Here is a 144,179-nt window from a genome sequence, read left to right as displayed (position 1 = left end):
TTTTTCTCTTCATGCACAGTGACTTTGCTGGTTATAGCAAAATTTTGGGTTATACCACCTCCCTTTCCAATCTCTGTAGAATTAAAAAAAAATTTTCCACTGGTTTCTAATATTGCTGAGGCAATGTCTGAACCATAAAAATTTAGTTTCCTTTTTTTAGTAAGCCTAGAAATTGAATTCTGAATTCTGGTATTTTGCTAACTTCATCAGATATTCCTTGATCTGTTTTCTTTTTTCCTGCAATACTGTTTATGTTAGTTTTTACTATGATGATACCGTAAAATCTAGCAATATCTTACACAAATAAAAACATTCATTTTTCACTCTCTGATCAGCAACTAGGTTTGAAGCTTCTCTACATACTCCATACATACAGCTGTGCTCTGATGGCTTAGGTTCATCTCCTGGCCCTCTGCTGGGAAATGTGTTACAGGTGTCTTCATTCTGGAGCCCAGGCTAAAGGAGTCTAGATACCAGAAGCATCTTCTTATGAAGGAGATCCGAATCATCAAACTAGTGATGTGTCCTTAGACCTTGCCCTAGGACAGCATTCGTATTCCACTGGCCAAAGCAAGTCCTGTGGTCAACCTCAAAGTTAATGGGATGGAGAAGTATTCTCAGCTTGGGTGGGGGAAGTAGATGTGGTGGGATTCAGATCTCTTATTTCAGGAAACATTATTTACCTTTAGAATATGTGTTTTCATTTTGTTCCATCATTTCTTTCCGATTTTGGGTAACAGGATGTTGAATCTCTAGTGACTTATCTTCACACCGGCCTTTTACCCTTGATTATGTTTTATTTATTTATATTTTCTTTACTTGTCATTTTCAAGACTGAAGCAAGGTAAAAATAAGTGATTAAATAAACAAAATTAAGAATTATAAATACTGGCAAACAGGAGACAAAGTAATCATTATTTTCAGATAGAAGACTGTCAATTTAGAAATCTAAGAAATTCAACTGAAACTATTTTACGAAGTTTTCATAATTATAATTTTCTGGTATCAAAATATTTACAGATTAATAGCTTTCAGGTATAGTAATAATAATTACACAGTAAATATGATGAAAATTACCCATTCAAAACATTAAAAATATGATATAGATAGATACTGGCTTAACTCCAAATATTTATAGCTTATATGAACAAAATTATAAAACTCTTCAGGCAGATGTAAGTAAGATTTGAATACACTGTACTTGAATAGAAAATCATGACATCATAAAGGCACTAGTTGTCTCTAAAGAAATCTATGTATTCTACTTAATAGAAACAAGAATTTTAATGAAATAAAGAAATATCTTTTCAATTCCTTAGGAAGAATAAGCTTATTAAAACATTAGCACAGTTTTGGGAAAGTAAGAATGGAAGACCAGCCTTATCAAATATTCAACTTTATATAATACTTTTGTAATGAACAATCCTTCATATTGGGACAGCAGTTCATGAACAACTCAATGAAATAAAAAATGAAATCAGGAAATGTTCACATGTAGATGATGGAGTAGAGTATGCCATAAAGGCAATACTACAAACAGCTAACCTGTAAATATCCCAGAGTCAACTAACTGGCCATGGAAAGGGGGTGGAGGAGAGATAGACATTTGTCCCTGACTCACTTTTAATCAACATAATACATTTAGCCTTTAGTTAAGTTCATTACAAAAAGCATACTATAAATGTGCTACTGCTACTACTACTAAGTCGCTTCAGTCGTGTCCGACTCTGTGCGACCCCACAGACGGCAGCCCACGAGGCTCCCCTGTCCCTGGGATTCTCCAGGCAAGAACACTGGAGTGGGTTGCCATTTCCTTCTCCAATGCATGAAAGCGAAAAGTGAAAGTGAAGTCGCTCAGTTGTGTCCAACTCTTCTCGACCCCATGGACTGCAGCCTACCTGGCTCCTTCGTCCATGGGATTTTCCAGGTAAGAGTACTGGAGTGGGTGGCCATTGCCTTCTCCGATAAATGTGCTAGAAGAAAATATTGGTGAGCATTTTATATTTAGGGTTTGGAAGACGTTTCTAACTCTATTTCAATCCCAAAAAGTATAAGAAGAAATATGGTATATTGAAACATATTAAAATTTCAAACCGCTGAATAGCAAAAACACTATAATTGAGGTTAAAGTAAAAGAAGTTTGAAAAATAAGTTGCAACATATATGACATTGTGTGCAAAAGCTTTTATAACGTGATGAGAAAAAAAGGAAATTAGCATTACAATGAAAATGAATGAAAGATTTGAATAGACAATCTATAGAAGAAGAAAATACAAATGGCTACTAAAGATACTAATGACAAAAAATCTTATTAATATTTCAGAAAATCAGTCCAAAGTTATAACTTTTAAAAAATGCATATCATTTGCCAATATCTCAATTGTCAATAATACAATATAAACTCTCTTTACTCTCATTTAACTGATTTGCAGGATTGATGCTTGCCCTAGGCTACCCAGTTCAGTATTCTTGGGCTTCCCTTGTGGCTCAGCTGGTAAAGAATCCGCCTGCAATGTGGGAAACCTGGGTTTGATCCCTGGGTTGGGAAGATACCCTGAAGAAGGGAAATATCCTCCAGTATTCTGGCCTGGAGAATTCCATGGACTGTATAGTCCACAGGGTCATAAAGAGTCAGACACAACTGAGTGACTTTCACTGTCACTTGGCACATTCTACCAAAACAACACCCTCTTAACAAGTTAAATCAATGCTTACCAATTTAGCTGTGTTTGTTCCCATACTTTTTTATACCAATTTATTTGCCATATCAATTATTTAGTTTAATAAACCCTCTTTTAAATTAGAGAATGCAAAATAGAGATCCTGTTGCTGTGAGTTTGAATTTTTTAGAAGGTCTCTGAAAGTATGAATGAATTAGGTAAGACATGCAACAGACAACAATAAAAGTTTAGATCAGAATATAAAAACTTATAAATCCTGAAGTATTCTGAATAAAGGTTACTTCACAAGTGTTTTCAATTTTCTATACTCTGTAATGAAATTGAACTTGATAGAGAAAGAATCTCGAACCTTTAGGCAGAAAGAAAAATAGGGATTGCCAACTATAGTAACTGGACAAAAATAAACAAAGGTATTTGAGCTACATCCAATGATTAGGCCTGTGCAAATTTAACAGCAAATCTGTGAAGCTATCAATGTCGGAAAAAGCATCACAGTGTCTATGTACTTCATACTAAGAATATATTTTAGTCCAATTAACCAATTTAAACATTTATAATGCAAGTCATTTTTCAATAATGAAATCTTGGAGGAAAAAAAACAACTATGATTAGATGAAGCAGGTCTAAATTACAAATGATCATCTACCAAAAAAGAAATGGCATACAAAGTAGACCAAAGACATCAAGGAACAAAAATTTCAAATAAAAAATTTGCATATATTTTCTGCAGCAATGCAATGAACCTCACAAATTGCCATTTCTTGTTTTTAGCAAATTGAAGGATCCTACAACTTTTTAAAAAATAGGTAATTTATCTTCACCAGTTTGCTACTGCTCACAAAAATCAGCATGCTAGGATGCTAAACTACTTAGTGAAGGCTTTCACTTTTTCTCCCCCCATGGATTTATACATTAAACTAACTTGAAAAATATTCTATCTCAATTCACAAAGAGGAATTGATGGCCTTGTTTTTCTCAGTCTCTGTGGTTCTAGAATGCTTAGTGAAATAATCCTAGGAAAAGATTTTGGTTATATTTTGGGGAAAAAGTAGCACTAGCACACTTGAGTCTTTGTTAAAGAATCATTTAAAGTTAGCAAATTCATGGTTAATGTTTATAATGTAGCATTAGCATGGAATAAATTTCCTAGCACATTTATACTACTATAGTTTCAAAAAACTGATCTGAAAATCTGTGCAGAAAACCCTGAACTATGAAACAAAATGAAAAAACATAAGTTTTTAATTGACCTCAAACCAAGTGAATTATTCACAGTCTGTCTCTATTTTAAGAATATAAGTTCCAAAAGACAGGAATTTTTATGTCTTGCTCACTCCATTGCTCAAATTAGTATTTTGTCCATTGTAGGTAGACAATAAATATGTGTGGACTAAATGAATAAGCATATTTGAGATTCCTGATTTCTGAGCTCCTTGCTGCACTATTGTTTATGGGATGATTATTGTTTACTAGTAAGAGTGTGGACTTTAGAATTGGAATAGAAACTCCTGTTCTGCAACTTTCTTGCTGTGTTCTGGATTAGATTATTTTACCTACGGTTCTCGGCCGTCTCATATGTAAAATACAAATTAGACCATTTAGACTTGATCAAATTAGCTGAGATAATTTATGTAGTTGATTTGGCCTACAGAAAGTCCTCAAGATGGTATCCATGTGAGTGATGTTGAGAATGTCAATGATGAAGAGTATGATGGTGGGAGTGGAGTAAAGAGGTAAGGCTCTAAATGGTCACTGAATGCGTTTGGTGAACAGGGTGTTTTCCAGTTTCCAGACAGCCTCCCTTGCTCAAAAAAGGCCACACTCTCGGAGAGGAAATTGTTCAGGCCAGAAACCGTTCTTCAGTGGGTCACATTGCAGAAGCACTGCCTTGGCGCGCCTAACAAAGGGGCCATTATTCTCATCCAGAGACAACGCCAAGAAGGTGCTGGGTGGTCTAGAATACAGGAGACAGATAATGTAATGACTCCATTCATCAAAAAGTCCAGCGTGCACACCAGCTGCCCGCCAGCTGGAAAATGAAGCTCTTCTTCATTCTGAGGATAATTTACTTCTGCTGGAGAGACTCTGTGATACCCTTCACCTTAAGGGACCAACAGGATTCCAACAGTATCACGTAACGTGGTTGTGACCCAGCCATGAGACTCAAAAGGAGAACAGAATAAAACAAACAAAGGGAGACAAAAAGTCAGTTACCTTTCATGTTAGGAAGAAAAGTGGGCTAACGAACAACTCTTTTTGTTCTGTATATGTCCTCTGTTTTTGCCTTATGGACATTTCGGATTCTGTACTTGATTATGCATTTTTTGTGTGTTTGGCCATTGGGAAACCTGATGTCAAATTTTGATCATCATCTAATCGTAGTACAGGAAAGTACCGTGTGCATTTCTGTATAGAGTACTTCCACAACTTTACTATTTTCTGCTCCAAATACAGCACAAGGACCACAATTATTAACCTCATGGTTTTATTTTGGGTATATTTTTGAGATTATCTTCTATTCTCTGCTTTGCGACTCATGAGTAGATGCAACAAAACATAATGAAATCATGATTTAAACACCTAATATGCGGTGCTTCTCTCAAGCTTAAAAAACATGACAGAGTTCTTATTATAGACAGCCTTCCATATATATGGGTTCTGTATCTGCAGATTCAACAAACCAAGGGTCTAAAATATTTTTTAAAAAATTTCAGGACTTCCCTGGTGGTGCAGTGGATAAGAATCTGTCTGCCAGTGTGGGGGCATGGGTTTGATCCCTGGTCCGGGAAGATTCACGTGCCTCAGAGCAACTAAACCGGTGGGCCACAACTACTGAGCCCTAGCACCCTAGAATTCACGCTCCACCAACGAGAGAAGCCGCTGCAACAAGAAACTCATGCACCACAACCAAGAGTAGGCCCTGCTGCCACAGCTATAAAAAGCCTGTGAAAAGGAACAGACACCTAGGGCAGCCAAAAATAAATATGTATTTTTTAAATTCCAGAAAGCGTCAAAAAAGCAAAATTTGAATGTGCTGCACACTGTTTTCAGAACATCTGCATAGTATTAGGTATCATACAGAGAAGGCAATGGCACCCCACTCCAGTACTCTTGCCTAGAAAATCCCATGGACAGAGGAGCCTGGTAGGCTGCAGTCCATGGGGTCGCGAAGAGTCAGACAGGACTGAGCGACTTCACTTTCACTTTTCACTTTCATGCATTGGAGAAGGAAATGGCAACCCACTCCAGTGTTCTTGCCTGGGGAATCCCAGGGACGGGGGAGCCTGGTGGGCTGCCGTCTATGGGGTCACACAGAGTCGGACACGACTGAAGCAACTTAGCAGCAGCTGCAGGTATCATAAGTAGTCTAGAGATGATTTAAAGTATACAAGGATGTGTGAAGGTCATATGACCACTCCATTTTATGTAAAGAACTTGAACATTCATGGATTTTGTTATCCACGGAGGTTCTGGAGTCTATCCTCTGTAGATACCGAGGGATTACCGTGTATCTTTATTGTAAGTTAACTGGGGTTCTAATCTACTTACAAAAGGCCACAAAGATGAGAATAAAATCTACTTGGTTTAAAAACTGGTGCCTAGGATCTTAGTCTACACCATCTGTCACCGAGCAATCTTCCTCTGATGTCAGCACTCACATTTATTGAAAAATTTCTAAGTTTCAATCAATGATAATCATTTTGTAGGAAAAATCATCTCATTTAATCTTTGCCACAAGCTTTTAAGTAGATTCTCTTCTTATTTACATTTTCAGATGATGGTCCTGAGATTTAAAGCTGTTAAGTAGTTTACTAAATCCCTACAGTTAGAAACTGAATCCAGGATTTGAACCAGGTTCTGTCAAGAATCAGAGTTCAAATTCTGAACCATGACATCAAAATTTCCCCCTTACTTGCTAACAATTTTCATCGTTTACCAATGAGAAAAGTCCGGGATCTCTGTGCGTACTCAGATCCCAGGTAAAATGCCTCTGGTGTTTGTGATGCTTTATGAGCTGGGCAATGTGAATTTGTTGATTTAAGAGGAAAGCTTTAAGTTCTTCTAAAAGAGCATTGCTAACTCACGCACTGAAAAACACAGAGCAGTTCAGGAATTGGGCGGTGCAGTCCCCAGGGAGAAATGAAAACTACAATAGAACATGAAGAAGCAATGTCATGGAAATAATGAAGGCTTTTTGGCATGGTTTTCTCGCGAGGAGGAAATTATTCATGAGAGAGAAAGGAGGCGATGGAAGAGGCAAGACTCCACTCTTGGAAAGCAGGACAGGGTGGAAATGACTGCAGGGGTGGGCAAGTTCAGTGTAAAAGATCCTGGGGTGAAATTTTGGAAGGAAATTCTGGATATAACTTTCAGGTTAAATTAACTGTGTTCACGTCCAGCTATGTTTTCCCAGGGTGGGCTTCTTCCTCTGCATATTTTACTTTACTCATTAATCTTGAAAGAAAGACTCCCCACACCCCAACATGGAAATAAGCATCTTAATTGGGAGAAATTCAATCTCCAGGAAAAGAATCATCTGTTTTAGTTACATTTTCCATAAAAAATTGATTTATCTGAATGCTATTTTTACCGCAGCACAGTCAGGTTTATATATAAACTCATAAGTCATTAAAGTATTATTATTCCCAATCGCTTCCTGTGGGATGTATTTTCTAACCACCAGCCCACAGGAATGACACTGTCCTGGATGCCATCTGGACTCCCTTTGTCTGCCTGCCGAAGCAATCTTGGAGGTCTTGTCACCGCCTCGCGAGCGTGTCCAGGCTTTATATCACTTCTATTCTTCTATTTGATCCATGATACCTCCAAAAAGCCCTGGTGGTGACCACAGGAAAAGAGTTACCTAATTTCATTGTGTCTCCTTTCAACAGCGAGCATTCCATGAAACAAAATCACTGGTGCTTGCCTCCTCCCTAAATCAAAGAGTCCCACTGAGACTAACCAAAGTCTCACCAAAGTTTCTCACCAAACTGGAAAGAACCTTGAAGAAAACAGACTGTTATTTACTTGAAACACATTTCAAATTGGAGACTCTGAGATTGAGGTCATGGAGAAAGAAAGAGGGCTTGCTTGCACAGTGGTAGACTTGGCTGAACTACCCAGAAAGGGAAGTGGGGCCATTTTGTGAGGCTGAAGTATGAGGGTCAGGTCCACCCATGTGCCATATGCTTTAATGATCAGTTTACAGGTGGGGAGGGAAGCAGGCAAGCAGAGGGAGGGAGGGAGAGAGAGAGAACAGAACAGTCCAGAAGAACTCAAAGGAGCTCAGTTTCCTGAGCAGTTTAGAAAAGGAAGCCTATTATTTGTTTTTAGTGCCAGCTAGAATGTTATCTGCCAACCATTCTGTTATAATAACAGCTGTGTATCCATCCAACAGACTAAATGTACCAGCACCCTTGAAGAATGGGCTGCCACCATTGTCTTTACCTTACTACCCTTTTACAAGCTAATTGGTGTGAAAATAAGTTGCTTATGCATGCATGCTAAGTCAGTTCAGTCATGTCCGACTCTTTACAGCCCTATGGACTGTAGCCTGCCAGGCTCCTCCGTCCATGGGATATTCCAGGTAAGAATACTGGAGTGGGTTGCCATGCCCTCCTCCAGGGGATCTTCGACCCAGGGATCAAACCCATGTCTCAAGTCTCCTGCATTAGCAGGTGGGTTCTTGACCACTAGAGCCACCTGGGAAGTCTTAAGTTGCTAATATGGCTCACCTATCTACCTGTTACAGATCAGTCATGAGTCAGTGGAGGGACCAAGGAAGCCATAGAAATGTTCAGCATCAGTAGTCAGAATAAACTGTGAGTTAGGTATGTAAAAAGCAAGAGAAGCGTTTATCACTAGTATTGACAAGGCACGAAGCAGATCCAAAGAGAACAGCCCTGACCCACCATAGACTGCTTTGGCTCCCTAGACAGCCGTTCGTGAATTTGATGACTAAATACATCCTTTTCCCTTCATTCTGGGTAAGAATCTTCTGAGGGTCCTGTTTAAATGTAGATTCTGATTCATTAGGTCTGGGGTGAGGCCCGGGAATCTGCATTTCTACCAAGTGATGTCAGTAGTGCTGGCCCAGGGACCACACTTTGAAGCAATAAGGTACCACAATACGGCAGCGTCTCACTCACCTCTGTGTCATCTGCACTGAGTAAACACTGGTCTACTTAACTGAACTGTAATGGGGTGGTAACTTCTGTTCTTGATTGTTTGTCACTTCAGGCAGGTAGCTGCAAATGTGGAAATAGGTCTTGGAGAAAAGGTTGGGCACAGGTTGGACAGATAAATGAGGATCAATGGACAGTTCCACTGGGACAGCCAGTGCCAGCAACAATTGTCTAACTCTGATTAGGCAGCAGAGAAGTTCTGAGGTCATGCCTCCATTTTTAGGGATCCTGTGATCAGCTAGGTATGCTTGCTACTGGCTCTTATGTTTCTGTGGTATAGCTTTTACTATCCACTTGATACAACTGAGGAAGAAAGCATAAAACTCTGATCTTTCAGAGAAAGTACTTCCTGGTAGCAAGACAGTGATGTATTCTAGTCCTGCCCAGTACATTTAAACTGAAAAGACCAGTTCTTACATCATGCTTCCCAGGTGGCCCTGATGGTAAAGGATTTGCCTGCAATGCTGGAGACTCAGGTTTGATCCCTGGGCCAGGAAGATCCCTTGGAGAAGGGAATGGGTACTCACTCCAGTATTCGTGCCTGGAGAATTTAATGGACAGAGGAACCTGGCAGGCAACAGTACATGGAATCACAAAGAGTTGAACACCACTGAGCAACTAACTCTACACCATGTTAGGTGCTCAGTCAGTAAAAACTGGACTCCTTTGGACTTTTTTCATCCCTGTTTATTTCTTGCTATAGAAGTGAAGAGGAGGGTCAGGGAACTCTGTTTAAGGGTCAGGAAGAGCTTTTAACAAGAAATACCTATGCCAAGTTCTGAAGGATAGTCAGTCAGTCAACCAGTTCAGTCACTCAGTCGTGTCCAACTCTTTGGACACATGCAGCCCTATAAACTCAGCATGCCAGGCCTCCTTGTCCATCACCAACTCCCGGAGCTTGCTCAAACTCATGCCCACTGAGTCGGTGATACCATCCAACCATCTCATCCTCTGTCATCCCCTTCTCTTCCTGCCTTCAATCTTGCTCAGCACCAGGGACTTTTCCAATGAGTCAGTTCTTCACATCAGGTGGACAAAGTATTGGAAATTCAGCTTCAGCATCAGTCCTTCGAATGAATATTCAGGACTGATTTCCTTTAGGATGGACTGGTTTGATCTCCTTGCAGTCCAAAGTCAAAGCCTTTGACTGTGTGAATCACAACAAACTTTGGATAATTCTTCAAGAGATGGGAATACCAGACCACCTTACCTGCCTCCTGAGAAATTTGTATGCACATCAAGAAGCAACAATTAGAACTGGACATGAAACAATGGACTGGTTCCAAATTGGGAAAGGAGTACATCAAGGCTGTATATTGTCACCCTGCTTATTTAACTTATATGCGAGTACATCATGTGAAATGCTGGGCTGGTTGAAGCACAAGCTGGAATCAAGATTGCTGGGAGAAATATCAATAACCTCAGATATGCAGATGGCACCATCCTTACTGCAGAAAGCAAAGAGGAACTGAAGAGCCTCTTGATGAAAGTGAAAGAGGAGAGTGAAAAAGTTGTCTTACAACTCAACATTCAGAAAACAAAGAATTGAAAAACAAAACAAAAAAAGCATTCAGAAAACATGGCATCCGGTCCCATCACTTCATGGTAAATAGATGGGGAAACAAAGGAAACTGTGACAGACTTTATTTTTCTGGGCTCCAAAATCACTGCAGATGGTGACTGCAGCCATGAAATTAAAAGATACTTGCTCCTTGAAAAGAAAAGCTACAATCAACCTAGACAGCATATTAAATAGCAGAGCGGTTACTTTGCCGACAAAGGTCTGTCTAGTCAAAGCTTTGGTTTTTCCAGCAGTCACATATGGATGTGAGAGCTGGACCATAAAGAAAGCTGAGGATAAGTAGAAATGAACTCAGAGGTGGAAGGTGGGAGGGAGCAACCGCAACTGACAGAACAATATACATGAGGGAATTTGGCATCCCCAAGTAACTCAGTGTGTCTAGAGTGTGGATGAGGGGAGAAGGTGGACAGGAGATAAGACTGAGAAGCAGACAGAAGACAGGCTGTGAAGAAATGTAAGTTTTCCTGAGAAAGTGTAAAACATCCTTGGGGATGCCCTCTCCTCCCAGTAAGTTGAGTACTTGTGGTGTTTCTCCCCTGGGAGATCACCTGTGGCCCTGTTCCCACCCTTTGCTCTCCTGGGAGACCTTGATGAGAACCCAGGCTCTCGCTTCCTATTTTCCTCACCTGGTGGTTTTCATAGCTTCCTTTCACAAGGAGCAAAGGAAAAGGAGACAATTGCAAACTGATATTTCTGTCCCAGGAAAATAGAATTTGGAGATTGGAGGTTTTAAGGCTATAGAATAGCTCACACTTTCTGAACTCTGACATTAAGTGCTGAGCAGATGTCGAAGCTGGGTTTTTCATACATATGAGAAACACACGCACATATATGTGTGTATATACATGTGCTCAGTCGTTCAGTCATGTCCAACTCTGCAATCCCACAGACTGTAGCCCACCAGGCTCCTCTGTCCATGGGAGTCTCCAGCAAGAATACTGGAGTGGGTTGCTATTTCCTTCTTTAGGGGATCTTCTTGACCCAGGGATCAACCTATGTCTCCTGTGACTCCTGCACTGGCAGACAGATTCTTTACAATTGAGCCTTGGGATATATATATATATATATAATCCAGGGATTTTTATTTAGTCGTACTGATTTTATGTCATTGTTGCTCTTTCCTCTTCATGTACTCTGAGCATAATTTGAAATAGTCACAACATGCATGGTAACATGAAAACAAAGAATGTGACCTGAATAATCTCAGTGCAGAAAATGATGTGGTTTGCTTTATTTGTATTTGTCTAACCAAAACAAGAGCATCTCTAGTTATTCCCATCAACCCTTCAGCACTGGCAGTGGAAGAAGGTCAGGGAGGCCAGTATAGTAGATGTTGCATGTGCTTTTGGACAAACACTGTATATAACATGTGTTTTCATTCATGGGCTCGCTGCATTATTTCATCATGATGTATTCTTTGTGGTATTATTTTTGAAATTGATTACCCACAGATCACCAGAAGATCTCTTGTCCTGTCACTTTGGGGATAATGAACACTTTTCATAAGTGTAAATCTGTCAGGCCATGTCTTCCTTAAATGACAGTTACTAATTTATAGATCAAAGACATCATTCTTGCCTTTTTAAATCAGTGACTGTTTTACTGCAGAAATATTGAAGGGTCATTAGCTTTAACTATAAAACATCTCATCAAAGTGCCTATAAGCAGAGGAGAATTTAATCTTTCTTACTTTTCTTAAAATCAAGAAATTCCAAGGAATATTCAATTTGGGGGAAACAGTGGATAATACAGCCTTGCGTAAAATTCACATTGAAATTCCCATTGTACATAAAAGTGTCAAAATTAATCTAGCAAGAAGCTGTTTTACATTGTGATTCTTGGAACTTCCATAACTGAGGTCCCATCTAACATTTACCCAGAGCTCTTGCTGCTCTATAGAAGAACATTCTTCAGTAAGATATGGAAAGAGACTTAGTTTTATTCCCTGGATGGGTTTGCAAGAAACAGAAGTGATAGATATGAGAGGTACCCTTGACAAGAGCATGGGTGATACCTGACCGATGCTCAGTTCTCTGGGACAATGTCACAGCCTTTCACCCTCTATTGCATGAATCTGTTAAATGACCATGATTATATATTCTGTGACGGGCACTGTGGGAAGCTTTGAAGGACATTAGTCTTAGCCATACTCCCCAAGAACTCTAGGTAATGAAAAAATACCCGGGAAGAGGTTATCAGTCATGAAGAATATCTGTGATTTCAGCACCTTCTTTTGAGATGCTTTTGGCAAGAATGCTCACTCCTAAAGTCGGCAGATTAGGAATAAGCAGAGGGCAACTGAGTACCTAATTCAAGAGGGCAACTGGAACTGTGGTGCTTGAGAAGACTCTTGAGAGTCCCTTGGACTGCAAGGAGATCAAACCAGTCAATCCTAAAGGATATCAACTCTGAATAATCATTAGAAGAACTGATGCTGAAGCTGAAGCTCCAATACTTTGGCTTCCTGATGCGAAAAACCAACTCACTGGAAAAGACCCTGATAATGGGAAAGATTGAAGGCAAAAAGAGAAGTGGGAAACTGAGGGTGAGATGGTTGGATGGCATCACTGACTCAATGGACAGGAATCTGAGCAAACTCTGGGAGACAGTGGAGGACAGAAGAGCTTGCATGCTGCAATCCATGGAGTTGCTGAGAGTTGGACATGACTTAGCAACTAAACAACAAACCTCAGTACCTCAGAGAATTTAGAAAGGACTGAGGTAAAGCACAAAGCAAAGCAAGAAAATGGAAATATGCACTTTGCGTTAAATCTAAAAAAAATACAATTGTCATTGTTCCAGGAATATGATTTTTGAATGGTTAGTTAATTCAGTATTACTCAGAGGAAATTAAAGATGCATAAGAATAGAACAAACAAATAAAAGTTGTTTTTCTCTAATAAGATAATGTACTTTCAATTTTAAGATAGTTTTATTCAGGCATCTTTTGTTTTATTAAAATTTTTATTAGCTGCAAATTGAATATTTTATAGTATTAAGAAATACTATATTTACTTAAAATATTTACTTATATAATGTTATATTTACTTAAATTTTTATTAGCTGCAAATTGAATATTTTGTAGTATTAAGAAATACTATATTTACTTAAAATATTTACTTATATAATGTTATATTTACTTAAAATTGGGGAAAATCATGGTTTCGGAAATATAGAAACTTTGTAGATTTAAGAAAATCTGGTTCTTTGTCTTTATCATTTTTTTCTGGTTTAGGAACATCTTTTGATGGGGAGGTATAGATAAGAGTGGAATCATGTGCTATTAGATCCAATTTTGCTCAGGAGGAAATCTGCTTTCATGTCTTCATTAAGTTGCATCTAAAAGAAAATGCTTAATCATTGCTTGTCTCCCTCTCTGAAATACGCAGCGTTAAAGAGATCCTTGTGATGCTGGTTGCAAAAATTTTTTATTAGGGTGGTGATACCCGGACTGTGGAGTGAAGTGGTGGGTGGTTGGAATCCTGCTTATAACTGTTTACAGCTTTAATCCTCTTTTTCTTTTATCTCACATACTATTGTGCAATTTTCCTTGGAATTGTTTACTTTATAATATTTGGTAACTTCAAAGTTGATAGACTGGAATGAAGGATGAGATACTTTTTTGTGAACAGTTGAATGATACATAATCATTTCACATAAGACTATTTACTCTTTTAAGTGATGGAAAAAAAAGAACTAAGGGCACTTAATAGACTATTTGCATATTGATGACACCAGCCACACACAGCACTCTGTTTACAAGTAGTACCAGGGGAAGACAGTCTTCTGGAAAAAGGATTAGATGTCCTATACGATTCAGGAGAGAGGATTAGGATCAATGAATGAAAGTTCAGTGAAGACAAGTTTAGTCTAGATTACAGCAGCCACTTTGCATGATAACATCCGAGCAGCAATGGCACCAGGCATAGTGATCTTACTATCTCTGAAACATCTACCTGCTAATGACTTATTAGCAGGGCCATTTCTAAAGAGAATGAAACCCTGAAGGGGTTACTAGTTTAGAAGGCCTTTCAGATTTCTTTGAATCTGCTCAAAATCATGACTTGGTGTTTGTCTTCTCAGGATCATTCCTTTCCCAAATTTCTGCTTCAGTTTCCAGAGTAGCAGACAAATTAAAGCTTCCAGGTCTCCCAAGATTCTCGCTGGAGAATCTTTGTGATGCACAGAAGGGCATTTCTTGTTCTTAAAATTCCCTCAACTCCTAGAACCTGAGGATCTAAGTATCTCACCGAGGCTTACACATGAAGGATACTGATAGTGAATGACCCTGGAAGGACTTCCTGACATGGGGTCACCATGACTGTTGAGAGTGTGTGGAGCTGAGACAGATGATGTGCTGTGCAGTCTCCAGGAGCCTCATGTGAGCACCGTCCCTGTCCTGTGTCTATGCCTTACTGATCCAGGTATGGACTGACTCCAGTTAATCCTTTCCTGTTCCTTCTCCTGGGGATGCTGATTGGAGGGTGATAGTCACAGTCCTTTCTCTGCATTCTCTGAAGTCAAACTCTTTCATGAGATATAATTTTTGAAAACTATTGATTTCTTTGGCTACCTCGGGTCTTAGTTGGGACATGCAGGATTCTAGCTGTGACATTCTGGATCTTCTGCTGAGGTGCACAGAGTCTACTTGTAGTGCTTGGGCTCCAGAGTGTGCAGGCTCAGCAGTTGTGCCACAGAGATACAATTTTTAACCCCTTTCTTCTGATCACTGTTCACCTCCATAATCATCCCAGAATTCCCTTTATTTTTTCTTTATCTCTAGAGTCCTCTTCTGGTGCTTCTATCCAAAAGAGCCTTCACTTACATGTTGGGTGAGCGCTGTGTATAAAAAAGAAAATATTAGGCATACCAGGCTTTTAATTTCAAGAAGGTGCTAAAATAGATTTCAAATCATTATGGCTCAGGTTGCCATTAGGAAAAGATTGAATCAATTTTCCTCTGTTGACCCAGAATTAATGGAAAAAGAAGAAGAAAGTGTTAGTTGCTCAGCCGTGTCTGACCCTTTTGTGAACTTATCAACTGTAGCCCACCAGGCTATCTGTTCATGGAATTCTCCAGGCATGAATACTGAAGTGGGTAGCCTTTTTCTTCTCCGGGGGATCTTCCTGGCCCAGGAATCGAACCCAGGTCTCCTGCATTGCAGGCAGTTTCTTTACCATCTGAGCCACTAGGAACATCACTAGCTTGGTGCCAGCAGTAGTGGGTAGTAGGAAAGGGGGGAGGTGAGAGGCAGAAGTCCAGCCTCTGGAACAACTCTTACACGGGCCAGGCAGCTGGGGGAACTTTGAGAAACTCTCTTCTCTCTGAGCTTCAGTTTCCTCTCATCAAAATTAAGAAACTTGGATCAGATGAGTCTGAAAGCCCACTCTAATTGCATTTGTTTAATCCAGGCAACAAAGGAAGAGAGAGATCACCCACCCAGCCCAAGCACACAGTGCAAAAGAATAGCCTAAAGACTGGGACCCACGTCCAAGGTGATCATAATGCTGAAGCCCTTTTAGATGATTTTCAACAGCAAAGAGCATTTATGTCCTCACAATTGCTCCCAGTGCTGGGAGAGGCTGATGGGCCCCAAACGTACAGAGTATCGGATCAGTCAGTCCCTTTAAGAGTGTGGTTAACATCTTCTGCATTTGGGAGGATGGGGTGACTATTTCTCCCAAGTCACTGGTACAGCAAATTTGTTGTTCACAGATTCTTTCTGGTTCCTATACCAGCCCATATGATTTTTAGTTACTCAGTGTCCACGACAGCAGTATAATAGTGAATGCCAGTGTGATGTGAAATAAACAGAAAGGGAGCAAAAGCAAATGAGGAAACAGCAACAAATCCTGACAACATACTTTTTAACAGATCAATTTCCTTTTATTTCTTTATTTTGAGGCAGAAAATGACTTCCTGGGAACATTCACCACTATAGTCTGCATCTATTGTCTCCCTTAGTGCCTTGTTTTAGAGAAAGAAACACAGCACTCCCGCGGGGATCCCTGACTGGTGTTTCCAGTCAGCTAGCTCAGCTCTCATTCCATGAAGGCATCAGAAACAAAGTCAGAATACAGAGGAGGAACTAGCTGTATTCCAGGGCTGGAACAATATCTGGGTGCACTGGGAAAAGGAAAGGCAAAACCCACTTCACAGTCTCAGCTCCTCCCCCACTTTGTGACACCACATGGGGAAAATGCCTTACTCTCTAAGGCAGTAAACTGGCTATGAAAAGGGAAGGTGAACATTCACCCAAGAATGTTCTAGGAATCAGCAACCATGTATAACTGGCCCAGGAGATGAAATAACACATGCTTACAAGACAGAAGAGTTGGGACTTTGAAGTGTTTTGTAAACTAGTTTGATATTTAATATCTATCTAATGAGTTTGAGAAGGAAATGGCAACTTACTCCAGTATTCTTGCCTGGAGAATCCCATGGACGGAGGAGACTGGTGGGTTACAGTCCATGGGGTCGCAAAGAGTTGAACATGAGTGCGTGACTTCACTTCACTTTCATTTCACTTAATGAGTTTGGAAACATGAGCAAGCTATTGAGTTGAAGAAACCAAAGAGAATAATCTTCCCAGGTGGTTCAGTGGTAAAGAATCCACCTGCAAAGCAGCAGACTTGGGTTTGATCCCTGGGTCGGGAATATCCCCTGGAGGAGGGAATGGCAAGCCACTCCAGTATCCTTGCCTGGGAAATCCCATGGACAGACGAGCCTGGGGGGCAACAGTCCATGGGGTCGCAAAGTGGTGAACATGACTGTGACGAGACAGCAGCAGCAGCCATGGAGAATGTCCGACTCTAGTCTTCTGTTGCCGGGGGGCGGGGTGGGGGGGAGAAAGAAAGTAAAATACAACTGCAGTTTGTTTATTAGGAAAGTCTGGCCCTTCAGATCCTGCCAAGTACCTGTCCATCCCACAACCACTGAGAAAGAATGGTGTGGTCACTTACCCGCTCAGTAGACTTGGGGAAGTGTCACCTCTGAGCTCTCTCATTTGTCGAAAACAAAATACAAATGCTACATGAGACCTTCTCTTAGCATGCTTCTGGCTTCTCCGTGGCTTCATTTGTTACTCTGTGCTCAATTTCTCTCCTGGACTGAATGTATGACCCTGAAGATTCAATGCACAGAACTCATTTAGTGGTCTTTAGTGGCTCTTTTTACTTTAAAGCCAAGGAAAGCTCATCAAGTGGAAAGTAGGACTGTGTGGATGACGTGTTATGAAACCAAGTCCCCCCACTGTCTTTCCATTGATCTTCCCGAGGGGCATTTGCCTTTAATTTGGGGACACTGGGACTGGATCTGGGCTGAAGGGGAGATGAGCACAGTGTTGTGACATCCTTGGGAAAATGTCACCGAAATGGGTCAGCCTTTCTATTTCGGAGCTGCGCTCATCTGAAAACATTAAAGAAAGCTAAAAATAAGTGTACGGTGTGCTCTCAGCTACTCAAGCCAAGCCAGTCCATTTTTGAGAAGGCCTTTGGATATTAATGATTGATGGGTGGACACAGTAGCCTGCTATGACTTTCCCAGGGAGTCCTGAGGGCATTTGGAGAAGATTCTGCATCCCTCACTGCCCCACATCCCTCTTTCAACAAAGCAGAAATGATTTGGACAATATTAGCCTCTTGGCAGGGAGGGGCTTCCCAGATGGCCCTAGTGGTTAAAGAACCTGCCTGCCAATGCAGGAGACATGAGACTTGGGTTTGATCCCTGGGTTGGAAAGATCCTCTGGAGGACAACATGACAACCCACTCCAGTATTCTTGCCTGGAGAATCCCATGGACAGAAGAACCTGGAGGGCTACAGTGCATGGGGTTGCAAAGCGTCAGACATGATGGAAATGACTGAGCACGCGTGGAAAACCTCTTGGGGGTGGGGTGGGATGAGCAGGAGTGGTGGGGGTGAGGACTTCATGAATTCAGCTCTTTTACAAGGCAGACAGAGTCAGCCTGGCTGGGGATATCTGCTAGTCTTGTGCTCTAGGTTTAAACACTGAATTTCCACATTTAACCTGGAAAAATAAACACATTTCAACATCAGATTCATTTCCGTGCCTCACTTTTTCCTTTGTTTCTATATTAAGATATCTTACACCATTCCCTGGTCTCTATAGATTTAGGAAGACAAATACTTCAGAGCTGCCTGGGAGAGAGAACAGTGGCTCTGAAGCCAGGCAAGCTTGGTGATGATTTTCAGCTTCACCACCAAGGAGTTTGGTAAACTCTGCTACATTTCACTTTTCCTCTTTCAGACTTCATTTCTCCATTCATGCAGAGTAGAAAACACGGATAAGTGATAAGTTTCCTCTGAGGATTAGGGGTGCTAAGCCTAATTCACTGAGAAGAGTGCTTGCTGCAAGACAGACCCTATTTGTTTTTTGGGGTTTTTTGTTTTTTATTTTATTTTAAAAAAAAAACACTTTTATATTGAATTATGGCCAATTAACAATGTTGTGATAGTTTCAGATGGACAGCAAAGGGACTCAGCCATACATATACATGCATCCATTCTTCCCCAAACTCCCCTGTCATCCAGGCTGCCACGTAACACTGAGCAGAGTCCCCTCTGCTATACAGTAGGTCCAATGAATGCTAGCCATGAGAATTATTACTGTGCTACTACCATTATGATTTCTCTTACCTGGTTAAATATTCTTTCATTAAATGTGCCAGATCTGGGACCGTGTCTGGATTCTTGAGTGCCATTTGGTCTTAACTCACAGTCCCCACACCTGAAGGCTGATTTGTTGTCCCAGATTTTTATGGTTTATCTGCCCAGCCCAAACGCCCTGCTCTGGGCTAATGCTCTTCACCTTGTATGTTAGAATCATTCATGCGTCTGTCTTCTCTAAATAGTGGGCTCTCTGAGGACAGGGAGCAGGTCTGATTCCTGTCTTGTTGGTTCTACAGGTGAGGCATGTTGGATGTTCTCAGCTCTGTTTGCTGCATTCTCTGGGACACCGTGTTTATCCTGGATGCTGTCTCTTCCTCCGTGGCTTTGTAGCTGGATTTGCCTCTGGTCCTCCCAGCACCTCATCTCAGCCAAGGGTGCAGTTTTGGGAGGCAGCCCCCTACCTCCCCTGCCTCAGCTCTCTCTGTTTCCTTGCTGGCCAGGGTCCCACTAGGAGATTTTCTTCCCAGTGGTCAGTTAGCAATTCAGGCATGTGTCATTTATGGGAACACAATGGAACTTGAGCTGAAAAGCTTGTAGTTATTACTAAAATCATAATAATTTATATAGTAAAGAACTTGGGATAGAAGGAAAGGGGCTGAACAAGAAGGCTAGGAGGCAGAGGAAGAAAGTAAGAGGAAGTCCTTTTAGAATCTACTTTGTGATTCTCTCAAAGCAGGGGGGGCTGGGTTCAATCTCTGGTCAAGGAACTAGATCCTGCATGCCACAATTAAAACCTGGCACAGCCGAATTTTTTTTTAAAAGAGAATCTGCTTTGTGATGAGCCCTGGGCCAGGTACTTAGAGAAAACCCCTGAGGGACATTTTCTCATTTCTGTTTTAAATTGAAAAGACTACAACTCAAATAGAATAAATAACTCCCTCTCCCAAAAAATCATACATGTAATAAAGAGTAGCTTAGCCATTGGAAAATATTAAACCAGATCTCAGAGTTCTATATATAAGAGAAAACTAATAACATCACAATGGCTCAGTGATAAAGAACCCACCTGCCAATGCAAGAGATGCCAGAGAGTTCGATCCCTGGATCTGGAACATCCCCTGGAGAAGGAAATGACAACCCACTCCAGTATTCTTGCCTGGAGAATCCCAAGGACAGAGGAGCCTGGTAGGCTATAGTCCATGAGGTTGCAAAGAGTCGGACATGACTGAGCACGCACATACACACCAACCAAATCAAAAGAGCTCCAAACCCAAAGAGCTCCAAACCCTGTGTTGCTAAGCCCACTCCCATTTTGGCACATAGACTTCAACTTAAAAAGCTTATGTTATATTTTATAACGGCAGATGCTAAAGGTTACTTATAGAACTGATTGCAAGTCCAGAGATCAGCAGAGGTATTTTCCTAAGTAGGCTCTGATTGTAGACAAACCCTAGGCTGTAGTTTCTCCCTTTCTTTGGATGTTTTAATGATTCTCTGCCTCCAACAGGGGGATGGCCTGTTTGCTTCCTGAAGCTACTGAGAGCTCTCCTCTTCACTCTTCATATATGGGCATGGGGCTTACATTTTTCAGTGGCAGTTGAAATCCGTATAAACACATGTCTTTTCACATTTGGAAATAGTAAAAAAAAAAAAAAAAGAAAGACCATGCTGCCTCAGTAGCAATTACAATGTCATGACATGAACATAAATCAAGAATCACTGCATAAATCAAGAATCACCGCTATCCTTTAATTATACAATGTTTCACCACCGTTAGTCACTGTTTCTGAAGCAACAACTATTCTTTTATTGTAAACAAAATGCAAAGATCCAGAACTTTCCTCCACTTATGCTCAGGGCACAGTGATAATTGCAGGGTCAATAATTACCTTGTGCATGAATGAACTCTGTGATTCAGAGTTACTTGGAATTATCCTGGCCTGGTCAGTGTCACTAATTATTCTCAGATAATAGCTCAGTGTAACTGCATTAGTTCTGCATTAATATTATTAATATTATTCTACATTAATATTAGACAGAAAACCACAGTAACTTCAACTCTTTTTTTTTTTTAACTGCAACTCACTTTGTCTTACAATCTTCTGTTCTCTGAAAGATCAGAGGTTCTCCAAATCACCAGAGAATATGGAAAAGACAGGTTTATCTGCATTGATTGGCCCATAAAAGTTAGAAATTTGGACAATGTGATGTTTAATAACTGTTTTTTAAAAAAATATATCTAATTTTGTTAATATAGAGTACACAATTTATGAATACTCATGAAATATATTCTTATTTCCTATAGATTCTGTATAAGCAGTTGCTTCTTACAAAATACTTTTGCTGACTTTTGCCAAACTCTTATATCCATAGGCAATAGGGTTTGTCTAACCAATTAAAATATGATTTTAACTGACAGCCACGTATAGTTTCAGTATGGATGTTAGTTCATATTTTAATTTTCCTTAACAAGAAAATCAAAGTGAAACAACAAAGAAGTATGTCTGAATTTTATTCATTTGTCAATGATGTGAGAAACTTCTTTGCTGCGTTGGATAATTGTTTTCAAATGCTGGAAGAATATTTACTCATGATACAATATTTATTCACAGTGTTTTCACTATAAGAATCATACTCATTTAAATTTAATCTGTACTGTTTTCTCTAAAATTTTTCTGTCTCAATAAACAGCAGAACAATAAATCAAAACTTGTATTATAGTAGTTGTCAGATTCCATGATGTACCTATACATTCCAAAACTGATTTCAATCTACCAATGTCACATCACTGAATGTTAAATTATAAGAAGATTTTCAGTAGCAGACATCATATGATATTCTCAACATACAGTTACAATAGACATAAGTAACTACAGAAGCAATTGTTAAAATGTAATAAAAAAATTAGAAAGTGATCAGCTCTGTGTATTCATTACCTCTGTTTTTAATATAATTTTATTGTTCAGTTCAGTTCAGTTCAGTGGCTCAGTCGTGTCCGACTCTTTGTGACCCCATGGACCAAAGCACATCAGGCCTCCCTGTCCATCACCAACTCCTGGAGTCCACCCAAACCCATGTCCATTGAGTCAGTGATGCCATCCAACCATCCCATCCTCTGTCATCCCCTTCTCCTCCTGCCTTCAATCTTTCTCAGCATCAGGGTCTTTTCAAATGAGTCAGCTCTTTGCATCAGGTGGCCAAAGTACTGGAGTTTCAGCTTCAACATCAGTCCTTTCAATAAAGACCCAGGACTGATCTTCTTTAGGATGGACTGGTTGGATCTCCATGCAGTGCAAGGGACTCTCAAGAGTTTTTTCCAACTCCACGGTTCAAAAGCATCTATTCTTCGGCACTCAGCTTTCTTTATAGTCCAACTCTCACATCCATACGTGACCACTGGAAAAACCATAGCCTTGATGAGAGGGACCTTTGTTGGTAATGTCTCTGCTTTTTAATATGCTATCTAGGTTGGTCATAACTTCCCTTCCAAGGAGTAAGTGTCTTTTAATTTCGTGGCTACAGTCACCATCTGCAGTGATTTTGAAGGCCCCCCAAAATAATGTCAGCCACTGTTTCCCCATCTATTTGCCATGAGGTGATGGGACCGGATGCTATGATGTTAGTTTTCTGAATGTTGAGCTTTAAGTGAACTTTTTCACTCTCCTCTTTCACTTTCATCAAGAGGCTTTTTAGTTTTTCTTAATTTTCTGTCAGAAGGGTGGTGTCATCTGTGTATCTGAGATTATTAATATTTCTCCCGGCAATCTTGATTCCAGTTTGTGCTTCATCCAGTCCAGCATTTCTCATGATGTACTCTGCATAGAAGTTAAATAAGCAGGGTGACAATATACAGCTTTGATGTACTCCTTTGCCTATTTCGAACCAGTCTGTTGTTCCATGTCCAGTTCTAACTGTTGCTTCCTGACCTGCATACAGTTTTCTCAAGAGGCAGGACAGGTGGTCTGGTATTCCCATCTCTTTCAGAATTTTCCACAGTTTATTGGATCCACACAGTCAAAGGCTTTGGCATAGTCAATAATACAGAAATAAATGTTTTTCTGGAACTCTCTTGCTTTTTCAATTATCCAGCGGATGTTGGCAGTTTGATCTCTGATTCTTCTGCCTTTTCTAAAACCAGCTTGAACATCAGGAAGTTCATGGCTCACGTATTGTTGAAGCCTGGCTTGGAGAATTTTGAGCATTACTTTGCTATCGTGTGAGACGAGTACAATTGTGTGGTAGTTTGAGCATTCTTTGGCATCGCCTTTCTTTGGGATTGGAATGAAAACTGACCTTTTCCAGTCCTGTGGCCACTGCTGAGTTTTCCAGATTTACTGGCATATTGAGTGCGGCACTTTCACAGCATCATCTTTTAGGATTTGAAATAGCTCCACTGGAATTCTATCACCTCCACTAGCTTTGTTCGTATTGATGCTTTCTAAGGCCCACTTGACTTCACATTCCAGGATGTCTGGCTCTAGGTTAGTGATCACACCATGGTGATTATCTGGGTCATGAAGATCTTTTTTGTACAGTTCTTCTATGTATTCTTGCCACCTCTTCTTAATATCTTCTGCTTCTGTTAGGTCCAAACCATTTCTGCCCTTTATTGAGCCCATTTTTGCATGAAATGTTCCCTTGGTATCTCTAATTTTCTTGAAGAGATATCTAATCTTTCCCATTCTATTGTTTTCCTCTGTTTCTTTGCACTGATCGCTGAGGAAGGCTTTCTTATCTCTTCTTGCTATTCTTTGGAACTCTGCATTCAAATGAGTATATATTTCCTTTTCTCCTTTGCTTTTCGCTTCTCTTCTTTTCACAGCTATTTGTAAGGCCTCCCCAGACAGTCATTTTGCTTTTTTGCATTTCTTTTTCTTGGAGATGGTTTTGATCCCTGTCTCCTGTAGATTCATATAATTTAACATTTAAAAATTACTATGGTTAACAACCATCTTTCAAAATTTCTGAACATTTAACAATTGTGCAGTATTATGAACAGCTCAGCAATGAATTTGTGGTTGAGGAGAAAATATAATCGATAATCTAATGTATTTCAAAGCCCTGATTTCAAGCTTGATCCTGTAACCCCAGTTTTTTGTTTAAACGAAAACCAGCGTTTCTAAACAAGGATTATGTCACAGAGATTAAGGGTACCCTACTTCTCACCCAAATTTGATAGAAATACTGGGTTACTTAAAATTGCCAAACATGTAAATGCAAATCCAAAAACTCTCATCGGCTTTGCAGGTGAGATAAAGGAAGTAAACATGAATATTGAACAATTCATTCAAGCCAACAGTGAATGCCTATTTTCCTTATTCAAATTAATGATTTTGTGACTACTGTACCAGACTGTGTCAGTTAATTGCATTCTGGGAAGACATTCTATTGGAATCAGTGAGTTTCAGGTATGGATAAGGTTTTTTGTTTGCCTGTTTTTTTAATTCTTCCTATTGCTACATTTTAAAATTGTGTTTAAAGATAGGTTTTTACACTTTTATACACTTTACTATAAATACTCAATTTTTAAATCTAATACAGTTTTAGCCTTAGTAATTAAACAAATAAAAAGATGCTAAAATTTTAAAAGCCTATGAAAACTATTAGAAATTTCATTGAATTTAATTCAACATGTGAAAGTGAGATGCTCAGTCATGTCTGACACTTTGTGCAACATGGATCCTATAAATTTGATTATTTTCTTAAAACCCCCTTCTTAAGGGAATGCTGAAAATATTGAGACACCTCCTTATAAAAAATTCCCAGTCTCCAATATATTGTTCAGGGTCCCCAGGTGGCCCAGTGGTAAAGAACCTGTTTGTAATGCAGGAGATATGGGTTCCATCCCGGGTTTGGAAAGATCCCTTGGAGAAGGAAATGGCAACTCATTCTAGTATTCTTGCCTGGAAAATCCCATGGACAGAGGATTCTGGTGGGCTAGAGTCCAGGGGGATCTCAGGAGTCAGACATGTCTGGGTGACTAAACAACAGCAACCAAAAATATTGTTCTGAGAATTTGCCCTAGCCAAGAAGCCCACCTTTATTCTTTTTTTTTCCCAAAAACCTATCATCCCACATATATGAAGGTTAAAAAACAAATACTATGGAAAACTTTATCTCAGTAAATTCAACTAACTATATGAAATGGACCAATTCCTAAAAAACAAATTACCAGAAGTATTCAAGAAGAGATGGATAACTTGAATAGCCCTATATTCATTAAGAATTAATTTACAGTGAAAAACATTCCCACAAAATTTGCTCCAGCTCCATATAGTTTCCTTGGTGAATTCTACCAAACTTTTAAGAAAAAAAAATTAATAGTAACTCTACCAAAAACATTCCAGAAAATTGAAGAAAAGAGTAATTCCCAACTGATTCTAAGAGGCTAGTGTTACTCAGATGCCAAAACTAGGTAAAGACACTACAGGGGCAGACCATGACAGATCAGCATCTCTCATAAACTCTGATGCAGAATTCTTAACGAGAATTTTAGCTAACTAAACACAGCACATTTGGCATATATCAGAAATGCCAGCTTGCTTTAACACTTGAAAATCAATGTAACTCACTGTCTTGGGCAGTTTGGGCTAAAAACACCACTGACTGGATGCCTTAACAATAGAAATTTATTTCTCATGGTTCTGGACTCTGAAGTATCTAAGGTCAAAGTGCCAGTAGATCTAGTGTCTGTTGACAGCCCTCTTCCTGGTTGGAAGATCTTTCCGTTGTATCCTCAATGATGTGTGCTCAATGTGTATCGTCCTCTTTCCTGGCTGGATCTTCAGGGTGGACAGCAGAGGGAGGAAGCAACCCCTCTGAGGTCTCTTTTATAAGGCCGCTAATCCCACTTATGAGGGCACCACCCTTGTGGCTTCCAGAAGGCCTCACCTCTTAACATCATCACCCTGAGAATTAGGATTCCACCAGTCGAATTAGGGGGGCACATTTAGTCCACAGTCTTCACCTTATTAACAGACTAACAAAATTCTTATCTTAGTAGGTACAGAAGAAGCATTTAACAAAATCCAACCTCCATTCCTGATAAAAAACGAAAGCTATTAAAATAAAAAAGCACAAAATGTTAGGATTGACACACTTACACTATTGATATGTGTGTGTGTGCTCAGTTGTGTCCAGCTCTTTGCAACCTCATGAATTGTAACCCACCAGAATCCTCTGTCCATGGGATTTTCCAGCAAGAATACTGGAGCAGGTTGCCATTTCTTCCTCCAGGGGATTTTCCTGGCCAGGGATTAAACCCACGTCTCCTGTGTTTCATGCATTGGCGGCAGATTCTTTACCTCTGAGCCACCAGGAAAGCCCACAATATTGATACTATGCATAAAATAGGTAATTAGGTAACTATAATAACTGTATATCACAGGGAACTCTAAAAGCACTGTGGCGACCTGAATGGGAAGGAAGTCCCAAAGGGAGGGAATATGTGCATATGTATGGCTGATTCACTGGGCTGTAAAGTAGAAATTAACAGAACATTACATAGCAACTATACTCCAATAAAAAATAATTTTTTAAAAAAGGGTAAATAAGTCCCAATACAAATTTGATTTCCAAGGAGGTCTTCCTCACGGAGAGAAAGCAGATTTCTCTCTTGCCTTTGAATATTTCCCTTTCGACTTTTCATTCCTCACTTGAATGTCAGGTTCTGGATTATGTAACAGAGCTTCAGTTATTCCCATGCGCAAAAATTATTGCTTGCGCATTTAGGAAATCAGCTCTGCTCTATACCATAAAGGCAACTCAGTCACTTAATCCCCTGAAGCAACTGTTTCTCCATTTGTGAGTTGGAAGTCTGAACATGACTCATTTGAACAAATTCACGTAAAGCTGCATTTTTCACGGTAAAGCACGGTGTTTGCTACTCTCAGTGTGCTGCTTGCTTCTGTAAAACCACCGCTTCCTATTCTTTGTGGCCCCGCACGCAGGCCCAGCGTGGAAGAAGAACTGGACTCTGTGCTCAGGGGAACTGATGGCTCTGTGGTGACACGCTCCACTGCCGGCACTGAGGGAAAGGGAACTCAGAGCCTTCTGTAATCACCACCATCAACAGAGACCATCCAGGATCTGAGCAGTTGGAGCCCTCTGGGCCTTGGCACAATTTGTAGCCCAGATTAATTAGTTAATGTTCACAGAGCACTTTGAAGATGCAAACGCTGTGGGAGTGCAAAGCCCATTAATGAAGATCATTATATAAATTTGAGCTCCAAATTCAGCAATCGTAATTGGACAGGGCAACCCAGTTGCTGATTCCCAGCAGGGCCATGTCCGGGAATCTGAAAAGCCTAGGTAAGGTGTGAAGGGCAGCTCTGGCCAGGGGCGCTGAGGCATAAGGGGCAAGGGAGTAGGTGGGCAGGGTCCTCCTTGGCCACCCTGCCGGAAATGACCCAGGGATGCTGCCTCTTTGCAAGTTGGGTCCTTCATTTTCCAGGGAGCATCTATCCACACCCTGCAGTGTAGGAAGCCTTCCTTTTTTTTTTTTTAAATTTTATTATTTTTAAACTTTACAATATTGTATTGGTTTTGCCAAATATCGAAATGAATCTGCCACAGGTATACATGTGTTCCCCGTCCTGAACCCTCCTCCCTCCCCATACCATCCCTCTGGGTCGTCCCAGTGCACCAACCTCAAGCATCCAGTATCGTGCATTGAACCTGGACTGGTGACTCGTTTCATATATGATATTATATGTATTTCAATGCCATTCTCCCAAATCATTCCACCCTCTCACTCTCCCACAGAGTCCAAAAGACTGTTCTATACATCAGTGTCTCTTTTGCTATCTCGTATACAGGGCCTTCTTCCAATCCATTTCTAGTTGATCTCAAAGCCCTCCTCCTTTCATGACGCCACGAGGCTCAGGGGTAATATGGTGGTGGGTCCAAACCCCAGTTCCAGTACTCACTAAGTGTGGCTTGGGGAAATTCACATCACTGGTGTAAGCCCCAGGATCTTCATGTTTAAAACAAGTGAAAACTGAAGGTGATGTTATCAGCCTTTAAGAGTTATGTTTGTAAAACATCTAGTAAGAAACCAACACAGCATGGGTGCTCAATAAATAGTACCTTGTTATTTTTTTTACCAAATTATGCCCATGATACCAGAAAATCCCCTTTCCTCTTTCTTCTTTTTGTCTTTATTAGAGGGAGGAAAACAGCATTTGGGGTAATGTTTTCTCTTACTGATGTTCTTAGGGCCTCAGTGGCTCACTGTCAACAACCTAGTTAGTTACTGGAATGTCCATGGAAGTAACTTGATGTCCCTGAGTGATTTGAACACATCAGTGCTATCAAAGTGCTGCTAGACTCTGGCACAGCCCCTTGGCTTCAGGCGAGGCAGTTACTGGCAAACTCTAAAGACTTCCCACTGGGTCTCTTTTTGATGCTCAGTGATCATGGCCCGGGCACCCTCCATCAGTGCTAATAAATGTCGCAAGCAGCGAGCTGAAGCTGTGGACTGTGTGCCCCTTCCAACCGTGTTCCTCAAGACCCCCCTCCTTTGGTGGTGGTCTCACTGGAGCCCTGCAACCCTTCCACCACAGAGCTCCACTTGAGAAAGCTCGGGATTGAGTCTTCTATTGGCACAGAGGGGAAAGCCCTTTGAAGATGCAAAGGGCGTGAGTCATTCATAATCACCCTGATTCATAAGCCAACTTCAGAGACCAGGTTCTCTTTCATACCCATTATGCCTTTATAATAGAGTCAGTTGGGCCAATACAGCAGTTCAGATACAAATTTCAGGACTCAGTAAGGTGAGACTCTATAGGGTAGGGTACTGTATATTTTTGAAAGAGAAGTTGAGTCTATTTAATTTTCCAAATTAATGGTATATAGAAGGCAATCTTTTAAAATCTCTACACCCTCATATAGCTCTGTTGGTAAAGAATCCACTTGCAATGCAGGAGACCCCAGTTCAATTCTTGGGTCAGGGAGATCTGTTGGAAAAAGGATAGGCTACCCACTCCAGTATTCTTGGGCTTCCCTTGTGGCTCAGCTGGTGAAGAATCTGCCTGCAATGCGGGAGACCTGGGTTTGAGCCCTGAGCTGGGAAGATCCCCTGGAGAAGGGAACGGCTATCCACTCCAATATTCTGGTCTGGAGAATTCCATGGTCTGTTTAGTCCATGGAGTCACAAAGAGTCAGACATGACTGAGCAACTTTCACTTCACCACCCTCAGGGCTCAAAAGAGTTCACTGACAGCTCTCTTTCTACTGTGTTCCCCTCACCCTCTCTGGGGGCCTTGAAAGTGTTGGTCATATCCATCTTTTATTGCCATCATCAGAGGGTTGCTCAAAAAGGGCCCTCAACAGACGCGTGGCTATTAAAAGGCACTTCACCCTGGGTACCTTCCTCACTCTGCACTTCTGAACCAGGACTCTCCACTCAGCTGGAAAACAATTGACGATGAGACCTAAAAATCATTCTCAGTGATTTCTTGGTCCCACTGACTTCGCCTGCCCCCTCTCCCTCTCTCCTTGCTCCTTGTTTATTTCCCCACCTTCGGGCCTTCTTGATTTTGTTGTACAATAAATGCAGTGTCTAACTTGTTGAATTGTGTCCCCCAAATAGATATGTTGAGGTCTCAACTCCTAATATCTCAGAATGTGACTTCATTTGGGAATCGGGTTGTGATGTACGTAATTTGTTAACATCAAGTCACACTGGGGTAGGGTGGGCTCCTTGTCTAATACTATCTAAGGATGGGCTGGTGCCCTTATCAGAAAATACTCATGTAGAGATAATAGAGACACAGGCAGACACCTCTCAAAGACAGAAGATTGGAGTGATGCATCCACGAGCCAAGGAATGCCAGAGATTTCCAGAAAACCACTGTAATATAAGAAGAGGAAGGGTTTCCCTGCAGAGTTTTCCACTAGGTTCTCCCCATAGAGAGAACATGGCCCCATCAACACCCTGATTTCAGACTCTAGCCTCCAGAACTGAATTTATGTTGTTTTACCCCAACCTGGTTTTGCAGTGCTTTGTTGCAGCAGCCCTGGCTGGAGACATACAGGGCTGTGGTAGAAATGCTGTTTCCTAGGAAAAGGAGTTCGTCAAGCCTGTATACTGTCACCCTGTTTATTTAACTTATATGCAGAGTACATCATGAGAAATGCTGGACTGGAAGAAACACAAGCTGGAATCAAGACTGCCAGGAGAAATATCAATAACCTCAGATATGCAGATGACACCACCCTTATGGCAGAAAGTGAAGAGGAACTAAAAAGCCTCTTGATGAAAGTGAAAGTGGAGAGTGAAAAAGTTGGCTTAAAGCTCAACATTCAGAAAATGAAGATCATGGCATCCAGTCCCACCACTTCATGGGAAATAGATGGGGAAACAGTGGAAACAGTGTCAGACTTTATTTTTCTGGGCTCCAAAATCACTGCAGATGGTGACTGCAGCCATGAAATTAAAAGACGCTTACTCCTTGGAAGGAAAGTTATGACCAACCTAGATAGCATATTCAAAAGCAGAGACATTACTTTGCCAACAAAGGTCCGGCTAGTCAAGGCTATGGTTTTTCCTGTGGTCATGTATGGATGTTAGAGTTGGACTGTGAAGAATGCTGAGTGCCAAAGAATTGATGCTTTTGAACTGTGGTGTTGGAGCAGACTCTTGAGAGTCCCTTGGACTGCAAGGAGATCCAACCAGTCCATTCTGAAGGAGATCAGCCCTGGAATTTCTTTGGAAGGAATGATACTAAAGCTGAAACTCCAGTCCTTTGGCCACCTCATGCGAAGAGTTGACTCATTGGAAAAGACTCTGATGCTGGGAGGGATTGGGGGCAGGAGGAGAAGGGGACGACAGAGGATGAGATGGCTGGATGGCATCACTGACTCGATGGACGTGAATCTGAGTGAACTCCGGGAGTTGGTGATGGATGGGGAGACCTGGCATGCTGCGATTCATGGGGTCGCAAAGAGTCAGACACGACTGAGCGACTGATCTAATCTGATCTGATCTGATGGCTGGTGCTGAGGTGGGACTGTGCTGGCAACCAAGTCTGAGGTCAAGGAGCATTTGAAATTGTCCATCTTTATGGAAGCACTTCCTGCGACACTGTCTTGGTGCAGGTGTTCATGGTTCATTATATTGGTGAAGTGAAGTTTGTGAAGTGAAGTCTCTCAGTCGTGTCCGACTCTTTGCGACCCTATGGACTGTAGCCTACCAGGCTCCTCCATCCATGGGATTTTCCAGACAAGAGTACTGGAGTGGGTTGCCATTTCCTTCTCCAGGGGATCTTCCCAACCCAGGGATTGAACCCAGGTCTCCTGCATTGTAGGCAGACGCTTTACCATCTGAGCTACCAGGGAAGCCCCCATTATATTGGTAGGAAAGTCTATTTCTCAGCAAAGTCTGTTTCTCACTGGTAAACATCTGTGGTGTTGTAGAAGACTTCTGCAAGGGATCCAACCAGTCCATCCTAAAGGAAATCAGTCCTGAATATTCATTGGAAGAACTGATGCTGAAGCTGAAACTCCAATCCTTTGGCCACCTGATGTGAAGAAATGACTCCTTGGAAAAGACCCTGATGTAGGGGAAGATTGAAGGTGGGAGGAGAAGGGGATGACAGAGTATGAGATGATTGGATGGCATCACTGACTCAATGGACATGAGTTTGAGCAAACTCAGGGAGATTGTGAAGGACAGGGAATACTGGCACGCTGCAGACCATGGAGTCACAAAGAGTCAGATACAACTGAGCAACTGAACTGAACTGAAACATCTGCAGCACTTGATGCTATCGGAGGCCCCCAGTTCTATGAATTCCTGGTAAACCATAACCACTTCAGTTCACAAGACCGAAGAGTACAGGTCATGCCAGAGAGTTCTTCTAGGAATTCTAGCCGTGGGACTCACAGAATAGCATCCTGGCAGAGGTGACTCGGCCATGAAACAGATAGAGTAGTGGAATCCTTACATTAGCTGCTGGGTGGTCTAGAGTAATCAAGAAATGTTTCCCCAAAGAAGGAAGAAGCAAAAATGGTAAAAGATGAGGAGATTTTGAAGAGCTAACGATGAGGATGCAGAATAGTCCAGGCATGAGGACCACATGAATAGGCAGAGGCAGAAACAGAGTGGCAGATTTAGCTCTGTTTAGAGTAATGGGTCATCAGGACCAGGGGAAAATTGACCGCTGAAGATTAAGACATGTACTCTACCCCTAGCTTGGGTGTTAAATCATGAACTCCTTTCCCTCCCTCCCTCCCCTCCCCGCTCCCCGCTCCCCACTCTCTCCCTCCTGTCTTCTGTTCTTTCTTCTGGTTTCATCCTTCCTTCCTCCCTTTTTCTTTCCTTCCTTCAACATTCAGCACAAATGCACTGACCGCCTGGGTGCGAAGCCCTCTGATGGGCTCAGAGAGGTTGTTGTCTCTGAGGAGCTGATGCAATTATGCACAATGACAGCACACTGTGCTAAGCCCTGTGGTCATTGCTCTGGGCACACGGGGGTCCCCATCCATACAGTGAAGCAACACTTGACAAAGACTTAGGATACTGACATTTATTGCCAGGCAAATATAGTCCAAGCGTTCTTATACCCAGAATCTCATTTAATTCTTACCAATGAGGTTGTTAGCATGCTTCATTTTAAAATCTGGAGACCAAGATTTAGAAAAATGAATGAACATGTCTAATCACACAGTTGATTGGTGGCAGGCACAAAGCTAGATCTCCATTTTCCTAAACATCCACTTGTGTTCTTTGTATGACATAATACTTCATGGATATCTCTGAGGTGGGAGAATGACTTGTTCACCTGAATTTTTCTCTTTGTTCTTGGTTGCTATGTGGTCATGCAGTTCTACCACTCAACATTTTTTGGTTGAATAAGGGCTTGGGATAAAACAGAGTTTCTCTGAAGTTCTCTCTCTCCTTTCCACAGAGAGATTTTGTTGCCCTAGGGACGGACTTCTCTGACAGGGCAGTGACAAACAGGAGTGCCTCAGCTGACAGGAGACTCAACAGCTAGGAGTGATGGCGGCTAGCTGAAAATATACACTAATCTAATCTTCTGGCTGTTCTAGATGAATCTCAGGAATGCGGGAGGCTAGCATGTCAGAGAGGCAATTATTGGCCGGACGCAGGATTGCATAATACGATGATGACTCGGGCTTCCTGCTTCGGCTCGCATGTGGTGAGCTTGCCAAGGAAGGTTTATCTTCCCAAGAGAAACATGCCAATTTGGGGAGGATGTGAAGTAACTGTGATTATGGGAAAAAAGACGTGCTTAATATGAAAATAGTCAAGGTCTCTTTCAGTTTGTACTTTGGATCTCTTCGTATTTTCTTTCTCTCCTTTTCTTTTTTCTTTCTTGACTCTTTCTGTCTCTCCTTCCTTCCCTTCCTCTCTCTCGCTCTCTTTTCTTTTTTCATCTTTCTCTTTTCTGTCTTTCTGTCTCTAGTTTTCTGCCACTTTGTCTTTCTCTCTGAATTTCCTTGTTTCTCTTATCCCTTTTTGTTTTGCTTTTATTCCAACTGTCCTCCTTGCTTTCTGTTCAAATCTTCATACCGAGATTTAGTGTTTAAGGCAAGTGCCTCAGTTCATTTCCCATAAAAGAAGATACTGATAAAAAGCCTCTCTGGTGATTTTGCATGGAAGGGATCTTGCAGAATACAGATTAAATGGAAAGGACTCTGTTATTTAATATGCAACCAGCTGGTAGACCTCTTTGATAACCAAACAAGCAAGCTACTATGTGCCTCGTTTTTCTCTAGAAAGACCCACAGCACATTTCTACAAATGCATTTCCTATAACTGCTCAGTTACTGGCTCTGAACTCCTCAGAGTGGCCAGTAAAATGCTTTCAGAGAGAAAAATGGCTCACTTAAACAAAGCAGAATAGAAGAAAAAGGACTCTTATAGATGTTTCTTTAAAAAAAAAAATTAAGTTAAAACATTTTTTTTCTTAGATGAGAATAGTGAAATCCAGGGTGGTAAAGTGACCAGCCGCCAGTGACACAGCTGTCCATTAGAACTGTTGGCAGTAGAAGTCCCACTCCTGGTTCAATTTTCCACTAAATCATTACGCCTCCTCTCTGTCTATTAGATAAGACACTTTTGTGTGAATACAGAAATGGAATTTGGCAGCTGAAGAAATTATGGGGTTACCAAACACTAAAAGTGTACAAAACCTGACATTTCATAGAGAGTCCCTCAGTGAGTATTTATTATTTTCTAAAATGATTTTGTTCCATAAGAGAAGTTACATTAAAAAGATAGAAAAACACATAATAGCACTTAGAGACTTGTTTACATTGAATTAAAATTCTCATGAACACCTTTTTGGGGAGCTTAAAGGGGTCAGCTTTAATTATCTGGAAAATACACCTAGTTCACTCAAAAAATTCACAATGAGTGATTAGCCACTTGCTGAATATGTGTAATTTACCAGGCTCAAATGTAGGTGCTGTAGACATGTAAAGGAAATTAACTCACATCTTACAATTTTCTTATCAAGTTTTGCTGTCTTATTTTTAAAATGAAAAACAAGATTCAGAGAGGTTAATCACTTGGCTTACACTGATGAGGCTAGTAAGCTGGTAGGTCAGTGCTGAAACACTAGGCTGTCTGCCTCCAACTCCTTTTCCTTCTTTCTCTTCTCTCTCCGTGTGCCAGGAACCCTCCCAGGTACAGATGAAAGCGAGACCTTACTTCATTTTGGTAATGTAACTCTTTCCCCTCTATGCCCTCGATGAAAACCATGACAGCATTTAGAAATACAGGATGGATTTTACATCATCACAGCATAATTAACCTAGATGCTACGTTTCCTAAGGAATTAAAACTACTCTGTTCAAAGTTTGGATTTTCCTTCCAAAGAACATGTATTCTTCCACTACCTCCCTTGACAACCGTCAAACAAAGGTTTATACCATAGACACAGTATTTTAGAAGAGGAAATCAGTATAACATATTAGAGATCATCCTCCCTAAATGGTTAGCACTGCACACTTGCAGTAGGGCTTGCATATTGTCTGTATATATGCTTTTACAACACTACATAGGTGCACAGAGGTCCTGAATGTTTATGATGGCTGATCACACTTGATTGTGCTCTTTTATTAGTAAAATATCTACATGATAAACATGGTCAACCCCTACCTTGTCCCGGATTCTTCCAGCTGGACTCATTCTTTACTGTATTGGGTTCCTGAGCCAATACAGAGCTACGATGGAGAGGACTTTAGCAGTCCTACTCTGGGGGGTGGGGATAGGGTGGGACCTGCTAGAATGAGACTGGATGATTTTCCGTGTGCCATTTCCATGCCAAGGATGCACCTTAGTGTCATGTAGCTTCAAACACACACATCACCATCACCATCCTCCTTCCTCCTCTTCTCCCTCCTCCTTCTATTTATCCCTAATATCTCCATCCCTAACATCCCCAAGACCAACCTTCAAACCAATGCTCTGAGACAGAAACGATGATTTTTTTCCGGATGAGAGCATCATGACTTAGTTTAAATAACTGGCTGGAGATCACCAGCATTATAAACGGATATGGGCAGAATTCAAAGCCAGGCTTGTCTACCTGCAGCGTCCAAAGCCTGAATCACTACCTAAATACTAGGTTGTCTTTATCCTCCAGGCCCCACTAACGTTTCCATGGTCTATGTTCTAGATTTGGCACCTCTCACCATCACCCCCTCCACCCACCTGGTACTGACATCTCTCCAAGCCACATCTTTGGTTGAGCAGACTTCCCCTGAAGTTCCTCTGGGTCTGGTGGGTGTCACCAGCTCAGCTTCCTCAACCCCTCTTCCTATCCCACTGAGGTTTCCTAGTTCTTCATTCTCTTTCCTTAGAATCAAGTTGTAGCTGAAGTCACAGAATGACTGGTGCCCAAACATCTTGGAGTTAAGAAATTTCCAGGAATCATCCTCTATATTAAAATAATGCTAACCACGCCTTATTTGCAATACATCTCTTGCCTCATAACACACTGCTTCACTGAAAAGCTACCTTCTTGAGCTAATCCCCTTCTGCCACTGACAAATTAGACAGCTCCAGTATAAGACTGACTTGAAAGAAGTCAGTCTTGAAAGAAGACTGTGGGCACCCAGTGGTGCCCAGGACAGACTGACAGGCAGTCCCTTCTTTGGCTTCAGGTGTGCTTTGATTCCAGTGTCTATTCCACCTGACTCTGTGATCTGATCTGCAACTGTCATTGGACTCCATTCCTGTACTTGGGAATGGCCACGTGTCTCTGCTTCTTGCCCTGTGCCTCTCACAGTGTCAAGAACTCTGTGCCTGCAAACTGCTCATTTTGCTACTGAGATGGCCTGCCTTGCCCCAGCCCAGTCCCCTCCTAGAGAACGATACTCAGTTTGTTTCCTGATGACAGGGGAAATAGGCCATTTCTCATTTCTGCCACCAACCAGCAAATACCTCTTAGACACTCTCACTCACCCTTGAATCTGGCAAACCACAGGGATCTGACTTCCCAAACCATCATAAAATAAAGCGATTGGACCAAAAGCACGGAAGTTGAAAGACATAGATGTTTCCAGAAGAAGTTATGTGTATTTCCCAATACCCTTTTTTTTTTCTCATTGGTTTTCAAATAATTCTTTCCACTTGCTTACTGCATATGGAGATGTTAAGAAAGATGTTAAAAAAAAAAAAAAAATCCTCTGTAGCGTTGCAGAGAAAGTCTGGCTCCAAAAGTCTCAGATCTCAAACCTGATGATTGGTAAGTGAAAGCCAGGGTTGTCTGGAACAGGAGGTGGGTGCGGGGTCTTTGCTTTGACACTCCCTTGCTGAGTCATCCTGGCCATGTCTTTCTACTTCTCTGGGTTCGCTCAGCAGTTCTTATTTACAAAGCCAGTAAATTCTATAGGTCCTTTCCAGGATGGTGATGTGAAGGAAAAAAAGTGGAAGGTTGGCTGCCTTCACAGCTCTCTGTTAGTGCATCCTGATGGTCAGTGTTCTAGGTGGAGGCTGTACCGGAAACCAGGTGGACAGACACCTGCCACCCTAAATTCCAGGAACTCTAGCGGGATTGTGGAGAAGAGGGCTGAGGGGAAGGGGGTGTGGATTAACCCTTCTCTGATTCCTCAGAAGCCACTCCCCTGCAGGACCCCGTGTGAGTCATACGCCCTTCCCTGCCACGCTAAGCTACTTCCAAGATGTTTACAGAGACTTCAAGGGGTGAACCGAGTTATTAAAAGAGTAGCAATTAGGGTGGCCCATCCCAGCAATTTAAAGTTTCCTGTCTAAGGAAGCATGTGGGGAGGGGGTGGGGAGGTCAGGGACAGGAGAGGTAGGAAGGCTGCTTGTCTCCTGATTGGAGCTGTCTTATGATTTCCATTCCTTAATACAGAGACAACAGGGGCGCAGAAAGATGGCCCCAACCCCCAGCTCCCTGGAAGACCCAGTTGTTCCAGGACTTGGTTGGGTCCCCTTTTTAAAGAAGTGTCTCTCCTTTCCCTCTCTGGGGAATCCTGGCTCCACTTTAAAAGCCTTTGGGCATCTTTGGCCTGCCTCGGATGGTTATGCTGTGTTGGAAGCTGCCTGATAAATCACTCTTTGCCCCTTGGCTGCCGAGATGCTTGTAGAGAGAGGTTGCTGTGTGATTTACAGCTGCAGTCTGAGAGGGCTTTTCCAAATGGCCAGCTCAGACCAGAGTGTCATCTCTGGAAAAATGAGCATTTTGTCTAGTAAAAACTGATGCTAAAGGGAGGAAATAGGATGGCTTTGTTCAAAACCTACTGACTATGGCTCCCTCCAGCCAGCCTGAATCTCCAGGTTCACTTCTCCCAGGCAACTTGAGCTCCAGAAATGAGGTCCAGCAGAGTGGTGTGTTGTGAGAGGCCCGCTGGAGCCCTGCTAGGGAGAGGGGGAGCTTCCTTTTGCTGAACTGAAGTTACACAATGCTGGGCAGGCCCTCTGACTTGTGGTCATGGGTTCCCAAAACCCCAAAGGGCCCATCCAGGAAACCGCCCATGTTCCCTGGCCTTATCATCTGCTCCCTCCCAAGGGGATTTCATTTCCTTTATTGTTTTCCACAGTTGCTGTTGGAAGTCAGGTGCCCAGGACCAGCTTGAAAACGAGCTGCTTCCAACGTGCCTCACTTTTCACCAGCAGCGACCAGTGGTGGGGAGATTGTGAGCTCTGTGTAGAGATAACTTTTTGTTCTATTTCTGGTTTATTCCCATATGACAGGTTAAATGACCTCTTCTAGTGTTAATTCTTCATCTCCAAAGTCAGAATGAGATCTTCTTTGAAAAATGATTGTTTGGATTAAACCTAAAGTAGCTGACACAAAGTAAATCCTATATATATATATGTATTTATACATATATACATAAATATATGTATATATGTTATATACATATATGTATTTAAAATTTTGTTGCTTGTTTTCCCCTTTGTTTTTAGTTTAGTTTTTTTTTTTTCTTCTTTTTCTTTTTCCCTCCGAACAGTTTTTCAGCATACATTTATACGGAAACCCAAAAGGAATGTTTGAAAATATGAGTTATAATTTAGTACCACTTGCTAAAAATAACTTTCCTTAAGACTAGATTTGACTAGATATTTTTAGTTCAGAAGCTAAGGGTTAATGGAGATGTTATTAGGAGTCGTACTTTGCTGCAGGTCATAGATCATGAAGAACAAGTGAGTTTTTTCATGTAGCGGGAACAAAGGTTTTTATCTTCGGGTGAAAAATCTCCCCAGAAATGTTTAATGCTGAGAGGGAAGTGACAGGCCATTTGAACAAGTAGAAGAATGTGCTCACTTTTGCTTCCCAACAATGGAGTGTCTCCCTTCTGAGGAAACTTGGAACTCATTTTCTTCAGGAAATGTGCTACATTTATCCTGAAATATAGAGCTCCTGCTTCCCACTCTGCCTTTTATTACGACTTCTTGCCCATGCTAATACTCTGAGAGCAAAGGTGTGAAATACAGCTCTATTAAACGGAAATGTAAATCCTTCCTTTCTTCATTCATTCATCTTTCTTCCTTTTTCTTCCTCCCTCCCTCCCTTCCTTCTTTCCCTCCTTACTCCCCCAGCTGCTCTCTCTCTCCTTTTTCTTCTTTCTTTCCTTGGACCTGTGGTTTAATTAAGAGCGTGCACAGGTGTGCCTGATCTCATGCCTATATTTAAATCTCTTCCCAGAGATGAGGGTCTATTACCTCTTGGTATTAGAAATTTTGCTTGAGAAACAAGGGGAATAGACAAAGCTAGTTATTGTTGTTGCATCCCTTCATCTTCTCAGATTATACTAGACTGAGATTCCTCCATCTGTGTATCTGTGCTCCATACCTGCACATGTGCACGCACGCACACACACACACACACACTCTCTCTCTCTCTGTCTCTCTCTCTGTCTCTCCTGGTCCATCTCCAAGCTAAGCCTGTGTCCCCTGCTTTCCTCTTCAGTCTGGGAAAAGTTCTCCTCCTACTGTAGTATGTATTTATATTTATGTATATATATTTATGTATATATCAACTGGGCATCTTGTCTGATCAGTAGATTTCCGACAAGGATACACATGCATGCCTAGTCACTTAGTCATGTCCGACTCTTTGTGACCCGTTGGACTGTAGCCTGCCAGGCTGCTCTTTCCATGGGGTATTTCAGGCAACAATACTGGAGCGGGTTGCTGTTTCCTTTTCCAGGTGATCTTCCCAGCCCAGGAATAAGGACAGAGATTCTAAGTTTCTTAGAAACTCCCAGCTGACTTGGGTGTGGATGGTCTGTGAACCGCACACTGAGTATCAAGGGTAGAAAGGGCAGAGCAGTAATATTGAATTCAAGAGACCAGAGTGAATTGTTTGGGTTTTGTTACAAACTGCCTGTGTGACCTTCTGGAGTCCTTTCTTATTTTTAGGTCCCTGGTATGCCCACTTAAGAATTGAGGGAACTGGGCCAGCTAACTTCTAAGATCTTTTCTGACGTTGTCTTACTCAATTTTAGATTTTTACTATTTCTAGTCTATTCAGGAGCTCTACTAAGAAGCAAAGAACAAAGCAAGCCTCAAGCTTATATGGTGGAAAGTGGGTGGGAACACATTAAGGGAAGCAAAAGGCAAAGAGACTCCTTTTCCTACTACTGTGAGCCTTGTCCACAGTATGGCTGCCTTAAAAGCACTGACTAATAAGAAAATGCTAACATTCACTACTAAAGTCCCACTGGCTTTGCATTCATCACCTGGACTTTTGTAAGAATTAAATGAAATAGTGCAAGGATGTCCATCAACACAGAGAGGCTGATGTTTGATACACTCACACATCAGAGTCTTATACAACCATTGAAAGGAATAAGAACTAAAGGGATGGACTTGGCAGGGATTTCCATGATGTATAATTGATTTGAAAAAGAAAGAAGTAGATCAAGTGTGTATCGCATTATCCAGTTTTGGCAGAACAGTGCCATGCATGTGCATGTCTATCCACAGACCACCCTATTAAAATTGCTGCCACTCCTGCTTATTACCCTCCTGTTCTGCTTTGCTTTTCCTCTTACTCTTTCCCTTCTTCTGTGCTTATTGTGGGTCTCCTCTCATTAGAATATATCAGTTGTATGAGGTGTGGAATCTTCATGGGCTTTTGTGTTGTTGGTTTGTGTCTTCTTTCCTTCATTCTTGCATCCTCAGAATCTAGCATAGTACTTGGCACACAACTGGCGCCTAGTAAATGCATGTCAATTGAGTGACTGTTTGAACTGAGTGAATGAATGCACATGAAGATGAAGGAAATATGGAAGGCATAATGTGAGGTGGAAGGCATGAGGGGGTAAGTTAAAGAAAAGAGAAAGAAACAAGCTGCATTGGCAACAGGATGGTGATAAGACTGTTTTTATGTGTCCATGTGTTTGTGCCTGAGTCACTCAATACACAGGTGATGAATGGACCTCCTGAGACATCTAACAGACATTCTGCAGCTGCTTCCTTCATCTCTCATTTTCATGTGATCTCGGGATTGATGAAGGAGTTACCTAGTAGTGACACTGGTACAGCAGTCCATTCTCTGCATCATCTCCCCACCCCCGCCAGATCCTACGTGCTGACAATCAAAGATGTGACTTCTGATCCCCATACTGCTACCATCAGGGAGTGTGGCCCTGGGCAAGTCAGTTCTTTGCCCTGGGCCTTGGTTTGATTATCTTTAAAATAGACCCAGTGACACTGTTCTCAGCACACATGCAGGTGCTCGTGAAGGCGGTGCAGACAGTCCTCTCCTCCTACTCGGGGCTCTTCCTCTAGATCTCTGACCCACTTTCCCTCCCAGGCTGTGGTTACAAATGCAAATGCTTGTTTCACATTCAGACGCTTGGTCGTGAGTCTCTATGCAATAACACCATCTGCCTGATCTGTCTGCAAAGCATCATCGCAGTCAGGATAGGGATTGTGTCTTATCTCTGAATTGTCAGCACTCAGCCAAGGGCCTGGTTCAGAGCAGGGGCCCAGACCTCTTTGCTAAGCTCTGTGAATGTACACACCAGATGTCATCTGGGATCATCTTACTTCTCTGGGTTCAGGTAGACTTGGCTCAAATACTCAGTCCCATGACTTGGATGAGTCCAGACTCTGGCAGATAAATCTGAGAATTCTGGCCTTTATTCCTACTGCTTTCCGCTGTTTCTTCTCTGTGATTTCACCTGTTCTCTTGGTTTTTACATTCTCCAAACTGAGCCCAAAATTCTGCCCCTAAACGAATCCTCATTCAAAAAATAAAAATCACTTGAGCTAAGGCTATTACAGATCCAGGAGATGTTTCTGAAGAGTCAGATAGTCTTGCCTCACCTATGTGACTTTTGAAATCCATATAGGTATCACCTCTGCCACTGAAAAGACTTTCAAAACCATTGACTCAGCATTCAACTTTCTGGCTGAAACTAGTTTCCCCAGAAAGTATTCACTTCTTTGCCAGGCCCTTGTTCCTCCCCAACCAATCTAGAAATTCCAGCAAATAAAATTTCTCCAGCCTCCAGGCAAGTGTACCAAATCATTATGATGCTCTTTCCACAGTCTTATATTAACCTAAATGAAGTTCCAGAATATGGCACATACATCTCTACACTTAGTTCCCATGGATGGAGACAGATATTTGCACAAATGATATACACCTGATATGGTACTCTACGTACAGTTAGAGAGTTTAGGGCAAATGAGGTGCTATTTATGAAAAGCAAACAAATATTAACCTTTGGGAGTAACATGTATTAATGAACTCTTGATGTATTCAATATTCACTTACTAAGCATTTGCTAAAGGTGTTGACTTCTGTGCTGTAGGCTGGTCACCCTGAGGTGAATTCACCTTCTGTTAGGAGAGAGGACATGCACCCACATTTCTTTAATACAGGTTCAGTTCAGTTCAGTTCAGTTGCTCAGTTGTGTCTGACTCTTTGCGACCCCATGAATCTCAGCACACCAGGCCTCCCTGTCCATCACCAACTCCCGGAGTTCACACAAACTCATGTGCATCGAGTCCGTGATGTCATCCAGGCATCTCATCCTTTGTCATCCCCTTCTCCTCCTGCCCCCAATCCCTCTCAGCATCAGAGTCTTTTCCAATGAGTCAACTCTTTGCATGAGGTGGCCAAAGTATTGGAGTTTCAGCTTCAGCATCAGTCCTTCCAATGAAGACCCAGGACTGGTCTCCTTCAGAATGGACTGGTTGGATCTCCTTGCAGTCCAAGGGACCCACAAGAGTCTTCTCCAACACCACAGTTCAAAAGCATCAATTCTTGGGTGCTCAGCTTTTTTCACAGTCCAACTCTCACATTCATACATGACCAGTGGAAAAACCATAGCCTTGACTAGACGGACCTTTGTTGGCAAAGTAATATCTCTGCTTTTTAATATGCTATCTAGGTTGGTCATAACTTTCCTTCCAAGGAGTAAGCGTCTTTTAATTTCATGGCTGCAATTACCATCTACAGTGATTTTGGAGCCCAAAAAAATGAAGTCTGACACTTTCCACTGTTTCCCCATCTATTTCTCATGAAGTGATGGAACCAGATGCCATGATCTTAGTTCTCTGAATCTTGAGCTTTAAGCCAACTTTTTCACTCTCCTGTTTTACTTTCATCAAGAGGCTCTTTAGTTCTTCACTTTCTGCCATAAGGGTGGTGTCATCTGCATATCTGAGGTTATTGATATTTCTATCAGCAATCTTGATTCCAGCTTGTGCTTCACCCAGCCCAGCATTTCTCATGATGTACTCTGCATATAAGTTAAATAAGCAGGGTGACAATATACAGCCTTGACATACTCCTTTTCCTATTTGGAACCAGTCTGTTGTTCCGTGTCAAGTTCTAACTGTTGCTTCCTGACCTGCATTTATATTTCTCAAGAGGCAGGTCAGGTGGTCTGGTATTCCCATCTCTTTCAGAATTTCCACAGTTTATTGTGATCCACACAGTCAAAGGCTTTAGCATAGTCATGAACTGTTAATATAAGTTAGAAACTGTTAATATCATAGAATAGAGGTAAAAACAGGGTATGGGGTTCAGAAACAGAAGGATACCATTATGGACACATCTATGCTGTGATTGTAGGGGATGGCACAACTGTCTGCCAGGACTGCCAGGACAAAAATGTTGTAGATTGCGTGACTTCTATACCAGACATTTTTTCTTAACAGTTCTGGAGGCTGGAAATCCAAGATCACAGTTGATTTGATTCCTGATGAGGACTGTCTGCCTAGCTTGCAAGTGGCCACATTTCTACAGTATTTTCAGGTGGTAAAAAGAGTGAGCAGTCTCAAGCATTTCTTTTTATAAGGACACTAATCCTATTGGATCAGGGCCCCACCCTTACAACCTCATTGAACCTTAATAACCTACATTAAAAAACTTGTTTCCAAATATAGTCACATGGAGGATAAGAGCTTTAACATATGGATTTTGTCCATAACAGATGGTATCTTAGAAAACATCCTAAAAGGGTATCTAGTGGTAAGGGCATTTCAGACAAAAGGAAGATTAAAAAATGGTAATATAATAACAACAACAACTGCATACTCTGTTTCTGTGGGGGGCCTTATGGATATCACTTTCCAATTCCAACAATAATATCACTGGGAGAACCTTATAGCCCTCATCTAACAGATGGGAAAACTTAGGCTCTGAGAAGCGAGTTATACCAGATCATTCCATGGGCTAATGGGTAGAGATAAGGTTGAACTCAGCTTTAACTATTATAAACTAGCACTATCATGTTTGAGACCCTTAAAAGTCTTTGTGCAAATGCCATGCATGACCGCACTCAGGTTCCCAGGGGGACTCTGGAATCTCAACTTTTAGTAGCAGGGAACAAAACCAGAGCTCTTCTCGAGTCTTTCAATGCCTTTTGCTTGCTTAGAATGTTGAAGAGTCAATATATACATAAATCCCAAGTATCTTCATTTTACTTTCACACCAGCACAATAGGTAACAGAACTCTCTCCTGTAGTCTAAATAGCTTTTGTGTCAGCCTACAGGTTCTTAAGCCAAATTTGCAGTTCTAGAAGCAATTCCTCAGACTTGGTTGCGTGGAGGGAGACAGCTAAATACTTCTTTGCCTTTTCTTTTCTGCCAAATCGAGTTTCTTACAAAACAGGGGAAACAAAATCTTGATAGTGATTCATAGGCAGTTTCTACTCTTTTTTCAACTTTCTGAAAAGTAGTTACATTTCTTTCCTCCCACCCCTCCTCTTATTCTCACTGTGTATTAAAATTCAACTTGAAGTCTGTCTGGGTCTAGCAGAATCTCTAAATGTGCCTGGGCTGAAGCCATGTTAACAAGAATCAGTGTTGGTGGGTGTATGTTTCACAAATGGAACAGAGGAAATGTGTATCCTTATACCATTTATTTAATCATCTGAACCTAGGTTTCTTCTGCTCTCAAGATTGTTTTGGGGAAAAATGCATAGTAAACTACCAAGGCACAAAGTAGATACTCAAAAATGACTAAAAAGTTAGTTGTTTAATTTCTATCATTGCCACTTGAAAACATTAGCAGCACGAGTTATGTATTTTATGGTTTAATGTTGACTCTCAGAGGAAATTCAGAAATACATTGTCTGATCTGGAATTAGTGTCTTTAGATCAGTCTGGACCTGGCTGGCTCTGTTGCTCACAGCCTGTTAGGAATGACAGCAGGGGGATGTGTTGGGCTATAATTTACTGAGCATCACAATAAAATACACTGTGTCACTCCATCCTTCCATTAACTTCATGGTGTTACAGATGAAGAGATCAAACTTTCAAATCACGCATCTAGAGGCAACATCTTCAGGATTCCAAGTGTGTTGGATTCCAGTTGCTTCTGTTTGACTCAAAAGCCCATGTTCTTTTGTATGACACACAGTTGCTGTAAGAAAAGACTTCACTCTTTAGAAGTGCCCTTTCATGCTTTGTGTGGAGGTGGGCTGAAGTGGTAGTGAACACCCTCCTCTTAAGAGTCACAGATGGGGCTCACAGATCTAGCTCTGCTGCTAATGTGGCGGTGACCTTGGAAAGCCTTTGAATTACTCTCTCCCCCTCTGTGAAGGAAGGAGGTTGAATCAGATGACTTTCAAGGTCTCTTCCAGCCCCAAGGTAAGAGCATTATTTAGCTCATCCTGACAAGAGGATCCAGTTGCCAAAGCAAACATGCTCAGGCTCCAGGTGTCTTTGGTTTCAAAGAGTAAGAGTGAAGAGGGAGGAGTGCACTCCCAGAGCACAAGCTGTCCCTGTTCCAGCGCTGGTTGACACCCATTGCAACCACCTACCCTGAGGTGCTGTAATCCTCATCATAAGCCAGTTTCCTGAAAGTCAAAACCTGGAGATCATCTCAAATCAAAGGCAATCTTTAAAGGGACTCAGGAAGCAACACAGGCATTTTTCAAAAAGATGATGACCTAGTTCTGGAAATCACCTCCTTCGTTCAGTCAGAAGTTTACCAAGACGGCTGAGCACATGCACGATATGAAGATTGATCCATGGACTCAGCTTGAGACACGTGTCTTGCTTTATGAAGGTGATCATGATATATTGGGGAAAATAAGGGGGTTGTAATCAAATGTGTGTTGTTATTCTGACTTTACCCCTTGTTAGCTGTGTAACCTTAGGACAAGTCCATGGACTTTGCTGAGATCCAGTTTATGTATCTGTGTAATTCAAGATATCGATCTTGCAAGATGTGACGTTAATATATGTAAAATTCTTGACAAAATATGGCTTAAGGAATACTGGGGCACGTTGAGAAGCAGAGTGAGTTTTTAGAGATTTTTATATGGCAGTCATCATGCTTATGTGTCCCTATTTTCTATAACCTTCCATCTTCAGCTTCCCTAGGATGTCTGGGGTTGGAAGCTAGGCTAGCCCAGACTGTCACTGAGGAGAGCAGAGCTGGAGCTCTCATTCTGAAAGGTCAGTCTGGAACGCCTAGAGCCTTATTGAGGACAACAGCTGTAGCTGCAAATCCACACAGCAAGGCAAAGCAACTGTACCATGATTAAGGATCGGAACCCAAAGGAGTGAAGCAAGGCGGATGAAGAAAAAGGATAAGGAGGTGAGAGTGGTAGTCAAAAGTAACTACTATTCAGTGTGCTTATAATTTAACTGTTACTTTATATATCTTCTCCAAGCAGTCATAACCAACAAGGTCAGAACTTTTCTTGGTAATATGTGCTTACTTTCTTCCCAAGCTGCCAGAGACCTGACACTCAGTGTCTCCTGAAACAGAAGAATTAATATGTGACGGAACTTTTTAACCTCATCACTTTAAGGAGTAGGGACTATTTTAGCAATTTATCCTCGGAGGAACTAGGTATGACTTTTCTGTTGGGGATGTGAATTTTACCAACAGGAAATGTGGTTGCTGTTGGGGCTGGGGCTAAGCCTGAGAAGACTCTGGAAAATGTGTTCCTTTACCCCCTGCAGTCACCTGAAAGGGACAGAAGTCTTTGAAAATAAATATCAATTGATTTACAACCAGGATAAAAAAGAACAAAGGGAAAACAAGAGTTCCGCTGGACTTCTGAGAACATTTGTGTTGTCCTGTAACTAAAGGCTTACAGTGGAAGTTGCAAATTAAATGTGAATGAGATCAAGTTAAAAGGTGATTTTTGTTTGAGGCAAATGCTTCGACATAATGTTTCTATACTGTTGTGTTTGGAGTGAATACAAGCAGATGTGTCAGAGATAAGCTAGGTAAAACATGAGCAGCATCTTCCTTTGATATGAGTCATTTTTTTCTGATTACATCTGATCTGCATGCTTCGGGGCGTGGCTGAGTTCTGAGCTACAAGGGCTGGGTGGGTCTCTCTCCGTTTTCTCCATTGTTCTCTGAGGAGCTCTAAATATTCCGAAGGGTATCTAAGAGGTGACATGTGTAAGCGTCTCCAAATCCTCCCCACTCTCTGCTCAACCATAAGGGCTCCATTTATATCTGATTCATATAAGAGGCTCCCACCCACAATTTCATCACTTTTCTAAATGGATTCTAGATAGCACTGCTCAGTAGAACTTACTGTGAAGATGGATGTCTTCCATACTGTCTACCTATGATAATCACCACTAGTTACCTGTGGCTATTAAGCACTTGAAATGTGGCTAGTGAAAATGAGGAATGAAATCTTGTTTTTAATTAATTTAGTTTGCAATTGTCACATGCCTAGTTACTATCAGGGCTTCCCATTGGAAAGATTCCCTGGAGAAGGAAACACCAACCCACTCCAGTATTCTTGCCTGGAGAATCCCATGGATAGAGGAGCCTGGCGGGCTACAGTCCATGGGGTTGCAAAGAGTCAGACATGACTGAGTGATTAAACCAAACCAAAGTGACTAACTATCAGCCTATTCTTAAGGATGATTTTGAGTCCATATGCTCTGACTCTGTGACCAGAGTCTAAGCATTTCCCAAGGCAAGGCAGTGACAGAGAGCACAGTGTTTAAGGAAGAAATGCAAATATCTCAGTAAGAGCTGAGCTAAAGGAAGTGGTATTTGTAGACTTGAAAAAGGTAGACACAAGCTATAGCCCACATCCTTGTAATTAAGGCTTTGGTGGTGGTGGTGTAGTCGCTAAGTTGTGTCTGATCCCTGTAACCCCATGGATTGTAGCCCACCAGGGTCGTCTGTCCATGGGATTCTCTAGGCAAGAATACTGAAGTGGGTTGCCATTTCCTCCTCCAGGGGATCTTCCAGACCCAGGGGTCCAACCCACATCTCCTGCATTGCAGATGAATTCTTTACCACTAGCCACCTGGGAAGCCAATTAAGGCTTTTCTTGTAAGCTTAAAGAGGAATGTCTGTGTGTGTGTTCGTCACTCGGTCGTGTCCATGGACTGTAGCCCACAAGGCCCCTCTGACCATGGAATTCTCCAGGCAAGAATACTGGAGTGGGTTGCCATGCCCTTCTTCAGGGGATCTTCCCAAATCAGGGACTGAACCCATGTCTCCCATCTTGCAGGCAGATTCTTTATGGTTTGAGCTACCCAGGAAGGAATGCTTTGTCTATTATTAATATTTAGCTGTAGGAAAGAGCTGTGTGAAAGGTGTTCTGACCATGGTAGAAACATGCAGCAGCGAGGAAGCTGAAGGCAAGGGCACCCAGCTCTCTTTCTTTTTGCTCTTTGGTCACCTATTGGTTCCCTGCTTTGGCCAAATCGAACAGGAAGTCCAGGCTGCAGTCCGCAGACTCCAGCTTCCTGGGCTACCAAGTACGATGGACAGGAGGGGAGGGGAGATCTAGAGGGGAGGGGAGATCTAGAGGATAGGGGAGATCTAGAGGAGGAACAACTGAGACATGGCACCCATGTCAGGCCGCATATCAGGAAGAGTGAGAACAGAGACAGAAACGTCGGGGGCATCCATTTCACCTTTGAAATAAGAGTTCAAACTATGCTGTCAATTAAATTTCATTAAAAGAGAATGGTAGAAATGAAAGATTACATGTGGTAAAGGAATGACTTTTTAGGGAGACCACACATGTGACTAAGTTACCTTTGCAAAGCAAAAAAAAAAAAAAAAAAAAAAAAATGTGGCTGTACGTCCCTGGTGGTCCAATGGTTAAGACTCTGAGCTTCCAAGACAGGTGGTGCAGGTTCCAACCCTGGTCAGGGAACTGAGATCCCACATGCAATTTGGCACAGTCAAAAAAAAAAAAAGTGACACATTATAGTCTTCAAAGATGGTCATCATCAGATTTCCCATTCTGCATGCCCTCCTTACAGGGGAATGATGATGCTCTTTCCCTTTGAGGGGTGGGGGTCTGTTTCCTACTGTTGAATCAAGATAGGTTTCTAATCCCAGAGGAAGGACACCCAGTGACTTCTGCAGCGGGATCACAGAATGCCATTCAGCCTCCACAGGGCTCTTCTGAGATATTTGCTCTTGGAACCCAGCCGTTATGCAAAATGAAGTCCAAGCTTGTCCGTATGGAGAGAAAATGCAGGGAGACCACAAGGAGAGTTCCAGCTGAGACCCATGCTGAAGTTCCAGCCAACCTCCAGTCTCAACCAGCAGACTGGATGGAGATATCTCAGGTGTTCCCCATCCCCCAGTCACACAGTCACACACTTTTCCCCTCTCCCAAGGGCCAGCCATTCACATCTTTCTAGTTAAAGCCCCAAATTGTTTAGAACAGATATGTCCTCCCAACTCCTGTCTGAACTCCTGACCCACAGAATCCGGGAACATTACAAAAGGTTTTTTGTTTTTTTTGTTTTTTTTGAGACCATTGCACTTTGGGACAATTTGTTACACAACCATAGTCATTAGGACATTAATGTATTTAGAATAATGAGGAAAGGTCATTTAAGGAGTATCTTCTTTTTAGCAGAAAGAAATCTAACTCATTCCTGAAGGTCTTCTCATGACTGTGAGCTACAAGCACAGGAAAACGAGCAAGTGGCAGAGGCAAGAACAGGAGTGAAAAGGGCAGAGAAGTATGAACCTGGAGAAGCTGAAAGGAAAGGAAAGGGGGTCCTTCTCCTTCTCAGACACATGGGAGGGATGAGAGCCAGTGAACGGGCAGAGGGGAACCAAGAGAAAACCCCTTTTGGAAGGTCCTGCGGCACAGTGCTTGAGAACACTGCTGCTGCTGCTGCTAAGTCGCTTCAGTCGTGTCCGACACTGTGCGACCCCATAGACAGCAGCCCACCAGGCTTCCCTGTCCCTGGGATTCTCCAGGCAAGAACACTGGAGTGGGTTGCCATTTCCTTCTCCAATGCATGAAAGTGAAAAGTGAAAGTGAAGTCTCTCAGTCGTGTCTGACTCTTCGAGACTCCATGGACTGCAGCCCACCAGGCTCCTCCGTCCATGGGATTTTCCAGGCAAGAGTATTGGAGTGGGTTGCCATTGCCTTAGCTACATATCAAACAAAGCTTAGTTTGAATCTTGTCTGGCAGAAACCAAGTTACTTAAAACCTCTGGGTTTTTCTCATCAGTAAAACTGGTGCAGCGATACATACTTTGCATCCTGTATGGTGGTGATTCATACATGAAAGTGCCTTATATATCATTGTGGGTGAATAGTTCTCAATATACCTTCAGTAAAGAAGGCTGAGTATTGAAGAATTGATGCTTTTGAATTGTGGTGCTGGAGAAGACTCTTGAGAGTCCCTTGGACAGCAAGAAAATCAAACTAGTCTATCCTAAAGGAAATCAACCCTGAATTGGAAGGACTGATGCTGAAGCTGAAGCTCCAGTACTTTGGCCACTTGATGAAAAGAGCTGACTCATTGGAAAAGACCCTGATGCCGGGAAAGATTGAAGGTAGGAGGAGAAGGGGGGAAGCAGAAGATGAGATGTTTGAATGGCATCACTGACTCAATGGACATGAGTTTGAGCAAACTCAAGGATACTGTGAAGGGCAGGGAAGCTGGGTATGCTGCCGTCCATGGGGTCACAAGGAGTTGGACATGACTTAACATCTGAACAACAAAAACAGTACCCACAATAGCAAGTTCTGGTGCTTCTTATGAATGTTACAAAATGAATATCTCAGTTAACATTGATACGTAGAACAGAAACTCTGCTTAGGTTGCCAACTCTTGTAATGAATTGAGATCTCCCAGAGCTTAACACTAAATATATAGTTAGAGATAGGTTTAATCCATCCTTCTGACCCACTTTTTCAAAAATCCCACAAAGAATAATCTATCAAGGAATCAGTTTAAAAAATTAGAATGAATCAAAGATAATTGAACAATCAACCAAGTCTTCTAAGTCTGTGGTTCATACAAGTGATAAAATAGAAAGGAAAACAGTATGTTTGTGTGAATGGAGTGGGCTTGTTTTCCATGTAGTATGATTCACCAAATTCCTCAGCCAGTCAAAATGGGGAGAATAGAAATGTGAGGTTTGTGATGACTCTGTGTTGTTTTGGTAAAACAAAACAAATCTCTGTGTGTATAATTTTATGCTATTTTTCTGAACTATGTGGGGTAAGCCTTCAATTTTTCCCCATTTGTTTTAAATAAGTAGCTCTAGAAAGTTGGTTTCATATGTGAAAGCAGAGAGGGGCTGGCCCACTTTCCTTCCATGCTTCCTCCTACCCAGCCTCTAAAAAAGGGTGCGCTAGTCCCTACCATCCATGTGGGTGGCAACTCTGTTCTTGCTTCAGGGAGAGAAAGCACAGGCAAATAAGAGAGGCTTTTTAACAAGTTGTAGGACTTGAAAATCTTGCATTTTTAGTAATCCAAGGAAAATATAATAAAGTCAATTATTGTTAAGATGTAATAGAGTTCATCACACTTGGTTATTGTTACATGGTGCCAAGCTTGGAAAAGGCATTTTTTAAATTGTTTTGTGAAAAGCTTGATTTCCAAAGGGATCTCCAGCGTTATCAGTGGCAATGATTTATCACATCAATTTTTACTTGCTCTGTAGTGTGTGTAGGCTTCCCCAGTGGCTCAGTGATAAAGAATCTGCCTGCAATGCAGGAACTGAAGGAGTTGCAGGACCCGCGGGTTCCATCCTTGGGTCAGGAAGATCGCCTGAAGAAGGAAATGGCAACCCACTCCAGTATTCTTGCCTGGGAAACCATGGACAGAGAAGCCTGGCGGGCTACAGTCTATCGGGTTGCAAGAAGAGTCAGACACGACTGAGAACACACAGAGTGTGTGCTCACCAGGATATCAGCAATGAATTTAAAAATTAGAGTGCTAAATAATGTATATCATCAAGGGTAAAGAAAAAAAATCTCATAATAAATATTTGCAAATTATTTAAAACAGTAAAAAATAAATTAGTAAGCGACTTGCGATCAGATAATCTTATGAGTTGAAGGAGGAAAAGTCCCAATCTAACTGAGTTTGGATGTTTGATTTGGATGTTTGATGTGTTCTCTTTGAACTTGACTTACTCAGGTTTCATTTTATTATACACCATGTCTTGTGCTCTGAGATACTCTTTACCTACCACCATTAAAGTGATTTGTAATGAAGTTGCTTACTGTTCAAGCAGTTGGGTTCATTGGGGGCAATTTATAGCCACCACAAAAAGACAAGGTGAAAATCAATGGCCTGCGATGTTCCCAGGCACGATTTTTATTTATAGATATTGGAAGTGACTGAATCATCCAGAGATGCAGGAAGTATTGAGGGTCTAGGACACAGAGACAATAATATCTCTGTCTTGTGATGTTGCTTCCTTTGCCTTCTTTTTTGGCATGAGAAAACAGAAATCTCATCCTTTGACCCGGAAACTACAAAAATATTCCTTGGGAAAGAGCAGGATTGGTGAGTACAGGGGCAATCGTTATGTCTGTCTGGATGTCAGAACATGTGTTCAACTAGGTTTATTGACTAGCTGTGGAGGTATTTGAACAAACTCATCAATATCTTTAAGAACTGCACTTCTCAAACTTCTTTTATGTGCTCAGATCTATTACATCCATTCACAGACTTTTATCAAAATAAAATTCAGAGAGGTGGACTTGATAAAAATATTCTACTAAATGAGAAACCAAGAGTAGCACAGAGCTCAGCGACATGGTTTTAGGAGGGTGTATAAGGCAAGAATGAGGAAGTTAACTTTCACCATGATCAGTTATGACTATGGGGATTCCCAGATGGCAGAGGATTGTCTGAAAAAATTTATTTTATATAATTTTAGGAAGATAGGCTTCATTTATGACTATTAGAGGCATTTGCAAGACATAACCTAAGTAAAATTGTGCTTATGTTCATGAAATAAGCTAGATTAAATTTTGCTTATGTAAGCTTAACTGGTTTTATATGCTTGGGGAATGTTCAGGTAGTTACTAGCTTAACACCTATCTGATTCATGTCCATACAGAAACAAAAAAAGAAAAGCAAACTGACTGACTAATTGTCACACATTTATGCCATGATAAACTAATTCCAGCTGAGCTACTTCAAATTCTAGGGTCTTCCCTGTAGCTCAAATGGTAAAGAATCTGCCTGAAATGCAGGAGACTTGGGTTTGATCCCTGAGTTAGGAAGATCCTTTGGAGAAGGGAATGGCAATCCACTCTAGTATTCTTGCCTGGAGAATCCCATGGACAGAGGAGCCTGGTGGGCTACAGTCCATGGGATCACAAAGAGTCGGACATGACTGAGTGACACGACTGAGTGATGCTGTTAAAGTGCTGCACTCAATATGCCAATGAATATGAAAAACTCAGCAGTGGCCACAGGTCTAGAAAAGGTCAGTTTTCATTCCAATCCCAAAGAAAGGCAATGCCAAAGAATGTTCAAACTACCATAATGTTATGCTCATTTCACACACTAGCAAGGTGATGCTCAAAATCCTTCAATCTAGGCTTTGACAGTATGTGAACAAAGAATTTCCAAATGTACAAGCTGGATTTAGAAAAGGCAGAGGAACCAGAGATCAAATTGCCAACACCTGCTGGATCATAGAAAAAGCAAAGGAATTCCAAAAAACCATCTATCTCTGCTTTACTGACAAAGCTAAATCCTTTGACTCCATGGCTCACAAAAAACTGTGGAAAATTCTTAAAGAGATGGGAATACCAGACCACCTTACCTGCCTCCTGAGAAATCTGTATGCAGGTCAAGAAGCAACAGCTAGAACCAGACATGGAACAACATGGACTCATTCCAAATTGGGAAAGGAGTACATCAAGCCTGTATATTGTCACCCTGCTTATTTACTTATATGCAAAGTACATCATGCAAAATGCCAGACTGGATTAATCACAAGCTGGAATCAAGATTGCTGAGAGAAATATCAACCACCTCATATATGCAGATGGTACCACTCTAATGGCAGAAAGCAAAGAGGAAGTAAAAAACTTCTTAATGAGGGCAAAGGAGGAGAGTGAAAAAACTTAAAACTTAAAACTTTGGCTTAAAACTCAACATTCAAAAAACTAAGGTCATGACATCTAGTCCCATCACTTTATGGCAAATAACAGTAGAAGGGGGAAAGTGAAAACAGTGACAGACTGTATTTTCTTGTGCTCTAAAATCACTGCGGACAGTGACTGTAGCCATGAAATTAAAGATGCTTGCTCATTGGAAGAAAAAGTTTGACAAACCTTGACAGCATATTAAAAAGCAGAGAGATTACTTTAACTACAAAGGTCCATATAGTTCAAGCTATGGTTTTCCCAGTAGTCATATACAGATGTGAGATTTGGACTATAAAGATGGCACAGTGTCAAAGAATTGATGCTTTTCAATTGTGGTGCTGGAAAAGATGCTTGAGAGTTTCTTGGACAGCAAGGAGATCAAGCCAGTCAATCCTAAAGGAAATCAGTCCTGAATATTCATTGGAAGGACTGATGCTGAAGCTGAAACTCCAACACTTTGGCCACCTGATGCAGAGCCCACTCATTGGAAAAGACCCTGAAGCTAGGAAAGATTGAGGGCAGGAGGAGAAGGGGATGACAAAGAATGAGATGGTTGGATAGCATCACTGATTGAATGGACATAGGTTTGGGCAAACTCAGGGAGATAGTGAAGGACAGGGAAGTCTGGCATACTTCAGTCCATGTGGTGGCAAGGAGCTGGACACAACTTAGAGACTGAACAGACTATCCCTGGTGGCTCAGATGATAAAGATTTCACCTGAAATACAAGAGACCTGGGTTCAATCCTTAGGTCAGAAAGATCCCCTGGAGGATGGGATAGCTACCCAACCCAGTATTCCTACCTGGAGAATTCTATGGACAGAGGAGTCTGGCAGGCTTCAGTCCATGGGATTTCAAAAGTCAGACATGGCTGAGAGACTAACACTTTCATTTTTAAATTACACATATACATAGTGTCTTACATAGAATAATGACTTCCAGAGTGTCTGCAGTCTAGTCTAAGAACATGTAACTATGTTGCATTCCATGGCAGAAGAGGCTTTCCAGATAGGATTACGATTTTTGAATTTAAAAATACAGAAATGATCCTGGATTATCTGGGTGGATCTAAGCAAATCATAGAATGCATTAAAAGCAGAGAACTCTAATATTGGAATCAATGAGATACTGCAAAGAAGCTGAAGCGATTCAAACCTGTGATGGACATGACCCATCATTGTTGCAAATGGACCACGTGGAAAGCATGAGGAGAAAGGCAAGTGACTTCTAGAAGCAAGAGAATGAGAACCTCAGTCCCACAATTGCAATAAACCCATGTAGTCAGCAAACCGAATGAGCTTGGAAGCAGTTCCTTCCCCAAAACTTTCAAAAAGGAGCTCAGCCTGGACACCACCTTGACTTTGGCCTTGTGAAACCCTAAGTAGAGAAACCATCCTGTACTCTGGCTTCTGACAGTTTTCACAGAACTGCAAGCTAATAGATGAAGATTGTCCTATGCTGCTACATTTGACTAATTTGTTATGACAGCAATAGAAAACTAAGGCATACAGTTTGTGATTTGAGTTGAGTGACTTTTCTCCATTTAAATGCACCAATGAAACATCCAAAGAGTCTTTTCTAATTTCCTCCCAGTAATACAATTCTAAGATTCCATTTTACCTTTATGCAATTTTAGCTCAAAAAGCCCAAAGGCTGCAATTACCGAGCAGGGATAATAAGATACCTAATGTATGCTACCTGAAGAAAACTGGACGTGTTAATTTTCATGAAGAATCTCCAGTGAATTTCCTGAGAAATTTCATTTTCTAGCACCTTTCAGCCCATAGCAATTTTCAGTTTGGGGGTCTACAGCTGGTACAATCAATCCTGTGATGAATTGATTGTATACACCATCATTTTTCAAAGAAAAGTTCATTGCTACTTCACCTGAAGTGGGATGCAAGGAACCCAAGACATGTTGTCTTTATGGAAAAAATAACTGTCCATTACTGGACTGAAAAAATGCTCTTGACCTCATTGAGTAATGATTCTGTCTCCTTTGGAGCTGCTTCACTTTCTGCCTTGGCTTTTCCCGTGCTGTCTTCTCATGAAGGTACTTGAGAGTGTAGTTTATCCTTTGGTGTACATCCCATGTTCCTTGGTAGCAGAAAGTGTACCTCTCACATATTTATATTTTTGCAAGGGTCTAGAATGTGGCCTTTTAATTAATGCAAGAAAATCTGTACAAAAAGTTGAAGGCTTTGCAAGCTCAGCCACCTAGTTCTTTGCTAGTTTCTAGGGATGCATTAGCCAGTCAGATATATGTTTTCTGCTCTTAAGACACTCACAGGTTAATAGTGGTTGAGGTATACAAGCAAAAGTTTATGACACAATGTGACGAGAAATATACCTTGTGAATATACAGAGTGTTAGAAGCACAATGAGGAAACAAGTGTATCTTTTGTGGGGAGGAGGGATGTCATAGGTTTGCAGCAGAAACAGTCTTGAAGGGTGAAAACATGGGAACTGGGGAAGAAAAATGGACTTGCTCTCTGAACAGTTTGGGTGGGCACAGGGGGGTAGCAGAAGATGAAGTCAGAGAAGCAGAAAGGACATGGTGAATAGCCAGTCTGCCATGGGACCTCACACTGAGGACAATGATAAGGGAGTGATAAGAGCTGTGTCCATATCCATATCCATGTCAGCATTCAGATGCTCACAACTGAGAGGCTTTACGGGTAGGATTTAAGGGCAGTCAGAGTGGGGTGTGACAGCCATCAGGCAGCTGCTGTCTTATTCTCAGGGTAGAATAGAAGCTGAAAGCAGGGTGGTGGTTTTAAGGCTAAAAAGGACTGGTAGCCTTTATAAGAGATGTAGCATGGAGAGTGTAGACATATAATTGAAAGTCACCAGCCAACGACTACATTTTGAATGGAAAAGTATAATTAAGGGTATTGTTTGGTGACACAAAATAAAGATGCCAGGTAAAGCAGTGGCTGTCTTTGCTGAAAGCAGCTCAACTTAATTGAAAGTGCTTGGTGACTGACATAAGCCAATTCTCTCTCTCTTACGAAAACAAACAAAAAGGCATTTCTGTTTCATCTGAGCTTCTCAATGCCAACAGAAGCAAATGTATTACCTGAAAGCACTCACGTGTTGGATGTGTTAGTTGCTTAGTCGTGTCAGACTCTTTGCGACCTCATAGACTGTAGTCCACCAGTCTCCTCTGTCCATGGAATACTCCAGGCAACAACACTGGAGTGAGTGGCCATTCCCTTCTCCAAAGGATCTTCCTGACTCGGGGATCGAACCCGTGTCTCCTGTATTTCAGGCAGATTCTTTACTGTCTGAGCCTCCAGGGAAGCCCGAAAGCACTCAAGGACCCACAAAAATGTACATGGATTGGAAATTAGCTAAGATCTCTCCATTGAAAGGGTTTTCTTGCACTGCCAACACTAGGCAGATCTAAGTAAATGTTAGTTTGGATAGAAACTCATATCTGAATGTAATCTCTTCACTTTTTTTTTTTATAACCAAGTTGGAGATGAAGAGGGGCTGTTTGAAAATTGTCCTGGAGCAGAGGGAGAAAAACATGAAAGGTGATGGCACAGAAGGTCGAGTCAGACCCGTGTGTGTGAGATTAACTCTGTAGGCGTCAGTGGAGGTGGGCAGGAGGGACTGAGCTTCTTAGCACTCTTCTGTGTTAGAGCAAATGATCTGCATATGACACATAAGTGAACACAACACAGCACTGAGAACTCTGACCTGTGTGCTCAGAAAATTCTATTTGGCTAGTACATTTCATAAGGTCCTAGTTCAATCTCTAAATGTCACTGAACAAGGGGAAAATGACACGTTTATGTAAATAGAACTATCATCCCCAGCCGGGGAGGAGGAAACCAGCTTCCATCCCATTTCAAATGAATGAATGAGTGACTGAATTCCAAGGTATTAGTGGTCATTGGAACTTAATTACTCATGAAAATAATGCAACCCCCAAAAAACATCTTATGATTTTTTTCTTTCTTTCTTTCTTTTTAATTATGATTTCAAATTCCATAGTGATAGGACTTGTACTGTTGGCAAGTATTTTATAGCTCTCCTTCTCTGTATTTCAGAGTTCCTTGGAATAATTGTTTGTTTAAAAATTACAAAAAGTGAGGCCTGTGGTAAAGGTTTTAATGATCATCTAGTCATAAAAAAGTAGTTATTTTTAAATTTTCTAGTTATTTTGAAAGAGGGAATTAAATATGGAGAATTCATTACAAAGTAGTAGAAGAACTAAAGAAACAAAATTTGGGAGGGATATAGAAAAAACTTTAAGAACTAAACAATAAAAAAAAAAAAAAACTTCTAAAAAGTGGGCAGAAGTTATGTCATCAAAATGGCAACGTAGGAGACCCCAGCCTCCGGCCTCCCAGAAAGATCAACAATTAGACAGCTGTCCAAGAACAAAAACAGCTCTGGGAGAGTTCTGGGGTCAAATTAGCAATCGGCAGCAGCACAGTGAAACAAAAGATCTAAGAAAAAAAGCACAAAAATAGAAGGAAGAAAGTTTCATGTTGCCTGCGTCTTCCCATCCGTCAAGCTGGAACTTCTCAGAACCAAGGAGAAACTTCCCAAGTAGAAAGAGTTGCCCTCATCAGGACAGGAAGAGTAGGGTAAAGGAGCAGCTTCCTCAGCTTTTGGGGTACCGCACCAAGGTCCCACTTGCAGGAGCATCCAAGAAGTGGGGGTGATCAGGATTCAATCTGCAACAAGCCCAGCAGGTTTTGCCACTGAAGAGACCAATGGTCAGTCCCCCGCAGACTCCATCAGCTTCAGATTCCCTGGAACTGCCTGAGTCCCTGCCAGCTCCCTCCATGTTCAACATCACTAACCATCAGGAAAATGCAAATGAAAACCATGATGCACTATCACCTCACACCTGTTAGAATGGCTATCGTCAAAAAGACAACAAATAGGGCTTCTCTGGTGGCTCAGTGGTAAAGACTCCACCTGCCAATTCGGGCGACAGGGGTTCAGTCCCTGGTCCAGGAAGATCCCACATGCTGTGGAGCAGCTAAGCCCATGAGCTGCAACTATTGAGTTGGTGCTCTAGAGCCATTGAGCCGCATCTACTGAGCCCATGTGCTGCAGCTACTGAAGCCCATGCACCCTAGAGCCCGTGCTCTGCAATGGGGGAGACCACCGCAATGAGAAAGCCCATGCATTGCAACTAGGGAGTAGCCCCATTCTCTGCAACTAGAGAAAAGCCCACACAGCAGCTAAGACCCAGAACAGCCAAAATAATAATAATAAAAGACAACAAATAGCTAGTGTTGGCAAGAAGGTGGAGAAAAAGGAGCCCTTGTGTACTACTGGTAGTAATGTAAACTGGGGATTTAATGTATAGCCTGATGATTATAGTCAATAATACTGTATTATGTACTTGAAAGTTGCTAGGAAAATAGATCTTAAATGTTCTCACCACAAAAATAAATGGTAATTACGTGACATAATGGAGGTATTACACTTTGGTGGTAACCATTTTGAAAATACAAGTATATCAAATCAACAAGTACACTTAAAACTTACACAGTGTTGTATGTGAATTATATCTTAATAAATCCGGAAAACATTAAAGAAATAAACAAAAATGAAACAAAACTAAAAAGTGGTGAAAGATATGAACAGATACCTCACTGTGGAAGATAACGTGGCTGGAAAATAAGCATATGAAAAGATGCTAAAGATCCTATATCATTGGAGAAGGCAATGGCATTAGGAAAGTGTAAATTAAAGCAACAAAATACCACGGCACACCTATCAGAATGGCCCAAATCTGGGACATGGATAATGCCAATACTGGTGAGGAGGTTGAGAAACAGGAACAGTCACTCACTGTTGCTGAGAATGTGAAATGGTACAATCACTCTGGAAGACAATTTGTCTGTATCTTACAAAACTAAGTATACTTTAATCTTAGATCCAACAATCCCACTCCTTGGTGTTCAAAACTTGACTTTGACAACCTACATCCACACAAAGCCTTCACATGAATGTGTAGAGCAGCTTTCTCATGATTGCCAAAACTTGGAAGCAATAAAGATGTCTTTCAGTCAGTAAGTGGATAAATAAACTACGGTACATCCAGACAATGGAATATGATTCAGCTGTAAAAAGAAATGAGCTATGCAACTCTTTTTTAATTTCATTTCATTTCAGAAAGAATTGGCTGCTTATCCTCTGCCTTCAAATCTATCAGCAGAACCCCCTCCACTCCCCTGCCCCACCCCCAACCCCCTCCACTGGCAGAAAGTAAAGGAAAACCAGCTGGAATGGAAGCCCAGGGAGAGTGTTTGCAGACTTCAGCCCTCTGCAGTACACAGGGAATCTTTTGGACAGTCAACAAAGAAGTCTTGGCAGGTAATTTCGAGAAAGACTGAAAAGGTTTCTCCCCTTTTGTATCTGCTGATCTTATCTCTTGCAGATTCAGCTCAAAAGCAATCAATTTAAAAACAATTGGAGCTGCCGCTACTACCCAAAGTCTTATGCAAAGTGCCCTACCAGCTACTTTGTATTCATTATCTCAAATTCTCATAACAACCCAGGGACAGTCTCTTGAAAATACCCATTATATAGAAAACTGTGACTCAGAGACATTAAGTCACTGCTCCAAGGTCAAATAGCTCTTAAGTGGCAAACTGCATAGACAATCTCTATTTCATTTGCCATCAGATTCTGCTCTGTTTTTATAACTCTGGTAGCTCTTACCTAATCAGAAATTGATCTTTTTTTAATTTCCTAAAGTCATCACAAGGGTAGTTCATCCTAAAATGTGTAAACAAACAGACGCAAAACCAAGGCCACAGAAGAGCATTCTCAAATCCAGTTATTTGCCTCCCTCCTTCCTCTTTCCCTGGTGACGTTAAACTAACGTACTCTTGTAGAGTACATCTTCTCAAGCAGATAGATAAGATATTGAAGGAACAGAGGAGGGACACTGGATGTGTTGGAGGATCCCAGAGTTATGTGCCAGAGGAGGACTCAGCATGAGGGTCAAAGACTGGACGAGAGTGTGCGAAGAAGCCTTGCCATCGAAGAGTGAAGGCCCCCCTGTGAAACCCCGCAGGGGTGGGCATTTTTGGTTTCATGTATTTGTACCGTGTGAGGAGAAGGGCTGAGTGGGCCATGTGAATGGTGCTTTATCATGGGCTATTGTGACTGCTTTAGAAGGAGGCTAAGAATGAAAGAAATGTATATAATGCATGAGCTAAGGCTCTGATTAAAAGGGGTGGAATATTTGTGTTTCATGTGGGTGAAAGAAGTGTGGGCCTTTTTTTCTTTAACTTAGGAATCCATCGCTGTCATTGGGGGAGGCTGGTTCAGCTGAGAACTTCAGATTTTTGTCCCCTTTTAATCTCAGTGTCCCTCTCTGGAAATGGCAGCATTCATTCCATTTCTTCCATTTAATCTATACAACATTATTAATCTCTTTCTAGCTATAAAGTATTGTGGGGTTATTAAGTTGGGTAGGGCATCTTTCCCATCCTCAAGGAGCTTACGATTTAGAAGTGGAGGAAAAGGAGAAAGACTCAAAGAGTTATGGTGCAAAAATAAGTAGGTAAATAAACAAAGAAATAGTCTTAAGAATGGAGAATGCCAAATAAGATGGAGGGGAAAGGAAGCCATTGTATATTAAATGTCTTTACATATCAGGCATTATATCTAGGTTGTTCCATTTAAACTTTACAGCATTCATTAAGGTGCATATTGCTATTCTCACTGTACAGAGAGGAAGTGAGGTTCAAAGAGGTAAAGTAACTTATTCAGAATCACAGCATCAGGAATCACTAGGCTCAGTTTGAGGACTGGTCTTCAGGTGTTAACAGAGTGCTCCAGGACTCAGTAAATGACCAAAATCCAGCTGAATGGAGGACAGGGCTGAGAATGGGACAAGGACAGCTTTGGAACTGAAGCCACGTGACTTGGTTTGAGGTCTATGCTGGCTGGGTAGCAGGGAGGGGGGCATTCCAAGAAGAAGCAGAAACAAGATGAGCAAAGAAGCAAAAAGCTCACACGAGACCTGTTACAAAGAGCACACAGTCCCACTTGGAAAGACCAGCAATGGGAAGACCAGAGTCCACGGAATGAGCACTGAGGGCCGGCCAGGAAGAGAGCAGAGGGCAGGAATGGGCACCGGGGTGATATGGGAGCCATCCGAGGCTGCGAGTGGAAATTCTATCAGCCAGAGAGTTGGATGAGTCTATTGATACTCATTTCCATATTTACTCTGTTGCTTTCATTTATATTTCTCTTCTGTTTTTATTTTTGTTGTTGTTGTTGTTAGGCTGAGCCCACAGTTTTGGAAATTAAGTGTTCCAGAGACGAACAAATGATGCAACTTGTGATTCCCATAGAACGTAACTTAGAGTTTAAAGGAGTGGGCTATCATTGCACGGGCTGTATCGGATATTGCAAATGAGAGGAATAACAGCAATTTTCACCACTCCCCGAATTAAGTGGCTGGCCCCAAACAATACAAGTCATTGATAGCAGAATATATTTGGGGACCTAGGGGCTCCTAAGAGCAAATCCAGTATATTCCAAAGTTCTTTCCTGGTCTCCCTTATAAAAGCGGAGGAATATGTCTATTTCCATCCTAAAATGGGCATTGCTTTTCCTTGTTTACAGTGCTCAGATTTTTGGAATTTGAGGTGCCTTTCTAGAGCAGATAGAATCAAAGAGAGAAGTGAGTTTTTGCATTGCAGGCATGCCCTCTGACAGAGGAGGCTTTTGTTTCTCAGCTGCCGTGATCAAGCAGCACACGGAGATGGTGAGCCCTTAGCTGTCTGAGTGTGACAGAGCTGGTTCTGTGAGAGGAAGGTTTCCGTGAGCCTCCAGTTGGCAATTCCGACAGCTGCCGATGGCAAAAACGTCAGGAATAACGTGTCAGAAAATTCCTGATGCGTCTCCCATGAGCAGATCCCTGCACAGACAACAGCAGAAACATTACAGCAAATTGCACTTTATCACTCTTCCCTTTACTGCCAAATGCAGGCTTGTAGACATTTCTTGTAAATGCACACTTTGTATAACACATTGATTTGGGTGGAGGGACAGACAGGGCAGAGCACCCTATATTGATACAGTATGGGATTGCAAGTTACAGGACTGTGGTTCATGCAAAAGGCAATTTAATAATCAAGATTCTGAGCCTGATGCTTGTGAAATGTGCCAGAAAAAAACCACACACACACACAGATGGAGGCTTTGCCTTTGAAATGATTTTCCAGGGAAGACACTGCTGAAATGCCTGCAGGACGCCTCTTCTGCACAGACCCCCATCAGTATGCTGCCAGGACCACAGGATAACCTTTCCCTTCCTTTGCAGGGCGCCTGACTGGCAGTGCCAAGGGGCTCCTCTGGTCTGGCCAGTGCTTTTCTTGACAGTTCTGCTTCCTGATGACTCTAAGCTTTTTTCAAAAGCCAAATCCATTTCTGGGGATGAGGATGACTGTTCATTTCCTTCATAGGGAGAAGCAAGATGGTTTCAGTGTTCAAGATGGAGTTTTCAAACAAGAATTAAAGCAGGAATGTACTCAAATTTTTGTCCTTTTGGTGCATCAAATATGCATTCAAGGCTGCCCTGGTGGCTCAGTGGTAAAGAATCCGCCTGCCAATGCAGGAGACAGGGGTTCCATCCCCTGATCCAGGAAGATCCCACATGCTGTGGAGCAACAAAGCCCGTGTGCTACAAGTGAGTCCACACTCTGGAGCCCAGGAACTGCAAATACTGAGCCCACGTGCCGCAACCACTGAAGCCACATGCCCTGGAGCCTGTGCTCTGCAAGAGAAGCCACTGCAATGAGAAGCCCGAGCACCGCAACTAGAGAGCAGCCCCCGCTAGCCACAAGTAGAAAAAAGCCCATGCAGCAACGAAGACCCAGCACAGCCCAAAAGAAAGAATCAAATAAATAAAATTATATAAAATCATGCATTCAGTGTATGTCCTGTGACTTTCTGTGGCACACAAGCTGTGCTAGGCAGGACTGAGGACAGAGAGGGACATAGACCCGACCAGGTTTCTATCCTAATCATGATAAAGGAGGGTGTACAAATAATTACTCAGATGAACCTCTAAGCTCAAATCCTGGTCAGTGTTGTGAAGGGGAGGCAGGCTATGAAGGAGACCCAAATCCAGATGAGAGAGAAGAGAGCCTCTCTCACGAAGGGGTGATGAATGCGAGGGGGCTGAAGAAGACTCCTGCAAAGGAAGAACCTGAGGGCAGCCCTGCATGGAGGGGGCAGTGTGGGGGAAGGGTCAGGATGGAGGGGTTTGGCAGATCAATGGCTGGAGGAGGATGGGATTAAACAGAGTGACAGAGATTTGAGGACCATGCTTGCAGAGGGGGCTACAGAAAGAGGCCCTTCCTGACACAGAGCTTTGGATTCTGTTAACGCTTTTGGATCTTACCTTAAGTGCTGTTTGGAGACAAGGGAATGGCATGATCACTCTGGTGTTTGAAGAAAGCTTTCCCAGGTTGGGGTGTGGGTGGACCTTGTTCTAGGGAGGGGGGCAAGGTGGAGAGCTGGCCATCACTCAGGAGGTGGTCATGATGGGCTTAATAAGAGGGGAGAGGGGCTTTGACCAGGGGGAACACAATGAAGTTGGGAAAGCGGATGTATTTGAGATGCGTTTTGGAGCTAGCAATGAGAAGACTTGTGATGAATATGAGTGGAGAGTGACAGGATAGTTCATAGGTCAGTTTGTTCATTGCTTTCTCTGGATCTTAGCTCTGCAAGGAGGTGCTGCTGAACACGCATTCATAGATAACGTTGAGTACAGTTGAATATGCTATGCCAGGGCTCTTCTGTGACCTGATTCCACACAGTCTTCAGGCCAGTTCTCCAGACAACTCTTAGTAATGATCCCAAACTCTTGCCACACTCACTTATTCCTCTTCACCAAAACGAAATCTGCTTTTCCCCATTTCCATAGTATGGCCTTTGGCCATGCTGATCCCTCTGCCTGCACAACTCTGCCACAAAATGCTCTGCCTTCAGAGCCAGAAACAATTCCACCTCCTCTGCGAAGTCCTCTCTGACTATCCTAGGCAAAGGCAGGTATTACTCTGTCTGTTCTGATCCAGCCCCTCATGCCTTTAGATTGTGTTCTTCTGTGTTTTCTGTAGAAAAGTTAGTAGCCTTGACATAGTCTTGGACTGACCTGGATTCAGTAACTCCAATTTAGGACAAGTTACTGGGTCCTCTTTAATTCTGGTTGTTGTTGTTTTTCTTGTTGTCTGGTTGTTGAGTCACGTCCAACTCTTTGCGACTCCATGGACTGTAGCCCACCAGGCTCCACTGTCGAGATTTCACAGGCAAGAACACTGGAGTGGGTTGCCATTTCCTTCTCCAGGGGATCTTCCTGACCCAGGGATGGAACCCACGTCTCCTGCAGTTTCTCCTGCATTCCTTACCACTGAGCCACCAGAGAAGCCCTTTAATTCCAGTTACCTCACTGATATACTGGGACTTCCTAGGTGTCTCAGTGATAAAGAATCCACCTGCTAATATAGGAGACATAAGAGATACAGGTTCAATCCCTGGGTCAGGAAGATCCCTGGGGGAGGCCATGACAGCACACTCCAGTATTCTTTCCTGGAGAATTCCATGAACTGAGGAGCTTAGTGGGGTATAGTCCATAGAGTTGCAAAGAGTCAGATACCTCTGAAGTGACTTAGCATGCACACTGATACAGTAGGAATATTAATAGTGCCTATCTCATGGGATTGTTGTAAGGATTAAATGAGATAAAGAAGGTCAGTTGTTCAGCATGGCACCTGATACATGAATGTAAGCCATCACCATCATCATCATTTAATTATTATTACCCATAATTTTAATAAATAATATTTGCTCATCTTTTCTCACTCCTGACTAGATTGAGCATTCCTTGGGGCAGAGGTCAGGTATCTCTGATACCAAATATAATGTTTAGAACAGCACAGATACTCAGCATATATTTTTACATTAATGAGAAAAGTGAACAGATGATAATATGAGCTTTCTGTGACATGAATGGGGCAAGACGATATATTTAAGAAGGAAAGCAGGGAACCAGTTACTCTCTTTTAACCCAAATATTTTGTTTCATTATATAACCTATGATTTAATACCAGGAAAGGAGACATATGCCTCCTGTCCCCAAAAGGCCACTGCCTGTGGGAAACAAACAGGAAATCCCATTGTATTTCTACTTTTAAAATGCAATTCCTCATTTCTCTTCACGTGGGGAAAAGCAGTTGAATTTGCTGCGAGGCTGTCATCAGGAGGAGTAGAGATTGGCTTAAAAACTAGTATAAAAATGTGAGTAGCACATAGGCCAGAAAGAGAAGGCACTGTGTCACAAACATTACATTGTAAAGCTTGGTCACGGACTATGACTTCACTTATCTTTCAACAAAGGATTATGCTTCAAAGCATAGTATAATATCAGTTTAACATCTCTATTTGGTGGAACACGATTGTAATAATTTTGAACATTGTTGAACCAATGCATAAGACATTCTGAAATATCCAGCAGGAGAGAAGATAATGAAGATAATAAACTTTGTCACTGAAAGCCTCTCATTTCTAAATAGCATAGGTCCTAGCAAGTGGAGGGACCTTCTGTTTTGGCAGGTAAGGTGGTGGGTAGACGGGCGAGTTTCAGGATGAAGACAGAGCAAGGCAGAATTGCATTGTGTCACCCAGGAGAGAAGAGTCTGGACAGTCATATGAAAGCTAAAGACAGAAGAGACAGAGCTGAAGAGGCAGGGAGCAAGGTGAAAGAATGAACAGGCTCCCGACTCAGCTTCCGCCATAGAAAATTCTGGGCACCACAGAGCTGTCTAAGGGAGAATTCGACATGTTGTTGGCTGGGCCAACATAAACCCTCTGCTGGCTCTCGGCACCCTCCGGTAAATTATATACTGCTCATGTGATCCTCTGCGTGAATGGATTATTTTAGGGGAAAGCAACTAACTGGAGGAAACCAGCAACATAGTTATTTTTTCTCCCATTTGAGAAAGTAGTAAGACATATTTTTAAATGAGGGGAAACAAGAGATTACAGGGTTTGGCACTTTCCAAGCAAAGAAAAGTCTTGGTGTTTTTCTTTATAAGAATAAAGGAACATGAACGAGAAAAGAGAAGATAAAACCAGAGAGAAACCTTATGAACTATATTTCTATACACCTATTTAATCATTATCAAATTTATTCTCCTCATTCCCAGTTTACTAATCAAGTTATCTGTGCTAGTGGATTACATAGAGAAAGAAAAACCCACATACAAAGTTAATGAGAAAAGATAAAAGTATGTTTACCATCACACAGGCCTGGAGCCCAGGATCCACGCCATTGGTGCATGCCTGCATGCTAAGTCTGACTCTTTGCGACCCTATGGGTTGTAGCCCCCTGCCAGTCTCCTCTGTCCATGGGATTTTCCAGGCAAGAATACTGGAATGGTTTGCCACATCCTCCTCCAGGAGATCTTCCCAACCCAGGGATCGAACCCACATCTCTTTACGCTCCTGCATCGGCAGGCAAATTCTTCACCACTAGTGCCACCTGGGAAGCCCCCAGGCCGTTGGTACTGTGAAAGGAAAATATTTCCTGCCATATCAATAAGCAAGAAATGCCACAGCCATCAGTGATTTCTGGCTTCCAAATGTGAATGAGGGCTCCCAAAACTGTGATCCAGAGGATGCTGCCACCTCTACTGGGATTGCTGAGGAGCTGGGAGAACACAAGCACCAGCCATCTGCCAATCCTTACGGTGAATAAGGAGACAGGATTTGGTGCCCAGACAGCTGAGGCGCATATTCATAGGAATAAACTCAATGAGTCCAGAGGCTTGCATCTTCCCATACATAGAATTCTAAATTTCTTAATTTGGGACATCTGGCTTCCTTTACTGAAGTATAATTTTTTGATGTTAAGACTCCTTGCTCTTTGTTGCAAAACTTTTATAAAAGCTGGCTCCTCCCCTCACATCCTCAGAGCAGTTTTCTCAGAGATACTGAGATGCTGTCTCCTGGGCTTGGAGTCCTAAACATTCCCATCAAATGAAATAACTCTCTACTTTCAGATTATGGCTTTATTTTTTTAGTTGACAGTGAAGTGAAGTGAAGTGAAAGTTGCTCAATCACGTCCGACTCTTTATTCTCGAGGCCAGAAACTGGAGTGGATAGCCATTCCCTTCTCCAGGGTATCTTCCCAACCCAGGGTTTGAAGCCAGGTCTGCCACATTGCAGGCAGATTCTTTACCAACTGTGGTGGTGGTGGTTGGTACCAAACTGTAAAGGGCTTCCCCGGTGGTGCTAGTGGTAAAGAATCTGCTTGCCAATGCAGGAGATGCAGGTTAGATCTCTGGGTCGGGAAGATCCCCTGGGGAAGGAAATGGCAACTCACTCCAGTGTTCTTGTCTGGGAAATCCCATGGACAGAGGAGCCGGGTTGGGCTACAGTCCATGGGGTTGCAATGAATCGGACATGACTTAGCAACTAAACAGCATCAGCATGTATGTCTCCCCTACCGATTCTCTTTCTCTGAATAACACACACAGGTTCATTTTTAAATTTTTATGTCCTGAGTATATCAACATTGTTAAATATTTTAAGAATCAGCCTTCCTGGGTATCTGGTTTTTCAAGCTTATTTTATGTCAAAGTGCAGTTCCTTAAGTTGCTTGGCATTTGGTCCTTCCTAATTTTCTTTATATCTACCTCTCTTTTAGGCCTTAGGGGATTTTTGTTTTTATATTTTTGGTAGTGCCATGAAGCTTGTGGGATCTTAGTTCCCTGACCAGGGATTGTACCGAGGCTGTCGGCAGTGAAAGCTTGGAGTCCTAATCACTGGACCTTACCCTCAGTCTTTTGACACTGAAACGGCAGCCGGCAGTCCTCAAATTAGGCTTGTCTAATTTCTCCAACAATACCTGCCTCTCCTGCTCCCAGAATTGCCCCTCCTTGAGTTACTTGCTCATCTTTTGATTTGAAAACCAAATCAGGGTGGAGCGGATGTTCAGACTGGCCAGGGAAACATCTCCCTCGAGAACCAGAGGTCAGGGTCAGCCTTTCCTAACACTCAGACACTGAGAAGCATCAAGGAAGCTCCCAAAGAACAGCTAAAGTGACGCTACCTGAATGAAAACAGACAGTGGGCAGGCAAAACCCCACGCAGGACCCCTTTCTTTACTGTCTAAGTTGGCGGTTTTCTTCTCAATTTTTTTACATTCTGGGATTCTCTAGTGCACCAGACCCTCCTGTATCTCTGAGCCTTCACACACATTTTTATTTCATCCCCAGATTCTTTTCCCCATCCCTTTTTATTTGGCAAACTTCTACTGATGCCTCAGGACCCAAATATCACCTCTTCTGTGAAGCTTCCCTTTTCACTGCCTCTGCTAAACTTGTCCCTCGCTCCTCTGTGCCCACAGAGCATTTTGTACACGAAGAGCTGGAACTGAATTAATTAGCAAGGATAAGAAACTGAACTACCCACATCCTTTTGAAAATGGAAAGCAGATGATGTTGGCTTAGATAAGATCAAACAACATCAAATCAACAAAAGTTTATTGAGTGTATACCAGGCACAGGGGTCCCCAAGCAAAATCCTGCTTGGTGTGTGTATGTGTGTGAGTGTGTGTGTATTTAGAATCACAGGCTTTCAGGATCTTGGTTTTTTAAAGCTTATCTAATTCAACCACTTCCTTATTCAGATCAGGAAACTGAGGCTGAAGTGGGTTTCTCTGTAGCTCTAACAATATATAATCTGAGCCACCAAAAGGAAGGAAAGGTTGGCCCAATTCTAGGCTAAGAAAACCACAGCTATTATCTTAAACTTCCTGTTCTAAACTCCAGGCCAGGACAAAGTCCGTGTCTCCAGTGACAATGGCCACTCCAGACAGAGAATCCAAATCAATCTGTCCTTGTCTCTCTCTCTCCCTGTTCTCACTTCCCTTTCTCTTTGGAAAAATAGAAAACAAAGAGAAGTGAGACAGTTGGGGCCAGGGTATTGGAACACTGATTCAGATTTTTTCCTTTTTTTTTTTATATGTTTATATAAGGACACTATGGATGAGTCACTGCATAGTGGAGAGCTATGATACATTTTGTTGGGAATTCAAAACCTGCAGAGTGTGGATCAAATGAGTGAGGCTCACAGGGACATAAAGTGTTTTAAAGCAAAGGGATAAAGGTCATTTGCTCTCTGCGGCAGAAGTCCCCTCTATTTTTATCACAATATCTACGTAGAACTTCTCTTTTAAGAGTCAGAATGGGTTAGGAGCGGAACTACATGAACCCTGCGATGCTCAAAATGGAAAGTGAAGATTTATTTGAATTCTTGCCAGACTTACTCAGGCACAAACATGTAGAAATATTTCCATAAAATAGTTTCCATGAAAAAATGCCCAGGCTCCATCCTTTCTAGGGCCACTGCCTCCCCATCGCTTTCTGGCCTGTCTGCATTCTGGCTCCCTCCAGGCTCTACCCACCCATCACTGCTTGCTTCCAGATCCTTTTAGAGATATTGTCCTGTTCAGAAATGACTCAGATAATATCCTGAATCCCAAGCCTGGCATTTGGGCTTTTCTCAACCATTCCAACTTCTCCATACCATGTGGAAACATGTTTGAGGGAACTGGTACCAGGTTACCAAGCCAACCGTGACCAGTTTATAGTCCAGTGAGAGTGCCTGTAGGTCAACCACTAAACTGGTAAGTGTGATGAAGAACATAGAATCAAGTAATATGATGAGAAGTGCCTTAGGTGGGTGGGGGGTCGGGACCACAACCTTGGGATATTGGCGGAAGGTCACCCCCACTACGGTATATTGAGGCCTGACTGATAGGAAGGATCCAATCTCTGGGGAACACCTGGAGATCATTTCTCTCCACACAGAAGGTGAAGCAAAGGCAAATTCCCTGACTTATGAAAGAACCATGTTTGAGGAGTAAAAATAAATGGAGTCTATTAGTAAGAGAAGGAGGTTTTGCTGGAGAAGACTCTTGAGAGTCCCTTGGACTGCAAGGACATCCAACCAGACAGTCCTAAAGGAAATCAATCCTGAATATTTATTGGAAGGACTGATGCTGAAGCTGAAGCTCCAATACTTTGGGTCACCTGATGCAAGGAACCCACTCACTGGAAAAAGACCCTGATGCTGGGAAAGACTGAGGGGAGGAGGAGAAGGGGGTGACAGAGGATGAGGTGATTGGATGGCGTCACTGACTCAGTGGACATGAGTTTGAGCAAACTCTGGGAGATGGTGAAGGACAGGGAATCCTGGCGTGCTGCTGTCCAAGTGTTGCAAAGAGTTGGACATGACTAAATGACTGAACAACAGCAAATTGTGAAATACCCTAAAGCCACAAAAAGGAGTTTGGATTTCTTTGGAAACATGGAAAGTCACGATTCAGTTTTTCAATTTGAGAGAGGACTGACATTTTCCTTTGTCCCCTCTGTGGGGAATGAATGGTAACAGAACCTCCTGATCCTCACCCTTGTGTAATCTGCTTCTCCTGGGTGTGGGCTGAGCCTACTCACTCACTTCTGATGAACTGAATACTGCAAAAGAAGGGAAGTCTACTTCCGATATGAGGTTATAAAAGGACTCTTTAATTTCTGTCCCTCTCCATGTCTCCCTCTCGCTCTCTTGCACAAATGCACATGGATGCTCTGAGGAAGCCATGTTCCATGCTGTGAGTTCCTCTATGAAAAGGCCCACCTGGCAGAGAACTGCTGTCTCCAGCTAACAGCAGCCAGCCTGGATATGAGGACTCCCACAGCCGTGCCACTCAGCTTGGACACGGAATTCACTTGCTGGGGCTGCCATCACCAAAACTGCAGACTTGGTGAATTAAACAACAGAAATTTATCTTCTCACAGTTCTGGAGGCTGGCAATCCAAGATCACGGTGTCAGCAAATTTGGATTCTCCTGAGGTCTCTCTCCTTGGCTGGTAGACAGCTGCCTTCTTGCTGGGTCCTCATGTGGCCTTTCGTGTGTGTGTGTGTGTGTTCCTGTGTGTGTTCTCTCCCTTCTCATAAGGGCACCTACCCTTGGGTAGACTGGTAGGACCCCATCTTTATGACCTCCTTTAACTTTAATTAACTCCTGAAAGCTCTTTCTCCAAATACAGTCCCACCTTAAGGTACAGGGGTTAGGGTTTCTGCATACGAACCTGGGGAAGGGGGCACATTGCAGTCCCTGAGGGAAGTGGGTCCCCCCTCAGAAGAGCTCTGAGGTACCTGTAGTCACAGGGCTCCCTGGATTGTGATCTTGTAAGAGACCCCGGGTCAGAGGTGTCCAGTCCAGCCATGACTGGATCACTGGCCCACTGAAGCTGTGAGACAGTTTCTAGGGTTTAAAACTTCTAAACTCAAGGTGAATTTTTATACAGCAATAGACAGCAAATGCAGATACTGGGACCCAGACATGGGTGCACCTTAGCAAATACCTAACTAGGTGGCGTGGCTTCAGGGACAGACAGCAGGTGCTGTCTCTCTCCTTCACTCTCTCTCCCTGCCCTCACTCTGGGAAGCAAGCTCCCACCTTGTGACCAGCTCCACAGAGGAGCCTGTGTGGCAGGGAACGGCTGGCTCTGACCCCCAGGCAGGGAGGAGCCTGCCCACAGCTGCTGAGAACGCCGGAAGTGGCTCTGCCTTTTTCTTTTAAGGACACTTGTCATAGGATTTAGGGCCCAGCCAGACAATCCAAGATGATTTCATCTCAAGATCCTTAACCTAATTACATTGGCACAGACACTTTTTCTAAATAAGGTCACATTCACAGCTTCCAAGATTTGACATGGACATATTTTATATTTTTGGGGGCGTGGGGTGGGGAGGGCATGCAACCTGCCACAGTGAGTCAACTTTTCTTATTGTTAGTCTTTTCCCAGGATCACACAGCCCAGATTCAAACAGGTAGTCTGTTCTCAGGGTCCCTGCCGTTGAACATTTTATAAAGTTGGTTATGTTACAGGCTCACTGTGAGGGTTCAAACTAAAGTATATAAAGCACCAAGTATGACCTCAAAAATGTAAGCTTTTTATTATTAATATGTTTTACCATTAGTTAAACTTGAGATGCTGTTTATCTGATATGAGGTATTCAGATGCACAGTGGAATTCTTAGCCAAGTTCAGAGAGCTCATGTCCTCCAATCAACACAATTTCCAAATACAGATTCATTTCTCACCATTAAATTCAGACTCTAGACCCTGACAGAACGGGGCTTTGAAGCCAGAGAAATATCATCCCTCTGAGTGGCAGGACGAGAATTCTAACCTTGGGTTCCCTGGCTTACATTTCAGAAATGGAGAGGAACTGGTACAGTAAATATTTAATGTGACATGATGTTAGCTTACACCAATTAGGAGTCTCTGGGTCAAATACAAGGAGCAGGTGAAGAACCCTCCTCTGTGCCAGTGTGAGTCAACACAGTCATGCCTTCAGCTTTCTCACTGCATGGGGTTTAGGGACCTTGGGAAAGCAACACTTGAACATTGACAGCTGCTATCCAGGCAGCTCCACACTGAACATCCTCCTGCTTTGTTGACACAGGCACGTGCAACTGGAGGACAGGCTGCTTCAGGTGTGGGTGCTTTGGGAGAATGGTTCCCAGTGCCGTACAAGGCTCATTATAGATGAGTGTTACCTATTTACTTGTTGCCCTCCTCAGCTGGTTGGATGAGGAGGGACTCGGGAAGTTCTCAGAACTCTGTCCACCACTGCACTGTGTGTCTACTGTTTTCTCCAGTGTGGTGGTGATCACTTCAGTCCTGAGATACCTATGGGATAGGGACCACCAGCTTTCCTTCCAAGGCAGAGCCCCACTCCAGTGTCACTCAGGCCAACATGCTTACAGACCCCGGGGCTAGCAGAGTTGCTGGCTTCTACACCGTTCACTTTGCTCTGCAGTTGAAGGTCTATCTCCCGCATCATAACCTGCTCACCTCTGTGTCTTCCACAGTGCCCATTCTAGGGTATTGCCAGCAGGAATAAGTGTGATTAAAAGGTAGGGATATCAAACTGGACCACAGGACTGGGAGCTCAATATGGACTCAATTATGTGCCAGCTCTAAGGTTTATCAAGTATGTTTCACATGCTAGTAATTAGATCAGATCAGATCAGTTGCTCAGTTGCAACCGACTCTTTGCAACCCAATGAATCGCAGCACACTAGGCCTCCCTGTCCATCACCAACTCTCGGAGTTCACTGAGACTCACGTCCATCGAGTCAGTGATGCCATCCAGCCATCTCATCCTCTGTCGTCCCCTTCTCCTCTTGCCCCCCATCCCTTCCAGCATCAGAGTCTTTTCCAATGAGTCAACTCTTCGCATGAGGTGGCCAAAGTACTGGAGTTTCAGCTTTAGCATCATTCCTTCCAAAGAAATCCCAGGGCTGATCTCCTTCAGAATGGACTGGTTGGATCTCCTTGCAGTCCAAGGGACTCTCAAGAGTCTTCTCCAACACCACAGTTCAAAAGCATCAATTCTTCAGTGCTCAGCCTTCTTCACAGTCCAACTCTCACATCCATACATGACCACAGGAAAAACCATAGCCTTGACTAGACAAACCTTTGTTGGCAAAGTAATGTCTCTGCTTTTCAATATGCTATCTAGGTTGGTCATAACTTTCCTTCCAAGGAGTAAGCATCTTTTTCATCTTTTTTTTTTTTTTTTTAGGAGTAAGCATCTTTTAATTTCATGGCTACAGTCACCATCTGCAGTGATTTTGGAGCCCAGAAAAGTAAAGTCTGACACTGTTTCCACTGTTTCCCCATCTATTTCCCATGAAGTGATGGGACCGGATGCCATGATCTTCATTTTCTGAATATTGAGCTTTAAGCCAAGTTTTTCACTCTCCACTTTCACTTTCATCAAGAGGCTTTTGAGTTCCTCTTCACTTTCTGCCATAAGAGTGGTGTCATCTGCATATCTGAGGTGACTGATATTTCTCCCAGCAATCTTGATTGCAGCTGGTGCTTCTTCTAGCCCAGCGTTTCTCATGATGTACTCTGCATATAAGTTAAATAAGCAGGGTGACAATATACAGCCTTGACGAACTCCTTTTCCTATTTAGAACCAGTCTGTTGTTCCATGTCCAGTTCTAACTGTTGCTTCCTGACCTGCATATAGGTTTCTCAAGAGGCAGGTCAGGTGGTCTGGTATTCCCATCTCTTTCAGAATTTTCCACAGTTTATTGTGATCCACACAGTCAAAGGCTTTGGCATAGTCAATAAAGCAGAAACAGATGTTTTTCTGGAGCTCTCTTGCTTTTTTGATGATCCAGCGGATGTTGGCAATTTGATGTCTGGTTCCCCTGCCTTTTCTAAAACCAGCCTGAACATCAGGAAGTTCACGATTCACATATTGCTGAAGCCTGGCTTGGAGACTTTTGAGCATTACTTTACTAGCGTGTGAGATGAGTGCAATTGTGCAGTAGTTTGAGCATTCTTTGGCATTGCTACTAAAGTAATGCTCAAAATTCTCCAAGCCAGGCTTCAGCAATACGTGAGCCATGAACTTTCAGATGTTCAAGCTGGTTTTAGAAAAGGCAGGGGAACCAGACATCAAATTGCCAACATCTGCTGGATCATCAAAAAAGCAAGAGAGCTCCAGAAAAACATGTTTCTGCTTTATTGACTATGCCAAAGCCTTTGACTGTGTGGATCACAATAAACTGTGGAAAATTCTGAAAGAGATGGGAATACCAGACCACCTGACCTGCCTCTTGAGAAACCTATATGCAGATCAGGAAGCAACAGTTAGAACTGGACATGGAACAACAGACTGGTTTCAAATAGGAAAAGGAGTTCGTCAAGGCTGTATATTGTCACTCTGCTTATTTAACTTATATGCAGAGTACATCATGAGAAACGCTGGGCTAGAAGAAGCACCAGCTGCAATCAAGATTGCCGGGAGAAATATCAGTCACCTCAGATATGCAGATGACACCACTCTTATGGCAGAAAGTGAAGAGGAACTCAAAAGCCTCTTGATGAAAGTGAAAGTGGAGAGTGAAAAACTTGGCTTAAAGCTCAATATTCAGAAAATGAAGATCATGGCATCCGGTCCCATCACTTCATGGGAAATAGATGGGGAAACAGTGGAAACAGTGTCAGACTTTACTTTTCTGGGCTCCAAAATCACTGCAGATGGTGACTGTAGCCATGAAATTAAAAGATGCTTACTCCTTGGAAGGAAAGTTATGACCAACCTAGATAGCATATTGAAAAGCAGAGACATTACTTTGCCAACAAAGGTCCGTCTAGTCAAGGCTATGGTTTTTCCTGTGGTCATGTATGGATGTGAGAGTTGGACTGTGAAGAAGGCTGAGGGCCCTAGAATTGATGCTTTTGAACTGTGGTGTTGGAGAAGACTCTTGAGAGTCCCTTGGACTGCAAGGAGATCCAACCAGTCCATTCTGAAGGAGATCAGCCCTGGGATTTCTTTGGAAGGAATGATGCTAAAGCTGACACTCCAGTACTTTGGCCACCTCATGCGAAGAGTTGACTCATTGGAAAAGACTCTGATGCTGGGAGGGATGGGGGGCAAGAGGAGAAGGGGACGACAGAGGATGAGATGGCTGGATGGCATCACTGCCTCAATGGATGTGAGTCTGAGTGAACTCCTGGAGTTGGTGATGGACAAGGAGGCCTGGCGTGCTGCGATTCATGGAGTTGCAAAGAGTCAGACACGACTGAGCGACTGAACTGAACTGAACTGAAGCATTTCCAATCGTCATCTGTAATTTAGCTGTACTGCTAATAGCATTGGTTCTGTTTACTCAACAGAATTGTTGAAGGGGTTAAGTGAGAACATAATTTACATAATAAACTGCAAAGCCCTGTGTAATAAATTAGGATATTAGCTGATACAGAAACACATGAATTATGGAATTCTTTAGCTCTGCAAATCCTTGCAAAAGACGACAGAAAGCAAAAAAAAAAAAAAAAAAAAATCCAAACACACAAACAGCAGCAATAAAGAAAACAAGCAAATAACCCCATTTATATACTCCAAAAAACAAAAAATGTGACAAAATAACCTAATCATCCGACAAATCTACCTTAATGAATGTCTCTCTCTCTAATCTTTGTATCCTGGTGTTTATCATTCCTTTAGTTGATAAACCCCATTCTCTTCATAATTATTTACATTTTCTCTGGATTCTTATTTTATTAAATTGCAATATTTCTGGGAAAGGTGGCATTTGGCTTGAATTCAGCCTGAAATATAAGAACAGCTTTTCATGGGAGTGTAGTGTACAAAGTTTGTTGGTTTAATCCGAGGATTGGCAAAGTGACCCAAGAGCTAAGAATTTTTTCGTATTTTTAAGTGTTGAAAAGAATGTAAAAAATAACATTTTATGAAGCATGAAAAATTTTATGAAATTCAAATTTCTGTGACCATAAATAAACTATTGTAATACAGCCACACCCACTCACGTACTATTCATTGTCTATGGCTGTTGCAGGGGCAAAATTGTGAGAGATATCCTGTGGCCTTCAGGGCTGGAATATTTACTTTCTGATCCTTTAAAGAAGAAGTATGCTGACTTGGTTAAATTCATTTCTTCTCTTTTCAGTCCTGAATATTGAGCACCTGCTTGAGGCTGGTAAGAGTGAGTTGATAAAGCCCTCAAAAATTTTACTTCCATTTGCAAAAAAAAAGAAGACAAGTAGCTAGATCATTAAAGGACCCCATCCAGGCTGGGAAGAGAGGAAGGCAGGAGCAAATCTGTGGGACCCACAGTCCCAGATCAGGAAAGTTGAGGTTGACCTGATGGCCACTATGGCAGCTCACCTGCCCACCTGTCCATGGATGAATGCCTTCCTCTGACTGGCTAGTCTCCAGCACACCTTCCTCTAGATATGATGTATCTTCGTGAAGAATCCTAGAGATGTTCTATAGCCAATGTGTAGGAGGTATGGCCACTGAAGGCCATCCTCACTTCCCTATAAATGGAAGCTCCCTACTTCTGAATTTGGATGCAGATTTTGGGGGGTGCTCCCCTCCATGGCTTCTACAGAACCTGGTTTGGAAGTAGTTTGGGGAGATTTTCCAAGAGCTGACTTTGCAACTAAGATAGCCCAGCTTCATGTGCTCCTTCTTTGTAGCTATAGTCCGGGAGGAGAGCAGCCCCCTCAGCATCTCTTGTTGCTTTTTCAAAAGCTTCTTTACCAGCTCTTCCCATGAGGTGTCCCCCATTGAGCAATTTGCCAGCTGTTCTCTGCTGCTGTATAAGAAGTTCTCCAGGACCTAGAAACAGGACTGGGATAGGTTGAAGCCATAAGGCACTTATCTTGGACACAACACTCAAGCAGTGACCAAAACAAACCCCCAATGGTCATGATAAAAAATCATCAGAGTGCAGTATTTTAAAAATATCAAAATTAATGTAAAAATCAATCATGAACAGAAGTCAGGATTACTCACAGTGCTTTGCAGAGCTGTATCAGAGTTTGAGAAAAGTTGAGAAGCAGGAAAAGGAAGGGTTGAGAAAAATCTCAGATAATAGCTGCCTTCTTTGAAAATGGTAAATTTCAGGGAAATCCAAGGGTGGAGGTCATTCTAGAAGCTGTGACTGTGTGGAGTTTTGGAAATATTTGATAGCACTCAAATTGAAGCCAGACAATGAGAGTCCTAACTTTGTCTGTCTCCTGCCTTGTTGAGTGACTTTAGAAGTCACGTCTCTACCCAGGGCCTCAGCTTCCCCACTGTAAATGAAAGAGGATGGGTCAGGCTAGATGATGGATTTATTCTAACCATGGAGTGTTGCTATGCTGGCTCTCAGTTGGAGCTGAATTATAAACACATAAGACTAATGCGGATTTCCACCCCTTGGTTTCCCCAAGGTGTGAGGACAGGTATTGTGTAATTCCCTCCAGAGCAGCACTCTTGTTTGTGGGGGCTAGGGACTGCCTGGAAGTCATTTTGGCTCTGGGGGCATGAGTTCTCCCTTCTCAGACTGGCAGTTTCTGTAAGCATTTACTCCACGTTAACTGTGAGCTGCTGGTGGAGGGGCTGACCATTGAAAAGCTGCAAGGTTGTTAGAAGTTTCTCAATGGGAAGCCACCATTCCACTGGGCTCTTAGAGGCATTGTGTACAAAGTGCCTGCAACATCCTGTTACCATTGGAAAGCCATGCCCTGCGCCCAGCTGGCAAGCCACAGCCCACTGAAAGGAGTGAGTTTAGAAAAAGATTTCATTTAATGACTGGCATATGTTGAAACAGGATGTTCTATCTTCCAACATGCTTTCTAAGGGCTTAGTCTTAAGTTTTTATCACAGATAAGAATAGTCAAAGGGGAAAATTAGACAAGTTATTTCTGTTTTTACAACCTCAGTACATTGCATTTACTATATGTAAATTATGTTCTCAGATCTTCCTTCCTCCCTTGAATTCAAGTCTCTCCAGGGCAGGAAATGAGCAAAATTCATTTCTGTATTATCTTTGCTTATCACAAAACCTGGTACAAAACATATAGTCAGTCAATAATATATTTCACATGAATATATTACTTGAAATGAAATCAAACTCATGTAATCATAGAGAGTAAGCAATATTGGAAATCAAATATGCGTTTTACAAACTCTGGAGCAGAAGCCAAGTTTTCATAGCAATTTAGTGGAAGAAATGAAGCCAATAATGCAGTTTGTTTTTAGTGCTTTTAGTGACCTGTGGAGCAAATAGATAATAGACATCACCTGACTCCAGGTGGGAATTCAACTTTGCCTAGAAGTTCAACTGAAGATGCTTCTGAAATATTCAAATGTAAAGTGGAGGATTCAATATAAAGAAGCAAGGAATGTTGGTTTTGCAATGAATATGCATGATCCTCTACAAAAAAACACAGGTTAGACGGAGAAGAAAAGAAGAGAGTCCCAATATACAGCTGACAAGCTGTGTGACCTTACACGAGTGATTAAACCTTCTTTAGTCTGCTTCTTCTCTAATAAAACAGAAAACACCATTTCTAGTATTTTATAATTCTGAAAGTGCATGTTTACAAAATTTAGTATGAAGTGGCTCAAAGGGTCAGAAAGCTTTATGGTTCATGTTGAAATCCTTAGGTGGGAATCATGAAATCATGTTGAATCCTTAGGAGGGAGCAAGTGAGTAATATGTCAAAAGGCCTTATGATTCTCATTCTTAAGGCTTCTTTGTGCTACAGTTTTCTTCCAATTCCAATATGAGGGGAGACTGGGAGGCTGTGGGAGCTTGCTAAGGCTTGCTGCAGTCAGCCAGAGGCAAAAGGGCCTGCATTTTCCTTGGAAACAAAGTGAAGAGTTTCCCAAACAGGGAAATTGCCTAAATTATGCAACATACTTTTCTCTTCCAATCTCTCTATTCTGGTTGAAGTGATTCATGATTTTGGTTTCATCTTATCCTACCTTGCCTTCTGGGCCGATAGGTTTCTCTTTGAAATAGTAAACAGAGACTTTGCTTTTAGATCTGAGTTCTAAACTCAGACCTGCCACTTACTTTGTAACCCTGGGCAAATCATCTAAATTAGTTGAAACATAGTTTTTATTTTTGTTTTTTTAATTCATAAATTGGACAGATTCCTTACTGATGATGAATAATTCAAACTGATTTCTAAAGTGACTAACCCATGCTGGATGTTCAGTGATTGCTAATCTACTTTTAAAAAGCATTCTTCCTTGCTATTAAAAGAGTTTTGATTTACTCTGGTTTCTCTGAAGACAGATTTTTGTCTCTCTAAATCTTGCATATAAGCATCCATTCATTCCAACTTTTGTCTTTTTTGATATTTAGCCAGTATAAATTTTGGGCTCACTTCAAAGGAGCTACTTTGCTAGATAAATCCCCTAGATCAGAGGTAGGCAGAGGATTTGGTTGAAGTCATTTTTTCCCCCTACCTGTTGGTGCCGATAATTAGGGATTGATTAGAGATGCTTGTTTGGAAGGAAAACTTCATGAGCATGTTTTATCTTGTAAATAATAAAAACATAGCTGCAAAGACATCAAATATTGGACTTACAGACATAAGAAACAGTCACAACTATCATTATTCTATTTATAAAGGTAACAGATACACTTTGAAGGAACTCCAGGAAAGAGGAAATTACAAAAAGTATCAGTCTAGGTTTGTAAAAGAGTCCATTAGAATACTCTGAAGTGAAAACCACAGTAAGTGTAGTTTAAAAATCAAATGTAGTTTTGACATAGCAAAAAAAATATAAAGTCAATGTCAAATTCTTTATGAATTGAAAGACCAGAAGTTTTACTGAATGAAACATATAAAGATACAACTATGCAAAAAATATGAAAGAGAGAAAAGAAATAAAGAGCAAGGGGCTTCATATACGTTTGAATAGAATTCTAGAAAAAGGATACGATGGAGAAGAGACACTATTTGAAGAGAATTGAGTGATCATTCTTCAGAACCAATGGGAAACATCAATCCACAGAGAGAAGTCAAGGATATCTTCAATAAAATGAAAAGAAATACATCTAGGCCCATCACAGGAAACATAGAAACAAACATAAAACCAAAGTAAAAGTCTAAATCTGTGAGAAAAAGAAAAGAATAGCTTGACCTGAAAATGCGGCCATCTATACAATGGAATATTTTCAGAAACAGAAAGAAAGGAAATGATTTATTTGTATCATCTTCATGACTGTGTCTCCAGCAGTAAACTCAGACACAATAAGCACCTTCTCTCCACTGACTACTCAGCTGGGCAAGGCAATGGCTGAATGCAAATGCTGAAACATGAGCTGATTCAGCTCAGTTCAGTCTCTCATTTGTGTCCGACTCTTTCCGACCCCATGAATCACAGCACACTAGGCCTCCCTGTCCGTCACCAACTCCTGGAGTTCACTGAGACTCACGTCCATCGAGTTGGTGATGCCATCCAGCCATCTCATCCTCTGTTGTCCCCTTCTCCTCCTGCCCCCAATTCCTCCCAGCATCAGAGTCTTTTCCAATGAGTCAACTCTTCGCATGAGGTGGCCAAAGTACTGGAGTTTCAGCTTTAGCATCATTCCTTCCAAAGAAATCCCAGGGCTGATCTCCTTCAGAATGGACTGGTTGGATCTCCTTGCAGTCCAAGGGACTCTCAAGAGTCTTCTCCAACACCACAGTTCAAAAGCAGCAATTCTTCAGTGTCTTCTTCTTCACAGTCCAACTCTCACATCTGTACATGACCACAGGAAAAACCATAGCTTTGACTTTTGTTGGCCAAGTAATGTCTCTGCTTTTGAATATGCTATCTAGGTTGGTCATCACTTTCCTTCCAAGGAGTAAGTGTCTTTTAACTTCATGGCTGCAGTCACCTTCTTCACAGTCCTTCTTCACAGTCCAACTCTCACATCTGTACATGACCACAGGAAAAACCATAGCTTTGACTTTTGTTGGCCAAGTAATGTCTCTGCTTTTGAATATGCTATCTAGGTTGGTCATCACTTTCCTTCCAAGGAGTAAGTGTCTTTTAACTTCATGGCTGCAGTCACCATCTGCAGTGATTTTGGAGCCCCCCAAAATAAAGTCTGACACTGTTTCCACTGTTGCCCCATCTATTTCCCATAAAGTAATGGGACCGGATGTCATGATCTTCGTTTTCTGAATGTTGAGCTTTAAGCCAACTTTTTCACTCTCCTCTTTTACTTTCCTCAAGAGGCTTTTTAGTTCTTCACTTTCTGCCATGAGCTCATTAGAAATACACAAATATGAGAAAGCGAAGGTCTTCTTTGTCTCTTGCCCTGGTAGAAGGTACAGGAGAAGAAAGACTTTACTTCTACAGAGTTATCAGGAAGTCCAATCCCCCCATTTTATAGTTTCATAGGCTTTCTTACACAGGGTCCAAAAGAATCTAAACACCAGTATCCTAAGGCATTAAGTTGGGGTTCAATTCAATTATAAGGCCTGACCACGTGCTCCCTCCCCTCCAGCAGTTCCTGATTTAGTGAGCCTGGGGTGGCATTCCAACAATGTCCATTTTTAGTAAGTTTTCAGGTGATGCTGCTGGGTATACCAGGTCACACGTGGAAGACCACTGCTGTAAAGCATGTGTTGTATGTAATGAAATAACTTCTTTCCTATGCATCAGTTACCACATTCCTGAGTATCCTTGGAAGAACTGAGAAAACAGACACTCAGATCATTTTCTGTGCCCTGTGGTTCAGGTGGGACATCCTGCTTCTGAGAGATGGCGTGGTTTCCCAGGGACTTACCTCTGGTCTCCAGACTCAGATAGCCAACTGTCCATTCAACGTGCCCATTTGGATTTGTAATAGGCATCTTAAAAGTCATCCTCCAAAACTGAACTCCCCCATGTGTGTAAATGCATATTTTTCTTTTTTTTTTTTTTAACATCTCAAGTGTTCCAGTAAATCTCAGATTTTTTTCCAGTTGCTCAGAACCTTGTAGTTAAACTTAACTATGTTCTTTCTCTCAAACTCCCTATTAAATCAATAAGCCAGTTTGTCAAACAGGCACAATAATTGTTCTCTCTGCTGCGACCCTGAAGTCTATTCTTAGTCCACTGTCCAGAGCCTCTCATGGCTTTCTTTCCATCTCACACTGAAGCAAATACCAAGTCCTGACCATGACTCATGGGCTTCCCTGGTCATAGCGGCTCCTCTGCTGGTGGAGACCTCCCAGGCCTGCTGATTTGCTTTCTGTTCCTTAAAGCAACACACTCCCAACAGCTGTGGGAGTCTGCACTTCCCAGAATGCACTTCACCTGGACACTCAGCTCCTAGCTTCCTCCCTCCTGATATGCCCCCAGCTCTCTCCATCACATCCTTCACACCATGGTTCCGGTCATAAAACAGACTGCATAAAACAGCACATCTTCCAATAACGTGTATATTTTCCCACTCTGCTTTATTATTTTCCCCTATATGCCATCACTTATCTTATTCTATTTCTATTTGTTTATTGTTCTTCTCCTGCACTAGAAGTCTTATGAGAATAAGCATTTTTTTTTTTAATAACCTAATCTTCAGCACCTGGAAATGTTTCTCTTTGTAGCAGATTCTCAGTAGTTTGGGAATAGATGAATTTTAAAGAATGAAAGAACCAAAGCTCGGGGACTGGAAGGGACCAGCCCCAGACAGGAAGGGAGGTAAGGTGAGATGGAACCACCTTTCCCAAATCCCAAGCCTGTATTCTTTCTATTAAACCCACACCAGGTTTGAGGCTCTTCAGCCTTCAAGAAAGAAGAGTGGCCTCTGCTTGAACTGAGAGAACGTGGGCTTAAAATAACCGTGGGTCACGGCCCTCTCTGAACCTCCTTCCTTCCTGTAAGGCCCGAGGTTGTTCCCATAGTCTCTCCCAGAGGACATTAGCAATGCGGCTTGTATTTGAGGGTCCCTGGGAAGACAAGAGCTTGCATTCCTCCGGGTGTGAGAGGAGCCCAGTCCCAGGGCCTGTCCCATGTGACTTGAGGAAGTGGCCTGGCTATTTCCAGAAGGGCTGGGTCACCGGAGTCATGTCACTGCTTGGATTAGTCTTCTGTTAATGACAAAGACGGTGCTGGCAAGAAGCACTCTTTGCACGATTCACTGTCAGCTCAGGGATTCACTGTGCTAAGTTGCTTCAGTCATGTTCAACACTTTGCAATCCTGTGGACTGTGGCCCTCTGTCCACGGGATTCTCCAGGCAAGAATACTGGAGTGAGTTGCCATGCCCTCCTCCAGGGGATCTTCCTGAGCCAGGGGTCGAACCCATATCTCTTACGTCCCCTGCATTGGCAGGCGGGTTCTCTACCACTATTGCCACATGCAAAGACCAAAATGTTAGTCGTTCAGTCATGTCCAATTTTTGCAACCCTAAGGACGGTAGCCCTCTGTCCATGGGATTCTCCAGGCAAGAATACTGGAGTGGGTTGCCATTTCCCTCTCCAGGGGATCTTCCAGACCCAGGGATGGAACCTGTGTCCCATGCATCACCTACATTGGCAGGCAGGTTCTTTGCCACTGAGTCACCTGAAGTCCAAAATGTTAGTTGCTCAGTTGTGTCCATCTCTTTGGGACCCCATGGACTGTAGCCCACCAGACTCTTCTGTGCATGGAATTCTCCAGGCAGGGATACTGGAGTGGGTATCATTTCCTTTCTGGAGGGGATCTTCCCAACCCAGAGATTGAACTTGGGTCTCCTGAATTGCAGGCAGATTATTTACCATCTGAGCCACCAGGAAAGCTAGTTCCTGCCCAAATACTGTGTCCTGTTCTAATGCTATTCTAATCGTCCTTAGGGGTGTGTTCATCTACCCAACAACTATTTATTTCATACCTACTGTGTGCTCCACTCTAGGCTAAGTGAGGGCTCCTGACAAATTGTGAGTAATACTGACATGACTCCTGCCCTCAAAAGTTTCTGAAAAGCGATAGCAATCCTACTGATAGGTGACATTTGGAATTTTCCCTGTAATGTAGAATATAAGAGAAACAGAAGTTGGGGTGGAGACGAAAGATGCCAGAGACTCTGATATGATCTCACATCTCTTGCTTTACAGGTGAGGAAACTGAAGCTCAGGGCTGGTACCCTTTTCTGTCCTTAAAGAGTGACCTGATGTGCAGGTCACGGTACACCCATACCCTGGGGTATGCATGTATTGTGTGCATAGCCCAACTCAAGAAATAGTTTTCCTTTGAAGTTCCCAATGCAAAGATTGCCTAATAATAATAATTATTATACTATAATGGCAATATAATATAATAATGATTAATTACAGTAATTATCTGCTATGTAGCATATATATGGAGAAGGCGATGGCACCCCACTCCAGTACTCTTGCCTAGAAAATCCCATGGACGGAGGAGCCTGGTAGGCTGCAGTCCATGGGGTCGCGAAGAGTCGGACACCACTGAGCGACTTCCCTTTCACTTTTCACTTTCATGCATTGGAGAAGGAAATGGCAACCCACTCCAGTGTTCTTGTCTGGAGAATCCCAAGGACGGGGGAGCCTGGTGGGCTGCCGTCTATGGGGTTGCACAGAGTCGGACACGACTGAAGCGACTTAGCAGCAGCATGTACCACATATGTATACAGCATACAGATAATGAAAGTCAATGATTATAATTTAATAACAAGTGTATCAAACAAGGCCAGGTTTAGATCCTCAAAAGAGATTGACAATTAATTCTGGTAGCAAGGTGGCTCTGCTGAATTTTTTTTGAGACCACTCCTCCACCACCTCTAGTATCTTTCAGGCTACATAGTCTCATTCACCCTCCAGACGGGAAAGAGAAGCCAGGCTCAATACAGAAGGCCAGTTTCACCAGCTGATGAACCAATGGTAGACAGCAGTCCACCCAGGGACACTCATGTCTGGCCTTCTCCCTCCTTCTTCATCATATTTCTTATAAACACTGGCTGTTCCCTTGCTTCTTGTGCAAAGCAAAGAGACTGTCCATAAGAAAATAATGAAACAAAGTCTTCCTGGATCTAGTAACAGACTCACAGAAGACTTGGTGTGTGTCTCTCTCCCTACCTGTATCTCTCTCTTTTTGTCAGAAAGGGCATTAGGTTTTGCCAGGAATGCATATGGACATTTTACTTGAACTTTACAAATACTGATTTTTATCATGAATGTATCCCATGTATTAAGTGAGCTAAACCCACAGCTCCAAGATTTTCATTATAATGTATTGATATCTCCCCAATATGGCCACTTGACATGAAGAGCCAACTCATAGGAAAAGACCCTGATGCTGGGGCAGACTGAAGGCAAAAGAAGTGGTCTGCAGAGGATGAGATGGTTAGATAGCATCACCAACTCAGTGGACTTGAATTTGAGCAAACTCTGGGAGATAGTGGAGGACAGAGGAGCCTGGCCTGCTGCAGTCCATGGGGTCACAAAGAGTTGGACACGACTTAGCAACTGAGCAACAACAGCAAATATTAATAGAACTCTACATTTGAATACTATATAATACACAAAAAGGATAACACAATTATTTGAACTTATGAAGAAACCAATTTTAAAAAGTGTGATAACACATGTAACAGTGTCTCCCAATGCCACCCTGAGTGGTTCAGCCTCCGAATCGATATCCTGTGTACTCTCCTTACTCACTGTGTGTGCAGTGGGGGTGAGAGTGTGTGACTCTTGAAGCCAGGCCATTCAAGGCACTGCGGCTTCTCCTTGCCGTCTCAGGCCTCTTGATACTGTTGACTACTAAGAGCTAACATTTTTAGAGCTCTTTGTACACTGTGTAGTGTAAGTCGCATCCAGGCAGAGAGAGGAGAATCAGAAACATACCCATCCTGGGTCTACAAGGGGAAGAGACAAGCCAGGACAAGTGGGAGAATGAACCCACTAGAAAAACTAAACTCTCTGTGTTTGCAAAGCAGATTGAGAAGCCGCCTGGCAAGGAACGATGGGAGAAGAATATTAATTTGTTCCAATAACAACCAATACGGATAATGCTAATGGTGGGAAGCCCAGTGGCAGAGCTTATTCTCATGTAATGACCCTGAATCTGTGGTTGGTGAGGGAACAGAGCCCCCAAAGTTGTTGCTACATCTTGATGGTTATCTCTATTGCAGCTCAGAATCTAGCCAGCCATGTTTCAGTGACATGTTGCACGCTACTTATTCTAACATCTTGTCACTGTGGACTTAGATTTCTTCATGGCAATTGTGACCTTTAAAATTTGTTGCAGAGAAGCCAGATCTACAGAGTCTGTTCAGATGGAAAAACTATGCCTCCTGCATGTCTCTACTTCCTTCACTCTCCTCAGCCAGTGATAGATCCTGAGGGATCCCTGCATTCAGAGTCCAGCTCTTACTGTCTAAACCAAGTAATAGAAAGAGATACTGTGATTATACCCACATAGTCAATCAATTACAAATAAATATTGAAGCCCAGTACTCAGAAACTTGTTAACTTCTTTTTCTAAACAATCTAGTTCAAGACAAGTAATCAATTAGGATATTGGACTGGATGATATGCTTGAATTTTTGCACCATATGATGTTTTTTTTGAAACTCAAAAAACTTTCAAACTTCATTGCAATTTTCATGAGCATTTCTAACAAAATTGACAATGATATTAATGTCATCCTAGGCTTTTCTATTACTGGATCATTTTGACACTAGGTGTATTTTTCACATCATTGTATGTGAAAATTTTAAGTGGCATCCCCTCTATTTTGTGGATGTGGGATCGTGACTCAGACATAGCCCACGGCAGGTACAGGGTTATCACTGCACAACTCCAGGGAATTCTGTGCCCAACATCACATAAACAGCTAGTGGCGGGGACTGCATATAAACCTATCTTGATCTCTAAGCAAAGCCCTTCTTTTTTTTTTTTTTCCACCAGGTCAGATATCCTTTTGTTTTTCACATTAGAAGGTTTTTATTGACAAAGGAGGTGGGCATGAGGTTTGAAGAGACACAGCAGAGCTTTTGAAAAACTCATTTCTTCCTGAGCTCTTCCAGAGAAGAAAGGAGAATTAATGAGAGGGTGGACATGGAGTGGGTGGCAAGGAAGTCAAAGGCTGCAGGGTTACTTGAGCGAGAAGGGAGGATTTAACACTTTAAAAGGTGGGGGACAGAAGGGAGCTGCTGGTGTCAGTGGGGAAGAATTTTCCTGAAACAGCTGCAAAGGCAGTTGAGGCCATTTGAGATTCAGAATCTGTCTCATGTCGGAGTTTGACTGGACATTTGTTCCAGGTCAGCTCTGGTGAAAAAGGACCCCACACATGTACACCAAGGAATGACAGGGTGGAGGCATTTGTGCCTGGCATTTATAGGGCTCAAGGAGGGGTGCCGCGTCCCTGCTGCAAATCCCGGCCGGCAGCTCCAGTTCCATAGGCCTTTGCTGAGAGGCCAGGTGCGTCTTCCTCCTCTGGGTCCAGGGAGGTCCGGGAGCTGGTTCCCTCTAGGATGTTGGCGGACTTTCAGGTAGAACTGTCTGGATTTATTGGTAACATATTTACAACAGCAATCCACCCTCAACCTTGAAGAACACGTGGCAGCCATTTGTATGAATCAACACTCCTGGCATTAGTGGGATTAAGTACGATGATTTTCACTTCCAGAAGGACACTAGTGATTATAAAAGCTGCCTTAGTTGTTTTTGAAGTATTTTTGTTTTTTTTCTTTTCACCCACCACCCTCCACCCTTAGGTTTCCTTACACATTCAGACATTTACAGTAAACAGGGATTAGCCTCAGCTAACCAAGAGAGGCTAGCAGATGGTTTTAATTAACTGTGTCTTAAAGAGAAAGGATTTAGCATAACACGAAGATGGTTTTCACAGAGCAGACTACACATACAGTGATGCCGCGGGCCTGGCCTGCTGCTCCCTGTTTCTGCCTGTCTTCGTCCTTTTCCTCTTCATTTAGTACTCTTTCATTTATTTTTTTCAAAGAAGCAATTTAGAGTCACAAAATGAAACATTAATAATTTGTGTCACCTGAATATCTACGTGTAAAAGAATATAAACATATATAGATAGACACATAGAGAATATAAAAATAAAGTGTATACAATATATCCTGCGTGATTCAGAAGTGTTCTTATATCTAAAACTTATATGAACAACAATGTGGCCACTCTGCTCAGCTGTATCTGACTCTTTGTGACCCCACAGACTGTAGTCTCCTCTGTCCATGGGGTTCTGCAGGCAAGAATACTGGAGTGGGTTGCCATTTCCTTCTCCAGGGGATCTTCCTGACCCAGGGATTGAACTTGCGCTTCCTGTATTGGCAGGTGGGTTCTTTACCACTGAGCCACCTGGAGGCTGTTGCCATACCTTCAGGTTGACCTTATTTAACCTCCACAGGAATCCATGTGATAGGGATTAGTCTGCTTACTTTACAGGTGAGTAAACAAGGCTGAGAATCATCATATGAGTTAGGTTTAAACAATACCAATAATTGTGCTTGCAGTGACTATTACACAACATATACCCCAAACTGTGGAATAAAAATCACTGTAAAAGCCTTGGAAAGCATAATTAAGAAATCATATTAAAAAGCTTGGTAATTTTTAAAGGGCTCAGCGGTTCTTTAGTGATTGGACAAGTGATAGTTCATCTCATATGCCCTGAAGGGAGGGCTGGATAGTGGCCATATGTCATCACTATCATCATCGTCTTCTGAGCCAGTTCTCACACAACAAGTACTGATTTAAAGACTTGGAACACGTTAACCTGCTTACTCTAGAGCTTAGTAACAATCTTACAAAGTAGGTCCTACTCAGTGCAGTTCAGTTCAGTCGCTCAGTCGTGTCCGACTCTTTGCAACCCCATGAATTGCAGCACGCCAGGCCTCCTTGTCCATCACCAATTCCCAGAGTTTACCCAAACTCATGTCCATCACGTTGGTGATGCCATCCAGCCACCTCATCCTCTGTTGTCCCCTTCTACTCCTGCCCGCAATCCATCCCAGCATCAGGGTCTTTTCCAATGAGTCAACTCTTCGAATGAGGTGGCCAAAGTATTGGAGTTTCAGCTTCAGCATCAGTCCTTCCAAAGAACACCCAGACTGATCTCCTTTAGGATGGACTGGTTGGATCTCCTTGCAGTCCAAGTCCAAGACTCTCAAGAGTCTTCTCCAATACCACAGTTCAAAAGCATCAATTCTTCTGCACTCAGCAACTCTCACATCCATACATGACCACTGGAAAAAACATAGCCTTGACTAGACGATCCTACTAGTATCCCTATTTTTACCATGAGAAACTTGAAATGCAGAGAAGTTAAACATTTTCCATGGTCATGCAGCTAATAAATGGCAGATTCCAGGACTAGAATTTAAATCCAAGACTCTGGGCCAGAGACCATGCTTACAACTGCTACACTGCCTACCTAGATATGGGGTTTCCAGGTGGCACAGTGCTAAAGAATCTGCCTGCCAATGCAGGAGACACTCAAGAAATGCAGGTGCAATTCCTGGGTTGGGAAGATACCCTGGAGAAGGAAAGGGCAACTCACTCCAGTATTCTTGCCTGGAAGATTTCATGACAGAAGGAGCCTGGTAGCCTGCAGTCTATAGGGTGGTGAAGAAGTCAGACATGACTGAACATATATGCACTGAGATATGGTAGGAATTGACCTCAGGCATGAACTTTCTGTCTGAAGACCGGAGGGTCAGACTGGGTAGACAATTTACATATAATGTAACATAGTCAGCGCATTTCCAAGAGTGCTTAGGAGGGCCTTCTTTTTTTTTTTTTGGATGAAACAGAAGTCACTCAGAACCTCTATCCAGATTCCAACAGGCCAGATTAGGATGGAGAATTCCATGTTCTCAGTCCTCCAGAGTCAAATACACACCCACAGAGGCAAGGGAGTAGCTATATGAAAAAGAGATTGGGATTTATGGTGGGCTCAGTGTGGCCCCCTGGTGGCTCAGATAGTTAAGAATTCACCTGCATTGCTGGAGACCTGGGTTGAGATCACCCTGGAGAAGGGAAGGGCTACCCACTCCAGTGTTCTTGCCTGGAGAATCCCATGAACAGAAGAGCCTGGTGGGCTACAGTCCATGGGGTTTCAAAGAGTTGGACATGACTGAGTAACTTTCACTCAGTATGGCCCCCAACTAGAACAAGTTTTAATCCATGGAACTTGTTAATGTTCCCCTATATGGTAAAATTCTACAGAGGTGATTAAAAATTTTAAGATGAGGACAAATCTTGGGTTATCTGGGTGGACCCTAAAATCTATAATAAATATCCTTTTACAGAGAGAGGCAGAGAGAGATCAGACCCACAGATGGGAGAGCCATGGAAGATGAATGTAGACATCAGAGTGAAGCAGCTATAAGCCAAGGACCACTGGCAGCAAGCAGGGCTAGAAGAGGGCAGTAATAGATAGGGATTTCAAAAGCCCCCAGAGGGACCTTGGCACTACTGACTCCGTGATCTCAGCCCAGAGATAATGACTTGGAACTTCCATCTTCCAGAACTATCAGAGAATAAATTTCTGTTGTTTTAAGGCACCATGTGGTAAGTTGTTACAACACCACAGGAAACTAATACAGGCTCTTAAGTTGTGGTCTAGAGAGAGAGAGTGGAGAAGGCAGTGGCACCCCACCCCAGTACTCTTGCCCGGAAAATCCCATGGATGGAGGAGCCTGGTAGGCTGCAGTCCACGGGGTCGCTAAGAGTCGGACAAGACTGAGCGACTTCACTTTCACTTTTCACTTTCATGCATTGGAGATGGAAATGGCAACCCACTCCAGTGTTCTTACTTGGAGAATCCCAGGGATGGTGGAGCCTGGTGGGCTGCTGTCTATGGGGTCACATAGAGTCGGACATGACTGAAGTGACTTAGCAGCAGCAGAGATAGAGAGAGATTTACTATTCTTGTGGAAAAGAAAAAAAAAAAAACAACATCTAGAGTATGCATCGCTGAGAGAAGCAAAGGACAGTGATGAGAGCCATAAAGAGTAGATTCTGGAAAGACTCCTCAGGATGTCATTTGTAGTACCAGCCCCTCTTACATATATGGTAGCTGATGCTTTCCTCCAAAGATGAAGAACTGGGGTGGATCCTGGGATTTCATATAACCATAAGCTTGACAAACTTGATTTACAAGCAGAAATTCAAAGGGAGACAAGGTCAGTTCTGACTTGAGATCAGGGCCCCACAGAGGAGTTGGTACTTGAGCTTCAGTTCAGTTAAGTTCAGTCACTCAGTCGTGTCCGACTCTTTGTGACCCCATGGACTACAACACACTAGGCCTCCCTGTCCATCACCAGCTCCCGCCTGGAGTTTACTCATGTCCATTGAGTTGGTGATGCCATCCAACCATCTCATCCTCTGTCATCCCCTTCTCCTCCTGCCCTCAATCTTTCCCAACATCAGGGTCTTTTCAAATGAGTCAGCTTTTCGCATCAAGTGACCAAAGTATTGGAGTTTCAGCTTCAGCATCAGTCTTTCCAATGAACATTCAGGACTGATTTCCTTTAGGATAGACTGATTGGATCTACGTGCGGTCCAAGGGACTCTCAAGAGTGTTCTCCAAACTTGGACAATGAGTGAATTTCAGTGAGAGAGAGCTGTGAAGGGAGAAGGAGGCCAATTTAGGCAGAGACACAATGGTGGGAAAGCAGAGGCCACATGACTTTCTTGTCTAAGTCAGCGGTGGAAATGGATGAAACAGTTATGTTGTCCGACTACTGTCTACCTGTCTCCAGGCTGAGCACAGGTGAGACTCTGATGAATGTCCCTGAGAGTTCATTCCTGAAGGATTCAGCCAAATCCAGCAGCCAGCTCAGGAAAGTCCCTCCTGCAGTAGAAATTTATGTCCCATTGCAGGAGGTTCCAGCATGGGAGCTTCTACACCTTCTGTTGTTCTTCATCAGATTCAGGGATTTCATCCCAGGGTGATGGAGCTAACATCACCTGACCTGTTCGAGCATCCTTTCATTTTTGAAGGGAAGTGTGTACCCTTAACTCAATACAGGTTCAAAAATATAACTCAGATGACTGCTCTTTGGTACATTTCAAGCCAATGTTTTGTCTATCTCAGATCTGGAACAGAAGCCCACACAGGGCAGCATGGAGACATAGAGACAGGGAGACAGAAAATGTGGGCTCTAACTCGGACTTGTTTGCTTGGAGCCATTTGATTGCGCCAAGTCATTTAGCCTCTCTGGCAGGGCTGACTAACCAGCTGGGCACAGCAAACACAGTGCTGAGATTTCAGGGGTCCACAAGAATATTTTAGTTTCTTTTCATAAAATCAGAAAGAAAAAAATGAACTTTTAGGTCAAAGAAAATAGTTTAATACATATTATCAACATTTTTGTCTTATACCCATGCAGTATAAAATAATAGTTTAGTATTTTATCATAGACAAAGAGGCCCAGGAAGGCCAAAGTGCTTCAGATCCAAGAAAGTCATAACACAGGCCCTTTCTTGGTCCTTAGTTTTCTTACTTGGGCTTCCCTGGTACCTCAGATGGTAAAGCATCTGCCTGCAAAGCGGGAGACCTGAGTTCGATCCCTGGGTCAGAAAGATCCCCTGGAGAAGGAAATGGCAACCCACTCTAGTACTCTTGCCTGGAAAATTCCATGGATGGAGGAGACTGGTAGGCTACAGTCCATGGGATTGCAAAGAGGCGGACAAGACTGACAAACTTCACTTCTTCACTTCTAGTTTTTTTACTTGCAAAGAGAGGCTGAGTCAGACTTAGAGACTTCTATGACAGAACTCAAAGCCTCACGGTCACTTCAGTTGCTCAGTCGTGTCTGACTCTTTGCGACCCCATGGACCGCAACATGCCAGGCTTTACCAACTCCCAGAGCCTATTCAAACTCATGACCATTACGTTAGTGATGCCATCCAACCATCTCATCCTCTGTCGTCCCCTACTCCTCCCATCTTCAATCTTTCCCAGCATCAAGGTCTTTTCCAATGAAAAGCCTCACAAGCATTTGTAAAATATTCACAGAGATCTTCAAGCAATTTTTATTGTCCTACAAGGTCCAACAGTTAATAGACATGGCCTAGAGCTTCCCTTATGTGGAAATTATATTAGTTTTGGAATCAAATGGATTTGGGCTCAAATCATGGCAGTCAGCTCTGTGTCTGTTGTGTGAATTCAGACACACCACTCAATACTGACCCTGAGGGTCTTTATCCACAATAAAAGAAGAAAGCAAATATCTATTTCTTAGTGTTGTTTTAGTAATTAAAAGTAACACAAACAAAGCACATTGTTCAGGTACCTAATACCCAATAGGGTCTCAATAAATAATACCGTCATCAATTTTTACCACTTTCCTTTTGAAACTTAACAGCTGAATGTGACAACAAGCTATCTTATGCCAAACATCTGCTTTAGCAAATCAGTGTATAATAAAACTTGAGAAAATGAATGCAAATCATTAATCATCTGAGAGACAACATTTTTATTTTGCTTTCCTATAAACCTTGTATTTATTTCTTAGGTAGGGTAGAGTTTGGTGACCCTGAAGTTATGTGTTCATCTAGTAATTAGAAGTATTATAAATGCTTTTAATAGAACTAACTTAGAAGAGCATTATCAAGGAAGAGTAAGGAAGCTAGGGGAATGAATTTATTGTGTCTGTTATGGACTGAATGTTGGAGCCTGAACTCTCAATGTGACTGTATTCGGAGAAGAGGCCTTTATAGAGGTAATTAACGTTAAATGAGGTCATTAGGATGAGACCCTCGGAGAAGGCAATGGCACCCCACTCCAGTACTCTTGCCTGGAAAATCCCATGGACAGAGGAGCCTGGTAAGCTATATAGTCCATGGGGTCGCTAGGAGTCAGACACAACTGAGCGACTTCACTTTCACTTTTCACTTTCATGCATTGGAGAAGGAAACCACAACCCACTCCAGTGTTCTTGCCTGGAGAATCCCAGGAACGGTGGAGCTTGGTGGGCTGCCGTGTATGGGGTCGCACAGAGTCGGACACAACTGCCTCGACTTAGCAGCAGCAGCGGCAGGATGAGACCCTAATCTAGTGGGTCTGGATTAGAAGTTGATCTTAAAAGAAGATGGCACACTGGAGTTCCACATATACACAGAAGAATGATCTTGTGAGGACACTGGGAGAAGGTCACCATGTACAAACCAGGAAGAGACGTCTCACCAGAAATCAAATTTGCCTGCAACTTGACCATGAACATCCAGCATCCAGAAGTGTAAAAAAAAAAAAGGTTAAGCCATCTAGCCTGTGATATTCTTTTGGAGATATGATATTCTTCTGTGGTATGGCTACCACAGCAGGGATGCTCTAAGAGCCAGAGGGCTCAACACCTGGGGATGTCCCTGCCCCAAAGAGGCACAGAGCAGAGTCATGGGAGAGGAGGCACCAGCATCCATGAGAAGCTCTCTGGTGACATCCTCTCCAGGTGAGGCTTGTCAGCAGAAGATGCTGACGTGGTGCCAAGACACTTCTGTGCAAGACTGAAGATGCAGAAAGAACAGAGGCCAGGAGACTGGTGTGAAACCTTAAGAAGACAAGTGGACTGAAGTTCCCCTGATGGACAACACAATTAGATAGGCAGGGCACTGGCGGTGCCTAATTAACCACGGTACTCCCAGGAGAGTGCCTTCACTCCTTGACTTCAACTCCTCAGCTCTCAGCTGCCTCAGCACTTCTTTGACAAGTTTTGGGATCTGGCTTTTCCAGTTTTGCACAGTAGAAATGCTGGTCTGTCACTTCTAGTATTGCTGGAAGTCAGGAGACAGTATATTTCTAAATATGGGGCTCACAAAAGGAAAGCAATTCCTGGGAGGGAATTCCTGGGAGTAAACAGACTGGGCATTAATGTACAACATGAGAACTCAGATGGTCTTTTGGCTCTATTGTTGGTCATTCTCTGTGTTCCTTAATCCAGATTCCCTAGAGACATACCTTGTGATCAGACTCGGGGTGAAAATGACTTTTAATAACAGAGCTATGAGGCATAATAGAACAGGAAAAATTTACTTTGGTCAGATAATGAAGATAATGGAGCTCTCACCCTGACCCTGTCACATACTGACAAGGAACCCTTCACATTTGAGCATTAGTTTTCCCTCTTTTACGGTACTTGCTCTACTAAGCTTTGTATCCTAAAGCACCAACCATAGTTCCTGGCATGTCTTGCATCCTTCATGGCTGTTATTTCCCTTCATTTGATTCAAGGGTTTCAGTGTCTCCTACTACACTCTGTGGCTGCCCACTTACACAAGCCCCTCATACTGTTTGTTATATTTTTGCCATTATATTTCTAGAGGGAATAGGCAGTTCTGATGTTTCTTTTCCTCCTGTTTTGACTGAATATTATTTATTATTTAGATTTATAAGCCAAGACCTTTTGCAATAAAGTCATTTCGGGGCACACACACAAGGTTAAAAGCTTTAGGTCAAATACACAGAACTATAAAAATAAACAACCAGAGTACACAGTAGAAATATTATTTAAAGAAAAGTGCTGACTTCAACAGAGTGGCCCTTTCAGAGAAAGTCATTTGCAAAGATACAAAGATGAATAAATCTCATGGAGCTTTCCAGCTGTTTAATTAAGGAGTTGGAAAAAAAATAACCCACCCCTCCGAATTTGCTTCAGAATTTCAGTTAAGCCAAATAAGGCAAACAGCCAGACCTTAACCAATGCAAATGTTTCTTGATGTTTCTCAAAACAGAGGTTTGAGAACAAGTTCTTACAACTCAGAAAGCCAGGGGAGAACTCTCCTCAATGCTACCGTATGCAGGAATCCCAGAAAAGTGGCTGGACATTATCAGAAAAGTTGGGAAGCCAGTGAAATCGTTTTTGACCTCTCAACTAGAAAGGGGTCCTCTCTCCTTCGGGTCTCTTCTGTTCCCTATACAGACTTGGCTCACCGAATTTAAAGGATCAACATTTTAAAAGTTTGATTTTCTGTTTGCATGTCTGTGTTCTTCCCTGGCTCTGAACTTCCTTCTGTGATGTTTTCCTGTGCACGGTTCTTAGCTCATGTCACCTGCCATAAATATTTATTACATAAATGGACAAATGCAAACTGGATACGGACACTTTTCCACCGGAGGTGCTTTTTGCAAAGCTAAAATTATTAGGTAGGATGTTTGTGTTTCAACAACCAGTGAAGCTTTGAAAACAGGAACCAGCTCAGGAGGGTGGAAAGATGCCAAAACTGTGGCTGTTTGCATTTCAGCTCAACCAGTGTCAGCGCTGCACTGACCTGTCTAAAGAGAAGGCACAGACCAGCATCTGAGGACGATCCAGACACAACCCCAGAAGCCTAGTGCCCTGAACCACCACATTTGGCTGGAGTCTTCCTAGGTGGCTCAGCAGTAATGAATCCATCTGCCAGTGCAGGAGACGCAGGTTCCGTCCCTGCATCAGGAAGATCCCCAGAAGGAAATGGCAACCCACTCCGGTATTCGTGCCTGGGAAACCCCATGGACAGAGGAGCGTGGTGGGCTGCCGTCCACAGGGTTACATAGTCAGGCACAACTTCTCAACTAAACAACAGCAACAACTTTCCAAAGCTTCATTCTAAGTTCCAGGCTATTGGTTCAACAAAGAGTCATTCATAAGTTCTTGTTCGATGGAGAGATGGTAGAAGTGCTCTGTGTGGGACAGAGGCAGGGCTTCTCTCACTTCCAATAACAGCATACTTTCAGGGAACTGAGTGGGTTTGACTTGGTCGCACTAGTAGTAAAGAATCCGCCTGACAGTGCAGGAGAAGTGGGTTTGATCCCTGGGTCAGAAAGATTTCCTGGAGTAGGAAATGGCGACCCACTCAGTGTCCTTGCCTGGAAAAATCCCACGGACAGAGGAGCCTAGTGGACTACAGTCCATGGGGTCACAAAGAGTCAGACATGGCTGAGTGACTGATCAAGTCACAGATTTACCTACTAGTGATGATCTTATATAAGTTACTCTGTGCCTCAGTTTCTACATGTATCAGTTCAGTTCATTCGCTCAGTTGTATCCAACTTTTTGAGACCCCATGGACTGCAGCACGCCAGGCTTCCTTGTCCATCACCAGCTCCTGGAGCTTGCTCAAACTCATGTCCATTGAGTTGGTGATGCCATCCAACCATCTCATCCTCTGTCATCCCCTTCTCCTCCTGCCCTCAGTCTTTCCCAGCATCAGGGTCTTTTCCAATGAGTCGGGTCCTCACATCAGGTGGCTAAAGAATTGGAGCTTCAGCTTCAGGGTCAGTCCTTCCACTGAATAAATGTATAAATCAGAAGTCATATTAATCCCATCTTCATGAGCTTATTGTAAATGTTAAATAGATGTTTAGATCAATGCTTGCCTATCATTTAGATCAATGCTTGGTACATAATGACCTCTCTATAAGTATTTGCTTTTATTATCGTTATATCTATATCTGCTTTTCTGAAAATTTTCCTTCCTCCTCTTCCTTCTCCTCCTCCTAATGATAGTATAAAAATAACATTATAATTGTTATAAAGCTACCATTCTTTTTAGTCTCCTTTGAGCCACTTACTATGTAATGTTATGGTCTGAATATTCAAGTCCCTCCAAAATTTATATGTTCAATCCTAACCCTCAAATATGATAGTATTAGAAGTTGGGGCTTTGGGAGGTGCCAATGGTGAGGGTGAAGCCCACATGAATGGGAGGAGTACCTTAAGAAAGAAGTGCCAGAGAGATGCCTAGCATCTTCCACCATGTGAAGACATAGCCAGAAGGTGCCAACTGTGAACCAGAAAGTCCACCCTCACCAGAAAGCAACCATGCTGGCACCTTGATCTTGGACTTCCAGCCTCCACAACTGTAAGCAGTACATTTCTGTTGTTTATAAGCTGCCAAGTCTAGGGTAACTTGTCATCGCAGCCTAAATGGACTAAGGCAATAGTCAATATTTAATATGCAAAAGCAATTCATGATGTTGGTGTCATTATTCCTAAGTAGAAGGGGAAACAGTCTTAGGGTAAAAAGGGAATCAACCTAAGGCTGCAGCATCAATAGAGGAAAAGCAGAAAGTGAGCTCAAGGCTTTCCACTATAATTCACAGCTGGTTCCTCACTTTCCTGGAGTCCATCTCTGATGACTTTAACTGCAACTCCTGGGTGTTGATTTGCAGCCAATGAGAGGGCTGAACCCATTTCTTTATCTGATAAACTTTCCCCATTGATCTGATAACTGGATGGGCTTTGACTCAAGTATTCGGATCTGTCTTGTAAACTTCCCACATGCACTGCCCAGAGTGACGACAAAAAGATCTCAGTAAACTTTGGCACAAGAGAATACTTCACGGTAAAAATGTGTCCCCTTGGAAATCATTGGAGTGAAAGCCAGTTGTAGTATGATTCAGTATAAATAAGATGCAGAGGACAAACTTTGCATCATGAAATATCCACACACTTGGGACCATCACAGCCTGGAAATTTGACAGATGTTTTGCCTCTCTGGGTCTCGAGGAAGTTGGATTCATGGGCTGTAAGGGCTATTTCTGGTTTAACATTTTGAGACGTGGTTATCAGTTCATTCCTTCATTCTAGTGGAGAAGGAAATGGCAACCCACTCCAGCATTCTTGCCTAGAGAATCCTGTGGACAGAGGAGCCTGGTGGGCTGCTGTCCATGGGGTCGCATAGAGTTGGACATAACTGAAGTGGCTTAGCATGCATGAATGCATTGGAGAGGGAAATGGCAACCCACTCCAGTGTCCTTGCCTGGAGAATCCCAGGGACGGAGGGGTCTGGTGGGCTGCCGTCTATGGGGTTGCATAGAGTCGGACACGACTGAAGCGACTTAGCAGCAGCAGCAGCAGCCTTCATTCTAGATGAAAAGTTCCAAGTAGGTCTTTCTGCAAGAATGACTCTATTTAATACCTGAATTCTTTGGCACAGTAGCTCCTAGCCACGTGTAGCTCTTGAACATGGAAATGCAGCTAATGAAACTAAGGAAGTGAAAGTTTAATGTTTAATTTTAATTAATTAATATTTAAATAGCCACATGGGATTAGTGGCTCCCTAAAGAAATGGCACGATAGACTGAACAGTTGCTGAGACTTGAGAATGTTCTCTGTTCAAGACACTGAGTTCAACAAAAGAGTGATAGAAGTATGAGAAAAAAAAATCCTCTTTCCTCGAAAATCGTGAAGTCTCTGGCAGATCAATCAAATACAATTTTGCAGCTCTGCACATCTGCTGTCCTCTCTCTTCTCACCTCACCTCTTAAATCCTTTCAAGAATCCAAGACTCAGCACTTATTTTACATCCTCCATCAAGAGCTGCTTTTTTTCTGCCTTTCCAAAGAACATTTTAGTTGTTAATTAACTCATGCATGTGTTCATCCATCCACTAGGGTTTAATGGATATTCATCAGGGTAGGAATTCTTGAATGACTGTATATTGCTCTCCTTACTGCATCTAGAAAGTACTTGGCACTTAGTAGGAGTTTAACAATTTTCTTAGATTATTTCATTAATTAAATACATCCCACTCAAGATTTGCACTGTATTAGGTTCCCGTCTATGGGGTCACACAGAGTCGGACACGACTGAAGCGACTTAGCAGCAGGCATACATATGACATTAAAAAAGACATAAATGGAACTTAGAGTCTGGTCTGGTGAAATGTATAGTGTTCATCACTCAGTTGTGTCTGACTTTTTGAGATCCCTATGGACTGTCGCCCACCATGCTTCTCTGTCCATGGAATTCTCCAGGCAAGAATACTAGAGTGGGTTGCCATTCCCTTCTCCAGAGGATCCTCTGGACCCAGGGACCGAAGCTAGGTCTCCTGCATTGCAGGCAGATTCTTTACTGTCTAAGCCACCAAGGAAGCCCCATAATACCTGGGCATGTAAACAGTTGATTTCAACTGATGTTTAAGTGACATCATAGGGATAAATGCAAGGTGATTTGAGAGCAAAGAGGAATAGCTGGCATAGTCGGAGTAGTACACACTTCACGTGGGACTTGGGATTATTTCTTCACACATACATTTCCCTTAGGTTGTGAGCTTGTTGGGAGCTAGGATCATCCTTAGGCTTTTTTTCTGACCCCAGCAGCGGGCATAGTGCCTGCCATGGAGCAGGGTGATTGATATTTGTTTTTGAATAAGTGTGAAGTAATTTAACTAAAAATAGTTACCAATGGATACTAAAGGCATGGAAAGTGGTATGAAACTTTACAAGAATGGGATATTAATTTTGGTTGGGGGAATATAGTGGGTTGAATGGTGGCTCCCAAAATGATGTATTGGCAACCAAATCTCTGTGCATGGACTATCATCTTCTAAGGTAAAAGCGTATACATGTTACCTGACTTGGAAACAGGATCTTTGCAGATATAATTAAGAATCTTACAAAAAGGAGCTTATTGTGGATTAACCAGAGGGAGCTCTGAATTCAATCACATGTATTTTTTTATAGGATAGCAATATGGAGGAAAAGATGCAGGGAAGAGGAGGAGATGATGTGACCATGGAGGCAGATTTGGAGAAATGGGGCCAGATGGTGGTTCACTGTGTGTGTCAATTCAGTTAGACCACAGGACCCAGATATTTGATCAAACATCATTCTGGGTATTTTCTGAGGGCATTTTGAATGAGATTAACATTTAAATTGGTGGACTTTAAGTAAAGCAGATTGCCCTCCATAATGTGGGTAGGCCTCATCCAATCACTTGAATTCTAACTAGAACAAAAAATTGACCCCCCAACCCCCCAGGCAAGAGGGAATCCTGCCAGCAGATGGTAGCCTTCAGACTCAACTGTAACTCTTCCCTGAGTCTCCAGCTTGCTGGCCTGTCTATTTCCGCAGATGTTGGACTCGTCAGTCTTCATAATCACATGAGCCAACTATTAATATGTAAAATAAATTTCTTTCTCTCTCTCTCTCTGTATAGATATAAATAGATAGCTACACTGTGATATACACAGATGATACAGATTTAGGTATAGAGATCTCCATTCTAATGATTCTGGTTCTCTGGAAAAGCCTGATTAGTATCAGCCCTAAGGCAAGGAAGGCTGACATTCACCAGAAGCTGGAGGGGGCAAGGAATGGAATCTTCCCTGGATCCTCTGGAGGGAGTCCAGCTCTGCTGAGACTCTGATGTCAGACTTCTTGCCTCTTGAACTTTGATAAAATACATTTCTGAAGTTTTAAGTTTGTGGTGGGCTTCCCAAGTGGCACTAGTGGTAAAGAACCTGCCTGCCAAAGCAGGAGATAGAAGAGACAGGAATTTGATCTCTGGGTTGGGAAGGTCCCCTACAGGAGGGCATGGCAACTCCAGTGTTCTTGCCTGGAGAATCCTGTGGACAAAGGAGCCTGGCGGACTACAGCTCATAGAGTCACAAAGAGTCAGACACGACTGAGGTGACTTAGTGCGTATGCATAGTCTTTGAAATTATATACTGTAACAATGTCAGAGTGAAATTGAATCCACAGACTTGTGCTTAGTAATTTTTCTCTTTCAGATGAAACACTAATAAGAATATGCTAGTTATCATTTACTGAGCTTGAGGTTTATCCTATGACCCTGATACGGTGCTCAAGAATTTGCATACATTAGCTTACTTTAATACTCCTAACATTTATGCAGTAAGTATGAACATTAATTATATTTTGCAAGTGAAGGGACTAAAGTTAAGACATAAATCAACTTATCCAAGGTCACAGAGCAAGCATATAATAAGCTTAGAATACAAACACAAATTATCTGGGGCTAAATGATGCTTCTCTAACCTAAGAAGGAGTGAATTCCTAATTGTATTTTTTTGGTCAGGTTAAAAATAAACAAGCAGCCCAGATAGTTCAAAAGTTAGTAGGCTCCATTTTTCTGCTTTAGATGTGGAAACATACTTCTATAGAAACCCACTGGATTCCATAGAGAGTTTATCTTATGCAGTTTGGAGCAGTAATTCAAAAATAAAAAAAGAACTCTATGAAACACAACATGGATCTTTTATCATGCACTTGCCTCTTACACATTTTTTTCTTTTTATCTCACCACTTATGAGCAGATACTGGAGATTAGAGAGCATGAAGTCCCTTTTGAAATAACTACCTGACCCTATTATCTTAAAAGACTTGCATACTGCTAGGTACTTTTCTGAGCAGGGGTGGGTGGGATATTCAGCCTCTTCACCCTTGAGTATTATCCTGCTAGCAATAATAAGACCCAAGCCAACAGTCCTAGTCTTCTGCTGAAATCTTAGACACACCAAGAAACTAATTTGAAACTTCAAGCTTTTTCCCTAACAGTTCTGTGGGCTGTGGAGTCATTAAGTGGGTGAAGCTGAAGGGGATCCCATGTTTTGAAGAGCCACTGATTGTGGAGAAAATATCCAATTCTTTCCCCAACTGAAAATCAATGTAAGGTTAAAGTCAACATTTTCTATATACCTATGAAGTATATATCATGATTTTCAACTGGCAGAGGGAGTAGGCGAGAAAGAAATGATGGCCTAAATGTTCAGAGAGACATTTCCGAAAAACACATGCGACTATAAATTACCCTCGAGCATCGCTCCTCTCATTCCCCTCTACCACCAGAGAATTTACTGGTCCCTCTGAGAAAAATGCCTAGCCATGTAACCATGTGCATACTGTGCTGTGCTTAGTTGCTCAGTCATGTTCAACTCTTTGCGACCCCATGGACTGCAGCCTGCCAGGTTCCTCTGTCCACGGGGACTCTCCAGGCAAGAATACTGGAGTGGGTTGCCATGCCCTTCTCCAGGCGATCTTCCCAACCCAAGGATTGAACCCAGGTCTCCCTCATAGCAAGGAGATTCTTTACCGCCCGAGCCACCAAGGAAGCCCAAGAACATGGAGTGGGTAGCCTATTTCTCTTCCAGACAATCTTTCCAATCCAGGAATTGACCCAGGGTCTCCTGTATTGCAGGCAGGTTCTTTACCAGCTGAGGTACCATGGAAGCCCCAGCCATGTGTATATACTGTGTATATACCATGTATATTTCCACTAGCTCACTATTTGGTTTTCCATCCTCCCAAATACTTTGTATGAAAACTACTGAGCAAGAACAAAGGACCTAACTCCTAAAGCCAGAAACAAAACAAAGCATGTACTATCTTTGTTCCCCCCACTCCTCCTTCCCCTCATCCTTTTTACTTTTCATTTTGAAGTGGTCATAGAGTTACAGAGTGTTGGAAAAGTGATAGAATGGCTGTTTGTATATGTTTTACCTGGTTCCTCCTAGTGGCAGCAACTTGTGTAACTGTAGAACATTATCAAAGTCAGAAAGTCAGGAGGTTGACATGGATACAAAGCCATCAACCTTATTTAGATTTCACCGGTTTTAAATGAACTGATTTGCATGTGTGTTTTCTGAGCCACTTTACCACACATGTAGATTCCTGTTATCACAACAATCAAGACTGCTCTATCAGCAGAGCTCTGCTCTATCAGCGTAAAAATATTCGTCTTCCTATTGCTTTATCTTCACACCCAACCATCCTTTTCACCAATCTCTAACTTCTGACAACCGATCATCTATTTACTATTTTTGTACTTTTGTCATTTAAGAACGTTCTATAAATGGAATAACCAATGAAGAGCCTTTGACATTGAATTTTTTTTTTTTTCATTCAACACAATGTTCTTGAGAGCCTTCAAAACTGTTGCATGCATCAGGATGTAGGGAATTCCCTGGTGGTCCAGTGGCTAAGACTCCGAGATATGTTACTTGGAGTTCTCCAGAGAAACAGAATCAAGAGGATTTACACATATAGAATATACAGAAAGATGTTTATGATGGGGAATTGACTCACATGACTGCGGAGACTGAGAAGTCCCACCATCTGCCCACTGTAAGCTGGATGCACTGGAAAGCCAGTGGTATAGTTCCAGTTCAAACTTGAAGGCTTGAGAATCAAGTGAGTCAGCAGTCTTGGTATCAGTCTGAGCCAAGGGCCAGAGAACCAGGAGTACAGATGTCCAGGGTCAGGAGAAGATGAACGGCCCAGCACAAGCAGAGAACATACTTGTCCTCTGAGTACCTCATACCAAGTCCCATTGGTCAGGGTGATCCACTTTCCCAATCCCCAAGTCCACATGCTAATCTCCCCCAGAGGCAGTCTCACAGCTACACCCTGAAATCATGTTTTGTCAGCTATCTGGGTGTCCTTTGGCCCAGTCAAGTGATACATAACATTAACCATCACACAAGTTATCCCTTTTCATTGCTGACTAGTGTCCCGTGGTATGAAGGTATCACAATGTGTTTAACCATTTATCCCTTGAAGAACATTTGCAATATTTTCAGGGTTTTTTTTTTTTTGGCAATTACAAATAAATGGCTATGAATATTCATGCACAGGTTTTTAGGTAGAAATAATTTTTATTTTTCTAGGATAAATGCCCAGGAGTGCAATTTCAGGGTCATGTAGTAAAGATATATTTAGTTCTTTAAGGAACTGCCAAACTGATTTCTAGAGCAGCTGTATCATTTAACCTTGTGCCAGCAATATCTAAGCAAACATACAGCAATGTATCCAGTTTCTCTGCATCCTCACAAGCATTTGATATTGTAACTGTTTTAGTATGGATGTAGCCATGTCTTACTGCATTTTTAACTTGCATGGTTATAATGATGAGTGATATTGAACATCTTTTTATGTGCTATGTGCTATCCATATAGCCTCTCTAGTGAAATGTCTAAGTCTTTTGTTAATTTTTTAATTGGATTTTATTTTTCACTGTTAAATTTTGAGAGTTCTTTTTATACCCTAGATACAAATCCTTAATCAGATATTCTATTTCCAATATCTACATTTTTTGAAGAAAGAAAAGATAAGTAAATCAAATTCCATCTATATGTGTTTATCTATTTACTTAACTATCTGATTATTAATAGGAAAATGATTATTTTCATTATTTTTCATATTATTTTCTCTTATTCAGAGATTTAAGCAGTGTATTTGTCTGTTTGTTTTCACTATTAAATAGCACACAAGGATGCTTGGTATATGGGTTTTCACATATTAGTCGGTTTGGAGCAAATTAGTTATTACTATTCCACTTTTAAAAAATGAAGTGCATAAAGCCATCTTTCTTTCTTTTTTGAAACAGGTGACCTAGTCAAGGATTATCAAACAGTTTCAGATAATCTTTGTGGTCTTTTTTTTTTTTTTGAGAATTAACATAGCTGAAAGAACTATAAAAATTATATTTCTGCCAACTAGATAAATGATCTCCTCAGTATTATTTCACACTTGTTTTTTATTGCATCCAAATTCTCCGTTAATACATCATACCCAGCTGTAGCGAGTAAGCCTCCTTCATGTGTTAAAGGCAGGACATAAAAGGTGATTTTTAGTCCTTCCAATGCTTCATTTAGAAAATTGGAAACTAGGCTATTTTGGAAATTGAAAACTATGTTTCCTGCCACTGATTTCTGGGGTAACCATCTTACAATTTTTAAATCATTCCTCAGATAGGCAAGTGGAGACCCAGCTTGGCCTGTATTATGTTGATTGAAAACCAAAAACAGGCCTGTTAAGTGATGGGATAAAGTTGCATGGGAATTGTGACAATTTTGAGCAACAGGAATTCCATTTTCACCTGAAGCTCTATGAAGAAAGTCATGGTCCCTTTTTAAAATGATGACATATTTCAAACATAGCAAAGTACAGAAAATAATATAACAGGCACCCATTTACCCACAGGGCCACCATGAACACATGTCTTTGTGTGAAGTGGAAAAAGACTTGCTTTCTTTCAGTCAGAAGCAACGTTGCAGCAGCGGACAGGGTTTGGCACATGGTGCCTGGGTTTGGCCCCTTGAAGGCGCCCCCCCTCAATAGCCATGGCTGGAGGTAACCACGGCTGAAATTAAACACAAGTTAACATGTTGCCATGTTTGCTTCAGAATCTGTTTTTAGTGCCCAAACCTGAGAACTGTGGCCTCATCCTGACCATTCCATTTCTCCCCTCCTCCCTTCCTGGTCCCCACAGGTAACCACTGTGCTCACACTCGGTGTGCCTGACTTCTATCACATAAAGCGGCTCTTGGCCTCTGTGCTTAAAAATACACAAAGAATCTCACACCACATAATTTTTAACCACACTGTCACCACCTTCTTCACTGATAATACCTGTTATGAAATACATTAAGATGCAGAGAAGCACAGTAAATAATACTAATGGCAGCATGTCTTTATAGCTACAAGAATAAGAATGATGTTATGTATTTTTTAGTATGTGCTGGTGTAGTTTCAAGCCCTTTGTGCATATTTGTGCACAGAATCCTGCCTTTTTGGTGGAGAAATGAAAGTGAAGTGAAAGTGAAAATCGCTCAGTCATGTCCACCTCTTTGCAAACCCATGGACTATACAGGCCATGGAATTCTCTAGGCCAGAATACTGGAGTGGGAAGCCTATCCCTTCTCCAGGGGATCTTCCCACCCAGGGATCGAATCTAGGTCTTCTGCATTGCAGGTGGGTTCTTTACCAACTGAGCTATCAGGGAATCCCAGAGTCTATCTTTTTTTTTTTTTTAATTTATTATAATTGGAGGCTGATTACTTTACAATATTGTGATGGTTTTTGCCATACATTCGCATGGGTGTACATGTGTACATGTGTTCCCCATCCTGACTCTCCCTGCCACCTCCCTTCCACTTCCCTCCCCATCCCATCCCTCAGAGTCATCCCAGTGCACCAGCCCTGAGAACCCTGTCTCACGCATCAAACCTGGACTGGCGATCTATTTCACATATGATTACATACATGATTCAATGCTATTCTCTCAAATCATCCCACCCTCACCTTCTCCCAAAAGTCTGTTCTTTATATCTGATGTCTAAGGGTGTATATGTCTGTCTGTATGTGTGTGTGTTTAACTCAATGTCTACTGAATAATCTGAGACTGCATGTTATTTCATTGCTTTAGAAATATCCTCAGCCTCTAGGTCTTCAAATATTGCTTCCCCACCATTCTCTCCTTTGCCTCTTGTAGTAGATGAACATCGGATCTTCTCTTTTCATCCTCCCTTAAAGATAACTTTTTTTGGCCTCACAGTGAGGCATGTGGGATCTTATTTCCCTGACCCGGAATCAAACTGGCGCCCACTGTATTGGAAGCACAGAGTCTTAACCACTGGACCACCAGGGAAGTCCCAAAGACAATTTGTTTACCATGTCCTATCGTCCCTTGTTCATTCTGGAAAAGTTAATCAAATAGATTTTTCATTACACTAATTCTTTATTCAGATGAGTCTAATCTGTTTCATCTGCCCCATGAATTTTTAATTTTGAGAACAATACTTTTCATTTCCACAAGTTCTAGTCTTCTCTCTGTCCAATCTGTTTTTTGTTTTCAAATATCTTTTTTCCCCCTTTCCTTTTCTTACTGTGTTGATTTTGATTTCTTCATTTTGGCTTTAATCATTTGTCTTTCAGATTCTTGTTTTATTAACTAATGTCTTTAGGTTTTAATGATCCTCGTGGTGCGTCTACTTCATTCTGGTCAGGACAGATGGTTTCCTCATGTGCTTCATAATTTTTGATTTTGAACTTAAATTAAGAGCCTCTTTCCCCACTCTTATGTCCCATGGCAAATCCTATGTGGCCTGTGTTGTTGAAGTGCCTCCAAAGCCTTTCATATTTATTGCTGCCTGGTGACTCCGGTGGTATAAATTTAGAGTCCAAACTCACCAGAAGTGCTTGTAGAGACGGATATGCTTTTCTGCTAGCATATAGGGCAGAGGGGAGATTTGTTTTCTGCTTCATCTTTCACTTATCGTGCGATATCTGGGGGGACCAGTAGGAGTTTCCTTTCCAACTCCTGGCTTATTTGGAGTTGACCAAGATCTCATCTCCAGGTTTTGTGCAAGTGTTGACACTCAAGATCCTATGTTTCTGGGTTTAGTGAATCACCAACGTCATTTGCATCATGAGTTCACTTGCTCTAACTTCTAGTTTTCAAGTCCTTATTAATTCAAGGAGTCAAGGATATATTTTATCCTTCTGTTTTCTTTTTTCCCTAAGATTTAGAGAAGACAATGATTCTTACTTTTTCCTTTTTTATTTCTTTTTACATTATCTGCCATATTATTGGAGCTGAGAATATTTTAAGTTTCTAAACTCTGCATTGCCTGAGCACACTAAGAAAATGCAGTTAGAGAAAAAATGCATCTGTCAGAGAGAATGTGTACAGGTGACAGTCAGGTTAGTGTCAGAGCTACAGCGTCACATTGCCGTCTTCCATGCTAACAAGCAAGACAGGCAGCCAGCAATTTGCAGGGGCAATTTGAGCAAGATGAGTGTCTACAGAAATGACTTATTTGGTAGAATTTTTATCTTTAGCAGAATTATAGACAAATACTAGCAGCATTTGAAGTTAGTAAAAAGTCAGAGGGAAAAGCAGAATGCTGTGGAAGTAAAAGCAAGGGGCTTGAATATCCCAGGCAATTTAGGAAAGAAGCATCCAGACCAAAGAACTGTGTAGCCAGGCATGGCCTTCGCTTGGCCATGTGGCTCATGGGCAGCACCTGTACCCACCATTGCTGTTTCGGAGTCTGTGTGAACAGGTAATCTCAGTTGTGTCCAACTCTTTGTGACCCTTTGGACTAAACCCCACCAGGCTTCTCTGTCTATGGGATTTTACCCCCAGAGTCCATTTTGTATAGAACATGAACTCTATTCTTAACAGAGACTTTTGATCTTTTTATAAAATTTTAACTGAGAAAAAGGCTAATTATTCTTAAAAGGGGTATCTAGGCCAGTGAGACCCTAACCAGCCAAGACCTTTAAGATTCTGCTTTTTGGGGATGAACAAATCAGTTAAGAAATCCACATTCTGCATACTTTCCTTTAAAAGAAAAACAGTTTCACTTAGGTGTATTATTTTCCTGCTGCAGCTGTAACACGGGCTTCCCAGGTGGTGCTCCTGGTAAAGAACCCGCCTGCCAGTGCAGGAGACATAAGAGACATGGGTTCGATCCCTGGGTCAGGAAGATCCCTGGAGAAGGAAATGGCAACCCACTCCAGTATTCTTGCCTGGAGAATCCCATGGACAGAGGAGCCTGGAGGGCTACAGTCCATGTGTTGCAAAGAGTCAGACACGACTGAAGTGACTTAGCATGCACGCATGTATGTATCCAAACTTAGTAGCTTAAAACAATGCAAATTTGTTATCTTACCATTTTGCAGATCAGAAGTGCTCAGGGCCTAAAATCAAGGTGTTTGCAAAGCCACAGTCCTTCCTGGAAGTGCCAGAGGAGACTCTGTTTTCTGGATTATCTATGTTGCTGGCAGATTTCAGTCCTTTGGGGTTCCTGGCTCCCAACTTCTAGAGTCACAGGCCTCGGCTCATGCCCTCCTTCCTCTATCTTCAAAGCCAGAACTAAGGGCAACACGGGTCTCTCTCACCCTTCACATCTTGCATCTCTTCTCCTGGTGTGGCCACTCTTTGACTGATGTTTCTGCTTCCCTCTTCCACTTAAAGGGCCCATGTGGTCAGATTGGGCCCATGTGGATAATGCAGGAAAGCTCCCCTGTTTAAACATCTGTAACCTTAATTCCATTTGAGGAATTCCTTTTGTCATGTGATGCATCCTCTTCAAAAGCTCCAGGACTTAGGATATGGGTGTGTGGGGGGATCCTTATTCTGCCTACCTTAATGGCACAATCTAGAGAGGAGAAATGTTACAAAGTGTGGCATCAGTTGTACTACCAATTTATCAAGAGACACCTAATCCAATTTTTCAGTTCAGTTTCTAACTGCTCACCTGGCATCTGTTAATCTTCCTTTAATCAATCACATTCGAATGATACACATTTTATAGAAAATTCTGCATATCACACTCCAGGAAGGTAAGAAGCAAGGAGGTAAAAATGAAGAATAGCATGTAATCTAGAAGGGAAAGGAAAACATGGTGAGCTAGTCATGTCACTACTCAGAGCTACATTCCTTGAATTAGTATGCCTCATTCATGCAAAGGGAATGACTTATTATCCATCAAATAGGGTCATTCCATAAAAGATACTGAAGAGGGGAAAAAAGGAGAGAAAGTAAGAGAATCAACAGGAAGACTGAATTTCTGCATGCAGTTGACTCTGAAGCAAGTTTCAACCCTAATTTTCCATGGAATTGTTAGATCTATTTATCTGTGTGCTGTCTTTGTTCTAACTACTCTATCTATCTACCTGTCATCTAGCATTCCCACCCATCCATCCATCTGTCTTTGGTTTTGTGTGCGTGTATGTGTGTGTGCATAAATTTTTATTTCTCTGGGATGGATGAACAAAACCTCAGCTGCTGAGTCATGCGGTAGTTGTGTGGTATCCATCTTTGTATCTATGTATCTATGTACTTTCTGAGTATCTATTTATCCATCCATCCCTTTACGCATGTATCTATGTTTCTATGTACCTATCTATGCATCATCTATTCACCCATCCTCTCATCCATCCGTCTATCTATCTTCTGTCACTCACATTTTATTTGGTTGGGATCTTTGCACATGGGGGCTGTGATGAATAGAGGGCATTAAGAGGAACCCTTGGGTTTTACAGATGGAGAGCTTCAGAGGGAAAAAGAGACTTGAGAGTTTTCTTCTCTGACTTTAGGGAATTCATTCCTGCTGTCCTCTAAGCATCACCACGTGTTTCCTGACTATCTCTTTAATCTGCCTGGGCGTTCGACCCCCCCTTCAACAGTTTAATTTTACTTTCCCATGTTGAATGAATTTCCCTTGGGAGGAGAAAGGCTTGCAAAAAGGCTGTTTGCCTTCTAGGCATTTTTGTTTTTGAATTTTAAATGTCAAAGTGTTATTTGGTCCTAAAATAAGAGAAAAGGAAGGGTTCTGCATAGTGGCAGGCCAGTGGAGCCACTTTAATGAGTAGAGTGGCACCCACATGGCCCTCCTGGGCCAAAAGAATTCAGCCTAAGAAAAAGGGCTTGAGAGACTCACAGTATACTCTGCTGACCACTAGCTGTGTTCTCTTGGTTGAACTATTAAAGTTCTATGTTCAGTCTCCACATAAATAAAAAGGGGATAATAATCAAATTCATTTTTTGGAGTTGTCATGGGGACTATAAAAAAGGCTGATTGCTGAAAAATTGATGCTTTCAAATTGTGATGCTGGAGAAGTCCCCAGAGAGTCCCTTGGACAGCAAGAAGATCAAACTGGCAATCCTAAAGGAAATCAACCCTGAAGAGTCATTGGAAGTACTGATGCTGAAGCTATTTGGCCACCTGATGCGAAGAATTGGCTCATTGGAAAAAACCCTGATGCTGGGAAAGACTGAAGGCAGGAGGTGAAGGAGATGACAGAGAATGAGAAGGTTGGAAGGCATCACCAACTCAATGGACGAGTTTGAGCAAACTCTCAGAGACAGTGAAGGACAGGGAAGCCGGCATGCTGCAGTCCCTGAGGTCTCAAAGAGTCAGACACCACTTAGTGACTGAACAGCAACAACAGCGTGGGGACTGTGTATGTTGTGCCTAACACATGTTTGTTGCACATGAAGAACTGAACAAATGGGAATTATTATTGAAATTCAACATTAAGGAGTGTTTAGGACCCTTTCAGAGGAAAACGATCTTTACTAATTAAGAGATTATATTAAAATCCTGTCTTGGAAACAGGGGCATAAAATCTAGCAATATTGTCTCACCTGCTGCCTGAGGATTCAAACAATCTTCAATTCTTAAAGGGAATGTACTGGAAATACAATGAGAAAGAACATTGGAAAACATCTGCTAATTGTGTTTCTTTTGACTACTGAATTTGCAAGCACTTTACCGACTGTTTCGCAACTCCCATATAATGAAGCTTTTTCACTTCACACCCCCTAGTTTGCTGGTTTTGTTAGGGCCGAGGAATTTTCTGATCTCACCCATACGCCATTCAGTTGGAATCACCAAAAGACACTGAGGATTATCACAATACATCACTTGTAAAAAGTTCTATTTTTAATTGAAAGATAATTGCTTTACAATCTTGTGTTGGTTTCTGCCACAGTGGATGAACCTAGAGCCTATTCTACACAGTGAAGTCAGAAAGAGAAAAACAAGTACCACATATGAAAGCAGATGGAGAGAGTAGCATGGAAACATACACTACCATACGTAAAACAGATAACCGGTAGGAATTTGCTGTTTGACTCAGGGAGCTCAAACAGGGCTTTGTAATAAATCACTTTTGAAATTAGCCTTTTCCACTAAAGCGCACACTTTTTGAAGGTACCACATAATTAGGCTTCCCTCGTAGCTCAGTCGGCAAAGAATTCACCTGCGAGGCAGGAGTCTGCCTGTGGTGCAGGAGATGTGCTTTTGATTCCTAAGGTTGGAAAGATCCCCTGGAGAAGGAACTGGCAACCCACTCCATTATTCTTGCCTGAGAAAACCCATGGACAGAGGAGCCTGGCGAGCTACAGTCCATGGGGTCACAAGAGTAGGATACAACTTAGCGACTAAACTATCACACCATATAATTAACCATCAGATGCATATGGCTTGTAGGAAAATAATTTTAAAAATAGGAAAAACAAACAAACAAACACAGAACAAGGATTCATTTGCCAAAGGACTGTAAACCAGCCACAAGGGAAAACATTTTGTTGAAGTTTCCTTTGCTCAGTGACTTTAGATTCAGAATCTCTGCTCATGATTGAAGACTCTGCCTTCATGGATGGATGCCCAACACCTTCTATGCTCCCCTTTCAGATTTTCATAAACTATATCCCTCTCTCAGAAATGTGCAATGTATAAAGTGAGAATATATGCATTAAAACTTATTTTGCATAACCCATCACTTCCTCACTTTTGGGACAATTTTCAATGCATAATAAATGTTAACATCCTCTAGAAAAACAGGTTTACTGAATAGTCTTTGGCAAAGTCTAGGCTAGACAGGTATCATTTGACTAAGCATATTTTAAAGTTAAAAGTAGAATAGAATTAAAAAAATTACGTTAGAAATATTAACCACATTTAGGATAACATGGGAGAAGGCAGTGGCACCCCACTCCAGTACTCTTGCCTGGAAAATCCCATGGACAGAGGAGCCTGGTGGGCCTCAGTCCATGGGGTCGCTAAGAGTCAGACTAGACTCAGCGACTTCACTTTCACTTTTCACTTTCATGCATTGGAGGAGGAAATGGCAACCCACTCCAGTGTTCTTGCCTGGAGAATCCCAGGGAAGGGGGAGCCTGGTGGGCTGCTGTCTATGGGGTTGCACAGAGTTGGACATGATTGAAGCGGCTTAGCAGCAGCAGCAGGATAACATGAAGTCTTTTATGGAAAGGCAAAGAGCATGCCTATTTTGAGATTGTGGGAATAGACATAAAATAAAAAAAACTGAAAATTTTCTGGGCTAATGACACTTTTTTTTTTTTTGCAAATAATTATATCACTGTCATAGAAATAGGTCTTAGTGGGGGCAGTACCCTTTGATTCAGTGAAAAGCCAGAATTACAGACCATCATTAATGTGATGTAATTGTATTTCTTGAACTCCTTTGTAATCATAGCACAAATAACAACAATATTGGGGAAACATTCTCCGCCTAAACTAACAATAATAAGGTATAATAACCTGGAAGCTAGGGAAATTGTAGCAGAACATAGTACTTATATTGCTGGGTCACTGCAGATTTATTCAACTGTGTTGGAAAGCAAGGAAGTAGGATAGAGAGAACAATAGGAATGCGTATTAAGCTTTACTTGCTGTATTTAGATATAAAACTCTATATTAAAAGAATATTCAAAGAAAAACAGGAAGATATTTCTCACATTGAGGATTAGTTTGAGTCTAGGTTCTTTTACTTGACCTCCTGAAAACATAGTTTTCCACTTTTTTCTTCTGATGATATTTGCCAATTAGCAAAATTTGAAATAGGGAAGAGAGAACACATTTATTCTTCAGTTTGAGGTTACAAGGTGATTATATGAAATCCTGAAATTTGTTTTACAAATGTAGAGTGCTGAGTATGGACTGCAGAAAAACACATCTCTGTTTTGATTATAAGTCAAAGAAGGAAAAGGCAGAAATTTGGGGGAAAGAAATGGGTCACAGTTGGGGTTTATAAGTTTTATTTATTGAAAGTTTTCTTTAATGGCTTTTGTTATTGTTTTTCATATAAAAGCACAACTCAAGTATGAGCTTCCCAGGTGGTGCTAGTGGTAAAGAACCTGGCTGACAATGCAGGAGACATGAGATGTGGGTTCGATCCCTGGGTTAGAAGATCCCCTGGAGGAAGGCTTGGCAATCCTCTCCAGGATTTTTGCCTGGAGAATCTCATGGAGGAACCTGGTGGGCTACAGTCCACAGGGTTGCAGAGAGTCGGACATGACTGAATCAACTTGTCATGCACACACAACTCAAGTATAAATTTAACCATATACTTGAATAGCTAAATATTGATTGGTGTCTGTATATTCTGAGTTGTTAAAATCCTCACTGACAAAAATAAGACATGAAGAGGGCATTTGAAGACTCCATAGTTTGAAAGGTAATTATTCTCATGTGCTCTTATTTTCATCAATTCTTTATGTTCACATATACATTTCATTTTTACAAGCAGCATCCAATCTTTTTCTTAATTATCCCACCTTTTCAATGAATACAAGGTCCTGAATTCATTCATCCAGCCAGTATTAATAAATTAGGACTTACTAAATGTCAGCTATTAACAGGACAAAACAAGAAAAAGCCAGTCTCTACCATAAGAAAGTCCATATCTATGTTATCCAATGCATATTTTAATTGATATCATGAATAACATGAACAACTTACTTCCATGGTATGATAAAGCTCTTACTGGTGCGATATGTACAGCAAACCATGTGGGGTGTGGGAATGAGAACTGGGCTGCTGACGGAAACCTTGGTTCTCACCTCTGCCTTGTTATTTACCAGTTTCATCGTGTAACTTCCTTCCTCCTCCTTCCCTCCATCCCTTTCTTTCTTCTATTATTTATTCACTCACAATTCTTCCATTCCTCAAAAGTTATGGCATTGATCTCTCATGTGTGAAGCATAATGCTAGGCAGTGAGGGTTGTTGTTCAGTCGCTAGGTTGTGTCCAATTATTTGCAATCCCATGAACTGCAGCACTCCAGGCTTCCCTGTCCTTCCGCATCTCCCAGAGTTCGCTCAAACTCATGTCCATTGAGTCAGTGACGTCATCCTACCATCCATCCATCCAGCCACCCAATATTTCTATAAAGAACAATATTGTATAGGAACCTGGAATGTTAAATCCATGAATCGAGGTAAATTGGAAGTGGTCAAATAGGAGATGGCAAGAGTGAACATCAACATCATCCTCTGTTGCCCCCTTCTCCTCCTGCCCTCAGTCTTTCCCAGCATTAGTGTCTTTTCCAATGAGTCAGATCTTTGCATCAAGTGGCCAAAGTATTGGAGCTTCAGCTTCAGCATCAGTCCTTCCAATGAATATTCAGGCTTGATTTCCTTGGAGATTGACTGGTTTGATCTCCTTGCTGTCCAAGGGACTTTCAAAAGTCTACTATAGCACCACAGTTTGAAAGCATCAGTTATTCAGTGCTCAGCCTTGTTTATGGTCCAACTCTCACATCCATACATGACTTGTAAAAACCATAGCCTTGCCTATATGGGTCTTTGGGTACAAGAACAAATAATCTGGTTCCTGATGGAGTAGAAGGACATGCACTCATCTTCTCCTGTAAGAACTCCAAAATTCCAACTTGCCGCTGACCAATCATTGACAGGAGAATGTTGGATCCCATTCTCCATGTGGGGTAAAAAAGATACCCCACATCCAAGGGCAAAGGAGAAGCCCCAAAAAGACAGACTGGGGAAACAGACTCTTGGAAGGCATAAAAACACCTGTGTGCACCAGCACCCAGGAGAAAGGAGCAGTGACCCCACAGAGACTGAGCTAGACTTGCCTGTGAGCATCCAGGAGTCTCTGGTGGAGGTGTGGGTCAACAGCTGCCTATCATAGAGTCAGGGGAACTGAATACAATAGTGCTGGGATAAGACCTTTTGAAGGAGGTTGCCATTACCACCATTACCCCTACCATAGTTTGGACTCAGGCCAAACAACAGAGAGGAAACACAGCCCTGCTCATCAACAGAAAATTGATTTAATGATTTACTGAGTATGGCCCCTCCAATCAGAACAAGACCCATATCCCCCACAGCCATCAGAGGGAAGCTCCCATCAGGGAGCCATCAGGGAGAAGCCAGATCCCCCACAGCCATTAGTGGGAAGCTCCCATTAGGGAGCTTCCAAAAGCCTCCTATCCTTCTGCATCAGAAGGCAGACAGAATGAAAACCACCATCACAGAAAACTAACCAAACTGACAGCATGGATCACAGCCTTGTCTAACTCAATGAAACCACGAGCCATGCCGTGTAGGGCCACCCAAGACAGACAGGTCGTGGTGGAGATTTCTGACAAAACGTGGTCTGCTGGAGAAGGGAATGGCAGATCACTTTAGTATTCTTGACTTGAGAACCTCATGAACAGTATGAAAATGCAAAAAGATATGACACTGAATGATGAACTCCCCAGGTCAGTAGGTGCCCAATATGTTACTGGAGAAGAATGGAGAAATAACCCCAGAAAGACTGAAGAGATGGAGCCAAAGCCAAAACAACACCCAGCTGTGGATATGATGGGTGATGGAAGTAAAGAACAGTGCTGTAAAGAATAATATTGCATAGGAACCTGGAATGTTAAGTCCATGAATCAAGGTAAATTGGAAGTGGTCAAATAGGAGATGGCAAGAGTGAACATTGACATTTGAGGAATAAGTGAACTAAGATGGACCAGAATGGGCAAATTTAATCCAGATGACCATTATATCTACTACTGTGGGCAAGAATCCCTTAGAAGAAGTGGAATAGCCCTCATGGTCAACAAAAGGGTCTGAAATGCAGTACTTGGGTACAATCTCAAAAATGACAGAATGATCTCTGTTTGTTTCCAAGGAAAATCATTCAATATCAGAGTAATCCAAGTCTATGCCCCAAGCACTAATGCCAAAAAAGCTGAAGCTGAACAGTTCTATGAAGACCTACAAGACCATCTAGAACTAGCACCAAAGAAAGATGTCATTGTAACCACAGGGCACTGGAATGAAAAAGTAGGAAGTCAAGAAATACCTGGAGTAACAGGCATGTTTGGCCTTGGAGTACAAAATGAAGCAGGATAAAGGCTGACAGAGTTTTCCCAAGAGAACGCACTGGTCATAGTAAATACCCTCTTCCAACAACAGAAGAGATGACTCTACACATGGACATCACCAGATGATCAATACCAAAATCAGATTGATTATATTCTTTGCAGTCAAAGACGGTGTAGCTCTATACAGTCAGCAAAAACAAGACCAGGAACTGACTGTGGTTCAGATCATGAACTCCTTATGGAAAAAATTCAGACTTAAATTGGAAGAAAGTAGGGAAAACCACTAGGCCATCTGGTTATGATCTAAATCAAATTCCTTAAGATTATACACTGGAAGAGACAAATACATTCAAGGGATTAGATCTGATAGACAGAGTGCCTAAAGAATTATGGACATAGGTTCATGACATTGTATAGGAGGCAGTGATCAAAACCATCCCCAAGGGAAAGAAATGCAGAAAGGCAAAATGGTTGTCTGAGGAGGCCTTACAAATAGCTGAGAAAAGAAGAGACATGAAAGGCAAGGGAGAAAAGGAAAGATATATCCATCTGAATTCAGAGTTCCAAAGTATAGCAAGGAGAGATAAGAAAGACTTTCTAAGTGATCAATGCAAAGAAATAGAGGAAAACAATAGAATGGAAAAGACTATGAGATCTCTCAAGAAATGAGAGATCTCTTCAAGAAAATTAGAGATACCAAGGGAACATTTCATGAAAAGATGGGCACAAGAAAGGACAGAAATGGTATGGACCTAACAGAAGCAGAAGATATTAAGAAGAGGTGGCAAGAACACACAGAAGAAATACAAAAAAGATCTTAATGACCCAGATAACCATGTTGGTGTGATCACTGACCTAGAGCCAGACATCCTGGAATGTGAAGTCAAGTGGGTGTTACAAAGCATCACTACGAACAAAGCTAGTGGAGGTGATGGAATTCCAGTTGAGCTATTTCACATCCTAAAAGATGATGCTGTGAAAGTACTGCACTCAATATGCCAGCAAGTCTGGAAAACTCAGCAGTGGCTACAGGACTGGAAAGTGTCAGTTTTCATTCCAATCTCAAAGAAAGGCAATGCCAAAGAATGTTAAAACTACTGCACAATTGCACTCATCTAACATGCTAGCAAAGTATTCTCCAAGCTAGGCTTCAACAGTATGCGAACTGAGAACTTCCAGATGTTCAAGCCAGTTTTAGAAAAGGCAGAGGAGCCTTCCATCTGTTGGATCATAGAAAAAGAAAGAGAATTCCAGAAAAGCATCTACTTTTGCTCTATTTACTATGCCAAAGTCTTTGTGTGGATCACAACGAACTGTGGAAAATTCTTCAAGAGATGGGAATACCAGACCACCTGACCTGCCTCTTGTGAAATCTGTATGCAGGTCAGGAAGCAACAGTTAGAACTGGACTTGGAACAACAGACTGGTTCCAAATAGGAAAAGGATTATGTCAAGGCTGTATATTGTCACCTTGCTTATTTAACTTATATGTAGAGTACATCATGTGAAATCCTGGGCTGAATGAAGCACAAGCTGAAATCAAGATTGGCAGGAGAAATATCAATAGCCTCAGATATGCACATGACACCATCCTTATGGCAGAAACTGAAGAGGAACTAAAGAGCCTCTTGATGAAAATGAAAGAGGAGAGTGAAAAAGTTGGCTTGAAACTCAACATTCATAAAACAAAGATCATGGTATCTGGTCCCATCACTTCATGGCAAAGAGATGGGGAAACAGAGGAAACAGTGATAGGCTATTTTCTTGGGCTCCAAAATCAATGCAGATGATGACTGCAGCCATGAAATTAAAAGATGCTTCCTTCTTGCAAGAAAAGCAATGACCAACCTAGACAGCATATTAAAAAGCAGAGACAATACTTTGCCAATGAAGGTCCATCTAGTCAAGGCTATGGTTTTTCCAGTAGTCATGTACGGGTGTGAGTTGGACTATAAAGAAAGCTGAGTATCAAAGAATTGATGCTTTTAAACTGTGGTGTTGGAAAGGCTCTTGGACTGCAAGGAGATCCAATGAATTCATCCTAAAGGAAATCAGTACTGAATATTCACTGGAAGGACTGATGCTGAAGCTGAAATTCCAAAATTTTGGCCACCTGATGCAAAGACTGACTCACTGGAAAAGACCTTGATGCTGGGAAAGATTGAAGGCAGGAGAAGAGGACAACAGAGGATGAGATGGTTGGATGGCATCACTGACTCAATGGACATGAGTTTGAGTAAGCTCTGGGAATTGCTGATGGACAGGGATGCCTAGTGTGCTGCAGTCCATGGGGTTGCCAAGAGTCGGACATGGCTGAGCCGCTGAACTGAACTGAACTGAATTGAAGGGTCTTTTCAATTTCATCCTGTTCCTCCAGGAGCTTTAAGCTATTCACAATCCTCTAAACTGGGAGTGCTCCCCCACACCTCTGCTTTCCCTGCTTGCAAACCCCTTCCTCTGATTCCCATCATGAACCCTTGTGCCTCTCTCTGCCCTGTCCTCCACGGGATGAGCTCCTGTTGCAGACCCAGTTCAAATCACACTGTCACATCTCCTCCTGATGCAGGCAATGACTTCTTTCTCTTTGCACCCCTAGTGCTTCCCTCCCCAGGGCCCAGAAAAGAACATGTCAAAGCCAAGTGTTCATCCCTTTCATCATGAACTCCTCAATGGTAGGGACATTGTCTTTCTCATTTCCTCATTGCTAATACCTAGCAACATGGTGTCTTGGTCAATGTTGGTTATAAAAAATGAATGCATATATAAAGAACACATTATTTGATGAAGAAGACAAGGGAATGAATGAGTGATCAAATTAATGAGTTGGTAAATGATTGAATAATGATTGAGGAAATGAGGAAATGATTGAGGGGTAAATCATGGCATAATTATTTAACTAATGGATAAATGAATACATTATTTAGTAAGAGAATAAATGAATGAATGACATACCTAATACGGCTTACTGCAGTTTCTTTCCACATCAAAGAGGTCATTTCCTCCCATCTCTCATTTGACTCTAGGATTTTATTGGGGATGGAAGCTTTTTCTAACAGTCTAAAGGATTTCTTTTTTTTTTTTTTTTTTGCCTAAGGGATTAAGAACAGCTTACCTTTAATTATTCTAGACAATTTGCAGTTGCAATATGTGACAAACTTACAAGTTTGATAATATTTTGCAGACCTTTTTTAATGACTTTTGACAAATTAAACATAGCCCCTTGTAAAAATGCTCAGTTTCTTTTTTTTTTTCCAGTTCTGCTTTCAACTACTGGTAAAAGAGAAATGACTTTTATAGTATATCTTGGCTAACAAATTACAGTCTCTCAGAGGAAGTAGATTTTAGCTGACTTTAATTTATAAAAGACAATGCTGAATTAGAAAAAAATATTTTTTAATCCTAATATTTTTTAATTTTTTAAAATAATTTTAATATTTTTTGATCAAATAAAATTTTGGGTTTTTTTTAAATCAAAATAAATATGGGTCTATAGTATTTTATTTGCATTTCCCAAAGAATGAACTTGTTAGCTTCAGAAATGGTATGGCATTGACACTGAGGACACAGGGACACTCAGGATCTTTGTAGTACAAAACTGCACATCACTTTGATTGGGAAAACTGTACCCAGGGATAATTGTTCAGAATTTAGGACACCCTTTCCTTATTCAGCCAGTGGCTTTTAATGAGAATTGTCAAACAGATCATTAAGTTAGGATTAAAACTGTCAACACAGACAATCACTAAACGAATAATTCTTGATGGAATGGGGCCCGTGTCTTTTGTGATGGTTAACAAATATTGAACTTGTAAGATTCCACTGTTGCCTGGTTTAACGTAACTGTGTAATAAGGTTGGGCCTAAGTGGGGCTCAGATGATGAAGAATCTGCCGGCAATGCAGGAGACCTGGGTTCAGTGTCTGTGTCAGGAAGATCTCCTGGAGGAGGGAATGACTACCTACTCCAGTATTCTTGCCTGGAGAATTCCATGGACTGAGGAGCCTGGAGGGCTACAGCTCATGGGATCAAAAAAAGTTGGACACTACTGAGCAACTAACACTTTAAGTGAATATATGGTTTTAAAAAATAGATTGAAGACATTAGAGAAATTGAAAAGAAAAACAAAATAACCTTTATAGAATGCTTTAACCTGGGAGGAAGTAAGCTCAGGCATTCTCTGTTCTTTTAGTTTCATTTTTTAAGATTCACCTTTTTCAGACTTATTTATATGAAACTTGGATTTAAAAAAATTGAAAATAGAGGTAAATTATCCACTTTTTGATTATTCAAACCTAACTAATACTATTAATGGTATTTAAAGTTTTATTCTTCATGTTTCTTTTCAAATGTACCGGTTTAACTGTATTTTCTTTCTTCCTATGTCATTTCATGTGTTATTACAGTTTGTTTAATAAAAGTATTTTTAAATAGCTTCATAGACCTCAATTATTATAATAGCCCATAGGCTGTTTCATTATATCCCCAAATTTGGCCATTTACTATGGTTCCAACTTTTAGTTATTAAAAGCATCATTGAGCTGATTACTTATGTACACAAAGCTTTTCCCATGTTTTGGATTACATTCTTAGGATTAATCCCCAAAATGGAAGATTTCAGTCTAAATTATGAGTGATTAAAAGTATGTTTTACAATTTCCAAGCTCTCTATAGACAGAAACTGGATATTTTATAAATACTGAAACATCTCTTTCTCCCCAAGAAGTATCTTGTCTTTTATGCTTAATAATAGAAGCAGATGTGATAAATTGCTGAAAACTTCTTTTCTATATTACTACTCTATTCCTAGAATTTACATGGTATTTCAAAAATGCTATTCTAGAAAAATATTGACATGAATATTTCATACCACCTTTTCCCTAGAAGCAGTCACACAGAGAGGATATGGGTCATTTTTTCTTTCCTTATCCTCCAGAAGATAGAATTGGCCCCAAAGGGAGGACATTCCTGGAACAATAGGTCTGCTAGATGTGAAAAAGCACTCTAACAACTCTGGACTCATTGCTAATGCAGTTAGCTGAAAAGGAATCATGGTAAGGAGTGCTATATTTCTGGAAATGTCCAGAGAGAGCTTGGATGAACAATTCTTGGAAAGGGTTTTAAAGGTATTCTAGTTAGATGGGTAGGCCAATGAGATGTGATGTAAACCCAGGCTCAAAACTTCTGATTCTGCAAATAGACTGATACCACACTGTCACTCTTATATCAAGCACAAGTGACCAATTAAATAATTTGGGAGCTATTACATTTCCAAAGAGACCATAACATAAATTTTAATCAATTTATTTCAACCCTGTCTTCCATTAGCAAGGATGTCTTCCTTCCTTCCATTAGCAGAGGATGAGATGGTTTGATAGCATCAATGGACATGAACTTGAGCTAGCTTCAGGAAATCCTGAAGGACAGGGAAACCTCGCATGCTGCAGTCCATGGGATCCCAAAGAGTTGGACACAACTTAGCAAGTGAACAACAACTTCCATTAGTAACCTCTTTAAGAATGAGTGACAGTAACAGCATAGGAGCTTGAAATTTTTGTTTGTTTTTTGAGAGCTTGAGTTTAATCTGCTGCCTCCTTGGGTTTCTTTATGTCTCAAATTGTACATGTGAATAGTGAGCTTGGAAGAGACAACAGGTGCAGATGAAAACATCTGCAGAAGTGACACATTGGGTCCGAGGTTGGGCTGCAAAGAGCTAATAATGTGGGAGTTAAAGGAAATTCCTGAGACAAGGCAAGGTACCCAAGACCATTCTAACCAAGCTACTGATTGACCTTGGAGCTGAACCCTGTCATCCCATTTCCCCGGCCAACACACTGTCCCACTTTTCTGTTGACTTGCCTCCTTATCCTGCTTCCAAGAACCTGCCAGGCTCTCATGCTACATGAGAAATCCTCACATGGACACTGGATAGTTGCCTTGAAGAAAAGGAAACTTTGTCAGGAGAGAGGGGGTAGTTAGGAAGCACTAATGAATTCAGTAATTTTTTGAGTACGAGGGAGCCAAGATATTTCCGTGTATTACCATGGAGAAATATTAATATGAATTACTGAAGAGCGTTCTAATGCAAAGAGCTAGCCGGATAGGGAATAAGCCCCCAAAAGAGATAGCAAGGTGTAAGCAAACCCTGAAACTTACTGGAAATGGACTAGATGTTGTGTGACTAAGTAGGAGGAAGTAGGTGAGTTAATCCATTAGATTTTACATGATGCAGAGGACACTGGGGGCAATGGAATTTTAGCTGCTATTATCCCAGGTTTGGGCTGGACAATGACATTGTGACCCACAATTACAGCCATTTTCAGGTGGACTTTGTAAATGAATGGAAATCATTTTTTTGAAAGTAACTCTTAAAAGTGAGAACGTTTTTCTAATACACATTTTCTAGTCTGCTTGGCTGTCCCCTCTGGGCTCAGTCAAAGAAACTCATGCCCTGAAAGTATGTTTAGCAATTGGGCCTGTTCCCAGGTTGCGAGACATTTAGCAAAAATCCAGAGTTATTATTAGATCTAAATGGAGGCTTTTGTCAAAAGGCCTCTTGAACTGTTAGGAAATCAGAGTGCAAATTGATAATGACACACAACACATCCCTGCCCTGGCAGCTCCCCCAAGGCTGCTGAGACACCCCAGAAAGAACTGGTGTGGCCTCGTGCCAACCGCGTGTTGCTCAACACACATCCTTCTCCTAAGTCAGCTTGACAACTGCATTCTTCTCTTCGTTGTAAGAGGCAGAAGGAGATGGATTAAAGAGGGTGTTTGAACTGAGACTATTAATTTCCTTGCAGTGTGTATTCAAGTCAGATCCCTTTAGAAGAGCCTTTTGTGGTTTCATAAAATTACAACTTTGGCTATTCGGCTGCCTTTTCCAAAAGTACAAATTTGGCTTCTAAAGAAAATGCACTTCATAGGAAAAAAAAGGAAAGAAATGAGTATGTAGTTATCTTAAATATATTCATTTTATATAATCGTTCTGTTACACAAAGAAACAATTACAGCATTAAGTACTTATTAATAAAAGAAATCATAAAACACAGTCTTCATAAAATGTATAAGGTTCTTAAGATTTTTATGTGAAAAGAAATTAATAAAATGGATTTTTTTCCCCCTCACAGTTTATGAAAGCTTAAAAATACTTTTAAACCGTGAGGTTTAAAAATAAATGTTCCCCTTCCTTCTTTAGATTATTATAATACTTTTTAACTTTTCAGGATTTAGGTGAGAGGCTATTCTGTGGGTAAAGTGTGTGTGTGTGCTGTCTTGCAAAAAGAAAATTGGAGAATGGATTCCTTCACCTTCGTATTTTATCCTCCGTCCCTCTAACTTCCTCCAAATGTGCCTTATACTTGTGCACACGGGTGTGCGGCTCACTTAACGTAAATGTTATTTCATATTCTTTACTGTCCCTGTTTCTGTGGTCCAAGCTCTACTGCAGCATCTCACACATGGCAGGAAGTCTATTTTCTTTAATGAATCTTTAAATGTAATGCCTACTAAAGAAGAGATTCTTTTAACTGATCTGAAGGTCAGACAAACTTTTGGTTGGTTTTCACTGACAGGTAACTAAATCCAATTTACTCACCGTTCACCTGAGGAAGTTTTTGGAGTCACATTCACTGCTTGGGGATGAATTCAGACACTAAAGGGGTGGTGTGATGGGACATAAGACAGTGAGAATTTTAAGGGGCCCTTAGTAGCAGTTTGCAGCCTCACCTCTAGTCCTGATGCTGTGTGACTTTGACCAATTCCTTTTCCCCAGTGAGCTTTTTCTTTGTAACTGAACTCAGTGGTTCTCAGTGTGGATATGCATTAGAACTACCACTGGAGATTTTATAAACACCTACGTCTGGGTGCCCCTCAGACCAATTAATTCAGAAACCTAATTGGGGTGGCCCAGCTGTGTATTTAAAGAATTCTTTAGATAATTCCCAAGTGAAGCTGGGTTCACACTCTGGCCAACGCCTCTCAAATAAAGAGAATGGTCTAGGGTCTTGTAAAAATGCAGATTCTGATTCAGCAGTTCTGGGGTGGAGTCCAAGCCTGGACGCCAGTGCCTGGTGATGCTGGCTGTTGCTGGTATGCTTGGACTAGGATCCAGAACCTGGGAACTTGTAAAACCTGTGAATTTTCAGACCCCACCTTAGGCCCTCTGAATCACATTCTGCATTTGAAAGATTCCTAGGTAATTTATAACATCAAAATTTGAAAATTCCTGATCTAAATAATCAAAGCAATGGTTTTTCCAGCAGTCATGTATGGATGTGACAGATGGACCATGAAGAAAGCTGAGCACCAAGGAATTGATGCTTTTGAACTGTGGTGCTAGAGAAGACTCTTGGGAGTTCCTTGGACTAAAAGGAGATCCAACCAGTCCATCCTAAAGGAAATCAGTCCTGAATAGTCACTGGACAGACTGATGCTGAAGCTGAAGCTCCAATCCTTTGGCCACCTGATGAGAAGAACTGACTCACTGGAAAAGACCCTGATGCTGGGAAAGATTGAAGGCAGGAGGAGAAGGGGATGACAGAGGATAAGATGGTTGGATGGCATCACCAACTCGATGGACATCAATTTGAATAAGCTCAGGGAGTTGGTGATGGACAAGAAAGCCTGGCATGCTGCAGTCTATGGGGTCGCAAAAGTCGGACTTGACTGAGCAACTGAACTGAACTAAAATAATCCCTAAGAACACCCTCCCCCTTATACCCACCCACTGCCCCTGAGGACACAAGGTCCTCAACCTCTGCCACTTCCTCCTATATTCCTTCCAGTCCCCCTGGGTTCACTATAACCCATCAGCTGAGCCTCCTTATAATGTTTGAATGTGTGTTGTGGCCTGACGCTGCCTTCACATCAGGGGGTGTGTCAGTCACTTTATAGTCAACAGACCTTCCCTTTTAAAACCTCCTTATTTCCCACCCATCCTTTAAGATTTAGAGTGGAAGTCTTTCAGCAAATGTGATGTAACTAGTTCTAACCACTGCCTATCTCTAACACTGAAGCTAGCTCCTCTGTGCTTCCTTACAATGAAAAAAAAATGGCCCATATGTGTCTTCACCCTGGCTCTAGTATGTACATTTCTGAGTGTCACAAGTTGAATTTTTTTTCCTATTTATCAATGTTCTGGCACAAAATAAGCACTTCTATTGTTTCCATGTAGGTTCAGATCAGGATGGAGAGCTCAGGAGGTCTTTTAGATCCACCTCTTCTTCCTACCTGGAGTCTTGGCCACATACCTTGTGGCTGGAGCCACTGCAGTTGGGTTTCCTATCTCCATCTGGAACTGGGTGTCACCTCTTTTGTCCTGAGGACACGTTGGGACTTGTGAGCTCTTGAAGACCCCCCAGAACAAAGCAGCTTTGGTGGGCTATCCTCAGTGATAGTAATAAGCAAGCGAGAAGGGCCTCCACTCGATTTCTGCGCACCTTGTATTTTTGACATTTATCAAAGCTGACATTGCTTCCCAAAATCCAAGGGAGGAAAGATGACACAGATCATTTTCATTTGCCTGGTGTTCTCTTAGTTTTTTCCCAGGCTGCCTGAGAACACTTTGCATCCTGTTCAGGCCCCATAATTTCTGGTTGTTAAAGAAAGACACATGGGTATTGCCAAAGCATCCTGAGACCTTGACTCAGTGTTGTGTGACTTGTAAGACACGGGCAATGGGAGAGGCCATTTACTACAATTTTCTTCTTGTGGCCCACACTGGATGTTTTCGATAAAAGAGCAAGAGACACTGACCCTGCATTCACTGGCAATTTAATGTTGAATTCAAATTATGTATATCTGCTAAAGTCATTGAACATCTGTGAGGTGGTCCCTATGTGTCAGGTTTTTGCTAGGTGTTGGGAAGGGTAATTTTAATGCACCATAGATTTTCATTTTTTTTTTTTTTTGATCATACTGTTTGGCATCTGGGATGTTAGTTCCCTGAACAGTGATTGAACCTGAGATGCCTGCATTGGAAGCATGAAACCTTAATGCTGGACCGCCATGGAAGTGGATCAACATAGATTTTGCCTTCAAGGAGAACCCGATTGTAAATAAGGAGGACTGTGCAGCTATTGGAGAAGGAAACGGCAACCCACTCCAGTATTCATTCATTCCTGGAAAATCCCATGGACTGAGGAGCCTGGTGGGCTACAATCCATGGGGTCGCAAAGAGTTGGACACGACTGAGCGACTTCTGTGTGTGTGTGTGCAGCTATTATCCTGAAGAATAAGGTGCCATAAGGATACAAAAGAAAAGGCAACTAAGTCTATTGTTTATGTTTCTTTTTTAAGTGGTTAGTATGTGCAGGGAAACTTCTTTTAAAATATTTTCTTCAGCCTTTCAGTTAATGACTCAATTTCCTTTGCTGTGTAACAAATAACCCTGAAACTTAGTGACAAAAATAGCACCAAGAAACTTGGTGATGAAACAACAATAGTGGATTATAGAGACAGTCCTGCCTTGTACAGATGCCTTTCACTGACATGTTTAAAAGTAAAGACAGATAATTATTATACTGACAACACTAAGATTAAAAATAATAATAACGTATGAGCTAGGGTACAAGGGTTGTCCATCAATGGAACATACTTGTGATTAGAGAGAATACTACTGAATCTCTCACGACCAGTGGGTTCACCTGGCACACAAATGAGAGTTGGAGGAAAAGTAAGAGTGTAGTTAAAACAAGAGAAATGCTTGGCAAAGAGCAAGAAGCTGGCCTTGGCCTCATTAGCATAAGTTAATCAGCAACTTCACACATATTCAATTCAAATTTTGAAGAGTATTTTGGAGGGAGAGTAGCAGGGTCCAGGTTGCAACAAACCTGACAGTGGATCATGGAGAGCGGACCAAGGGAGTCAAATGAGCAAGAAGTTCAACACTCACTAGAGAGAGGTTTGAGTTTTGGCAAGTAGCCTTGAATACATCACATTGTGAATATAATATTTCAAAGACAAAAGGCTAATGTTAAAAATAAAAAGAAAGACCAAAAGTCATAGCCAGATACACCCTTACGATATTGCAAACACCAGAATAAAGAGAAGATTCTGAAAACATCATGGGCATAAAAATGAAAAGGGATCCAATTTCTCAATAGTAACACAAGATGCTAGAGCATGATGTGGGGGCTTCTCTGGTAGTTCAGATGGTAAAGAATCTGCCTGCAGTGAAGGAGACCCAGGTTTGATCCACTTTCTGAATTTAGGTGTTTTATTTTCCTGCTGCAGCTGTAACACAGACTTCCCAGGTGTGCTAGTGGTAAAGAACCCGCCTGCCAATGCAGGAGACGTAAGAGACATGGCTTCGATCCCTGGGTCTGGAAGATCCCCTGGATAAGAGACTGGCAACCCTCTCTGGTATTCTTGACTGGAGAATCCCATGGACAAACCATGGGGTTGCAAAGATGGAGTAATGTGTTCACAGTTCTGAGGGAAAATAGTTTCAACAAAGAACACTACAGTTTGCTTTGGTGAAAGCTTGTGGTTTCCTACTCAATAACTAGTTTTTTCTTCCTATCTGTAGACACAGCTGCAGTTTCATGAAGGTATTTGTTGAGCAGGAATATACAAGGGAGGAAGTCTCTCCCATACCCCCTGGAGGATGAATTATTCGTCTCAGTCAATTGTGGTTAAAATCGTTCCTCTCTGCTATTGATTATTCCAAGTGTGGGATTATAATATGATTCTAACCAACAACTGCTTCTAAAAAAGACTGCTTTCCTGATAAAAAGATAAAACTATTCAGGAAGGTCTCTTTGCTCCAGTGGTTCATCTTCCTGCGTCAGACTCAGTTGTTTGAGACTATTATGCTTGGAGCTTGTGACCATGAGGTAATAAGCTAACATACTACGGATGGCCGAGTGATACAATGGAAAGAGCGTGGGTCATTGATAACATTGTTTAGCCACTGCACCAAGCCTGGTACCACCTACCTCCAGATTTCCTGTTATTTGAGATAATTAAGGATTTTTATTGCTTAAGCTGCTGTGAATAAGGTTTGTCACTTGCCGCAGAAGGCATCATAAATGATTTGATGCCACCAGGGAGGCCATCATAAATGATACCTTGTGCCTAATTATCTATTGGGCATAAGATGTAAAGATACTTTCAGACTTCCAAGTAGCCAGACATTCACATCTCACGAACTTCTTTTCAGGGAGGTACCTGAAGGTTTATTTCAGTGCACTGAGGAAGGCAATCAGGAAAGGAAACAGAATCCACCCCAACAAGCATGAAGGGAAGTGCTGACGTGATATTGTGCGGTCTGAAAACAGCAAACTGAGCTGGAAAAAAAGATAAAGGGTTGGGAGAACAGATCAGGGAGGGAGAGAGAGAGATGGAGGTTCTTGGAGAGAAAGAAAGAAACATGGTGACTGAGGGGTAGAAGATATGTGTGAATTTGGGTTACACTAGACATATGATTGTATCATAAAGGGACATAAACACAGAAAGGAAAAAGAGAAAAGTGGGAATCCCTGGTATGTGCATATTGGGGAGGGAAGATAGGGAATAAATAAGAAAGACCTGGTATGAACATGAAATGAACCATGTTGCGGCATGCTGATAAGTGAGGTAAATTAAGGAAAGATAGTAAAACATGTAATCATCACTAAGTAAGAATGTTCTTCTTTGAGAATTCCATCAATTTTAGCATCAGATTCACCTAGGTTTAGCTACCAACACTGTTCCTAGTTTAAAAATAAATAGATATAGTTATGTAAATGTAAATAAGTAGAATTAACCTTTAGACAAAGAAGAGAAGATTTGGCTGTGTCTGTCTGACAACGTAGGGTTTCCCCAGTGGCTCAGTGATAAAGAATTACTTGCAATACAGGAGACGTGGGTTTGATCCTTGAGTCAGGAAGATCCCCTGGAGGAGGGCATGACAACCCACCCCAGTATTCTTGCCTGGAGAATCCCAAGGACAGAGGAGCCTGGCAGGCTATGGTCCATGGAGTCACAAAGAGTCAGACATGACTCAAGCGACTGAGCAAGCACATATGCACATTTGACAATATATACGTAATACTGTGATTGATTATATAAAAGTACAGCTGACATAAAGCAGGAATTCACAGTGGAGTATACAACTGTGTAAAGATGCTAGCATCCTTAATTTATGTTCTGGTAAGAGCTATCAGGTATTGACCAACACTGGTGGAATAAGAAATACGTATTTAAATATGTTTCTTAATGTTAAAAGTAACTGATAGAATAACTGAGAAGAAGGATGGAATATCAAACATTTGGAGATTTGCTGAAAGAGTAGTGTAAATGAGCAAAATCATTACTTTTTATATTGGAATAGCTGACACAATCCTTTTTTGTCCTCTGTGTGTCTTTCAAATACCACCTCAGATTGTCACCCACTCTATGAAACATTCCCAGCCACCTGTCATCCTTGTTCCCAGGCTGCAATAGTTAAAAACTCCATGTCCCCTCTATGGCATTATGTCATTCATTCGTCTATTTAACAATAGTTCTTGGTGGTGTATTCTGTTCTAGGCTCTGCTGTAGTTGCTCAAATACAGCTGTAAGAAAAAGCAAGGTGTGTATAGGTGCTGTTCTCATGGGACTGACACTTTATAGAGAGGGACATTTTAAAGAATTAAACATTTGATGACAAAATTAAATAAGGAGTTACAATTGCCATAGAGTCTATGAAAGAGACATATAAGGAGCAGGGAGAGTATAGCTGCATAGGGAGTGGAACTAGTTTGGGGAATCTAGGAAGGTTTCCAGGAGGAGGTGATATGTAAGTTGCTCTATGAAGGATGATGGACATTAACAAGATGAAGGGATGGAGGTGTGGAGAAAAAGGTAAGGTATGTGGAGCACAAAGGCAAGCTATAACGGCACAAAGCAGGAAGGAGATGTTGAGATGTTGAAATGTTGAAAGAAAATTCTATGAGGGCTCCATGGTGTTAGAACATGGAGAAAATTGTTGCATTCAGCTGTGTCCAATTGTTTGCTACCCCACGGATTGTAGCCTGCCAGGCTCCTCTGTCCATGGAATTCTCCAGGCAAGAATATTGGAGTGGGTTGCCATTTCCTACTCCAGGTATGGAGAATGAGAGGGAGCGAAACTCACAATGGTCTTGGTCAGGGTGGAAAGCAGGGACTGTATCTTATAGGAACTTGAGGCTGTGTTATAGGTTTTATCTTTCTTATAAGAGAGTGGGGAAGCCACTGAAGATTAATTTCAATGAGACTGGATTGTGACTAGATTGGTGGGAAACAAGTTGCAGCTTGTGGGGCAAGTTCAGACTACCACCTGCTTTTAGAAATAAAGTTTTATTAGAACTTAGCCATGCTCTTTATTTACATATCTATGGCTACTTTCAGTATAATGGCAGAGTGGGGTAGAGGCAATGGAAACTGCATGGGTTGCAAAGCCTAAAATACTTGCTATTTTGTCCTTTATAGAATATGGCCTCCGGAATCAGTCATATTACTTACAAACAACGCAGAGAAGGATTCATGCTTTTATGCTAATATTTACTGTACTCACACCATCTGAATACAAGTTTTATTTTCCCATTATTAGACTTTGAGCTCCTCTTGGAACACGGACTATATTCAGTTCATCTTAGTTTCCCGAACTCCTAATGCATTATTGTACAATGAACACTTGATTGAATCGATCCTGCTTATTTGTCTCATGGAACATTTAGTCCAGCTGCTAATTTAAATGATTTGGAAATTATGGTCAAGGGAGTTTGAGGGCTCCACAACATCCAGCAAGTTAATATTCACATTGGGTCTTAAATTCAAGTCTCTTGAGTCTCATTCCTGTCATCTCTGTTCTTACTTAATATAACTGTCCCAAGTAGTCTAAAAATAAGCAATAATTTGAATGATCACTAGAATCAGAAAATTGGAGATGTATCTTTACTTACAGAGTCATACTTTTAGAGTTGTGATGACTCATTTATGGGGAAAACGTGCCTAAGAGCTTTGTCTAAATCTGTGTGATAATCGTCTCAGTACAGCAGGCATTTGTGTATTATTTTAGCAAGTTGAGCTCAACGAAACCCCCACTAAAGCTTTGGAGCTTCTGTGGGGAGCCCTACAAGGAGGTCAGAATGTAGAAAGCTCTGTATCGGTGTTCCATATGCCTGACTGCCCTTCCTATTAGGAGGCTGGAAATATAATTAGGAGACGAGCACCACAGATGCTGTAGTTTACAATAACCAGAAGAAACCGCCAAAACGGGTAAGACATGAAAGGATAATTTTGCTTATACAAAATAGCAGACTGCAAACTAAAACCAAGAAAAACAAACAGGCAGATGGGAAGAGTGGAGAAGACATTGGCACAGCTGTGAGCAGGAATTTAGACACCCAGATGCAACATAATTTGGGGGGAGGGGTGGGAGAGGAAGAGAATCCGGAAAAAAAAAATCTGGAAACAGAAAAGATACTAGAGAGTAGTGAGTTCCTGGTCTCTCCACCTGCAGCTGAAGCTTCTTTCTATGCACCTCCTCCCACCCTGGTTGCCGAAAGTTATTGCCTGGGGGATGGGAGGAGAGAACGCAAGGACCGAATAGATGGGCAGGCCTCATTCCCAACAGAGAAGGCGGCGGTGGTAAAATCAACAGCTATGATTGCAAGGGAAGAAGACTGATACGGCCATTATCCGGAAGAGGGTGAATAGCAGTGTCTGGTTTTATTACTGGCAGCATTACTGAGATGACAACACAAGTGCAAGGCTAGAGCTTGCCACGGGCCTGGGGAGGCACAGGAAAGGCTGACATCGCGCATGCGCAGAGGATCTCTGCTGTGACAGGAACTTTAATACAAAGATCGTTTTCTTTAATCCCCTTCAACTGACAATAGCAAAACAAAAAACAACAATAACAACAAAGACCAAAAGAAAAACAAAGAAAACGACAACAACAATAAAACCCAATGATATACTGTGTTCCTTTATCATTTTTAGGGGTCAGGAAACTGAAGGTCTAAGGGGAGGAGCCAGGATTGGGTCCTCATCGTGTTCTAGAGTGACTTCTCCAACCATTTAAGTACAGCACAGGTCAAAGTCATCAAAAGAAACCCTTCTGTTCGGTAAAAGTAAATGTGACACCTAAAGGCAGCAGCAACGGTTTCTTTAGCAAATGGTGACCTGGGAGAGAAAGTTCTGTTGGCCAGAGGAGATGGGACAGGGGGTCAAGGAGAGGTGGGGGAATAAGCCCTTCCCTCTGCCCTGCCCTTAGAGGACTGTATGTTCTCATTATTTGTCTTCTTTTACAATCAACTGTTTATGCATTTTTACTCCCATTCTAAAGTGAGTCCCTGGAGGACAATATTGGACATTATTCATCCTCATATCCCCAGACCCAGGAGAAAGCCTAGCCCCACTTGGGCATCACCCTTCTCTGAAAGGCCCACTGATGGAGTGGTGGGGGTGGAGCTGTGTTATCCAGGAGTCCCCACCAGGCAGGTGCTCAGTGAAGGAGGGCAAAGGATGGTCCTGCTTCAACCAGCCAGCTTCCAGGCAGTTCCTGGTCACACCTGACATCCCTTTCCTGTGAATTCTCAGGGCATCTCTTCCCCAGCCCCCAACCCTACCACATTCTCATCACAATTTTACATACCAGGCTGATGTTTATCCCTAGAGCTATTTACCCCCATGGCTGATTTTCCTCTTCGCGTCCTTGAAGTGACCTGACCAAGTAATGTGATCACATATTTTGGACAAAACAAAGGTGCTTCTTTTTGAAATAAGATATCCTTATTTACACAAAGTAGAAGTGAAAGTTGCTCAGTCAAGTCTGACTCTTTGCAACCCCATGGACTATAGAGTCCATGGAATTCTCCAGGCCAGAATATTGGAGTCAGTAGGCCTTCCCTTCTCCAGCGGATCTTCCCAACCCAGGGATGGAACCCAGGGCTCCTGGATTGCAGGCAGATTCTTTACCAGCTGAACCACAAGGGAAGCCCTATTGACACAACATAGCTCATAAAACCTCTTTCACAGATAATGGATACTAACGTCATTTTTAAAATTATTTCTAACTTCATTCCCTTCCCAGAGCTCCAGGAATAACACAAAGCTGAACTCGTTGAGTGGGGATGCGAACGCTTCTTGGTGGCTATGGGACGTCTCGGCCTGTCGCCACAGGAAATGAGGCGGAGTTCCCGTATCTTGGAGGATATATCTCTTCATGGGAAGAGAAAAATCGCCGCTCTGTATTCCAGCTCATGGGCTGTTCCACCAGCTATTTTGGGGAAGGGGAAAGCCAGTCTCACAACACTTTCCCCAGAGAAAAGATGCCAATGTCAATGTCAGCCATTAGGAAACGTCATTAAAGCAGATGAGAAATGGGCTGTGGACATTTTTATGAGCCCAGAATACTCTGCTTGGAGATTTTATGGAGACCACAGGAAGCCAGAGAGACAATGACATTCATACCCTTTTTTAGAGTCTGGTGAGGAGCAATTTTTTTGTACTCAACAGAGTGTGTTTTTTTGAAAGGGAAAGTTACTGTTGGGGGCCACGTCCAACTAAGCCTTATTCAGAGAATTTGTTGATCTGTTGGAGATAGATGCTGCAGGCCAAGTAGCTGTGGGCTCAGTGCCCAAATCCTTCCAGAATTGCAGAGAAGATTCTTCTCTTTGACTCCAGGCTACTCTGGGAACTAGTCTTTAGAGAAGGCTGTCGTGCTTAAATCTCTGTAGTTGCAACAGCACATCTGTAATCTCTATCTCTGTTTTGCTCTTTTTTCACATGACAAAATGAAGTTCAGAAAGGTTGAGAAACTTGCACAGACATACAAATGGAAAGCAACGGAGTTGGAGTTTGACTGCATTTTCTTCTTTTCCATGTTACTTCTACCCAGGCCCAGAGAGGCAGATGTAAAGCCAGGATAGGCAAAAGGCTGCAGAAATAAAACTGCCCCCAAACGAGGTCTCCTGTTTTTATTTAGGTCTACCAGCCCAGCAGAAATATTTCCCTCTGTAAATCAGCAGTTGTGTTTTTAAGGCATGGATTCGCATGGCGGAATATGAGGGAGGTGTGCAGATTCTTGGCAGTGTGCTTTCTGCCTTCACAGTATTGCGATTGTGTCCTTTCCCTGGAGTCCCAGGAGAGGGAAGGGGCAGAGTATCCAGAATATTCCTGAAATGCGGAGCTGTCTTCTTTATAGTGACATCCTGTGGTCATCATGTGTTACTGCAATCTGTGTTGCTTCAGGAGCCAAACATTCTATTTTTATTTTACTTTTTCAATTTTAAACAATATTATTTTACTCTTCCATTCATTAGCTGAACCAGAAGTTTCTAAGCATCTGGTAAGTGCCAGGCACTGTGCTAGGCATTTAAGAGTATTAGAATATACTTACCTAAGAACCATGGAAAGACCAAAAAGAAACTATTATCACAGCTCCTTTCTGACAAATAAAGAACTATAACTCAGTGGAGCATCTGCCATGTAATGAATCAGGCACTCATTTATTATTCCACTGTGTCTTCACAATGACCCTACCTGGTGGCTATTCTCATCCACACCTCAGCTTTGTGGAAACTAAAGTTATAAGAGGTTATTTAAATTATCCAAGTTTAAGGAAACTTGTAAGTGGTGAGGTTAGGTTTTGAAAACTGATTGTTCATTTCTCAAAGTGGGAACTACACTATTATGTGTCCAAGCAACTGATTGATTCCAGGATGAGGTGACACTTGAGATGGATTTAAATGGCTGTGTTTCTTCCGTGAACCCACAAAAAAAAAATTCATCAATTTTTATTGGAGAATTGTTGCTTTACAATGTTGTGTTAGTTTCTGCTATACAGCAAAATGAATCATCTATACGTGTGTGTGTGTGTGTGTGTGTGTGTGTGTGTGTGCAGTCATGTCTGACTCTGCGATCCCATCCATAGACTGTAGCCCGCCAGGCTCCTCTGTCCATGGAATGTCCCAGGCAAGAATACTGGAGTGTGCTGCCATTTCCTCCTACAGGGGATCATCCTGATCCAGGGATTGAACCCGTGTCTCTTGCGTCTCCTGCACTAGCAAGAGGATTCTTTACCACTGCGCTGCCTGGCGAGCCACATATACATATATCCCCTCTTTTTGGATTTCCTTACCATTTATGTTACCACAGAGCATTGAGTAGAGTTCCCTGTGTGATACAGTACAGGTCTTCCCTGTAGTTCAAATGGTAAAGAATCTGCCTGCGATGCAGGAGATCCAGGTTTGATTCCTGGATCAAGAAGATTCTCTGGAGATGGGAATGACAATCCAATCCAGTGTTCTTATCTGGAGAATCGTATGGACAGAGGAGGCTGGTGGGCTACCCACTGTGGGATCACAGAGAGTCGGACATGACTGAGTGACTAACACTGCACACAGCAGGTCCTTGTTAGTATCTATTTTATAACTGGTGTCTATAGTGTATACGAGTCAATCCTAATCTCCCATTCCTCCCACCCCTCCTTCCCCCTTGATATCCATGTTTGTTCTATACACCTGTGTCTCTATTTCTGCTTTGCAAATAAGATCACCTGCACCATTTTTCTAGTTTCCATATATATGCATTAATATACGATATCTGTTTTTCTCTTTCTGACTTACTTCATTCTGTATGACAGTGTCTAGGTGCATCCACAGTCTGGAGAAGACCTACATTTGCCACCATGGTTTGCATGACACCATGAAAATGATAGGATAGCAAACCTTCCAGATGTGGTTAAACTACATTCGACTTAGTTCAATTCTCCAACCAAAAAACAAAACAAAGCGCACTGCTGCTAATATTGTGTTTGTATTTCAGCTGGGTTTCTTATTCAAACTCACGATTACGAGCATATGTAAACAAAAAAGGGAATTATGTTGTAAGTACTGTATTGTAACCTGCTTATTTTATCTAGTTTATTAGATTTCTGTGGTGCTGGAGAAGACTCTTGAGAGTCCCTTGGACAGCAAAAAGATCAAACCAGTCAATCTCAAAGGAAATTAACCCTGAATATTCATTGGAAGGACTGATGCTGAAGCTGAAGCTGAAGCTCCGATACTTTGGCCACCTGATGCTAAGAACCAACTCATTGGAAAAGACCCTGATGCTGGGAAAGATTGAGGACAGGAGGAGAAGAGGGTGACAGAGAATGAGCTGGTTGGATGGCATCACTGACTCAATGGACATGATTTTGAGCAAACTCTGGGAGATAGTGAAGGGCAGAGAAGCCTGGTGTGATGCAGTCCATGGGGTCACAAAGAGTTGGACACGACTGAGCAAATGAACACCAACAACATTAGATTCCTGTTGCTATCTACAAAATTATCACAAAGTTTAGTGCCTTAGGCCTTTATCTCATTGATCTATAGGTCAGAAGTCCAGGGAGTCTCCATGGCTTCTCTGCCGGGGGTCTCACTGGGCCAAAGTCAAGGTATCTGTGAGGCTGGACTTGGGGCTGTAGACTCTGCAGGAGAATCTTCTTCCAGGTTTGTTTGGGTTATTGGCAGAATTCAGTTCTTTGTAGTTATAGGACCGAGAGCCCCTTTTCTTTGCTGAATGCTGGCCAGAGACCACTCTGTGTCTAGAGGCTGCTCTCTGGTCCTTGGCAGTGGCCCGTCCATCTCAGAAATGGGGAGCTTCCCCCACAGCCAGTCTTTTTCATCTCTCTGACTTCCTCTTCTGCTGCTGTTCTGGAGAAATAGCACCATTTTAAAGGGTCCTTGTCATTAAGTTAGGCCCACCTAGACGACCTCCTCCTTGTTACATTCAACTGGTAAGAAACCTTACTTACATTGCAAAGTCCCTTTTGCTGTGTAATGGAACATCCCATGGGGGTGCCACTGGAGACAAAAGTCATGGATTATCTCAGAATCCTGCCTACTCTGCTCAACAACCTTGCTTTCTACATATATTTATTGAGGGTCTACCATGTGCTAGATTTTAGGCTCTAGAACTAGGACAGTGAACAAATGAGAGACCCTGCATTTATGTAGCTGATATATTAGTGTTCTGGAAAGAGAAATAATTTGCATTTCCTAAAGTCCTCTTGTGCTTTTCAATATTTATGGCTGTTTCATCCCATTGCAAAAATGTACCATAAATTAAAAAAAATATTCCAATTATTGGACAACCTTGTGTCTTTTCTACTTTTGAATTTATAAACAGTACTACAATAGACATTCTTTTTTATCAGATAGGTGCTTGGAGATGAAAGGTGCCAGTCAACCTGTATGATCTGGGTACATGTTATCTAATTGCCCTCTAGAAAACCTGTCCAATCAACATTCCTGCCAACATTGAAAATGAGATTGAACTTTATATATTCCCTGGTGGCTCAGTGGTAAAGAATCTGGCTGCAAATGCAGGAGTCGCAGGCTCCATCCCTGAGTCAGGAAGGTCCCCTGGAGCAGGAAATGGCAACCCGCTCCAGTATTCTTGCCTGGGAAATCCCATGGACAGAGAAGCCTGGCAGGCTTCAGTCCATGGGGTCACAGAGAATTGGACACAACTTAGTCACTAAACAACAGCAGCAACAATTATATATAAATATATATATGTAGAGAGAGAGAGAAATGTATACAACTCTTGTGTTTTTCCTGCTCACATTCTTTGCTAGTTTTTTCACACTAGACTGCTATTCTCTTTTAGATAATTTTATTAGAGTTCTTTAAATATTAGAAACGAAGTCTGCTTTCATATACACTGAAAATTATGTCCCAGTTCATTGCCTTTCATTTTACTTATGACATTTTTGATAGAAGGGATTTTTTAAATACAACTTATCCATGTTTTTCTTTATGGTTGTGCTTTTTGGTAGTCTTTTTCACCCCCTTGTGTAAGTATGCACATTTTTTTGAGTTTATTTTTATTACAAAAATATTTAACTTGGCCCTAAATTAGGGATTTTACATTATTTTTCAAAAGTGTAACTAGTTGCTCTGCCTTTATTTAATGAGTAAACCAAACATTTCAACATGTCCAAATGTTTCCAAGTACTTTGTTCTCCTCTGGACTTTTAGTATTGTTTCACTGCTCTGGCTCTCCTGGGTCCCCTCATGCTGTCTCATTGGAGCTTTATCATGTTTCAGTGTTTGATAAGCCAAGTCCTTTATCACTGCTCTTATTTGAAATAGAAGAAGGTCTGGCCAGTCTCACAGTTTATCCTTTCGGATGTGCCATAAATATAATTTTTAATTCAAATTCAGACTTTTAGTATTCAATATGAACATGAGAACACATGGAAAGGCAGCTTTAGAATTATGATGACTTGACTTCACACAGTTGTGTGTTTTCTTCCAGTCCACATTCAGGTCCCATTCAAGACTCCTTGAAAGTATCTGCTGGAAGTTCTGTGTGTGTGTATGTGTGTGTGTGTCCTTCACTTCCTGATCTACCACCTCCCATCAGTTATTTATGCCAGCTGACTTTACTCACCATTTTTAAATATTTTAAAAACTAATTAAATGTATTTATTTTTAACTGAAGGATAATTGCTCTACAATGTTTGTGGAATATTACTCAGCCACGAAAAGGAACTAATTTGAGTCAGTTCTGATGAGGTGGATGAACCTAGAGCATATTATACAGATTGAAGTCAGTCAATCTGGGGTGGCAAAGAGTCAGACACAACTGAGCGACTGAACTGAACTGAACTGAAGAAGAAGATTTAGCTTCGGGACCAGGGACCAGGCTTGATCACTCAAGAGCTTTTGTAAAGCAGAGTTTTATTAAAATATAAAAAGGGACCAACTCAATGGACATGAGTTTGAGTAAACTCTGGGAGTTGGTGATGGACAGGGAGGCCTGGCGTGCTGCAGTCCATGGGGGTCACAAAGAGTTGGACATGACTGAGCCACTGAACTGAAGTGAGTCAGAAAGAGAACACCAAGTATCATATTTTAATGAACTATATGAAATCTATAAAGATGGTACTGACTACTGATGAACCTATTTGTAGGGAAGCAATGGAGACATAGACATAGAGAACAGACTTATGGACACAGTGGGGAGCAGGAGGAAGGAGAGGGTGAGATGTATGCAGAGAGTAACATGGAAGCATACATATTGCCATATGTAGAAGAGATAGCCAATGGGAATTTGCTATGTGACTCAGGGAACTCAAACCAGGGCTCTGTAACATTTACCATTTTTAAATGGTTGTCTTCCAGGCTCTTCCTGGCTTCTTCCTGGTTGTCAGTATTGTGACTCATCCCTCTAGCAGCCTCCTAGCCATCTCTGCTGTCTCCAGGCATGTCCAGTACATTCTCCAGGGGCACCACCATGATGACTGTCTCAAAGGCTGAGCTGATCGTGTCTCTTCCAGCATAAGCCTGTCAACTGCCCCTCATCACCCATGATATAAAGTACAAGGCCTTCATAGTTTGTTATTTTTCCATCTTTCCAATTCCATCTCCCTTAATACTCTGTCTTCCAACTTCATTCTTTCTACTCCTTTCTCCCTCTCCATACCAGGCTGTTTGTACCTCACTTCCCTGTCTTATTTTATTGTAGTTGATTTACCACGTTATTTTATTTTCAGGTATACAACAGTGATCCATACACACACACACACACATACACATACACACATATACATATATATATTTTATTCTCTTTTGATGCAATCTCCCGACACGTCCTTCCCCACTGCTTCAGCTTCCCGTGCTGATACATTAACACCTGTCTTTCCTTTAAGACTGAGCTCGGAGAACTTCATCTTCTTCCAGGTATGTTCCGTGACATCCCCAGTTCCTCTGCCCTCATATTCCACTCCAGACCCATCCCACCCCATGTTCCCAAACATGCAGAGAGCAGCTGAGTGATCTTCATCTTCTCATATTGGCATCATCACCTCTCCACAGAATATTATCATTTTCTGTTTAGGTCCTTGTTTTCTGAAAAACAGAGATTACATGAAGTCTCCGACTGATATCTTACTGATATATAACTGTACAGACTATAATTATGAAAAACCCAACGAATACATGTGTATAATGTATATTTTCTAATAGTTATGTAAGACTCTATAACACTCCTGTCAGCATTCATCATTTTTGTCCACGTCTTCCTTCAGTATCACCTCTTCTAATGTCATGCCCTCTGTACTGATCATGGCCTTTAAAAACAACCTGAACTCTGCTTTAAAGGATAGAGTAATTCTTTGGGGAAATTTTGTCTTGGAGGTTAAGCACAGATACCACGAATTTTGTAAAACCTTTCTCTCCTATTGCTAATTCTGGAGTCTCAAAACTAAAACAGCAGGACATTTCTTTTTCCCAGGCTAGAGAGTATCTTTATTAATAAGTTCACATGTGCTAACACTTCCTGGAGTTCAGTGACTGCAGTTCCTGGGAGACAAGAAGCAGCTTTCATCAAAAATGCTCTGCTTGGCTCTGCAGACCTCTCTGAAATTAACTTCACGTGTTATCCAGGCCACCCAAGGTTGCTATGGAAACCAACATGTCAGCTCAGCAAAAAATAAGATAAAGATTTGGGAGAAGTCACTGATGCTGCAACCTCCTTTTCAGTATCTTTCTCATTCTCTCTTTGTGCAGGCATGTGTGTAATTGTGTGTGTGTGTGTATGCATGCGTGTGTGATCGCATGTGCCTGAATGAGAGCTTGGTGTCAAAAACTACACTGTCCTTTTCCACTGAGTGTACATGCAGGGTTGGGACTCCCGAGCTTATCTTAACTGCTAGGGTGGGGGCTTCTTCTGACAGGAACCCCGGCCTGGGGAACCATAAAGAGAGTACTGCCTTTCTAAATAGACTTCAGAGAAGAAATAGTTATGTAAGGAGAAATAACCACCGTCAGTCCTGAGGACTAAGCCACATTCCACAGAAAGGAAAATAAAAAACTGCGGTCAGTGTTTTGCTAATGTCTCTGCTGTTAAAACAGAGCCCCAAGCCAGAGCCAGGGAAAACATGTCATTCAGAGCTTGGAGGAGGCTCTTGTAAAAGTCCCTGTTTGGGCTTGGAGGGGGAACCCACCCAGGCAGCACAGTGGGAAATCTTTCCAGTGTTAGAAATTCCAGCTGGATGCTGCAGTTGCTTTGGGCTCTAGTTGGGAATGAGGTAGACTAACGAGAGAAGCCCAATTGCAGGCTTATATTCACTCAGGCTCTCATTCACTAGGATGTGAGATGACTGAGCTCTGGGTTCTCGAATGTTCCTAGCTGCTTTATATACACTCTGAGGTTGGAGAGCAATGCAGCAGCTTATGGTTGCTCAGATATTCAGGGTGTGTGTTGATGTGGGCGAAGTCTGGAACTCAAATCCCTTAGGGAGGAAATAAACTGAGCATTGATTGTATCCACGGGTCTGCCCCAAAGTGTTTCAAACATATTATATAAA

The sequence above is a fragment of the Bos indicus x Bos taurus genome, chromosome 11 (genome assembly GCF_003369695.1).
Source record: "Bos indicus x Bos taurus breed Angus x Brahman F1 hybrid chromosome 11, Bos_hybrid_MaternalHap_v2.0, whole genome shotgun sequence".
Taxonomy (NCBI): domain Eukaryota; kingdom Metazoa; phylum Chordata; class Mammalia; order Artiodactyla; family Bovidae; genus Bos; species Bos indicus x Bos taurus.
This window is presented reverse-complemented; position numbering follows the sequence as displayed.